This window comes from Diabrotica undecimpunctata, chromosome 1 (genome assembly GCF_040954645.1).
Source record: "Diabrotica undecimpunctata isolate CICGRU chromosome 1, icDiaUnde3, whole genome shotgun sequence".
Taxonomy (NCBI): domain Eukaryota; kingdom Metazoa; phylum Arthropoda; class Insecta; order Coleoptera; family Chrysomelidae; genus Diabrotica; species Diabrotica undecimpunctata.
In genome coordinates this window covers 62,145,721-62,278,877 of record NC_092803.1, presented here as the reverse complement: position 1 = coordinate 62,278,877, position 133,157 = coordinate 62,145,721, and the positions used below count along the sequence as shown (strand labels likewise).

At 31.8% G+C, this 133,157-nt stretch overlaps 1 protein-coding gene across 2 annotated transcripts; it reads left to right on the top strand.

Moving 5' to 3' along the window:
* The first annotated feature begins 29,871 nt into the window (after positions 1-29,871).
* Positions 29,872-110,515, top strand: mtsh (mitoshell). 2 transcript variants are annotated; one of them, XM_072543624.1, is made up of 10 exons: positions 29,872-29,987; positions 46,102-46,577; positions 64,034-64,220; positions 76,756-76,991; positions 79,562-79,801; positions 81,736-81,957; positions 93,945-94,203; positions 95,381-95,541; positions 97,444-97,572; positions 110,101-110,515. In XM_072543624.1, the coding sequence occupies exons 2-10, from the start codon at positions 46,143-46,145 to the stop codon at positions 110,299-110,301; spliced, it is 2,070 nt and encodes a 689-aa protein (XP_072399725.1). In that variant the 5' UTR covers positions 29,872-29,987; positions 46,102-46,142; the 3' UTR covers positions 110,302-110,515. The 2 variants fall into 2 exon arrangements, with proteins under 2 accessions (XP_072399725.1, XP_072399731.1); XM_072543630.1 differs by lacking the exon at positions 29,872-29,987 and adding an exon at positions 42,771-42,874.
* The last annotated feature ends 22,642 nt before the right edge of the window (positions 110,516-133,157 follow it).

Sequence of the window (133,157 nt, the reverse complement as noted above, 5' to 3'; positions counted from 1 at the left end):
TTACATGAGTGGACACACTGCGGTACTTAATGCCGAACATAAAAAAAATGGTATTAAAAGTTAAAAATTATCAAAACTTTGTTAGAAAAATTCGTAAATGGCGCAAAAAGAGAAAAGCGTTATTTTTAGCAATTTATTGTATGACTTAAACATAATGTAACGACTATAGGCGTAAAATAAAAAAACGAATAGTCAGTCTTACAAAAATATCAAAACAAAGAAAACGTTAACAATAAAAAATATTTTAACAAAAGATCCCAGAAGAAAAATATCTAAATACAAAATAATTAAATTAATCTTTCTCTATTGAACGATACAAACACATATTACTGCGAATTTTTTCCTCACTATGATTTTTGCAAACAAATTGTTGGCATATGGCACCGTCCAGTTCGACTTTGGTTTACCGTGGTGGTGGGTTCTTTGGCAATTTGAAAAGGCAGCAGCAGTTCTCTTATATCTTTTGGAAGCATTTGTGTCTTTGCTCGGTCTTTTAAACGATCCCTCATTAGGGAGAAACCTAATTCAAGTAAGAATTTTCTCTTTCTTTTTGGTGACATATTTGGCTTAGTGCAATTATAAATAACTTCGGAATTTATTCCAGCTAAATATAGTATGCGAAAAAATATTGCTAATGGCCATCTTCTGGTAATCCTTTGTGTCGTGTAGGCAGCACATTTTTGGTCAACCGTATGGACTTCACTTTTTGTTTTATTGTATTCGAAAATCATTATTGGTTTTCCTGTATCTTCGTCTATTTCGTCTGTATCGATCATGGTAGAGAGCAATACTACAGCTTTATTTCTTTGACTATTACAGGAACATATAAAACTATGGACATGAAACTCGAATATTGGAGATCCAATAGTTCGTAGTTTATTCTGAAGAATTGGGGAGTAAGTTTTTTTGTTTTTCTTTACCTGGCAGGCCATTTTGCATGAGATAATTAGCTAAAGGATAACTAGTATAATAATTATCCATAGTTATATTTCTTTTAAAGTTTTTTAAGGGAAAAACTAAACGCTGTATTATATCTAATGGTTTATATGAACATTTTTACGGTCCGTCTCTTTATATTCCACAATACATCTCGAAATTCCAAGTATAATAAGACCTGCTATCGCAAAGTGCATAGTTTTATGCCATATTTTGTGACATGTATTGTACAAAGCCACATGGTCCTCTAAAAGGGTAAAGTATTTCGTCTATAATGACGTATTTTCCCAAACAGTAAGGAGAAAGAGAAATCTTTTGTAATCAAATGCATCTCTGGCCCGTATCATACCGGTTTCCTCCTACTAGTAGTTAACTAAATCATACAAAAGCAAATCTAGGGCTATGTTATTTTATATTACTTTATTGTTTTTACTATCTTTATTGAGAATTGACCACAATTTTAGTTGAAAATACGTTCATTTTGAACGTTTCATTTTCCACTTCGGTAATTGTTTTTAAATCAATTTGTATTTTGACAACGATTTTCGAGGTGAAAATTTGGAGTCAAATATATTGTTACACTTCATTAAACAACTTTATTCCAACTCCAACAATATTACAATATTTGTTTACTTTACAACTTTTTGATAATGAGAACTATTTAATATACTACTCTTATTTAAATTGTCAACTTCCCCTGTTTATATATATTTTCTGACGTTCTAGACATTTTTAGATATTTCTGAAATAGAGGAATAAAGATTTGGGCTTTGACTTGTTCAGACACTGGCTATTTATTTGCATTTATAATATACCAAGGTAAAGAAGAAACGACGACAAATGATAATTTAGATGAACGTGTTGTTTTAAATTTAGTGAAAGATTTCTTTGGTCAGGGATATTGTATATGTATAGGAAAAATTGGAGAAGCAGGGTTCACAGTAGGAAAATCATGCCTAGATCATACGTACACATTAGAACAACTGATAGAGAAGAAAATGGCAAAAGGTAGACCGGTCCATCTGGCCTTTGTTGATCTAAAGAAAGCATATGACTCAATACCTAGAGTCAAATTATGGCAAGCAATGAATGATCTCGGAATCCGACAAACACTAATAAAAGCAGTTAAAGCACTATACAAAGAAAACAAAGTAGCTATTAAATGTGGAAATAAAGCCTACAATCCATTTAAGACGACAAAAGGACTTCTACAAGGCTGTGCTACGTCCCCTACTCTGTTTAAAATATTCTTGGAAAAGACACTCAAACCATGGAGGAGAAAGTGCGAAGGAATGGGCATACCAGTAAGAGACGAATACCTATACACCTTAAGTTTTGCCGACGATCAGGTAGTCATCGCACAAGATGAAGAAGATCTCAGTTTTATGCTCAGAAAACTAGAAGAAGAATATAAAAACAACGGAATGGAAATAAACTTCGAGAAAACCGAATACCTAACAACAGAAAACAAGGATATGAGAAACCTAGAGATAGACGAGGGAAGACAAATAAATGGAACAGATAAATTCAAGTATTTAGGAACCATAATATCGAACCAGGGAACAACAGAAGAAGATATAAACAACAGACTGAGACAAACAAGAAACTGTATAAGACAACTAAACTCAGTGTTGTGGGATAAGAACATTACGATAAAGACAAAAAAGAGAATATATAACACCCTGACAAGAAGTATCCTGACATATGGGTCCGAAAATCGACGAGGCTATGGAGAAAAGAACCCTGCGAGATGGAGACTGTAATGACAGGGAAAATTGGAGAAAACGGTTGAGTGAAGGAAGACAGTGAAAACTGTGAAAATCCTTAGTAGTAGTAGTAGTAGGGATATTGTATTTATTTCGATCATTTCTATACCACTATACCCTTATGGAAAAATTAAAAGAAAAATCTCTTTTTGGTTGTGGAACAATCAGACAATCTAGAAAATATGTACCAAAAGAGAAATTGAAAAAAGACAAAAAGCTGGCGATTGGGCAAATAGACTTTGCAGTGTCTGATGAGATATATATCACCAAATGGAAAGATAGAGAAGTAAAAGGAGTTACTGTGTGTAGTAATATGCACAATGCTGTTGAAACTGGCCACGTTCTTTGCACGAATGAAAAAGGAGAGAGAGAAGTTGTTGAGTGTCCATTTTCTATAGTTGATTACAACAAATATATGGGCGCTGTTGACCGTGTTTGTTTTATGTCTGGTATTTTTTTTTGTTTTTATTCCACTATTTGTTGTTTAAGTCGTTTGTATTTCCATCGGTGGAAAGCGTTGTATCTCATGATCTCTCGCATTATGTGACTTTAGTGGTTCTCCAGTTTCGCGAATTTTGTCCTGACTTTATCTTTGATTATCTCAGTCACTCTGATTTGCTGTAATTCTCTAAATAAGGCTGCATCTCTTAGGCTGTTAAGTGCCGCTTGCATTCTATTTTTTTGCGGTATTGCACAGGTGTCCCCATGAGAAAGATGCATATGTTAGTATAGGTAGAATTTTATACTATTTATTAATCTTATTTTTGTTTTCATCAAAAATCACCTAGAATTAGAAATGGTACCAGATGCAATGCAACTCTTTTTAGGACGGGGCGAATGAAAGTCAAATGAAACGAATCTAGTAATGGCAGATCAATGTTGGTATACAGAAGGTTCTAAAACCAATAAAGGAGTTGGATCTGGAGTATACGGAGGGCAAACAAGGCTAGGTCTTACTGAAAGCCTACGTAATCACTATAATATCTTCCAAGCAAAAATTTATGCTATGCTTATGCTTATAAATATGCTTGCAGGAACTAACAACGAGAAACTGCAGGGACAGATCTATAAAAATATTATGTGATAGCCAGATAGCAATAAATGCACTGAAGTCGAATCGGATTTTCTCCAAGCTAGTTTGGAACTGTCTTCAGAATCTGATTCGGATCGGAGAAAGTAACAAAGTAAGTTTACTCTGGGTGCCTGGACATGCTGGTATTAAAGGGAACGCGAAAGCGGACCTACTTGCCAGCGGAGGAGAAAAAAAATCATTTTTAGTCCCATAACCTGCCATTGGCATGGCACGAAGCTCTGACAAAAGAACAATATTGGACTGAGTGCAACTGCGTAGGGTTGGATAGGATAGAGCTCAATACATTTGAGAATTATTAACTAGAACCTACTGTAATAAATAACGCTTCACTTATGGTATCGTATGGTATATTTATTTAAACACACTAGATACTCATGATTTGGTTTATTAGTTATCTAAGTACAATACTAGATAGTACTCACTTGACGTTGACAATATTAATATCGACCAGTCTCTTGATTCTTCATTCTTAACAATAACGATAATGCTGATAATCCCGTGATTTCCAGCTATTTAACACACGTGAGTTTTTTATTATAATACGTTTGTTATTTGTTAATTGATACACGGTATATAATAAGCTTTTGACTGCATTGCAAATTTCACTAGGTCAGAGTGTGTCCTCGTTACAACGATATTTTCAATGTCGTAAACAAACAATATATTTTCGCAAATGTGTGTCACGTTATTAAAAAAGATTACTTGGATCTGATGCTTGATTAAATCCCGTTACACTACTACTTGATACTAGAAGTGTTACCTAATGCCATAACAGATTTTGTTAAAAAGGCTGGGCTGAAGGGACAACTTTAGTCTAGGGATGAGCCACTATAGACCTCTTAGGTCGAGTGGATGAATGGTTAAGCGACCACTTATATTGAACCTAACCTAATCTAACCTAACCTCGATGTTTGTGTGTGGAATTTATTAGTATTGCTCTACTACGACATTTTGTAATGTATTATTTATTCTATTTGTATACATAACTCTCTGTATATATTACTTTTTTTTTATGTAGTCATACGCTAAATAAAATTTGTAAATATTGTCACAATAACCTAAATCAAAGTCCTAGAGGCGCTTCTTTAACAAAATAATGAAGTCTCAGCTAAACTTATTGTAGCTATCAAAAGGTTTCTCGCCTTAATATATTAGCCCTCTGCATGGGTGTTACGGGATATATAGTAGATCTACTAAATTTCAGACAACTTATATAATACAAGATATACAAGAAACCATTTAGATTTAAATGCACGGCAACATGTGTAGAAGAGACGGCTTCCAGAAGAGCAAAATAATACACTAAAGTAAGGAAGGTTGTGAAATATAATGAAGTGAAGTGATACAATTATTATATTATCTATAACTATAAACATTATCTTGTGAGACAAAGTGATAGAAATTTTTCAAATAATGCTTAAAATGCAATAAAAAATTTATAATCTAAAACATTCTTTTTACTCATACAGGAATTATTAACTGTTAAATATACTTAGTTTGTTAATTGTTGCGAATCAATTTCTGGGAAAGTTTCAGAAACTTCCACAGATGACCTATATTATTATTAACAGTTTAGATTTACTTTCATCATCATCATTTTGGCTTTACAACCTTGTGTGGGTGCTAGCCTCCCCAAGAATTTTTCTCCAGTCGTCCCTATCCATCATCTTCCTCCGCCAAGCACGTATTTCCATATTTCTCATATCTTCATCGATGTTATCTAGGAATCTTGTTCTGGGTCTTCCTTTTCTTCTTTGACCAATAGGTCTATCAAGAAGCGTTTTTCTAGCTGGGTCGGTTTGCTCCATCCGCATTACATGGCCTACCCACCTCAGACGTCCTATCTTTATGTGTTTTACGATATCTGGTTCCTGGTATATCCTATAGAGTTCGAAGTTGTATCGTCTTCTCCAGACACCATTTTCATTTACCGCTCCATAGATGCGCCTGTTCTTTCGAAACATCCTAACATGTTTTCATTGCTTTTTGTTAAAGTCCAGGTTTCTGAACCATATGTTAGGACTTAGATTTACTTTACTCACTTCTAATATCTCCGAGTAAAATATAAATAAATAAAAAATCTACATATTTCTAAACTTTTCATAATAAGTTAATGCTATTTTTTATATACCAGTAAATAAAAAACTTTTCAAATAACACAACTTCTGGTTCGCATCCATAATACAAAAACATATTTTCTACAACTAGGTCAAAAAGTTGTTCTGTAAACGGCACGTCTTAGGAAATAAATGTATACTAGTGAAAACACTAAAAAATATAAATATTGCTTGTATATTGTTATAATCGCCTAAACGAAGTAATCAGTATTTTTGTTTTTATTTTTATATTCAGCAAATCAACTCAACTCAAATGCATTTTGTCTTGATTAGTATCATTCCGTAAAATTCATAAATGGTTTTGAATGTACTCTGCACTCACTGTTATTTTGTTTATGCCATTTATAGAAAAATTATTATTTGGTTTTTGTTTTTAAAATTAATCCTGGGAAATTAGTCTAATTAGAAGACTAATTATATATGTCTATATATAATATATATTAGAAGTCTAAATATATATGTTAACTGTATTCCTGATTATGTAGAACTAAGTGATGACGAATTAGGTTCAAAATTAGATAATGTATATTCCTCTATGTCGTCGACGCCGACGTTAGCCGTCTAATGATAGTCATAGCAATAAACAAAGCATTTTGGATGAAAATATACCTATTCGCTCTGGTATAAATAAAATTGTCAACAAAAAAGCAACCTGAAAATTTTTTGTTGAAATCATGCCATTTGAAGCATTTTAGTAAAAGCGATTACGCATTTAAAGGCATTATACACCAACCAGAATGTGTTTTTGAGCTAGAAACACCTAGATATTTTTTGTTTTTGTTTCCGAAAAAATTAATTTTCATGATTTCATGATCAATCATAAAAGCTCTGCAGGATAACATAAAGAAGCCGCAGAATTTTATCGAAAACGAAACGGAGCAATTCATAGGAACTGTAATATTTATTTAATTGGTGAAATTATAAGCATCGAGGCTTTACTGAAATGCAACTGTAGGTCAGCCACAAGTATTTGAATCTATTACTTGCAATAGATCGGAAAATATAAAAAAAAACACCTTTATTTTAGTGATAATAGTAACTATATTCCTGTTGGTCATCCTGGTCATGATATACTGTTAGAAATTCGACCTCTATTAGACAAGATTAAAGAGTTCCCAAGAAAGTAAAGAGATTAGTTCCCAAGAAAGGACATCTAGCTGTTGACGAACAAATTATCCCCACGAAACGCCTGCACACCTCAAACAATATAATCCGGTGAAAATTGTAATACAAAAATCAAGTACTTCGTGGTGTATCAGGTTTTAGTTATGACTTTGAAATTTTTACTGATAACTAAAAGAATGGAGCGCCTGATTTGGGCGTCAGTAGAAATGTTATTATACTGACAGAGACAATGCCGATGAACATTAATCATAAAATAGTTTTCGATAATTGGTTTAATAGTCGAAAACTACAATTTTATCGGAGCAAAAACAAAGCACATTATTGCCGTAAGGTACAGTTCGATTAAACCGTGTTCTAAATTCAGGAATTACATCCCAAAAAGAATTAAAGCAAAAAAGAACGTAATTTCATTGTAGAAAAAGTTACCCTTGTCGAAGATGTAAACATAAAGTCTAATAACTTTGTTCGACAACAAGCTGGTAAATATGTTATTAACTTAACATTGGTAGTGAACCTAGAATAACAAAACATAGATACTTCGATAATCAGATATGGGAGGAGCATACTTATTAGATTCGATGCTGAGGCTTTACAATATCTATCATAAAGAAGGTGATATAAACAATTTTTTTTTATATGTTGGATCCATGTGTTGTAAACGCTTGGATACTCTTGCAGAGAAAAAATAGACTCCAACGTCTAGTCGTCCAGGAACTTCACCTGTATTAACCAATGGAAGAACCCCAACACCATCAGAAGTAACAAGAAAATCTCCTGCAAGACATCAAAATATAACGTCAAATTTTTTGCGTACGGACTCATTATTCAACACATGCCCGAATGGCAAAATATCGATAACAGTGTCCCAGCACACTGGCTCCTATAAAGTTGGTTATTTGGGAGTTAGGAGGAATGCTAATTACAATGACGCAAGGTAACTTTCAGTGAGCCTTCAAGACTTAATTTTCGCTATTTAAACATTGTCGAAAAGTAGGCCTTCATATTATATTAATAGCCGAGGTCATGCAGTAGCAAGAAGGTTGGAAAATTGCTTAAAAGAAGCGACGACCATACAAACTAATCGACGGATTAGAACCATAGTAACGTAACTACAAAAAACACAATTTCTAATAAAGTGAAAAAAGTGGAACAGTAGGCGATACTGCATACTCTTCCGACATTTTTAAAATTAAATAAAGTAATTTTATTATTAATTTAATTTTTTTATTTTAAACAAATTCAATAAATTATGTTTGCTCCTAACGCTACCTGCTAACGCATACACTAAGTATAGAAGAATACGTTGTTTACTTATAACAAATCTGTCAAATTCAGATCAAATATTAATAAAAAAATATCCAAATATTAATTAAATACCAAATATTATAAAATTAATATCACCTTATAGCAAATTTAATTTTTTTGTATAAACAAAATATGTTTAAAAACAATAATTGTATTTAAATGAAATTAATTTAAAATGAGAATTATGATTCTGCAGTAATATGATATCTATTAATAGTATCCGTAGATCGAGCACTTTCTAAAAATATTTTTAATATTGTTCTGAAGCTTTTTTCTTGTGGTATTTCAAAGTAATTACTATTTAAATGGGAATAAGCCACAACTAAAGGTTAAAGTAAGTTTATTGACGTTTCAATTTCCACTTCGGAAATCGAAGTGATTAAAATAACTTCGTTATTTTGATAACGATTTTTAGTTTTTTTTTTAAAGTATTTTAGTGTTTTTGTATAGCTATAGACTCTAAAATTACCGTCGCTGTCTACTAAAATGGACGCTGTATGAAGCTGTAACAAAGTTCTGTCCTTAGATAAATCAGTGGGAAATTCTTGAAGTTGGCCTAAGTCTTTATTACTGGTTTCTATATTATCTTAAATTTGAAGAGTATTTTTAAAAATATATTTAGTGACCCTATGAAAAAAGCTTTAAAACATCTCAATTTAAAGATAACAAAAATAGTTTAAAATATAAAATTATTATTATAATTAGATATATCAATACTACAATTTTCGCAAATCATATCCACTCACCTTTTTCCTCTAGACATATGATAGATATTAGGTAATTTATTAGAAACTAAATAATTTTTAAAAACTAAACATTTTTAAAAACAATATTTCCATGAACACACAATGTATAACTACATACAAGAATAAAAAATTTATAGGTTAAAAATGCTTCGCAAGGTAAACATTTATAAGGGAAGGTTAGTGCCAAAAGAACATCAACGGTTACGAGTTTCCTTTATTTGTACCCAAATAACGTAAGCGCTCTTGCTTTACTATGGACCAAAACAAAAATGTTTTTTGTTCTTACGCATAATACCGTCTTCTTAAATATTGATAGTAGCTGTTCTGTTTCTTTGGCGCTAAATTTCTAAAACATTTTGACTCTCATAATTCGATTTCGCCAATTCTGTAGTTACGTCACTATAGCTCTAAGCCAATAATAGGCTTAATAGCTCTAAAGTAAGCAAATAAAGAACTACTGGAGAGGGTTGGTAAAGAAATAGAACTAATCACCACTATACAAAACAGAAAATTGGAATACCTAGGCCACGTGATAGGACAAAATATGAAATTTTGAGACTCATAATACAGGGAAAGATTCAAGGAAGAAGATCTGTTGGCCAAAGGCAGAACTCATGGTTGAAGAATCTATGTGATTAGTATGAATGCAGACCGATTGATTTGTTTGGAGCAGCAAGTTCAAAAATAAAAATAGCCATTATGATTGCCAACCTCCGTAGGGAGACGGCACTCTAAGAAGAAGTTCTAAGCCATCTTATTAGGTTATGTTTTTGTTGTTAAATTTAAGTGTGTCGATTTTCTTTATTCACATTTATAACATGTTTCTCTGCTTATTTTGTTCTTAATTATTCAGATAACAAATTAAACTATTTTTTATTAAAACAAGCAGAATAAAGCAGTCGTGTACTTAATATATATTTATTTTCCGGTAAATATACTCTGTAATAAATTTCATTTACTTACATTAAGAATGTTTAGCTACATTTTGCAATAAAATGAAAACGCCTGTATAAAAACAAATACAATTTCATTAAATTTGTATTCAGATCAATATTTACGGAAGAGTTATAGCATAATTAAATTACATTTAGTATATTTATCTTGTGCTATTGCAAACTTTGCCGATCCATTATCTAAAGAGTTGATCCAAAGTTTAGTCATTATGTTCTTTATATATATCTCGGAAGATCGTTACCGTCAGTTGAATAACTGAAATGTCAAAGTGTGTAAATATTTCTTCGAGATAAACGAAAATAGTATTTTATGTTTAAAGTATGCGCTTATATACCAGATTGTTTAAATTTATTGTTTGACTTATTTAATATTTCAATGTTTTGGTTACCAGAAATTTTTTGAGTATTTGATTTTAAACTTTTGAAAACCAGGGTGTTCACACGATACGTTCCTTATTCGAAGAAAAAAAATATAACTGAAATTTTGATCAGATGTATTTGGATGGATACGTATATTATTATTCTTTTACTAGTTGACCCTTCCAACTTCGTACCTCCTTAGAATTAAATATTGTGTCTAAAAAATTAACAAAAAAAAATGTACTTGAACATATTATGTATGAAAGAAATTAAATCAATTTAATGCTTTCTGATAAACAACATTTTTATTTCGTTGCGTTGCATAAATATACAACGATGACGGTTTTCCGATGCGCGAATAATTGTCCACGCGCAAAACATGGAAACTCTAAATTAATTTTTCAAACTTCTAACGGCTGCCTTTGTGATTTTTTTATTAAAATCAAATTAGTGATTTTATTAAAATCACTAAATTCAAATGGTAGGTTCTTTGGAATCATTGATATTTGTGAGATCAAGACATTCTCTCCTTTGTATTTTTCCTTGACGATCGTTGCCTTAAATCACATTATTCATTATCTGTTTTACAGTCAGTCTCGTTACATATCACATTCGAGGTTTATTAATGTTACGCAGCACAATGACAACTGATCCCACTTTTAATTGTAAATTATTAGATGGAAGTCCATTCAATTCCAGAGAATTCAAAAACTCTGTAGTATAGTTAATTACGTCGGCGTCGTCCTAATTTACAACTGTGTCAACTGATTTGAATGAAAACAACTTTCCTGGAAAAAATACCAAAATGATGGCATTCAGATCATCGGGTTTTTGAACTGGTGAGCTATTTATTGTACATGTAACTCAGCAAATTAATAATAAATTTACTTGAGAATTAAACTGAGATGGATTTCGGCGAACCGGACGATCCGAACTATTCAGTAAATCGCAGGCGGAGGTTTCTGCAGGACACACACACACATATGTGATCAACCCTGCCCCTAAAGAACATGTGTATACCATTGTAAAGTGGGATCCACATGTCCGAAGATCAAACCGTTCACACTTCGTTATTGAAGTGGTACATATCTGACCCCCAGGCTTTTCCTCCACCCCTCCTCAGCGTCTGACTTACTCGAGGAGGCTTATTATGATCTGAAAATTACTTTGGGTGCCCTGGGTAATGGGACACCCTCTGTTTTTATTGACTGTGGTTAAGCCACCTAACTATAGGGGTAGCAGACATATCGGGTTTTCTCCCTATTTACTTTAATGACTCTATAGAATTTACTGTATCTTGACATCGGGACTGGTGTCCCTTAGAGAAAAAGTGTGTGTTCCGAACAGAGAGTCACCAGCCTGGGCTGATGACTCTCTGTCCGAAAAGAGTGTGTGCTCGTACACTCAGCGGCCGATTTAGCAAAATAAATTTTGTTCTCCTCGCCGGCCGACCATCCGAGTAGGATCCGGCCACCGAGCCCATGTATGCCGCACATGACCTCGGTGCTCGGAATTCGCGTTTAGATCAGCATATGATCTGCCTGAGGGGCTTATGCCTGACGGCTGGTATAAAAGGCCTGACGGGCCTTTTATACATTTTAATTTGGGTTTATTAAGTTTTTGGACAATCAGCATATGACTTTCGATGTTTTGCAGACGACATGGTTTTGTTTAGACAGTGAGCGATTTTTTTTTACCTTAACTACTACTACTACTAATACTAATACTACTACTACTACTAATCTAACTTAACTATGGAGTGTGCATTTCCAAGTGTATACTGCTCTCACACACTCCGTGTACCTATATGTTTTTTTGGGTTTTATATTTTTACTACATCTAAACTACTACTATGTGTAAGTGTTTTGGGGTGTGCATTCCCAGGTGTATATTGCCCTGTCACACCCCGGTTTATATTGTTCTTATATACTATCGTTTTAGTCTCGCCAGATTGAGACTGGGTTGCTACAGCCATCCAAACTCATCCAACCAGCTAACTCTTGATGGCTGCGGCAACTCCGCCTCATTTTTTTGGTGCTCAGTGTCTAAAAATACGTTGCTGTGTGGCTATTCTTGGTTTGCTCTGAATCCAGCTATTTGTTGCTTAGGTCGTCTGTGTACCGTTCTAACATTTTCGTCGTAATCTATTAGCTCTCTTAGCAGTCTGCTTGGGTGGTTCCTTAGCCCGTTAAATATGTCGAAGGCTCTTCCATCCATTTTCCTTAATATTCTTTCCTGCCCGGAATATAGTATAGATTTCACTTACCTTGGTAGATCTATTGGTTTCCTAATCATTTGGTTTCCTGTCGTTTGGATTATTTCCTGTTGGTTTTGCAGGTGTGTCCCCAAGCAGCGGAGGGGTATGTGAGCGTTGGTATTATTACGCTGTTTACTATTCTTATTTTTGTTTTAAAACGGAATTGGCTTCGTCTGTCTATTAGTGTGGACAGCTGTTGTTTTAGTGCTTTGGCTTTGTTTACCGTTTGCTTGACATGTTCGGTAAAGGTAATTTTTTTGTCAAGTATTTTTCCGAGATATTTTGCCTCGTTTGTCTATTCAATAGGGGCATCATCTATTGTTATTTCGTTTTCTTATCTGGGTTTAGGGCGATTTTCCACATTATACACCAGCTTTGGAATCTATCTAGTTCTCTCTGCAGATACTTAGCTGCAGTGTTCGGGTTTATTTTGCTGACTGCTATGGCCGTATCGTATACATAGAGGCTTAGCGGTGTTCCTGGTTCTTTCGGTGTGTCGGCCGTTTATATTGTGTACAGATACGGCGACAATACAGCCCGTTGAGGCACCCCCGCCTCCAGGGTTCCGACTTCGGACAGGGTTGCCCCTTTCTGAACTCTGAACCTTCTGTTGGCTAGGTATGATGCAAAGAAACATGTCATTGCCTCGCTTTGTATATTCAGTTAATCTGAGCACTTGTAACTCGCATACGTATTCGCTTCTGAACCCGAATTGAGCTTCTGGTATTATTCCCAGGGTTTAAGTTTATTTATTTAATCTTTTTAGTATTACCCTTTCTGCTATTTTGCTCAGCGAGGAGAGCAGGCTGATGAGTCTGTAATTTTGTGGGAATGTGCTATTTTGTCCTGGCTTGGCTATTATTATGACATGTGCCTCTTTCCATCTATCTGTGAAGTATCTTAGCCAAAGTATGCTGTTTATAATATTTGTTATGTAGACTATCGCTTTAGCCGGTAGATTTTTCAGAGCTCTGTTGGTTATGTTGTCAGGTCCTGGAGTTTGCATTTGTCATTTTTATTATTTCTTTAATTTCGTCGGGGGACATGTGATTTATGCCTATTTTGCCTTTTCTTTTTCTTAATCTTTTGATCGTTATTTCTACTTCTTCTGTAGAGATCTTCGTCAGGGTGTTCGTTATTTCTACACGCTTTTTCATGTTCATCTTTCATGACTTGTGCTTTATCGTTTTCTGTGTATACTAAGCCATTTTCGCCGTGTAGAGGTGGAATTGGTTTTTTGTCTTTTGCAAAATTTTTGTGAGCTTCTAGAAGTTTATGTCCCTGAATCTTCTTTTTGGGGTTGAGGTGTTTTTGGTTTTTTAGCTCGCATCGATGGCGTTATTTATTGTATTTTCTAGATTTTTCACACAATCTTCGAGGTCTGTGATATTGTTTATTGTGGGTATCACACCGATGTTCTCGCTCACTATTCTTTTATAGTTAGGCCAACTTATCATCTTTTTTTGATAGGGCTGTACTTGGTTGATGTCTATAGCGCCTATTGTTAGGACTATAAGATTGTGGGTCATCCTCGTTTATAGAATGTACTTCATATTGTTGGCCTATGTTGTGTAGGATTGCAATATCTATATGGGTGGGAAGTTGTTTATGGAAACAGGTTAGGTCTGTTGGTCCTACTATTAGTGTTTTTGGTTTTTGTTCGATATAGCCACACATCAGTCTGCCGTTTCGGTTTGTTAGCCTGTCGAAACAGTTCGGAGATCTAGCATTCAGGTCGCCTATTATTATTGTGGGCTCATTTGTTAGGATGAAATCAGATCTTCGTCGAATACAGGTTCGTTGGTCTTACGTACGCTGAAACTATTTTTAGCGATTCATTTCCTGAGATAAGCCGGACAATCGTGGCTTCCATCGTTACTAGTCCATCTGGCGTTGGGATATGTTTTTTTAACCATAATTGCTGTTCCTCCCGAGTTTGCTCGGTAGTCTTTTCTGTATATATGGTAGCCTGGGAACTTTGTCTTTTTTTTGTCTGTTAGTTTTGTTTCTTGGAGAGCTACGATATCTAGCTCTAATCTGTTGGCAATCTCATACAGTATGTTGATTTTTTGGTTTAGCCCTCTGGAGTTCCATGACCCTATGCGTAAATCCTCCGTCTGGTTTACTGGCATTGATGGTTGCCTTGTCTTATAGCCGACATTACTTTTGTGGCTCTTTCCATCATGCTTGCGAATTCCAACATTTTATTATTGAAATCCGTATGGAAGTTGGCGATGAGGGCCGCCGCATCTTGAATTACTTGGGTTTGGGTGATCTTAGGAGAATCCGCTTTTGGCTTTTGTGCTGCCTGTGTACAGCTGACGTCTTTTTTTGTCGTGGGGTTGCTTATTTGCTGTGTGGGAGCAGGTTGTTTCTTCTTGGGGGCCTTGGCAGAACCTCCTTCGCGCCACAGTGACATGCTTTGGAGCTGTGGAAGTACCCCTGACAATGAAAGCATCGCATGGTGTCTTTTTGGATCGTGTATTCGTCTTCTATATAAATTCTCATATAGCACAAATCAGAAATTTTTTTAATTTTGCTGTCATCTTCCTCTTTAATTGTTATAATAAAATGCTGCAGAGGTTTTTTGTCCGCTTTCTTGGATATCATATTTATGACCCTCATTGCATCGATGCCTTTATGTTGAAGTTCGTTCATTATTGTCTCATTGTTTGTGTTAGCTGAGAGGCCCTTCATGATTACTCATTTAAGTCTGTCGCTATCTATAGGATACGCTATGTATTCTATTTTGGGACTGTAGTTTTCTAGGATGTTAACCATCCCTAGGTAATCTTCTCTTGTTTTAGTATTAATAACTATGGATTGTCCTGATCTTGCAAATTTGTTTACTGAAATAATGCCTTTTTTTGACGGCTAACGTTAGTATTTTCTGGTGCTCTCCGACTGTTTTTAAGATGGTAGCCTGAGGTTTTCTTACTGTTTTAGCTGGTTAGTTTTCAGCTAGTTCGTTCTCATTATTTTGGGAAGCCACAGCTGTACTTGTACTAGCCTCTTTTTCTTTTCTTTCTTTGAGCCTTTTTTGTGTACTTTTGGCTGCTATTGTCATCTCTTTTTCGTTCCTTTTTTGAATTAACTCGGTTTGTTTTTCTGCAATGGTTTTTTTTGTGGGGCTTTCTGATGTGTTTTTATCAGTGGTTTTTTACTTTTTTTGATTTAGCTTTTTCCCATCCTTCTTCGGACTCTGGGGCACTTTTTGACTTTCTGGCATGTCGCTGTTGCTGGTGTCGCGGTTTTTAGCTGTCTTCTTTTCGGATGGTTTTTCTTTGGGTTTTTCAGTCGTGACTGTTTTGATAATAACTTCTTCATGATTTTGTGGTGTGGTTTTTCCGTGACATCTGAGGAGGGAATCGGCGAGGTTATCGCCATTATATGGCTTACTAGCCTTTTTATTTCTTCGTCTTTTTTCTTATTTTCGTTTCTTAGCTTAGTCATCTGAGCTAAGAGTTCTTCAATTTGTCTGTTCGCTTTTTCTTCCCTGAGTTTACTTTCTTCTCTTGTTAGTTTATTTTCTTCTTGGAGGGCAATAATCTGCTCAGTCAATACATTGACCGAACGAGTCAGTTCGTTGTTGTTTTTTTTTCGGATTCAGCCATTTCTTTGGCCTTTTTATTTACCTCTTCGTCATCATCTGAGATATCTTCTAAAGGCCTTTGCCTTTTTTTCTTGTTTTCTTCTTCGTCATTTATTAGTTCTATGACTTCTTTTTCTTTAATTTCCTCTTCTACTGTTTTCTCCATCTCTGATATTGTTTCCTCTTCTTCAGAGGACTCTTCGTATGTGCCGTCTTCGCTATTTTTAACTGACGCTTCATTGTTTCCGTCGTTAATTTCACTAATAATTTTTTTATAATCTTTATCCGAGCTAATTTTATTAATGTTGGGATCTACAGGAGACGACGGGTTGTCGCTTACTTCATCTTCAGGTGATAGCACCTGCGTGCTATCACTACAGGGGGGAGGGAAGTCACTCATGATGCCTGACGGCAGTGAAACACAAGGGTTTTAAACGAAATTTTGGAAACCTTACTCCGACGACTCTGTTTTTTTTTTCGACCAGATTGACCGCTGTCAACCGGCTTCTGCGTGCCGTCCCAGGTACCTCTCGGTTGTTCATTTTGTGATTTATCAAGAAGGGATCCGCTTCACGTTTCTTTCCTCACAGGTGCAGGGGCCGTTTCTGTCCGACCTTGGCTGTAAAACAAGGCTTTACAGTGTCATCCCTGCCGACATCATGCGAGTAACCCGATTCTTCGTTCAGTAAAATTGAGCTACGTTTTCGAGAGAAGCCTATAAAGGCAACTTCTCTGCGGTTTAACAATAGCCAACCTCACATAAACTCTTCTCTTTGGTTGAAAACAAAACGCCAATGTCGCGCGGCCGTAGCCCCTTAGTACTAATAAGTACTGTTAACCTTGCCGGTTGCTTCTCTCAAAGCGCGTCTGCACATCCTCACTGTCCGGCTGCTCGAGTGGAACTGTTTCTGCAGGAAAGCAGAAATTGTATATTTACGATTTTTGTAAATAAAAATATAAAAATTACTTTATCTGTATAAAAGAGCTACAGAGATCATTTTACTCTAACCATGGTGTAAAACGGTCCCTTTTAAGAGTTTATCAGGAATAATATTATTTTTCTTTTCATTGTATACCTACTTATAGTTCATCCCAAACCCTTCTTTCAGTGCGTCACAGTTGATCGAATTCTCTCTAACGCATTAAGCTAGAAGTGACAGAAAAAAACGTGAGTCTGTGATTATTATACATAGAACTTAGAAAATTATATATCGTTCACGGGTATTTGCATATTAAAGCGAATTCTACTTACGGATATATAATTGGTTGAAGTTTAGAATACGCTAAAAAGATATCCAATCAATGATGCGCATAAATATAATTTGACGCAGATGGTCTCAATAGTGGCAGTACTTTGACAATGTCAACTGATAAAATGATAATTGTCATTCCAGGTTAGTATTTTCAGACATTTTACAGTGAAAATTTAATTTTGTATTTATTGTCATAAAAATATTTTAAATATGCCGAGATATACCGAGAATGAACAAAGACTAATATTAAAATTAATAAATTATTTTCAATTAGAAAAAGAGGCTGGGACAACTTTATTACCTGTTTCTGCCGTTCGAGAAGTAAGATTTAAATTATTCTAAAAAAAATTCATATTAGTAGTTTAAATACTATACATTTTAGCCATAGTGTTTGTAATAAATAATAATAAATACATAAATAAATCTTAGCTAATTAAGCACTTTCTTTGGAATGTATAGAATAGGAATTATGACAAACTGCCGTTCCAATATAATGCGCAATAAAATATTTTATACAGGACGAGATCTCTAATATGTAAATTAAAAAAAAAATTGAATTCTTAAAGTTTTTACTCCACATTTTCAAAAAATAACCTTTTGACATTTAGCCGATTAGGATCCTTCAACTGTCAGATTTAACTAAAATGTCATGCAATAATTCTCGACATTCTTAAAATCCTATATGACGTCATAATTAGTGACGAACTGAAAGAAGGGTTTGGGACAGAGTGTAGATATAATTTTTTCAAAGAAATATGTTTTACTATACCCCAGTTACCATCTGATTAAACTGTACCTAATTATCTCGTTTCTTTTTATTTCTAGCCTAAAAGAATATTAGAGGGATCATTTTGCCCCATTCTCCCCTACAGTTTATCTTTTATTTCTAGTTACTACGATTTAAATATTTATTTACTGTAGATGTTATTGGACAACCTGTATTGCTTTCCGAAAATTGGAAAATCACATTCATAAATGTATACTCAGTTTACAAAATCCAACAAATAAAATAAGAAAGTATAAAAACGTTCGTTGTAATATTAGCTATTTTTTAATTCTTATAACCGACGTACGATATATTTTGGTTTATTTCCTATATATATATATATATATATATATATATATATATATATATATATATATATATATATATATATATATATATATATATATATATATATATATATGTTATATGAGAAAATATTAACCTTGAACTAGCTTAAGTTCGCCGACTTCAGATTTCATCATCCCATTCCCATAGAAACCGCTGAGCACGCATTAGAACTTTGTACGAACCGTTGGCCAATATTCATGAGAACAGCAATTCAGCACTTCATACCAAACCTATAAATTACCATTCTCAGATGCCGGAATCACTCTTAGCTGCAACTTCGACCAGTCCAGTTATTGTAGTCATTTTAAATTAATTTAATTTTGTACTATTATTTAATATTTAATTTGTAACAAATAAAGTTATTTTTTTAAAAAGTCAAATACGTGATTAGTGATCTAACAATTGGCGCAAAGTCAGTAGGATCCGGTTAACGTTGCTAGAACACGTGTATACTCACTGGCAGCGGCGGATTCTCATCCCTTAACGGAACAAAGAATCTACGAAAGTCCTCACTCCTGTGACCTACGGAAGGAACACCTAGTGAAGCCCCTGGTAGCCGAGCAGAGAGAACAAGACGACCCTTAAAGAAGAAAGCATCTCCGAACAACCTCACTCCTGTAATCTACGGAAGGAACACCTAGTGAAGCCCCTGGTAGCTGAGCAGAGAGAACAAGGCGTCCCGATGTTCTTCTTTATGTAAGTGGATTTTGAATCATCTCGTTAATAATTTTGTTATAATAATTTACGAAATTGACTATACTGCAAGTCAATTAATTAAGATACATAAAAAAAAAATACAAGTTGATTATCTAATATTTGAAATTATTGATATTTCTTTACATACTATTTTATACTGATATTTTATTAACATATTTTTTTTTACTTGCTATATTTTGGTATATTTTTCTTGATATATTTTTATTTGGTATATTTGATACATTTTTGTTGATATATTATTTGATATTTTTATATTGATACATTTTTGCCCTTTATATACCACCACATTTTTTTTCTCTCCCTTATATACTGATACATTTTATATTTCTCCATACTTCTATTTTTCATTTTCGTTTAAAAATATCTCGAAAAATGCCTGAGACACGTTCCCAGACTCAACAAGAAATCGAACCATACAAGCTTTCGGAAATATTTTCTATTATCCCAGAATTTGAAGGCGATCCGATTTCTCTTTCTACATTTTTAGATGCGTGCGACTGTGCTTTTAAAATGGCCACAGGCGATCAGCGCGTTCTATTAACGATTCACGTAAAAAATAAACTTAAAGGTAAAGCTGCACAGCTTATTAATTCTAGAAAACCAATTTCTTATACAGAAATAAAACAATTACTTAATCTACATTTCGGAGACAGTAGAGACCTGACCTCCTTAATACAAGACTTACAAAGACTAAGACAACTATCTAACGAATCTCCTCTAACTTTCTTTAACCGCTTACAAGTTTTGAATGCAAAAATGCACGCCTCGATCCAAGTAGCAAATTTATCCCCAGATAAAAAAACTGCCCAATGTGACTTAATCGATACCATGGCCCTAAACACACTTTTAACCGGTTTAGAACCTCGTCTAGGACAAATTATTAGGGCTAGTAATCCAAAAGATCTCATTAAAGCAAGCAATCGTATTAGACGCGAACTTCAATTGTCATATTTTGAAGAACAAAAATCTAATTCTAGATCGACTATTCCTAAATCCTCTCAACCAATGAGAAGACCCTCATCTCAGTTTACAAAATGTACAAATTGTGGCCGCATTGGTCATCTAAATAGTGAATGCCGCTCTTCACGTTTCGTACAGCCAAACCAAACTTTTTCTAGGCCACACGGTTACCAAAACCAATATAATAATGGACCTAACAGCTATCAAAACAATCAGAATCCTAATAGGAATCAATATTCCTCCAACAATCCAAATTTCAACCAACAGAGACCTTCCTTTTCATCTCAAAATCAAAATCGTCCATCTGTTATTCAAAGAAACCCAAACTTCCAAAGAGCACATGTTTTAAACGAATACCCTGATGAAATGACGACTAACTATTATACAGACGATTACTATACAGATAATTATTATAATACCGATAACTATGAAAACTATGAAACGGATTATTATACAGAAAATAATCCGCAAACTGATAACTTTTACGAAACCAATAACACACAAAATTATCCGGATTTTCTTTCACTTCAGAATCACAATCATCCTCCCAATCATACGAACCCCTCAACGGATATTACGAATATCCAAGAACAAATCCAAGCACTCAACTTGGACAACTTTCATCCGAATCTCAATTTTCCCGAACAGACATTCATGTAACCCCATTTCATACAATGAGTTCCAAAAATTTATATTACATTAACGATGCTACCAACACTTTTAAACTTTTAATCGACACAGGTGCTGGAATCACTGTTTTCAAAGAAAACACAGCACGCAATTATCATAATAGATTTCCTGAAAACGTTACTATTCAAGGTATAACCGATCAAAAATTGTTAATAACAGAATCTGTCCTGATTCCCTTCACTGACAATAATCCTCACAAAGTCTTCATTTTCAATTTAGACATTGATTTCGATGGCATAATAGGCCTAGACTTTCTAGATCATTATGAATGCGTAATAGATCTTAAAACCCGACAGTTGCATACAAATTTTAAAACTGTCACCCTTCACAAAGTAGGACACGAGACAAACACACCTCCTAAAGACAAAACACCGACACACCCCACAGAAATAAGACAAAACGAACCTAAAATAAAAATTAAATCAGATTCTAAACAGGAATCAAACTTAAAACATCAAAACCCTATAAATGAAAAATATACTATCGTAAAAAACCGAGATCAAGACAAAAATCTTGAAAGACCAGAGAGAAAACGAATAAAAGGAAAAAACAGAATTACCATTGACAGCCGGACCGAACAAATATGCAGACTAAAATGCAACTTATCAAATACAGATGCCATATTATCAGCTCAAGAAATAGAAAAAGTTAGATTACCTCATGCATTAGTCCATGTAGATGAAAATGGAGAATTCCTAACTTCCGTACTAAATGCTAATGCTATGCCGAAGACAATCGAATTTTCAGACATTTCAATCGAACCTTTCAAAAATTCGGAGACAATCCTATCCTACAACGGAAATGATTTTGAAGAACCCGTAGTAGATAGAACACGAATAATTAAAGAACAACTAAGAATTGATCATCTAAATTGCGAAGAACAAGAACTAATTCTAGATATATGTACTGAATACGCAGATATATTTTATGTCGAAGGCGACAAACTGACCTTCACAAACGAAATCAAGCACAAAATCGAAACAAACAACGCTAAACCTATCTTCACTAAATCCTATAGATATCCTCAAATACATAAGGAAGAGGTAAAGACGCAAATTAATAAAATGTTAGAAGAAGGAATAATCCAGAAAAGTGTCTCGCCCTGGTCGAGTCCAGTCTGGGTCGTACCGAAGAAATTAGATGCGTCAGGAAAACAAAAATGGCGAGTTGTTATTGATTATCGAAAACTCAACGAACTCCAATACTTCAGCCAATACTTCACAACACTAGATTTAGCGTCTGGATTTCACCAGATTGAAATCGAGCCACAAGACATCCAGAAAACGGCCTTTTCCGTCGAAAATGGACATTACGATTTGTCCGCATGCCATTCGGACTAATGAATGCTCCATCTACTTTCCAGAGAGTAATGGACAACATCCTCTTAGGAATACAAAACGAAAGATGCTTAGTGTATATGGATGACATAATTATCTACTCACCCACTATTCATGATCACATGTCACGACTAACAGAAGTTTTTAAAAGGTTACGAAAAGCAAATTTAAAAATACAGCCAGACAAGTGTGAATTTTTAAGAAAAGAAGTAGCATATTTGGGCCACGTTGTAACAGAAAATGGTGTAAAAACAAATCCAGTTAAAATATCTTGCATCAAAAACTTCCCGGAACCAAAGAACACCAAAGAAATAAAATCATTCTTAGGCTTAGCCGGTTACTATAGAAGATTTATTCCAAATTTTGCCAAAATTTCTAAACCACTTACGAAACTACTCCAGAAAGACGTACCTTTTATTTTTAATTCTGATTGCAAAGAAGCCTTTAACGAACTCAAAAATATTTTAACTTCAGATCCAATACTTATATATCCCAATTTTGAGGAACCATTTTTACTAACGACTGACGCTAGTGCATTCGCGATTGGAGCCGTTCTATCGCAAGGCCCTATTGGAAAAGATTTACCCATAGCTTATGCCTCCAGAACATTATGCGGTGCCGAAACAAAATATTCGACTATAGAGAGAGAACTATTAGCTATCGTATGGGCAGTCAAACATTTTAGACCATATCTTTTTGGCCGAAAATTCACCCTGATTACCGATCATCGACCCCTTACATGGCTTTTCTCGATAAAAGATCCCGGAAGCCGATTAGCGCGTTGGCGCCTAAAACTCGAAGAATACAATTATAAAATAGAACATCGCGCAGGAAAAATAAACAGAAATGCAGATGCCCTCTCAAGGATAAAGATTAACCATTTCAAGGATTGTGCAAACTTTCAATCAAAAATCTCATTACTTTCATCGAATGAAGATGACACGGAAACTCAAGAAAACGAAGACGACGATGAAGAAAATATAGAAAAAATGTCCGAAGAACTTGACAAGTTTATCGAACTGTATAGAACTAAGTCAATAATAGATTATTCTAAAATTGAAACATCGAATACGGACTTACTAGACAAATCCAACAAAAATATTGTTACATTTTTTTGGCAAAATAAACTTGAAATCCCTCAAATTTTAGATCATTACCATTGTGGTAAAAACAATTTACATCGAGGAATAAACGAAACTGTCAGAAGAATAAAGCAGAAATACAATTGGAAGAATTTAACAAAGGATGTAGAGAAATTTGTAAAAGCATGTGAAATTTGCCAAAAAGTTAAGATTTGCAGGAAAAACTTAAGTGGACCACTAGTCATAACAGAAACTCCAAAAACACCATTCGAAAGAATAAATATGGATATATTCGAATACCCTACTAGGAACTACGCTTTAACTATTCGTGACGAATTGACAAAATTCACGCAAGCCTATCCTTTGGAAGACAAAAAGGCAGTAACAGTAGTCAAGACACTCCTACTCTTTTTTCAACACTATGGAACACCACTAAGAATTCATTGTGACTGCGGTCGAGAATTCGAGAATGCTATAATCAAAGATCTATGCGAATTATACGACATTAAACTAACATTTTCTAGCGTTAACCATCCACAATCTAATGGATCTATAGAAAGGTTTCATGCCACACTCTCAGAAATGATTAGAGCAAATCAAGCCGAGAACCCAAACGATCATCCCTTCACTATACTTCCTTATGCAATAATATGCTATAACAACACAAAGAATAAGACCCACGGTTTCACACCATATGAACTTATATTTGGGCACACTGCAGGCCGACCACCAGAAACTCTATACAATCAAAAAACACTAATGAGTAAATATATTCGAGACCTGAATAATCGCATGGAATATTTTTACAAAGTAGCCAGAGCAAAAACAGAAAGACAGAAAGAAAAGGCGAAAGTAAGATTTGACGAGAATATTTCAGAACAAAGACCTGATTTTAAAATTGGTGACAAAGTTTACGTAAAAGAATCCCAAATTAAATCAAAATCGGATAAGCTTTTTAATGGACCTTTCGAAATTCAAGAAGTTTTTACAAATTCCGCAATTATCCTTAACCCCAAAACTAACCAAACCTCTAAAGTAAATTTTGACAGACTGAAACCTTATTTTGAATAATTTTCCTTTACAGATTATATGGACTCCTTTCTATCGCCCAATCCCAAATTCTCCTCACTCCAATTAATAACACAATTGGAATATTTTTTCATGAAAAAGGAACTATACGAATATCTAACGACAAATGGACTTTACTTGTTTACAAAGAATTATTCCCTATCAAAACTACAATATCCAACAATGACAGAATTTTGGAAAACCTATTAGAAAAATTTATTAACGTGGATACACCGAGAAAACTTGCCTTTCAAGCCGAAGTACAGACACATGTTAGTCTGCTAAAACAAATCTCAAACTCCGTTAACTTAAAATATAAAGAAATAACCTCTGACACAGTACCTTATAATAAACGCCTAAAACGCGGTTTAGTAAATGGTATTGGAACAATCTGGAAATCTATTACTGGAAATTTAGATGCCTCTGACGGTGAATACTTTAATAAATGTATAAATAAGATAAATTCCGATGAAACTCAAATTGAAAATCTCCTAAAAAATCAAATATCTGTTACCACTTCAGTTATAAGAACTTTCAACACTACAATTCAAAAATTGCAAATAGACGAAGAAACTTTTAACAAAGACTTAAAAACTATCGAGACTACACTTCTGGACATTAATAATGACATCTCCTTTTACCAAGCACAATTACAAATACTTGATTTATGTGAGTCCTTAATGGAAAGCTACGTATTTTTAGAAAATTATTTAAATGATATACTAAATTCTATCACATTCTCTCGCCTGCAAATTCTACATAGTTCTATTATTTCGCCCATAGACTTAATGGACGCATTAAAAGAAATCTCACAGTCATTACAAAATAACGTATTGCCTCTACCCACTTATATGTCAAATATAGCTCAGTATATTGACATAATAAAACTGCAAGCTTATCAGCTTGATTCAAAAATTGTTTTCGTTCTCGAAATTCCGTTAGTTGATCCCGAAATAATCACCTTGTATCAATTATATTCAATACCAATATTAGATAATCAAACTGGTTTTCATCATATACTTTCAACTGTTCATAAATACATAGCGCGAGATGATGATTCAATTTCATATGTCTTACCCATGGACACCGAAAAATGCAAACAAATCAGTCAAAACCAAAGAATGTGTACAGACATTCTTCCGTATCCCATAGACACAGATGCTATATGTGAAGCCCAGCTTTTGAAACCTCTCAGCAACTTACCAAAAACTTGCCAGATGTCCATGCTGGCACAAGGTTACAATGTACAAGAAATTGACCGAAATTTATGGTTACTAACCATTTCCGATCCATTACCAGTAACAATCAAATGTGCAAGAAAAGACGTCACTACACAAATAATCAAAACAAATTCAATCTTAAGATTAATTCCCGAATGTATTGCATTCATCGGCAGTACCAGAATTCATGCTAGAGACCAAATTGAGAAATATACAAATATCACGTATAGAAGTCACCCAGTTAACGTACCCTATAGATGCTGTGACCATTTTGAGACAAAGAGTCACCTATCAAAATTGAAACCACTAAAACTCAGTAAAATCAACGTAGATGACTTAAATATTGCACAACACAAATTTTCACAAATATTGCACAACACACCAATATTCAGAAGAACTGGACCATATTATGAGCCAATCATTCATTGAGGAACATCTACCCTTATTCACTATATCAACCTTATCCCTGATTATTATCCTAGTTATCTTATACTTTTTCTGCAAATACCGAACCAAAATATTCCCAAAAATTGCAATCTCCTTGTCCCAGGATCAGCCTCCAACTCCACTACCACGCAGAAATTCCATTAGACAGAAACTTCAAAGCTTAACCTCCTTCAGAAGAAGACCCAATGTCCAACAGGAAAGCGAAGCAGAAACACCAATTACTCTGTAAAAGTCAAAGCAATGGCATTGACTTTTCACTAATAAGGGGAGCTGTTATATGAGAAAATATTAACCTTGAACTAGCTTAAGTTCGCCGACTTCAGATTTCATCATCCCATTCCCATAGAAACCGCTGAGCACGCATTAGAACTTTGTACGAACCGTTGGCCAATATTCATGAGAACAGCAATTCAGCACTTCATACCAAACCTATAAATTACCATTCTCAGATGCCGGAATCACTCTTAGCTGCAACTTCGACCAGTCCAGTTATTGTAGTCATTTTAAATTAATTTAATTTTGTACTATTATTTAATATTTAATTTGTAACAAATAAAGTTCTTTTTTTAAAAAGTCAAATACGTGATTAGTGATCTAACATATATATATATATATATATATATATATATATATATATATATATATATATATATATATATATATATATATATATATATATAACACAATCCTATAATAAGAATGATGACAATGTGAAAAGTTCCAACCGATGCGATGTACTATATTTTATACTATAATATAAGGTAAGGTCCATTCGCTCAACTCGGGCATATTTTGAGAGATTCACAGCTGGAAACCTACAACACAAAAGTTCCTATAGCTCACAGTATTAACAGCTTAAATAAACTTTTATTACAGACTTCTTTTATTGAAAAAAGAATAATGATTATAAATAGTGGAAGTGTATACTAAATCCATAAAATTTTGGGTAGTATATATGTATTTAAAAAATATATTTCAGTTGTTATAATTTAACATAACTATTTATTATATGGTGCAAATAAATAAACATTGATTGTTGGTAATTCGTAAAGTTCTATTTTATTTACTATTTAGTTTGTTTACTATTAATATTGGCTATGAGTACCTGTGTTTGGCTGTATAGTAATTTCCAGCCACTTCTAGTCTGTCAAAAAGTAACTAACTTCGCAAAAAAATAATTACTAAATTCACTAGACAGTTCAGACTGGGAATAGCGAACCGACTGTATATACAGGCTGGTCCTTAAGTAATTGTACAAACAGAAACCGCAGATTCTGCACTTTAAAATATCACGATTTAAGCCAACTTGCTTTAATAAAATGTTGATATTAAGAAAGATACAGGGTGTTAAAGTGGAAATTAAAAATTTTATTTTTTGCTACAACTTTTACGTTGGTAAATATTTTTTGACAAAAGTTTATAATTGGATGTTTTTAGGTAGGATAAATTATAATTGTATACACACTTTAATGTAACTGATAGAGGGCGCCACATATGCCACATATGTGGCATAGATTTGCGCTTAACTTTTTTGGTCTTTAAGCTAGCTCTATTTGTGTAAAAAAATATTAAAGATACATTATTTTTACAAAGAAAAGGTATACATTTTAGTAACCTTAAAATTTAACCGTTTCTGAGATAATAGCATTTTATAAGTCAGTTGCAAAATAATACTGAGTTTGATATTTGTGCGGTAAAGCACTGAATACCTGTAGATAAGCATAATTCATAGTTTATTGTTATTAAAACAATTCAAAAATGATAATGTAACACTACAAAATTTTTTAATACATTAAATGTCTTATTGGAGAAAATATTCTTCATCTTCTTTAGGTGCCGTGTCCGTATTCAGACGTTGGCCGTCATTATGTTTACAATTTCACTTTTCTATCGCTTGTTAAGTTTATATACCTACTGGCGTTGTATTACTTTTTCCCTATTGTCAAATGCTGAAAACCCAAAATATGTGGTTTATGTAAGATGGTACACCACCACATTCTAGAGAGAAGGCAGTGAGAACATACTTAAATATAACTTTTCTCTACGTTGGATTGGCAGTCATATTCCTTGGCAATATGGTGCGATATTGATATACCTAATTATTTAATTTATAAAAAATCCCAAAAGAATACTTATTGTTCATTACGTAAATTGTTTACTCATTTTAATTAGGACAATTAGAAACTAAAGCACAGGTATTGAATAACACATATGTGTCTTGTTTCATCATACTTTTGCTACAAATCTAACCTTGCAGACTCAGCATTTTTACAAAAACATCCGATATTATCGGTAATTACCGATATTGTTATAAATATAGTAAACACACAGGCAATTTAGTTCAGTATAATATTAGTTCCTTAGTTAATCATAATAGTCCATTTGTTCGAGATGTAATTATAGTTATTCGTAAGCTGTAACGTAATAATATAAATAAGTAATGTCATCGATAGGTTATTCCGTGTGTGTATATAAGGAACCAATGAATGGGATACATCACAGTTTAATACATTATTTATCCTCTGCGACAAATAAGATGTAGTTCCATAATATACCCTAAAATTTGGATATCTATCCAAAAGAATATATTGATCCATTATACATTATAGCCACCACGTAGTCCAGAATTTAATCCTCTTGATTTTGGTGTATGGGGCTTATTAAAACAGCTTGTCTATAAGAATCCCATAAACATTCGCAACCAACTATGGAAAGAAATAAACCGCAGCAGTTTCTTTAGAACCAATGATGCTAATATGAGACGATATTTTATGGAATTATATTGACAAATGATTTAAAGAAAATGGTGGACATATCGAACACTTACTTTGATAAAAAGTTATGTTATTTACTTTAACTGTTTCTTAATTTGGTTTATAAACAACATATTTTGATTATGACTTTAATTTAACATAAAACGTAAAATGTTTGATGTAAGATCCTATTATTCTGTTTTTTTGTCAAATCCTATTATTAACTATCCTGCTGATATATTTATTTTATTTAATATTTCGTTAACTATTAACTTTAGTTACAGGTATTTTATACCAAAATTTAGATTTATTAATGTTTTTGTCCTTCGTTTTCCTTCGTTACCTGGAGTAATTGCCTTAAATCAGAATTATGCAGCTGATTTGTAAAATGCGATTATCTCGAAAACTGTTAAGTTTTAAAGTTATTAATAGGTATACCTTTTTTTTGTTAAAATAATGTATCTTTAATATTTTTTATTACAAATACAGATAACTAAAAATGCAAATTCATGTTTAAGAGTACTCAGTTCTGAATTTTTATGCATAAATGTTTACAAACATGAAAGTTATAGCGAAAAATAAAATTTTAAATTTTAACTTTAACACCCTGTATCTTTCTTAATATCAACATTTTATTAAAGCAATTTGGCTTAAATCGTAATATTTTGGAGTGTAGAATCTACTGTTTCTTTTTGTACAATTACTTAAGGACCACCCTGTATAAAGAACGCCAAAATACTAATTGTCAGTAAAATTAAAATAAATTTAAAAGTATTCTAAGAGGGATTTTCAACATGGTAATCGGAACATCAAAATAAACGTATTTTAAACTGAAATTCTGGTTAATTCCTAATAACAATAATTTTAAATAATATTAAAATGCCACTAGAAAATAATTTCGGAACAATGTCGGATTAATAATACAACTATTTTTATAATTTTCTATCTAGTTGTTGACAATCGTTGTTAAAATTTGTCATCTTTGACAGTTAGGTGACATAAAACGAAAACATTATTATGTTAATGTATTTTTTTCCATGTTTAAAGTTAGTTAATAATTTAATTACCAATTCTACTAAAAACTAAGAACACAGAGGTGAGTACTGCCTACCTTTTTTATACTTGTAAAGTATTTTATAGATATATTGTAATTTGTGGTGGAATAAACCAAAAACATAATATGCACAAAAGTGAAAAGTTACAAATGTCAGTTTTTCAGTTTTACAATAGATCAGAACAAAAGTTACGAAGAGTATAACTTTGAGATAACGTAATGCGGTTTTAATACAATTATTAGTTTCTTTTTCTTCTTCTTGCTTATGGAAGGAATTTTTATCATTAGCTAAGTATAGTAAATATGAATACTTCATTTACTCTTGCTTTATAATTTACTTTTGTAAATGATAAAAGGATTAAAGTAAAACGATTATTTACTTTAATTTAAACTCTTTAGAATTAATTCTGCAGAGTTTACTTTTATCATCATCAAGAATTATTGAACAAAAGAAGATCCAATATACAGGATGTAACAACAAGGTAGGTCAAAAATTAAATCGCATATTTTTTGACTAAAAATTAATTTGATTTTACATAACTTACGTTAGTACAAATGTGCACATAAAAAAAATTTACAGCCCTTTGAAGTTAAATGAAAATCGATTTTTTCAATATATCGAAAACTATTATAGATTATATATTGAAAATGGACACGTGGCTTTCTTATGGCAGAAATATTTAAATAAAATAATATTGAAATTTGAGCACCCCATAAAAATTTTATGGGGCTTTTGTTCCCTTAAACTCCCCAAATGTTTGTATACGTTCCAATTAAATTATTATTGTGGTACCATTAGTTAAACACAATGTTTTTAAAACTTTGTTCTTCTTAGTACTTTTTTGACAAGCCAGTTTTTATCGAAATGTGTCTTCTTTTTTCATGTTTCAAAATTTCTGACTACCTAACAAAATATGAATAAATTTTTATATTATTACCAGGTCTCTATAATGTTACTTAACTATTTACAAATTCTTCTTCTTCAAGTGCCCTGTCCGTTGCGAACGTTGGCTATTAACATGGCAATTCTGATCTTATTTGCGCCGCTTCTGAATAGTTCGACCGATGTGAGCCCGAACCACTTCCTCAGATTTTGGAGCCACGAGTGTCTTCTCCTGCCTGGCTCTCGCTTACTGTCTATTTTTCCCTGGACAATCAATTGCAGTAGACGGTACTTATCGTGTCTCAATATGTGGCCTAGATATTCAAGCTTTCTTTGTTTAATTGTATTCACGATTTCTTTCTCCTTTCCGATTCTTTGGATTACCTCTGTGTTGGTGACATGTTCGGTCCAGGATATACGAAGAATGCGTCGGTATACCCACATTTCGAATGCTTCTAGTTTTCTCGTAAGCGTCTCCGTCAGCGTCCAGGCCTCCACACCATACAGTAAGATCGGAAAAATGTAGCATTTAACTAGACGTAGTTTTAGGGGAAGAGACAAATCCCTGCATATGAGGAGCTTTTTCATATTGCTAAATGCTGCTCTAGCTCGTTCTATTCTCGCCTTAATTTCTGTGGCCTGTTCCCATTTTGCATTTACGTTGGTGCCAAGGTACACATAAGATTCTACATGGTCAATTAGTATGTTACTTATCCGTAACTGTCGAGCAGGCTGTTGCTTCCTGCTTATCAGCATCCACTTTGTCTTCTTGAAGTTGAGGCTCAGGCCGTATTCCTCACTAACTGAATAAACTCTTTCCATTACCTGCTGTAATTCGTCTATGGTACTGGCAAGGATCACCGTATCGTCGGCATATCTTATATTGTTCGTTAACTCGCCGTTTATTTTTATGCCCTCATTTGCATTTTCCATACATTTATTAAATATTTCTTCGGAATAAATATTGAATAGGAGTGGGGATAATATACAACCCTGACGGACACCTCTTTTGATCTGCACACTTTTAGTGAGTTCGTTGCCAATTTTTGCTCTTGCTGTTTGACCCCAGTATAGGTTTGCCACAATTCGAATGTCCTTGTCGTCAATACCTGTCTTTCGCAGAATATCTATCAATTGCTCATGATTGACATTGTCAAATGCTTTTCTAAAATCCACAAAGCACAAATACACGTCCTTATCAACACCGCTGTATAAGCACCTGGAGAGCGAAAATTGCTTCTCTAGTTCCAAGTGCTTTCCGAAAGCCAAACTGCGATCTATCAATATTTGACTCACATTTATCATATATTCTTCTATGAATGATCTTAGTGAACGCTTTAGTGACATGATTAATCAAGCTTATAAGTCGGTAGTCATCACAAATATGGGCATTTGGTTTCTTCGGGATTGTAATAAATGTTGACTGCAGCCAGTTCTCCGGGATTTTACCGCTATTATATATGTTGTTAAAAAGTTCAACTAGATTATCAAGGAACTGTTTGTCTGATTTACATAGGATCTTTAATATTTCGCAGGGTACATTGTCCGGACCTGCTGACTTATTGTTTTTTAGTGCTGCAATGGCATCTTCTATCTCCGATTTAAGGATTGAAGGTCCTGTTTCTCCTTCTCCATATAGGTGATCATCAGTCCTGTCAGATGCAAATAATTTTTCTATGTATGATTTCCATGTTTCTAAGATCGTTGATGGCTCCGAGATAAGATTTCCATCGCCATCTTTTATGCTGTTGGGTGACTTATTGAATTTGCTCTTGTTTGTCATTGATTTTATTTTTTTGTGCATATTGTAACTGTCGTATTTTCGTTCGTATTGTTCTATTTCCCTGCATTCGTTGGAAAACCATTTTTCTTTGGCTTCTCGAATTTTCGTTCTTATGATTTTGTGGATCTGCTGGTATTTTTCTTCATTTTTATTCTTGAATTTACGTCTTTCATCCATCATATCCATTATCTCATCAGACATCCATTCTTTCTTCTTTCGTCTGTCACGCTTTAATAGAGTCGCGCATGTTGTTTGGATTGCTTCCCTCGATTTATCCCATCTCTCTATTATGTCCGACGTGTTCTCGTTAATGTCGTTTATTTTCTTTCCTAGTTGTTCTCGTACTTTTATTTCGGTTTTTGGGTTAGTGAGTTTCTTAATATCAATTGTGTTTAAATTAGATCTTTTCTCGAGCCGTTTTACTCTCATGACCATTCTGCATACCAACAGATTGTGGTCCGTAGGAACATCGGCACCTGGGTACGTTTTTGATGATTTTATCATGTTTTTAGATCTTGTTGGTACTGCTATATAATCTATCTGATTTGTTATGATGTTGTCAGGAGAGTCAGCGGTGGATTTCCATGTGTAAAGTCGGCGTGGGGAGCTTGAAGAGTGTATTACTTAATAGCAGGTTATATTCCTGGCAGAAGCATATAAGTCTATCACCTCTATCGTTTCTCTCTCCTAGGCCGAAGTTCTATCCCATCTTTATCTGCCGTTGGCGCGTATACCTGTAATACGTTAATATTCACCGGTGTTGCTTGAATTTGTAAAAGCATTATTCTATCTGAATGGGGAGTGAAAGATTTTACTGCCGAATTAATACGTGGGGCAACTATTATTGCGGTGCCGTTTCTGTGATGTGTTGTGTCGTTTCCAGCATAGTAAACTTTATATCCAAGTATATCGCATTGTCCAGAGTTTTGCCAGTGTGTTTCACTAATTCCCAATATATCAATTTTTTTCTTTTCATCTCTTTTACAATGTTACAAATTTACAAATATGTGGTGAATTTTGAAAATGATTAAAATTACCTCCATTTTCTTGAACACACACTCGACACCGTTTTAAAAAGGAAAATCGAATATTTTGGAAAATCATCGGCTTCTGACAAAATCGATTTACAGCTTCCCTGATTCTATTTCTTAGTTGTTGTTCGTTCATAATTGGTACGGAATATTCGAACCCTTTCATAAAACCCCAGAAGAAAAAGTCAATAGGGTAAAGATCTGCACCTCTGAATGGCTAAGAAATAGGCTTATTAGGGCCCCTTCCAATCTAATATCTAGGTTACTGATCGAAAATATATTCTCTTATTTCATTATGGTAATAGCTACATATTTTTTTTTTGAAGGTTAAAATAAGTTTTTATTAACGTTTTAATTTCCACTTCGGAAATTATTCTCAAAATACAAACATTAATAAATTAAACAAATTTTGTTTTTTGTTGCTTGGTGAAAAATTTTTCTAATAAATTAATTTTATCTGACTCATTTATATTGACAATTCAGACCTAATTGTATATTTTAAAGCAGACGACTTTAAAATGATATTGACAATATTGCTGGGTTGCGTTCCTGGGACGACTTTATTGTAAGATAGTTCATTAGATTACATGAAATCAACTTTAACTTGATAATATCCTTCAGAAAAATCATATTTTTTCTGACTGTGGTTTTGACCTCGCCTTTTTTAATTTTTATCGTTTAAATTGTTTGGAAGAAATGCTGGCCCTATTAGGTTATTTTTTCTTCCCAGATGTGCGTGTTATGATGTTTCCTAATGCAATTTCTGTTAAAGGTAGCTTCGTCGGTAAACAAAACATGATTAATAAAATTTGAAATTTTTTATGTTTTCTGTTAAAAACCAATCGCAAAACCCCTTTCTTTTAGAATAATTCTCATTTAGTAATTCTTAAACGGGTTTTAAGTGATAAGGATGAAACTGATGTTTCTTGAATCTTCTCCAAATCATCATGTAAGAAACATCCAATTGAGACGCTACACTACTCTTGTATTGCCTCCGGGTAGTTCTTCAATTGCTTCCAAAATCTCTTCATCGTTTCTGTCTACTTTTGGTCGACCTTTATTACCAACAAGTTGTCGATCAATGGAAAGAAATAATCGTCTGCCTGGTGTATTCCGATTATGATATTTTTCTGCATAACGCCTTGCAGCTGCTGCACTATTCCCTTTGCATTTACCTGTAATTTCCAAATTACCAATAATTATCTAAAACCCTAATTTATCCTGCTCAAACTTACCCAGAATTAAATGCGTATCTGCCATTTCTGAAAACGTGTACACCATTGTAATATGAAAATTCCGTTTTTCTTAATAATCGTAAATGCACAATACGTATGAACTACAGTAAAACAAAAATACTGAGCCGAGACCAGACAAATATAACAATACAAAATCATACCATAGAAAATGTTGAACATTATGTATATCTAGGTCATTTCATCAAACTAGGAAAGCCAAATCAAGATGCTTAAATTAAAAGAAGAATACAACTGGCATGGGGCAAACTAGCATATACCTTGAAAAACACCTTCATTCCTGTAAACTCAAAGAAAAAGGAGTATAACACATGCATACTACCGGTTTGTATCTACGGCTTGGAGACAGTAGCCCTTACCAAAAAATCTGCTAAAAAATTAGAAACAACGCAAAGAGCAATGTGCTTGGAATCATGCTTGGAATATCACTGAGAGACAAGATTAGAAACACCGAGATAAGACGTAGAACGAAGATTACAGATATTGTTTAAGAAATTACAAAAATGAAATGGCGCTGGGCAGGTCACGTAGGCCGATATAATGACAACAGGTGGACACGGAAAATTCTAGAATGGAGACCAAGGACGACAACAAGAAGCATGGGAAGACCTCAAAAAATATGGATAGATGACATAAGAGCAGCGGCAGGCAAACAGTAGATTAAATTGGCACAAGATAGAGAAAGATGGAAGCAATTGGGAGAGACCTACATTTAGGAGTGGATGAAAAACGGTTGACAAAGAGAGAGAGAGAGAGAGAGAACCATAGCAACAAGTGTTATACACCTGAATTTTTAAAACATAAAAAAAGTAGCACCATCTCGATAAAAACTGGCTTATCGAAAAAGTCCTATCAAGCAAAAAAGTTTTAAAAATATTGTGTTTAACTAATGGTACCACAATGATAATTTAATTAGAACGTATACAAACATTTAGGGGGGTTTAAGTGAACAAAATTCCCATAAAATTTGGGGTTGTACAAATTTCACTGTTATTTTTTTAATATTCCTGTCATAAGAAACTACATGTTCATTTTCAATATAAAATTTTTAACAGTTTTCGATATATTGAAAAAAATCGATTTTAATTTTGTCACTTCAAAGGGGTGTAACTTTTTTTATGTACACATTTGTACTAATGTACCTAAGTTAGGTTCAATCGAACTATTTTTGATCCCAGAATACGTGATTTAATTTATGATCTACCTTTTTTTACACCCCGTATGTAATATCTATACAGTAAAACCGTCCAATAGCGACCACACTCGGTGAATCAAAAGATAGTGGCTAAGGAAAAGTAGTCTTTAAAGAGAGAACATAAGAAAATTAAAGCAACTAAAACATACATTTCTTTAAATATTAAATATAATTCTAATTAATTTTACTTTCAATTTATCAGAAAGATAAATGAACACAATGACATCAATTTAAGATTAGATTGTATCCTTTTTTTGACACATTTTATTAAAAGCTTAGAAATATTTGTAGATATGTTAAAATTGTTCTCAGTAATAAAAAAATTTACTAAACTTCTTAGGCTTACATATATACAGATATCATATATGCTTGATATATTTAAAAAAAAAAACTTTAGGTTCTTCTTCTTTAGGCTCAAAGTTAGTGATAGTTTTATTTATGTCTTGTATTTCTTCAATACGGTCGTTGATGTTTAAAATTCTCCATTATCTGTTGGCACATCACTATCAGTCATTACTTTAAATACACTAATTTGTCTGTGATGATGGAAAATAGTTGTGCAAGTTGAATAATATCTTCTTCTTTAAAACCATTTGCATCTAAAGGCATAAGCAAAATAGTGAAACTCGGAGCACTCGATTCGTGGTATATCACTCTTTAGCACCTAGCATAATAAATGAACCCCCTCCTTCAGCGTTACATTACTTCCACCTATATTAGTTTGATAAATCACACGCGTATGACAGACAAAGATAGCTACACCACGCAAAGAGAACATTGTCGTTTTACCTCTTCACGGAGCGGCTAATACCTTACCTAGTCTATTCTTATTTTATCTATGGTATTTAGCAACTTGTGCAGCACCCTATCAGGAATGACATTAAGTAAAGCTCATACAGACACAGCGGTAATTTTAAAAAGGTTAACATACCGGAGTGTTGCTTCTGTTAATGTGACTTGTTATATCTATATCTATATCTTCTTCCTTACGTGCCATATTAGAATCGACGTTGGCGATCGCTATTGCGAAGGCTTCTCGATCTTCTGCGACATGAAATAATTATCTTGCAGAAACCTGTTTTCGTCCTACACCTCTATGGCCTCCTGTTTTGCCTTTAAGTATAAGTTGTACTATTCTATATCGATTTCTCCTTACTATGTGTCTCAGATAAGACATTTTTCGGTGTTTAACAGTCGTTAGCTATTCTTTGTCTTTGTTTTCTCTTCCTAGTACTTTTTCATTAGGTTTTCTTGTTATCCAACTTATCAGCATTCGTCTATGAATTCACATTTTAAATGCTTTAATTCTCTTTATACTTAATACGTTTAGTGTCAACACTTCTATTTCATACAAAAGTACAGTCAAAATATTTATAAAATTTAACATTTTTTTTATCTTAGTTCTAAACTGACTCCATTCAATTCAAGATCAGCATCTGGATGTGGGTTATGACCTAAAACTAGAAATTTGGTTTGGCTTGAGTTTATTTTATTGCCCATTTTCTCTGCTACTTCGTGAATATGATCAAGTAGAATTTGGAGACCTTTAATATTTTCTGACCGAGTTAGTGTATCGTTCGCGCATCTAATTAAATTCAGTAGTTTTTCGTTTATTTTGGTTCCATATGGCTCTTAAGTGCCTTTTTAAATAGCTTGTCTGCGTAAACATTAAACAATGTTGGGGACAAAATTCAACTTTGTCTGATGCCTCATTGTATGGAGATTTTGTCGATGTAATTGTCTCTCTAATTTTTACGATAGCAGCATTTTGATTCCAGTACAGATTTTTAATGACACGAATATCTTTGTCATATATTCCTATATTTTTTAGCATCTGCATTAATTTTACATGCTGTAATTTATCGAGTGCCTTTCCGAATTCCACAAAGCATGCAAATACATATTTTCTTTCATTACGGCATTTTTGTAATAGGATATTTAGCGCAAAAAGTGCCTCACTTGTTCCCATAGAATTTCTAAAATGAAATTGGGTATTTTCGAGATCTTCTTCGAATTTTAGTCTAATTCTGTTGTGAAGTATTTTTAGGAAAATATTAAGAGTGTAGCGCATTGGGCTAATTAATGGATATTATTTTCTAGCAGTATGTTTTTTCAGGTATTGTTACAAAGATGAACTTAAGCCAGTCTGAGAAAATCACTACAGTGTTGTATATTGCATTAAAAAGTTTTAATAGTATTTTTATGTTATCTTCATCTAGAAGCTTCAGCAACTCAGTTGGTGTATCATCTAGACCAGTGTTTCCCAAAGTGGTGGGTAGCGACCCCCTGGGGGGTCGCCATGAGGTACTAGGGGGGTCGCCGAACATTTCCAAAATAAGACAAAAGCACCACTTTGTTAGATCATGTATTTTTATTTTAACAACGCCGTAAATAGAAATTAACAATTAATTATCAGACGAAATATAAAACTAAATATTAAAGTCCGTAAAAACAAAAGAGTAAAACAAAGTCAAATATTATAATCTTAATGAGAGCTATGCGCCTGTTTCTGTGAAACTAATCTTTCAAATCTAGGCTGTGTATTTGAGACACATACAATTATATCATTTTCAAGTACGAGACGATTTCTGACTCTTGTTTTAATGGCAGTCATAGACGAGAAACTTAACTCACACAAATATGATGTTACAAATGGAACCAAACATTTTACAGCTTCACTCGCCAACTGGGGGTATTCCTGCATCTTTTCGGTCCAAAATTGGTCCGAGTTCTGGGAAAAAAATTGGAGCTTCAACATTCCATCACTTGATATTTCAATAAGTTTTTCTTTCATGTTTATTGGTATTTCAACATTCTAAAAGGAATCGGCTGAAAACGGATTTAGTATCCATCTGCAACTGTCGTAACTGTTTTGAATTTCTTCGGGGACATAATCACAGAGCTGTTGTTTTAAATTGAGCAAAGTAACATGCATGTCAGCAAAACCTTGTTCAAAATTTGTAGCACTGTAATTGGATACATTTTCCATAATTTCCTGAAGGCACTGGAATAAATCGAGTTGTTTTTTGACAAGTGAGATCGACCATAAATCGATTTTTCTTAGAAACGCCTTAATTTTATCTGTGGCTGTAATTATAAATAAATACACGACTTTGTAAATTACTGTTTAAAATATTTAATTGCTCGAAAATATTAGCAAGGAAACCTAGTTTCAGAAGCCAAATAGGATCGGAAAATTGATTTTCATATGGGGACTTCTCATCTTTCAAATACATTAAAAGCTCTGCTCTTAAGTGAAATACTCTTTTTAATACGTTGCCCCTTGAAAGCCACCTTACTTCGGTGTGATAGAGAAGATTTTCAAATAAAGCACCCATGTCTTCGCAAATTTTTCTAAAAATACGGGTCTGCAAAGCTTTTCCTTTAATGGAGTTTACAACTTTAATGATGGTTTTCATAACACAGTCCATTTCACGAGGTAAAGCTTTGGACGCAAGAGCTTCTCGATGTAAAAAACAATGTCTCCATTTGGCATTAGGCATTATTTCTTGTAATTTGACGACAAGACCAGATTTATGTCCTGTCATAGCTTTAGCACCATCTGTGCATATAGCAATACATTTACCCCAGTCAATATCATATTTACTTGTACGTTTCACAAAAGTGAATAAAATAAAATAAAATATCTTTTTGAATGCCATTATTTGTATCATATCTTACAAACGTAATGAATTGGGCACAGTTAGATATATCTGTGGATTCGTCCATTTGAAGAGAGAAGTACGTGCATTTATTAAGATTTTCCACAACTTGCGCTTGAATATCTTCTGCCATATCACTAATTCTTCTTTGGATAGTATTATTTCACAGAGGTATTGTATTTAATTTTGCAGCCTCTCTTTCCCCACACATTATATCTACCATTTCAACAGCTGCTGCAAAAATCAGATTTTCAGCAATTGTGTGCGGATTACTAGTTTTGGCAACACGATAAGCAACTTTATAACTTGCTAATAATGCTTTTTCATTAGTAGTGGTTGCCAAGGGAAAACTGTCTTGCTGTTTGTGAAGGACGTTCAGCTTTCTTTCAAAGAATTCTACAGGCTTGTCTTTTTTATCTGGATGTTTGCTATTTAAATGTCGAAGTAACTTTGATGGCTTCATGCTTTCTTTTGACAAGACTTGTCCACAAATAACACATTGTGCTTTATTGGAAATAACGGTAAAACCATATTTAAGATATTCATCAATGTAGAATCTGTTTTTCTTTTTATTGCTGCTACTGCCACTTTCAGACGTAGATGGTTCTGCATTTCTTTTTAAAAACTTATCCATAATTTATAATTTATCGTAGACGTAAATACATGAACGGGAATACGTAAGTCGTAAAATATTTACTCATTACTCAACATCGCGTTCGCCACCATAGGCTGTTTGGATTCGAACTGAGGTTTCGTGGCGCATCGCCGCTTATATAAAGCCAAAACGAGGCTACGAGAACGTTCCAGAGTGCCATCTAGTAGCGAGCGCTTTCGCGATTATCATGGAAGAGTTTTGCGATGTAGACACAAGCTAATATGTCGCGGTGTACAATGTGCAGTCGACTTCTTATTATTTATTTTTATTGTAAATGCTATTCTGGCAGAAGTACCTAGTACTAATTACTAGTGGGACAGATCGCAATCATTAAAATAATTGATTAAAATAATTGTATTAAAATAAAATAATTGTTTTTGATTTAAACTTAAACAGTAAAGTAAAATTTAATTTGAGAAACCATCAGATAATTGTAAATTAGGCACGCTATTTCTGTCAAATAATATTGAATAAATGAGTGGGGGGAAATTGGGGGGTCGCGAACAAATTTTTTAGCAAAAAGGGGTCGCGGTTTAGATAAGTTTGGGAAACTCTGATCTAGACCACAAGCTTTCCTAATTTTAACATTTTCAAGCGTGTTCTACCTCTGATTTCATAATTTCTGGGTGGTCTGTACAATTTTGGTAGGATTCGGTAATATTATTTTTGTCATCTTCAAACAGTTGTCATACTCTATGCAGTTGTCATACTCTTCTTATTTCGTTCTCATTTACAATAATTTTGTTGTTATTGTCAATTTATAAAGAGTGAACTCATTTTTAAAGTATGTTGCTTATTTGTTTAACTTTTTTGTGCAAATTATAAAAGTCATGCCTAGATATCACATCTTCAAATTCGTCGGACCTTTCTCTCATCCTTTTTTTTTGGCAATTGTATCTTCTTTTTAATATTTTTGTGTCGATGTCCATATTCTGTTTTATTCGATTTTATAAGTCGACGTTGTTTTATCAATTTAAAAATGTCTTTTGTCATCCAATGATTTTCTTTAATCAAGTTGCTTTTATAATCATTGTTTACGGAGATTTTGTTAACTTGGTTTTTAAATTCATTCCATAGTTCATCTGGATCTTGTGGTTGTTTTTCGATGTTTTTTATTCCATTGATAAATTCTTCTTTTAATGTTATTTTTTATGCTTATATCGTAAAAATTAATTATATTGATTTTTGGTTTTTGTCGTTGGATTCGTTTTAACTTTAGTTAAATACCTGCCACAAGGGTTTGGTGATCCGATCCAATATCTGCTCGAAATTTAGTGACTTTTTGACGGCATTGCGGAAGCGCTCACTTACAAGTATATAATCTATTTGGTTTCTTGAAGATCCAGGGTTGCTGCCATCATCAAATGAGGCTTTCCAAGTATAAACGTCACTTCGGTAGTTTATGCCAAGTTTTTGCAATAACTATGTCGTTATTTCGCCGATATAATGCCGTTATAATTAAACTTCATGTTTATGAAGCTTCTGTAAGATGTCAAGAATGTATGCGTATATATATATATATATATATATATATATATATATATATATATATATATATATATATATATATATATATATATATTAACTTAATTTACCGAATGAATGGACATAAGCATTTAGGCTCCAAATCTCCTTTAAAATATTAAGAACAATTTATCATAGGTAATTATAAGTTCGTTGCGTACGAGTACAAAATCTCTGATTACTACTGATTCTGATCAGTTTTTGTTGTAATGATAATAAAGATAAACCGCATACGATGGGTTAGCCACGTGTTAAAGAACCCTGGAAACCCCACGAAAATATCTATGTATCACAACCCAGTAGGAAGTAAAACTGTAGGAAGTCCTACACTAAGATATCTAGACGACGTGGAAAAGGATCTGAGGTTGGCATTGGCGGATGCAGAAAAAAGGCATTTGATAGGGAAGAATGGAAGGATGAAAGATAATGATGACAGCAGGAAAAAGTAACTACTGCAAGAGAAGATCGTGATATATTAAATAAAATTATTAAAAAAAGGGAACGAGTTGAGCGTTTTAAGTTTTAAACGTGTATTTCTAACAAATTTTGTCCTTCGTACGCAGATAAAAAGAAGAGAGTAGGTATATAAGTTATAAGTAAGCTGTAAGAAAGAAGAAACTTTGAGCATTTGAAATTCAATTACTTATTTACAATTACAAAAGCAGATTTTGGATACATAACTGACTTCTGCCATCGAGTGACAAAATGAGATATACAGTGATATAAGAAGCGAAACTCAAATAGCTCAACTCAAATATTTTTTTCATTATTTGACAACTTTTTATCAACGGGCACTCGGTGTTAGCTTTAATTCACAATCTAGTAACTGTCATATATAGCTAAACGAAATATTATGACAATTATTTGTCTCATTAGACAAATCGGTGTGTTTGTCACTTTATCAATGTAGGTAAAAAATAATTAAGAAAAGCTTTAAAAAGAGGTGAGTACTTTCATAATAAAAATATTGGTAATGATTGTACAAAGTGTCTAAAATATTGATTTTCTGACTAGTTCACGTAGCAGTTTAACTCATTCATATTATTTAGTGAAGTTATGTGCTCGAAATGATTTTAAAGTATACAAAGATGATGACCACATTTATACAATTTAAAACTTACATAACTATCATCTTTAACATAACCAAATGCTTCATCATCATTAATCAAGGCTACCATAATTTTAATACTTATTTAATATACTTTTTAAATTGTGAATTTGAAGAATAAAACAAGCGGACTTAAAGCTTAATTTTATGTAACTAACAAAAAATTTTCACAAAAATTGTTCAAGTATATAGCATAACTTAAAATAGGTTAGGTTTAATATAAGTGTTAAATGGGCGTTTAACCATCCCCATCTTTTCACTCGACTAAGGAGGTCTTTTGTGGCTCATCACTATGTTAATTGCCCTTTTAGCCCAGCCTTTTTACCAAACTCTATTATGGCCTTTATAACTTGTACGAAGTCGAGTTAATAATGCTCAAATGTTTTAAACTTTTCCTATACAACTCTGGGTAGTTGCACAGTCTATCTTCAGCTTGACGGACTCTGTAATTCACGCTTTCTGTTAGTCCAATTTTGGTTATGTGCCCCTTAAAGCGACAGTGTCCTGTTAGGAGATCCATGATAATTCGCAGATCATTCCTATTCATGTCTAGTAGATCTTTAGATTTCTTATTCGAAGGTTCATATATAAAAACATTCAAATGTTTAAGATCTGTTTATTCATACCAGTATTTACGGTTCATCTGTAGTACCTAGTCTGATATCATTCTTTTGGCTGAGTTTCATGCGACGCGAACGAAAGTTTCTGGACCTACAAATGTTTTTTTGGTCCTGCGCAGGCAAGTAGTTCCGTTTTTTCGTTCACTTCAGTACTAGTATATTCATACACCCAAAGTAAACTTACTTTGTTTCTTTTTTTGATCCGAACCAGATTCAAAAGACAGTAGCAAACTAACTTGGAATCAATTTAATTTGATTCCAGTGTCTTTAATGAAGCCTAACTATCCAATATATCCAATTTTTATGTATCTATTCCTGTAGTTATTTCTTTTTAGTTCCTGCAGACACATCTTTACAGCATAAGTTGTATTTAAAATATAATGGAGTGATTAACAAAGCTTTCACTAAGGCGTAGTCCTAGTTTTCCTTTTTTACTCTAGCTCCAACTCCTTCATAGGTTTTACCTCCATCTGTATACAAGCATTTATCTGCTATTAAGAGATTCGTTTTGTTTAACTCTTATTTGTCCCTTTCTAGAAAGACTACGATAAACGGTTTTTCAAAATTATTTGTCGGTTACATTTTATCTGGAACCATCTATTTTCTCCATCCATGTATGTAATGAAGGGAGGTCAAGTATAACCTTCATGAAGGCGATTGGGGTAGTTGACTTATTGAGATTCTCTTTGGTGGTCTTTAGTTGATATTAAGACAACCATGCTAGTACGCTATACGAAATAATAGTTCTGAATGTAGTCATATATAACCAGTACATTGTTTGAGTTCGATATCCCATCATTTTCCACATATCCTTCGACATTTTCAAAGATAAAGCTTTGCTTTGTTGGATATTCTTTCTAGATAAGTGTTCTATGTAAACCGTTTATCTAGCATTACTCCTAGATACCCATTTGACCTCATTTGCTTCTTTGACAGTTTCTTCACATAGAACGGTCATCCAGATGTTCCATCTCCTTTAGCACCACTTTAAGGCAATTTATTTTTGTTAAGATTCGATTTGAGATATTCATACTCTTTTTATGGCTAAACTTTGTTTTTGAATGTTGATTTATATAGCAGGTGTTGCTTTTAACAAACATCCCAAGGTCACGATTACGAAATTCGAATGCTAAAGTGACTTCACAAAATTTTAATTAATTAAAATCAGTAATCTTTTGTGATGGATAGAGATGATCGAAAAATAAGTTTAGAGAAGGGTATAAAGTGCTGGAGTATAAGAGCACGATACAAAGTGATCATTGCGGTATTTCAATGGTTGCGGTGACAGTGCTACTAACGTGCACCCAATAGATCTAATGACTGAAGAACGCACTAGCACTAACGTAATGGAGATAGTGATACTGGTGAATGAGTGGCAAAAGAGTTGGACTACAGAGATGGGAAAGCATTATTAGATCAGGACGTGGCTTTTTAAGTTTCAAAGTCGATGAATAATATAACTTGGGGTAAACTATCATCTCTTCGAAAGGAGTGCTACACGAGTCTTAACTGATGGAGTTCTTATTAGGTAAAAATATCACAACTCGCGTCAGATAGTTTTTTTAAATATTTTTTCCCTGACTGCGATAAAAAGCTTAACTAGCGTCCTTATTAGTTATTAACGACCAACAAGCGAAAATAAAAACGTCGACTGCAACAAAATAGGATTAAATGATGAAAAAGTTGTGAGCAAATATTCATGAATGTTAGGGATTAGGGTGTTATATTCACAATCCGTGTAAGGTTGTAGATTTTTATTAAACGAAAGATTGAGCGACCGGTTTGGCTGTTTACAAGTTATACATCATCATCAGGCCCTCAAGAAACTAAAGCATATTAGTACAAAGAATTATGTAAATGTGTCATCAGTTTGTTGACACACACATACACATATTTCAGAGCCCACCCATGCGTCCAAGCTACTTAGCATAATTCATGTATTTATCTTAGGTTGTTTTTGTTTTTAGAAGAGTTTGGAAGGATGTTGCCTATGCGTTATACTTTATGTATCTTTTTAATAATAATAATAGTAAATCTTTTTAGACTTTTTTATATTGCATAAGAATAAGTAAAAATAATTGCATTAGATGTTTTTTCTTCTTGGGCCAAACACATACACGAACACAAATATACATTTTTATAAAATAGTGTCACAAGATGGTCCTGGTTTCATGTTTTATTTTTACTGTTGAAAGAAATAAAATTGAAATTATTAATTTTCTTTTTTGTGTGACATTATTAATTACTTTTTAGCGTTACATGTTATGACGAACATAACTTGAGTCATTTTTAATTTTCCCAATTTTTTGAAAGTATAAATAATAAATTTTTGACTTAAAAACATTGCTCAATATTGTTCTGAAATAGTTTTTTTTATGTTATTTTCATCAATAAATTTAAAAAATAGAATAAGAGCTAACTAACTAGGTTTTACATTTTTAGGATATTATAGTATTTATACAACATTGAATCAAATATTTTCCATGGAGCAAAACCGTCCTGAAAACACTACCAGTCAACAACAAAATGTTCACTTGCACATGCACCATATGTGCAATTGTCCAGGAAACGTCTATCCCACGTATTACCCAGCTGTTGGTTATAGAAGTCCCGTGCCATCACTAGTAACCTACCAACCACCGCCAGTTTCCCGGCAGTTTTTACAGCACTATCAATACACTCAGTACAATGTTGGAAATCAGTATTCGGTTCCTATAAGTCACGTAGCTAGTAATACACCGATATACAATACGACTTCTGTGACCAGTACTGACGTTGTATTTGGGGGAGTTGCAAGGGACCAACAAAGAGAGAAGGCTAGTTCGCAAGAAGAAAATGGTGATGTTGAACGGATCAATGATAGTTCTACATTTGACTATTCTCAAATCACTTCCCCCGCTAGTGAACTTTTATTAACAGTAAGTTAACATTTTCTTCTATATTAGCACCCCAGAGGTAATGTGTGCTAAGTCACATTTTTAAGTGAAATAAGTTACGTATACTTGTGGATCTACATTATTAAATTCTATCTAGGAAAAAACACATTTTCTACTTGCGGCATTTAACCAAAAGATGGCGGTCTATTGAGTTAAGTTCTGTTTTCGAATCAAGGTAAACAATTTTAAGGAAATTGGTCGCATTAAAGTGAGATCATTTTTTAAGAGAGGTAAATATTGTTATAAATGTGTTTTTGGTAACTTGTTTGTTGTAGCTAAATAGTGTATTTAAACAACACAGTTTCATCACAGAAAAAATAAACTGTGAGTACATTACCAATTTAATAAAAATTAAATAATATTAAATATTAAACATAACCAAAAATTCAATACAATTCAACACATAAATTATCCTGTTTTTGGTTTTTTGAAAACTTTAATAAGTCGAACCAATTAGCGGATACAGAGCCGGCTCAAGAAAAATTGCATTAAATGAAGAAAACAAAAATTTAAAAATGGATGATTTTGAAAATATTAGCATACCTAATATATCATCAATACCGACATACCCCAATGCATTAAGCAACTTCAATTTTCCTTCAAAAAAACAAGCCATTATTCTGTCAGCTATCCAAGGTATTAGAATATATAAATACATAGTAGCCATAGGACCTCTACTCACACCAAAAAATGTTACTATAATAACTTAAGTTACTATATAATAATACTAGCACAGTAGATACCTTACTAAATAACTATAAAACTGTAGTTATCTAGGGCAATGAGATTTACTCATGAGCACTTATTACTCTAGCAAGGAGACTAGTAATATCAAACATCTGCTCCAACATCCCAAACAGTATTATAGGAGATAAACTTGAACAACTAGATCTAATTGCAGTATTTAAATTAACGTTTTTGGACAGGGCATGCCCGAGTCTGAGTATAGCTATGTCTTAAGCTTTAGACGACACATATATGTCTCTCGGATACTTACCAAACCAATTTCAAACTTAATATTAAATATATATTACAACACTCCTTATAGAATCTTCCTATCTCTAGATAATTTAAATTGCTCGCCATATAATATTGTTGGCCACAAAGATAAAAACTGCATATCAACATCAACTGGTACAGAAACTCTTAAAGATCGACCACAAGTAATAAAAACATATACCGTAAAACTCGAATCCATAGTAGTAAATCAAAATAATTTAGCAACAAACATTTCAGATGATACAACCAACTATTCCAACCGTATTGCTGTAGATACCTAACGACAAATGATTCGCTTATTGTACACAATATACCTACAACTAACACAAAAACAATAATGCTTAAATAACCAATCAAGCAAAAAAGGCAAATTTCAACATCTCCTGAAAACTCAGAAAATAAAAACCTAAACAAAACTTTTATAACTCCAAAAAAATCCACACCTAAAAAAAGAAGAAGGCTTTATATATCTAAGTCACATTAAAACCAATTAAAAACATTTCAATGACAGCATTTCCAGCATATACGCGAAATTTCACTGAATTATGCGATCTCATTATGAACACAATTTTCAATCAAGATCAAAATTTTCTGAAGTCACAGCTAAAAACTATACAAAAGATTTTGGCGGGTTATACACCTTAGCAGAAATGATTTATTCAAAATTAAATGATAGACGCATAAAAAATAATATCACAAGAATTATAAGGAAAATAAATTCAACATATGAATCTTCCCTCTCTGAAGAAAGCGACTACAATTTATCTCGATAGTTGAATTAAATTTATTCTTCAATGGAACTTAAATGGCTATTATAGCCTCATTGAAAACATTAAAATGCTATTCAATGAACTGCCACCACTAATATTATGTCTACAAGAAACTCGCCTTTTTAAAAATGATGAAAAACTAAAACTTAGACAAAAAATCGACCATTACAGCAAATATCCATTGATGGAGTCGCAATTTTTCCACACCCGACTATCCAATCCAAAGAAATTCCGTTAAATACTTACCAAATATCCAACATATACTTACAACATCCTAACAAAACTACTACTTCAAAACTTCAAAATGTAATCAAACAAATTTTGTCCCCAAAATTAATTTTGGGTAATACAATACTCACAATATCGCATGGCGATTCCCAACAACTGATAAAAATGGATGAATCTTATTAGAAGCAATGAATAACACAAAAATTGTTTTATTAAATACAGGAACATCTACTAGATTCAATCCATATTGTTTTGTATAAAACTTAATGAGGTCGCTGGTTAAATGATATTCGATAAATAATAATAACGAAAAACAGTACCGTAACAGAAATATTAATAGTAAAAATATGAAAAGAAATAGTATATACTTTCCCAAACATTCTCCCGCGCCAAAAACGAATGTTTTTAAGAACAGCTGAAAATATAAGTGTAAAGAATATACATGAAAGATCGATATACTAATAAAGAACTAAGTAAGCATAAAATATGAATTGACAAATAAGCGGCGGTCATATTTTGACCACAGAACATTGTTGGATGTCATCTGACCCTGTGCTCAGATTAACAACGCGTACAATGTCATCAATTAGAAAAGAATAGCGTCGAATTAGTAGAATTTTTCGACCGACTAAACTCGAAAGACTGTGTCATACACAATACCGTTGGCCCATTTTTCTATAAGAATTCCATGGGGTGCGAAAAGACAAGAAGAAGAATAGCGTCGAAATCTCGGCGTAATGATATTTCGACGAGCTCCACGGTAGGAAAATGCCAGTTTGGTGAAAATTGAAATAATTGTGCCAGTGGAAAACACGACTAACACAATCAGAGAGGTGTTGATTAGAAGGCATTTGATGCCGAGTAAAGTGTGGTATCAGTTCTTGTATGTGTTTAATACGATTGCCAATTTGGGGTAGAAAAATTAGCTCAAAAGAGCGCAATCGTCGATATCGGAATCGAAATATCGGAAGATCGGACGAACAACCCTTTGACAAAAGTGACTAGATCAGCCAGCAAAATGGCTGCCAGGAGTTCCAATCTTGTCGAGACAGAGCGAGTATGAAAATTGGACTAGACTCGTTGACAAAAGTGACTAGATCCGTCAGCAGTATAGCTGCCAAGAGCTCCGATCTCGCGATAGATGTTCCTGTATAGAAATAACACCAGAAATGTAACACATACAAGTACAGAGGTCAGATGTATCTGTTCAGATGTTTCATCATCCCAGGATACCTTGAAGTACCACAACGGTTTTAGAACACGTTTGACTAGCAAAAGGACATGGAAAATGAATAAAAACAAGAGGATAGCAACAAAAATACGACTGATTTACAAACGAATGGCCCGCTTTGTGAACGGTTTGTCAAAGGGACAAGAAGAATGAGAAAAGAAATCAGTCGTAGGATTCCATTTTAGGCCCAGTACCGTAAAAATGAAAGGTTCCTCTTTGCCAACGAACAACATGTCAAAATGCGTAAGCCAAAGCCTGAAAATAATTAGAGATGGTTGCTGACGTTGTCGATTTGTCTAGCGTAAAACCATCGAGCTTTAAAAGCTAAGCGAATGCTCACTGCAGAAGGTGAATAGTATCAAAGATAATCACTTGTAGCGTGATTCTGACGTAAGTCTGTCGAGATTGCTGCTGGCCCACTGCCTAGCGGAAAACCATCGTATCGTGCTTTAAAAGCTAAGCAAGTTCTCACTGCAGAAGGTGAGTAGATCAAAGAGAATCACTTGTAGCGTGATTCTGACGTAAGAGCGTCGAGATGGCTGCTGGCCCACTGCCTAGCGGAAAACCATCGAGCATTAAAAACTAAGCGTTACTCTTGCAGAGTTTATAAGCGAAAGAAAACGAAGAAGTACCGTTAGTAACGATACGTAGTAAAAACTCTTGGAGAGGTTTAAAAAAGTCCGATCTCCAGAGAACCCCTTTTATAGTTCCAAAATTCCTTATTTACTTTAATTTGTCGATACGTTTGCTCTATATCGCAAATAAAACAACAACGAAGATATCGAAAATTAAGCAAAGAACGAGATGCCCTTTTAGGACCAGTATCAAAAGCGTCGATTAGCGACACACCTCGAACGTCATATAGATTGGCGTCGAAGCTAGTACGAATTTTGGATAAAAGAAGCGAAATCAAAATTTGTTTTTTGAAAACTGTGTGAGAGCTATAAAAATCGATTTAAAATCGGATTCAGAAACCGACGTCATATGTTGAGAAGTAACAAAATCTTCCATGAATGCAACATATGTCTCTTTGAGATTCGGAAGTTTCCTGAAGCAATTGTCTAGCATACAAAATGAAGATATGCATAAGAATAAAGAATAAGTAGCGAATATAAACAAGAGAAAAAGATAAATAAAGAGGATTGGGTTGTAGAAACGGTGGAATAACAGAAAATAGACTTGTTAGTTTTCGAAAAATCAACAACTGAGAAATATCCTTCACGAGCTTCGTCGTGTTGGGACAAAACTAACAGGTGCCTACTCTTTGCGACTTCCCAAAACCTTTGTAGAAAATATCTATGTTTGTATACATAGAAGTAACGAAAGATGTGAAATAAAATATAGAATGAGTCGTAGAGACTTGCCCTTATAGAACATAATTGAAAATGATTTCTAAGACCACAGGATGATTTGGTTCGCCAAGAATTTTGACCAGAATTTACGAAACGAAAAACCAATTCAACCCCAATGAGTATTTCTATAAGATCTGATTACTAAAATGCGTGATTTGGTTGATCACGGAAATAAAATTGGCTGTGGAGCCTGTATCTAGCAGGATGCGAATTATAAGAAAGATGCGAAAACATATTTGATCTGTATCAACTATGTGGAAAGAAATAGACGAGGACATTAAATGTGGTTGTGTAGCAAAATAGAAATGTTTGTATTTGAAGAAGTGATTGTCTAAAGGAACAAGATGAATTTGAGCGTTGGTTAACAAACGAAGCAAAACGCGAGACCGTGATTCGCAAACCGTGCAATTCGTCCTTTCGAATGAGGTGGAATCAGGCCACGTACACAAGAAGTATGTGGATTAACCAACGAAAAAAGTTCTTGAAGCCGTTTAGTCACAAAAATACAAACATTTATATGACTGATAAGAACCGGAACACAAGACCCATTTAACACCTTGATTAGTTACCTTAGAGTGCTTTGTGGCACTAACGAAACCACAAGTAACGGAGATTTGATCGAAATATTGAAATAAGACAGCGATTATCAAAAGCGAGTAAAAGAAGACAATAAATTCAATCGAAACAAGGTTGTGAGATTTATGAAAATCTACCCTGGCTATGAATAATCATGAAGGCGTGTGGTTTTGATACTTGAATGCGTTTCATAGGCCTCCTTGAATCTAGGGAATGCCGAGTATGGCGCGAAAAGTTGCATTTGTTCATTTTGTTGAGCATTGTAAGATACAAGCACGAAAGAGAGGACAATGCAAACATAAATTAACAAATCAACACGAAGAGAATATCTAGATTTAAAGAAGTGAACGGTTTTAAACAAAATCAATTGCAAACAAGTCTGTGGCTAGAAGGCAAAAGGGGATAACTCTCATTTGGAAGTTTTTCAGTACAGACATTTTTAGTTCATATGGTCTTTTTGTTGCCTTATAGACGTAATATTAGTAACGTTTGTATATTTCTAGATTCGACTTACATTCTGTTAGATATATTTAAGTGGTTTTTCTTAAATTAATATCTATGTGTCCAATATTTTGATACATTAAACAATAAATATTTTAGGATATTTATTATTTTTAATTATTTCAAGAAAGCATAAGGAGATAAGTCAAGTTATAGTTGAAATGCACATAAAATCATCTTGGTAAAGGGGGTTATGTAGATTTATACCCTTATGCTAGGTAGTAACTTGGCTAACATTATATGTGCACTGTAGTGTTAACTGCAGTTATTTCTACTTACAACGGGCAACCACAATAAAGCAAGAGAAAATATTTTGTTCTGGATATAGCATTTACAGAACAAGAAATAAAACGTAAATTTTTTCAAAAAGTTTATTAAACATGGAGGTTTTTACAGCAATCTGATAATACGTTTACAAATTAACAATTGATCAAGATGATACTTAGAAAGAGAATTAAAGGCGCATTCTAAACACAAAATAAAAACATATATTCTATATAATACGAACAGAATAGCTTTCGCAAGAAGAAAAAAAAATTTTGATGAACACAAATATTTTTCGGAAGCTGTTTCTTTAAAATAATAAATTACACAAATATTTGTTTTAGAATATTTTATTAAAAATCGTCATCACTAAAATAATTATCTATGTCTGGATCTGTGTCAGCTGTATTATCCAGACCTTGTGAATTTCGTGGGATTTGGGCAAGTCCACGATAACATTCTTTTGTACTCTCATCAACTAACTCAATAAGGTCTGAAAGATCGCTTACTTTTTTTTCACTTATTTGTCTTGGCTTATCATACAAATTATCTAAAGTAATGTTCTTGATATCGATGGGTGTATCTTTTTTTTTGTCTTCTAAAATTTATTTCTTGAAATGGCTGATATTCCTGAAGCGATGTTTTAAAATTAATAATGCCAAATTCCTTGGTGTATCTTAGCCATTTCATATTTCTCCAGCAAATTTCAGTCGTATTGTCTCTCTTCTTTCTCTTTATTAACATTTCTTTTAGCAGAAAGCATTTCAAAAGGTAAATTAGCAAAACTCTTAAATAAACAAGAAGCAATTTCGTTGGTACGTAAAACACGGTATTAGTTTGTAAGTAAGGAGTAGGAAAAACCTGTTTTAAGTCAAATACAAATATTTTTTGACTTTTGCTGTTTATACGTTTTAATTTGTCTAATCTCGTTGACTCGTAAGCAGTTTCAGCTTCTATATGATGATCTGCTAATAAATTCTCATGATTTTTCCTTGCATCAGCTGTCTTATTGATATTAATATGATTGTGAAAAATATCACAATTGTTACAGGCATCGTTGCTTGGTTTGTTAAACTTTAAGCCTAATTTATCGATTGTTTGAGAGTAAACTTTGTAAGAAACCGGTTCAGATGTTATGTCCTTGGTATACATTTAATACATCTTAGCTTTTGTTAATTCTGCTACTAGATACTTTTTACTAGTATGTTTTCGTGAGTAGTGAGACTCATAGGCAGGAAATTTTGATATGTGGCTATAGACGAGTTCCATTCTAGATTCGGAAATTTTGTTTTTTGGTTTATGCCTGCCTCTGCCATCAGCCATAGGAATACCACAGTTGGATGACATTTTCTTTTTTGTAACAGTTTCTATAAATTTATTACTTTCGTCAAAAATAGCACAAAAAGATACCTTGCAGCATTGGATTCTTCCTCCTTGCATGTCTATAAAATATGTAAAACACTTTTCCCTATTTTTTGAAGGTTTATCAGTATCACTGCTGTTAGTAGTAATCTTCTTGTCAGAAATTTGAACTAATGAGGCAATACAACTTACCCTTCTATCGTAGTTGCCCATTCCCCAGTAATTTTGAAACAGAGATAATCTATGTTCATCAAATATTTTTTCTTTACACTTTCTTCTACATTCTCGCAGTGACCGTGACTGCCTAGCTTTATTGCGTTTCCTTTGTTTGTTTCATATCCTTTACCCGTATTTCGTAAAACCTGTCTATTTTTTCTTTTTTCCACTTTTCGTTTCAATATTTTGTGCATTGGTTGGCCATGTTCTTCATTGTTTTCAAAATTTGGTTCATTTGAGCCATTTTTCTCCTGTTCGATGTCAGAATCACTATGGTGGTCTTCTTGAATGTGATCATAGGCCGGGTCTTTTACGCTGTCGTCTGAGTCAAAATCTTGCTGTACATTTTCTTTTACTAAAAAAAAATATGGAATGTAGTGATCAATAATCAACAATTATACCACACGTGGAGGAATAATAATTGTTATTTCGAGTTGCCATCGTAGTGAACGTTCCTTGATAAAATTTGCGTGTGCTCTCTTCACAATCCAGACAAGTACTGACAAGAAACTGATACGAATATGATTTGCGTGGACACCGCATTCTTGCAAAAAGGGATAACTTTGTATATCCCAGCAATACTTTCATATATATTTCTTCTATCACATTCCGGCAAAAGGGGATATCTTGATTTAATGCCTTTTACTAGCACACATTTCGAATAATTCTCAAGTTAACATGACTTAAATCGTTTTGCTTCTCAGTTAATTTCATAATGTTAGAAAATATGTGCACATATACCATTTTACTAGTAATTACTATTTTGCTCTCCAGAAGATATCTTGAGTTATATCCTTAAAACAGTCGTAACGATTAAATTGTAGCCAAGTTACCCCTTTTTGATCAATAATAATATTTGAATTAGTAAACTTTCACTTAACTCTCTTTACCAAGATTGTGCAGAATCAAAAATGCTGTCGAATGGTATACATAACACTATTTTGCAAAAAATCGACTTATCCCCTTTTGCCTTCCAGCCACAGAAGTGAGAATATCGATAAAAAAAGGTAAGTAACGAAAGATAAGTATTACAAAGAAAATCGAAAGAAATGTGTTTAAGTTAACAAACAAGACGTACAGAATGAGTTGGAAAGTATTGTACAAGTAGAACAAAAATAATTCATAAAAATCAACACAAAAATAATGTAAATATGTAAATAAATCACAATAAAACACAATAAATCGTAAATGTAATATATATGTATAATTAATGTATGATATTAATCAAAATATATATAAAAGTATTTTACCTACTGAAATTATGAATTATAAAAATAGAAATAAATTTAAAAATTGCTGTGTAAATATGATCCAATTCAATTATGTAAATTAAGTTTAAAAATAATGCCGAAGGACCGATTTAAAGTTAAATTGAAAAGAAAAAAAAAACAATTAAAATGAATTAATTTAAACACAATGAAATTAATTGAATCAAAGTAAAAAAAAATTATTATTTATCATCCGTGCTCGAAGTGGCCAAATGTTTTGTATAAAACTTAATGAGGTCGCTGGTTAAATGATATTCGATAAATAATAATAACGAAAAAATGATATAATTTGTTTGTAAATCAATTAGCGAAAAATAGCAAATATAACTGTCAATAAATTAGGAAATTAACTGGTCTTACTCATTATTGATGTCTGTACAAAGAATATAGACTTACCCTTTGAAATACTGGAATCGTAGCCAAGGAAATCTCGTTGGTACCGTCGGGGCGCCGGCCGACGCGGCTCTCTGGCACGAGAGCCAACAAACTTGGTGCGTTTCGTTCGCTAGCTGTTGATGAAGTGTCTTGAGTTGAGACTTAAGACGGTCAGAAACCACCCTCTGACCACGCTTCGAGGTGGTCGGTAGCAAGAGGACAAACCCATAAATCACTCTGTTGTATTGTTAATTGTGACCGTAATACGAAACCGTACACTTGTGTATTGGCGACACAAGACAAAAGAGAAGTCAAATTCTCCGCACTTAAACATAATACATGAGATGGCCAGTTTAATAATTTTACAGGAAGTAATATATTTTACGAAAGTCGTTAGAATACATAGCATTGAATTTAGATCCCATTACAGTACCGTAACAGAAATATTAATAGTAAAAATATGAAAAGAAATAGTATATTCTTTCCCAAACACATATAATGGCACATTTTTTCCCATAGACTTATCTCTCAGTGATTCAACTTTAGCTCTATTTGTATAGTGGAATAGATTAGATCACCTATATGACAGTGATTCTTTTCCAATAATAATTACTCATGACAAAGACAAAAAAACTTATACAACACCATATTATGATCAGATATTATAGACAGTCCACTGTCATCTTTCAACGACGTAATTTTAGACACAGTCAGAGATTTTATAAGAAAAACCAAAAATATTACTAAAGCTCCTCTTCCTTCGTGGAACACTAAAATCACATCCGCTCGAAAGAAAACATAACATGTTTTAATGTTCTTTAATAAAGCATACAAAAAAATAAAACTGGACCAATTACGTGTTGTCAGTTAACTCATCTACGTCCATAAGAAATATATGGCAAAAAGTAAGGAAAATAAAAGGTTTAAAAACATTTGACCATATTGACACAATAATGCAAATGATCTAACAACTTTAGACAAACAAGAAATCTCAGAAATTATAGTAGAACATATCAGTTGTATTTAAGCGATCAGCTTTACCACCCAACTTTCTTAGAACGTTAACAAAGAACAGAAGCAAATCAACACAACAATTAATGTAGAAGATACTGATTGCACACGAAACACTTCCATAACACTTCCATCATAACACTTTGATGAATTAAATGAAAGTCTTAACAAACCCCAAAAATACCTGACATGGACCACGTGATATACCATCAAATTTTAACGAAAAACTATCTATTAGCACAAAGGTTACTTTAGTAGAAATCTTCAACCAAATTTATTTGACCCATAAATTTCCATCCTTCTGGCTCGAAGCAATTAAAATATGATTTTTTAAAGACAGTAAACCAAAAAATCTATCTTCCTTGTATTGAGCAATATATCTTACCTGCAGCATCTGTAAAATAATGAAAAAGATTCTAAGTAAACGATTAAAATGGTACTACTGGAGAAAAATCTCCTTACATCTATCCAAAGTAGGTTCCGATTAAAAAGGTCTACAATAGCTAATATCATAGTATTGGAATCTGAAATTTATAAAGCCTTTATACATAAACAAAAATAATGGCAATTTTCTTTGATATCACAAAAGAATTTGACATATGACTATTATATATAAATGTTACATCTTAAAAACAATGAAAAGTTGGAAAACAGATGGAAAATTTCTAGCTGTCACCAACAACTTTCTGGAGAACAAAAGTATAAAAGTTATAACAAACGGTGTCATATCAACTAAGAAATCATTGAAAAACGGCGTACCTCAAAGATCTGTATTGAGCCCCCTGATGTTTTTAATAGCAATCAACAACGTATCTAACAATTTTCTGATTCCAGTAAAAGCAAATATTATATATGAGAAGTAAAAACCTAAAGTCAGCTGCATCAATATTACAGAATACACTAAATAAATTAATAGGATGGTCATTAGATAGAGGCTTGAGATTTTCAACCGAAAAAACTAAAGTAATAATATTTGACAAAAGGAAAACACAACAATTTAAAATTAAATGGACACACTCTTACAACAATCAACGAAATCAAATTTTTGGAAATTACATTCGACTCTCAACTCAGATGGACATCGCACATAAATGAACTAATTAAATCATGCCAACCTAGAATAAATCTTCTAAAAGTCCTTTTTAATCACAAATGGGGTGCAGACACAACTATTCTTCTACGATTATATCAAGCTCTAATTAGAAGCAAACTAAATTACTAATCATGAATGTGTTGCTTGTGTGAGTCCATTTCAAAAGGTGAAAGAAATAATAAGTTAGACTTACTCACAATCAATTTAATTTAACTAATCGGACGACCGGTTTCGCTTTCTACAATATGCAAAGCATCTTCAGGTCACGATACAAAGTTAAAATGCTGAAAACAATAATCCCTTATTAGGGTGTTGTCTAATAAAGATAAAAACATAGGTAGGTGATACAAATTATATAAATTACAGTAATTATGCCAATATTACATGTCTGTGGTTTTATAAATGAATAAAAATTAATAATAATAAAATGTTTAAGCAGACAAGGTAAGACCCACAAATTGGTAACATCGTCTATTAAACTGTAATGAATCAATAAATAAATGAACAACTAAATAAACATTACTTACATGCCGGTACTCTATTAATTGATGTAAGTAATGTTTATTTAGTTGTTCATTTATTTATTGATTCATTACAGTTTAATAGACGATGTTACCAATTTGTGGGTCTTACCTTGTCTGCTTAAACATTTTATTATTATTAATTTTTATTCATTTATAAAACCACAGACATGTAATATTGGCATAATTACTGTAATTTATATAATTTGTATCACCTACCTATGTTTTTATCTTTATTAGACAACACCCTAATAAGGGATTATTGTTTTCAGCATTTTAACTTTGTATCGTGACCTGAAGATGCTTTGCATATTGTAGAAAGCGAAACCGGTCGTCCGATTAGTTAAATTAAATTGATTGTGAGTAAGTCTAACTTATTATTTCTTTCACCTTTTTTAAATTACTAATCTATATGCTACGAAACTGCTATAAATAGTTTTCGAAGCTTTCAGAACCACGCCTATTAGCAGCCTTTAAGTCCTAGCAGGAGAACTGCCAATAATTCTTAAAAGACAGTATTTTTTTAATGTGTTGTGCTACTAATTATCATAATTCAAATAAAAACCTCTTTATAACTATAAAGTTATTAAGGGGGATAGGATTTTCCCCGTATTAAGCTATAAGCTTAATAAGGAACCACCCCCCAAATCTGTACTTAAATTATTCTCCTAGAAACTTACCTTTTAATAAACGCATAAATCAATTTAAATACGATTTACATCAATTGAGAGCCACTTCTGCAAATAGATGCAAGTCTCCTCCCTGACAAGTTCAAATACCATGAGTAGATTTTACCTTACTTAACTATCCCAAACATTCATACAATTATTCTAAAATAAAACATGGATTTCAGTCTACCATCTCCATATATCCTGATTTTGAACTATATTTGTAAATTTGTGTTAAACTACTTTAAGTTTTACTGACGGCTCCATAAACAGCAATGGTGTAGCTGCTGCAGCTATTTTCGAAAACAGCAACTCTGTCACCCGCCTAGTCGAGGAGTATAGTAGATACACTGAATAACTGCAAGCAATCTTCAACGCACTAAACTAATGTACGAGCGACGGTATAAATTTTCATAATATATCAGATTCTCTGAGTGCCTTACATGGTGTCAAGCAGATGTATCCTGCTCATGCCAATTTAGCACAAATAAAAGACATGCAATACAATGGTCAAATACGTGACAAAAACATTTTTATGGGTACCATCCCATGTTGGGATAAGGGGTAATGAAGCAGCTGATGAAGCAGCAACAGAAACTATCAATAACATGACAATCCTTATAATACAAAACATACCATTCTTAGGCCAAAAAACACTATTACAACACCTACCTTATTAACACTTACATTAACAAAACCTGGGAAGTGAAATGGAGCCAAATAGAAGTAAAACTAAACATTGTCAAATCAGATGTTACTTCTGCTCTACTACGGCTCTCAGCTCGAAGACATGACCAAGTAGTCCTTAACAGACCTCGGCTAGGTCATAAAAAATTTACACATGAATACATCATCTGTAACGACCTTCAACCGATTTACCACACCTGCCAAATACCAATTTCAGTGCAATACATAATAGAGACTGTTCAGTGTACCTGAAAGCAAGATCGACAGCAAAAATAAAACACAATCTAAAAGTAACTCCAATACAAGACATCAATAATAAAATAAACTTTTTCAAAAATTGTAAACTAAGCCATTTAGGTGGGCTGAAATGAAGAACGATCAAAAGCGATAATTTGTAGCATTGTGTGTAATAAGACAAGAAGTACAAAAACCCCGTCAAAGAACCGGTCAGAAACGGAGAATTCCTACCTTTCATTACCATTATCTAAAATATCACAAGAGTGTTGGGGTGACTGAAATTAAATATAGTATGTAAAACAAATCGGAGTGGTACAAAAAAATGACAATATTAGTGTTTAAGATGTATAATTCCAATGGTTGTTTCCGGTGGAACTAATCATTCTCATGGTTTTTCAGCAGGAAGCGACGTCAACCGCTGACTCAAGCAGATATAGAAAAGTTCGACAACAATTTTTATTCTGATTTAGAATTAGATGTTGAAGATACATTTGCCAATAGTGATAATTCTGAAGATCCAAACTATACAGATAGTGAAGTTTCTATTGATCGATATCCTCCTGGCAGCGTTTCTAAAGAATCAGATTTAATCATTTAATCTGAATATGAAATAAATAATCAAGAAACTTTAGAACGCGAAGGTAAAAAAAAACAATGAAAAATGAAGAAAATTAAGATAGAGTGATTGAAAGTAGTAATTAAAAGCCAGACAATAAAGATAAAAATATTGAACAAAGTACGAAAAAAAAAAAACAGAGAAACAGAGAAAAAGGATGAAAAAATATTTTGGTATAATCGTCCAAACCATTTTGAACCCAGATTTTCCACCATTCCTCGTGAGAATGTTCCTGTAATCCACAGATAAAATGTTTGTACTTTTAGTCCGTTACAAAGTTTCAAGAAGCTATTTCCGCCAAGTTTGATGCTCTTTATTGTGGATTGTACCAACGAGAGAATGGATCTCTACAGAAGAAAGAAGACAACACGAAGAGGAACACAATACACATATGTTGGAGAATTTATGATCGTAATCAGAATAACATTTATTGTGTGTATCAACTGTCTTCCTCGCCTTTCTGATTACTGGTCTTCAAGGCCTTCTATCGGTAACCGATTTATAAAACAAAGCATTTCAAGGAATAGATCTTTGGTGCTTCTAGCTAAATTGTACATGAATCACTCGAAAAAGCCACAAAATGCTTTTTAAAAACCTACTATACTGATGAATTTATTTCTTGCTTGAAGTACACTTTTCAGAAATACTGGCCAGATAGTTTTCGTCAAAGTATTGATGAGAGCATGACGAAGTTTAAGGGCCAAAGCACATTGAAAATATATTTCGATCAAACCTATAAAAAAAAACATGCGTAAGATCTGACTCTGATACAGGTTACACATATAATATAAATATTTACATTATAAAAGAAACCCAAACATTTGAAGGTACCTTAGGGGGAATAATTGTGCACACACTCTCAAGTACGATAAAAAAAAGATAATGTCGTTTTAACTTTCGACCGATTTTTCACTACTGTAAAACTACTTCACAAAATTAAGGTTCCAGTTATTGGGACTGCCATAAGGACTAAAAGAAATATGCGTCTCTTTAATTATAAGTTTGTCAGAGGAGAGCCACAGTTCGTTTACACCGATGCAAGATTAATTGAAATGAAATGGCAATACACTAAGGAACTATTGTTATTGAGTAATTTCCACACAGATACCTTAACCACTTTAAAATGTAAAGGACTTGATGGTACAAAAACGGACGTCTCTTGCCCAGAAGCTATACCTTTTTACAACTGCTGTATGGGTGAAGTTGACTTGGGTGACCGAACGTCTGGATTGTATGATTTAAATAGAAAATCGCTCAAATGGTAAGAAAACGTCATTTTTATACTCACAATGGTAGCGGCTGTCAATAGTTGGATTATTTACAACCAACTGAATCGCAAGACAATTCCATTCAAGATTTTTTTATTGACAATGGGTAAAGATTTAGTAACCTAAATACATAGTTTACTGTTCGAAAAAGATCTGTAGGAAGACTTGTAAAGAAAACGAAGAATATGATAAATGTGGGGATCGTTCACCAATGAAAGAAAAATATCGTCGTCGTTGTACGGTGTGTTTTGCCAAGAAAAAGGAAACACGAACACAAATAATATGTCAAATATGTCAAGTACCATTGTGTAAAGAATGATTTACTCCTTACCATTTATAAAAATGTTTTGTTATTTATATTGTAAATTATTATTGGTTCAATTTAATGGAAAATTATTTTTATTGTTTGTATTTTATATAATAAAAGGTTAAAACCCTTTAAAAAAATGTTATTTCGATACTATTGGGATATATCGTCTCACTACAAAACCCTTTGGGACAATATACCCCAGGATAAAAGGACTCCAAATATAACTAAAAAAGTATTAATATCATCAAATACATCCGTAGAACCGCATTATATGACCAAATGATAAATATTAGTTTTTGGTAAGAAGAAAAAAAGTGGGGTCGAAAGGGTTAAACAGAAATCGCCGCAATATTGTGGCGTATAATGATATGCCAGTTTTACCTCAAATTGTTGCAAAGCCAAACTATAAATATAAACACCTACAAAGACTTTTTCAATGGATACCTTAAGTTTTTCATCAATTTTACCAAAACCTTTAACATTCAGATGATTCTTTAAGAGAAGAGGATATTGACTACTATAGCAGCTTATTTAAAACGTTTAAACTAAACTAAATTAACCTTTTTTTTGTTTTTGTTTTATATATATATATATATATATATATATATATATTTTGTATTAGGGTGTATCCGGGGTAATATAGCATTTTTCATATAAAAATGCTTGCACGTCACAATTTATATAAAGTGACGTCACTTATATTTAAAATTTCCAGAACGTCAACCTTAGATTTCAAATTTTCCTAACACAGCTAATAATACGAAACCCATACGGAACTGCTTGATCTTTCTTAGGCGTCAATTTGGTGTAATAATCAGAAAAATATGATTATACTGAAAATTTTAGAATTATATTGATTAAATAACCAAAAACATTTTTTATTATTATTAATATAAATTTTATGAAATAACTCTTTAAGTCTAATATTCCACAAAATATCATTTTAGTTAAATATATTAGACAATTGTACGCAACTGATACGAAAATACTTCAAATTTTATTGACAGTTCAGTGTGTGGCAAAAGTGTATAGTGTTGCCGCTTTTTTAGAGTAAGAATTTTGTTTATGTTTTGATTTCTTACACAATTTGATCATAATATAATATAACTTGTATTTATAAATACATATTAAATTTAGATTAATAGCTTTAAAAACTAATTATTGTTGTGTATTGTGATTGTGCTATGCCAAAACAACTAAATAGTCTGTAGAAAGCTGATAAGCTTTCATATAAAATAGATTATTTTGAACAAGAAATAATGGCGGGACTTTATTACTATTAAAGCCCTAAAAGATGTAAGTTTAAAATTTGATATTTAAAAATTCCTCATTTACTAACTATTCTGATGTTTTGGCAGCGCTCTGGGGTTCTGACGTCGTAAATCTTGAATGACGTGCAAGTATTTTTATATGAAAAATTTTGTAAAATGTTGTTTGTAACTTAAATATTTGTTTGAGTAGTAAAAACATATAAGTAATATCCTATGTTAAGTAACAATTCAACTATTTGAAAGTTGGGGTTGATAATGTTAAGTCGCATCAAAGTCAAAATTTAAAGCAAAGTAAAATAAATCATTAAAAAACTCGAAATAAATTGACCAAACAGCTGATTTTCGCAAATGCTTAATACTAAGTCCAATCGCGGTTTCTTTACACTTGATTAACCAAGACAGAAACTTTCAAATTGGTTTCCTGATAAATTTAGATTTGGTGACTTAACATATCTTACCCCTGTGGTGCTAATATTATAGAGATATATCTATTAAGTTTTTATATTATATTATGTACAAATATCTATTAAGGCGTATAATCGATAATATAAAGCCCTCTCTTGATTATATTGATCTTGAAAGTACATTGAATGTAAAAATCGTTTTGTTTTTAGGAAAACTCGGAAACGACAACTCCGGAAAACTTTGTAAAGTTTCTGGAGCGCAGCTGTCTGATAGCCGAGCAAATAGCGTATAGAAATAAAAACAGGCCCTGTTTTAGAAATATTCAGAACTTGTGTATACGTACCCGTTCGGAAATTCTAAAGCCTTGTACTACAATTTCCAATATACACTCTCAAGGTAATGACATACTCCGCTTGTAGGTATATACGGCAATCTATTAAGTTTCTAACTTCTGACACTATACTTCTGGCATAAGTTTACATTGTTGCAAGTATATTAATTATTTTGACGTACGTATTGCCAAATATTATGCTTGTTTTTTAGTTTTTGGGAAACCACTTATATTTTAAAGAAAAATAGATAAAACTGACTTTTGTATAAATAACTAAGGTTTTTGATCGACGTTTTGATATCAGTACTTATAATTAGGTGAAATAATTCAATTCAATATGTGAATTTGTATATGCAAAGGAAAGCAAAATAAATAAAGATGAATAACAGAAAAAAAATGAGAGTACAGTACACTAGCGCGAAACTTCATAAATATTTACTGTATTTTTTAAATTTAAATATTGTTTCTAAAATTAAAGTAGAGTAGAGTAGAGTAATTTTAATATTTATTTATTATTTATATTTTAAATAAATTATATTATATTAAAATAATTCAATAACTTGGCTCCTATCAACGCGCTACCTGCAAACGTATTACCAAGGCATACGTTGTTTACTTCTGACAGATATGTCAAATTAAGAGGAAGTATGATCATAAAATATAAATAAATATTATTCAACGGGAATCACCATGCAACGTGGATCAAATCAATTGCCATCTGCAGTCACTACACTCAATTTTTTCTGTCTTCCCCTTTTATTTACTTCTTTTATTTAAAGCTAGGATGACAGCAAAATTATATTTAATTCTGTTGTACAACTTTTATAACAAATAAGTCACTTTTGGAGAATCGCCCGTATCTACGTATAAAAACCAGCGTAATTCTAGTTTTGCAATTCATTTTTAGGATCAACAAACTTTCGAGTTAAAGATTAAACTTTTAAAATAATAAACTTATTGCATGAAAGGACCAGTCTTTTCGTTTCCAGACAAATATTGTCCTATCTTACAGATAGCTATCTAGAGGATATATATTTATTCATAAAATAAAATGTACCCGTCTTTTAACATCAAATTATGTTGCGGTTACTTATCTGTGGGATAAATGTAAAATTTATTTGCGAACACACCAATATTTAATTAATTGTCAGAGAAATCACACCAATGTTTTAATATCTCTTTTGATTATACAATTTGTGGTGGCAGGAATAAATTAAATTATGTAAAGAAAAATGTATTAACGAATTAAAATATAATACATGTTTATTGATTCTTCTGAGGTTTCCATAACCCATTTCCATAACACCAAAATATTATATAAGTTAGCTGAAACATCGTCAAAATTATTTTTAATTTGATCTCTTGCTAGGTTATACTCGTAGAATGTTGCTGTAGATTAAAACGTTCGAATTTTTTCAGCATTACAGCCACTTCCATTGGATAAAATAGTACCTAAACCTTTTCTTCTATACGACATAAAAAGTTGTGTTACATATCTGATTTTAATATGGAATTCATCATGAATTGTTTAGTGGACTCCTTAAAAATGGCTTCACTGTATAATCAAAATCTCCAAGGAATACTATTTCTATACAATATATTAAATAAAAGATTTATTGAAAATTTTGAAAATTTCGGACTACACTCTGGATATTGTGTATGCTTACTCTGAATATTTTGTTGTATATAATTTATTGTATTTTTTTTTGTTATTGGCTTTAGAGTAAATACCCACACATCCAGACACAAATTTTTAAAAACAGATACAATACAAGGATTACCCAGAGGCCAATTAGGGCATTTTTATAAACGATAAAAGCTAGGCCTCGGACAGATAGGTATACATACATCTGGTAAGCTAATTGGTCGACTAAAAATCTTATGGTTGGTGTTATTTTGTCTTTGTTTTGAGAAAATGTGTGAGGTATCATCCAAAGCATTAGCTGGTGTAATTTTATCTAAAAATTATTCTTGCCATTTATAATTCCGCGATGTATTACCTTTCCCATATATCCTATTTATTTTTCTGGTGTATCTCTATTTAAGTTTCCTCACCAGAGCTGCCAATGTAGTTTAGCTTTAAATTTTAAAACCTTTTTTTGTTTTTGAAATTTCGTTTTTACATTTCACATAATCTTTTGTTCAGAGTTTTTTTGTTCAGTTTAAAGGGTGGGTAAATGGGTATAGGGGCATTGGCTGCCTTATTTATCCCCTCAATTAATAAGCTATATTTATGTTCTGCGTTACTGCTTTTTTGAATGTGTTGTGAGAAATATGTATTCGCAACTTCTTGATATAGACTCCTATTCAAATTCCATTTTGTTTTTTATTTTATTATGATGTCTTTACTTTTCATGCCTTTGTTAATTTCTATAATAATTGAAAAATGGGCTGCACCCAGTACATCAGGTAAAGTTTCCCATGCACAATTATTAATTGCTATATCTGGAGTTGCAAAAGTTAAATCCACCACTGAATTATTCCCATTATTTGTAAACCTTGTAGGTGATCCGGTGTTTAAAAATACTAACTCCGTGTTGTCTGAAGCGGTTATAATTTGCGTGCCTTTGGTGTTACTTTTGTATGATCCCCATGTTGAATGATGCGCATTGAAATTACCTCTAAATATACTATTTGACTTGGTGCAGTTAAGAATTGCGTCCCAATCGGCAGTTGTTGTTCGTATGTCAGGTGGACAGTATAATGAGAAACATGTTATTTCACTGTTATTCAATATTTCTATAACACACATTAAAATATTTTCATTAATTTTTTTTTATTGGAATTTGTTTAAAACAATTTCTGACAATGTCTCTGAAATTAAGGCAATATCAATTATATTTTCATTTAAGCATTTAACTAAACTCAGTTTATTAGCTACAGCCGAATATTCCATTGTACTATCTTTATTTTATTTTTTATTTTATTTTATTGAATTACTTAAATTACTTAAATTTATTGAATTTGTTAATTTTATCATAAATGTATGCTTTACTTAACTTAAGTCGGTAAAAGAATTAAACTCTTCGAGTACACTTAAAAATATTGAAAAATATATTTATAAATTCATCTGTATTAGGATTATAATCGGCACTGTGTAAAATATTTGAGGGAAGAGGTCTTTTTGGACCAAATTCAAAAGGAAACATAGCTTTAGGTAAGGAAGATTGGGCTTTTCTTTTTTTTAAATGTGAACAAGTTTTATGTTGACTTGAAGGTACTTTTTGTGTTTGTTTTTGGGTATTGGATGAGGAAGATTTAGGTATATGTTTGGTGTTAGTTTGACTTGGAAGAGGTGAAGAGCTTTCATTATTTAGCACACCTAATACTTTAAAACTATTCCTTCTACTAACAGCAGATGTATAAGAGTTTTTTAGACTGTCCTTTGCTTCTAAGAAAGTTAAATTTTTTTCGGCTATATGTCTTTTAATTTCGTTTTGGTCTTTAAATTTTGGACATTGTTTGGAAATGGATTTATGCTCATAATTTTTACAGTGTATACAATAACTGTCTTGTGGGACTCTACAGTTATGATCATCCTTTTTCTCCTGTCCGCAGTTAATACATCTGGGTTTTGTACTGTTACAATTACGAAATATGTGTCCATATTACAAGCATTTAAAGAATTGTATAACTCTATGCACATAGGATTCTACGGAACAAGCAACACTGTTTATATATACACATCTGGGTAAAATGTTTCCTTCAAAAGTAAGTAATGCCATTTGTCTGGGAACATATGCTTTTTCTTCATTTAAATCAATTTTCCTTTTGAGTCGAGTGGCTTCCATTACTGTTATATTGGATATTATATTATCATTAAGATATTTGTCATTAAAAGCAGTATCTACGTTTCTTATTATGCCTTTTCGTTGAAGCAAATTATTTGGAACATATTCTATTAGTTGTTCCTCTTTTAAATTTTTATTTTTTACTAAATTATTTGCATCTTTGGGGCTTTTAACTTGTAGTCTTACCCTATTCTTCCCTACTTTGTCAATACTAAGAATATTTTTGATTGCTAATTTTTTATGTAAAATATGACCTACCTTCATAGGATGCAACTTGCCAATATTTTCTTCATTTGTTTTTTTCAATGAATACATATACCTTATCCGTATAGCGATAACCTTTAAACGTAGACCTTTAAACTTTAAAGTAGATTAAACAGCTCACTTCCTTTTTCCTGTTCCTTGGTCTGTAGGCATTCTTCCACTTGGTCCATATTTTGGGTCCCCCCTTTGTCAGGGGGAGAGTTTTCATCCATTTTTGTAAACTTCCACTGTAAATATACGTGTACCGCTATAAATGATTGAACAAGACTGTAATGTATTTTATAATATAATTAATAATAATTTGACAGCCTACGTACAATGTTTTTTCTTTCATTTTAGAATGCTATACTACTATTATTTAATCAGTAGTATTAATATCTCTTGGAAAACAGTAATTAATCCATTTTTAAATTATCAAGATTAAGAAATCATTTAATGCCCAAACTAAGTAAAGAAAAACAGAGATACACCTGCCTTTATAATCTTTTATTAACAACGATTTACAATATTTTTTCAGAATATAGATCACTGTCACTTTACTTAACCTAAAATCACTCCTAAGTTTATAAACATTAAACATCATCCTGATCATACTCAATTCCATTAAATCTTCTAATACCCGATCCATGTCTGTCGCCCACAATAAACAACAATATTTAGGCTATATTTTTGATTTCACGATAACCTACAATATAATAGCAAACTGCAATACACATAAATTATTCATTCGGTACTTTATTTGGCAAATAAATATTTTACGTTTTATCTGTAAGATAATTTTAATTTAATTTATCTGTCAGTTGGTAGTTCAGATTTCTTTTCTAGGTGGCGCTAGGTATTTAAATTTAAACTAACATAAAGCTTAAATTGTTTTGTTTATTATATCTCATTTTAAAATTACTACAACCAATATTTTTGTCAATTTTGCAAAAAAATGACAGATGTTGGTATTTCATATTTCTTTCCTATGTGACTTAGTTACCTTACTGGACATACGGTGTGACTTGTCTTCCTAGCCTTTTATATAGCTAAATAGTAAATTTAATAATTATTATATAAACTAAATAAAATGTTTAAAAATAAGGATTGTATTTATATGAAATTATTTCAAAACAAGAAGTCTCATAAAACTTTTATTATATTATTCAATATTGTTATGAATAAGATGACATTTATGACTTTTAAATTTTGTCAATGGTTACCAATCAAAACATTTATTGGCGGATATTCTTTTAATTTTTTAGTTCTCATTTAATTTCTGTATTTTGTTATTTTTTATGCAGTTTTTAATTCAAGCCTGATTATAATAAATCAGGCAGTGGCGCTACTTCAGAGAGGCTCTCTTTAGCATTTTACTATAGAGAAAAAAGTAATACAACGCCAATATATAAGCTTCGCTTCAAAAATGTAATGATTATTAAAAAAAAAACGCGATTATTTTAACATATTATATGATCATAATTATTGTCCCAAATTAGTCCAGTGCAATAGATAGGCCTCCTTAAAACATTTCATTTCGATCTACTCTGCGTTATTGCTGTTGGTGCGGATCGTTTTAATGTCGACAGTCAACTTTCTGGATCAAAGTTATCTGGTCTATTCTTCGCCATTTATTGTAGTGATAATATATATATATATATATATATATATATATATATATATATATATATATATATATATACATATATATATATATAAATATATATATATATATATATATATATATATATATATATATATATATATATATATATATATATATTCTGCCTAGTAGTTTAAATATTGCTTGCTAGAGAATGATTTCAGGTTACTACCTTAGGTTTTGAAGTAGGCTTTATAGGTGTTGCGATGAACTGCAGCACTGTGATGCTGCAGTACGAAGTATATAAAAATTTATTGGAGGTTCTGTAATGGTGTATGGTAAAATAAATCTAGAAGAACAATTTGAACTCGTAGTAATCTAGCGAAGTCTTTTTATTTTTTTATCTATCTATTATAAATCACTCTTACTAAAGTTTTCCGAATAAAGTTGATAAAGTTATATAACTGTTTTATTTGATTTTAAAAATATCAGAGGAAAACCAATGAAATGAATTAAATCAGGCGACCAAGATCTTGAAATTCTAACAGACAAACTAACGATCATATTGCCTTTCTATGCTGACTTCCAACTTTAACTAAAATAATATTCAAATCCATATTAAGCAAATTCGTAAAATACTTAGCAATTATTTATACAATAATTCTGAGCAATATCAAATTCATGATTGTTGTTCAATTTTCACAGATGATGCTGATGCTATACAGAAAGCACTTACTTGGTATATCATTAATGAGATGCACCCATTCACTTTTTATATCTGTGACGCAAATGCCTATTAAAGGTTCATTATGAACGTTGCTCCAGCCGTCAAGCGCTAAACAAACCTTCTCGTTGCATTAATTTTCTTTAATTCTGGTTTATACTGAATTGTAAACCTTATCAAGCAAGTCGGTTGAAACAAAATTTCTACTTGGTGGCTTATATACAGGGCGTAATGCATTTATCATCTTTTTAAATTCATGGTTAATAGTGCTATCAGTATCAAGCAAGCAAGAAATTTATTTAAACACAGCCTGTGAAACATGTTCACTCCCTAGAATTACGTTCGGGTGTAACAATTCATTGAAGCGCGGTGTATTAACTCGAGTAAAACAGAAGTCACTCCACTTCGCTCCAATGCTCCAGACCAGTACTTTCCCACCTATAGCACTCTGATGCGCGATACGGGCACAAATATCAGCGAAATGCTCTTTATGTGCGAGTCCTGGGTAATGGAACTCCAACATGGTTCCCTAACCGATTCATATTCAGGACAGCGTGACGCGCTTTGTTCCTGTTATCCTTTTGTGACTTTACTCCGCGAAACTGAAATTACTTACTTGGGTCTCCGCTCTGGGCTGCGACCAGTTTATTAATTAATTTGTTGTACATATTTCACCTTTCCATGATACCCATTTTGGCATAATGGAACTATGTAGTAACTAGTACAGGTCTAGTGGATGGATAAAATATCGTTGGCCGTATAAGTTTCTCTAGTATTACATGGTTCACTTACCAGATTTTGTTTTTTACCATAAAAAACTTAATTTTGGAGAGTCTTCGATACATTTCTTCTTTGATGATGAATTTCAATTCAGCAATTTTTCGATAATTTAAAAATCTTAACTTTCTATTGGCATATGTCAATTGTCATCATTAAAGAATCGTTTAAAGGGCTAGCATTCGATTTTGCTTATTCTGGTGCTTCAACTCCAATAAATGGTCGGATTCTGACATAATGTTTTTAATGTTTTTTTTGTGGAGTCCAGTGTACAATCCTTTTCGTGTTTTTATAATGATAAATAAATAAAAATAAATAGAACCAGCTCTTTCTGTAGTCTTAAATATTTGACGCAAGTGAATCTACAAAGGCCAGTAAGTTATATAGATTGACTTGTTATTAGTCCCAACTCTATTCATGGTGTACAGGTTTGGAATTGTCTGGACAAATGTAGTCAAAAGCACTCACGTGTACTCCAAAATTCTGCAATGCAATAACTCAAAAAAGCAATAGAAGAAAAATAGAAACATATAACTCAAGAATATCTTCGAATGAATATGTTGATGACATGCGAGTATATATGTCGTGTTTTTGTTATTAAAACAAAAGGGATATTAAACCTGGGGCAAACACAAATCCATATTCATTGACAAACAAAATACATCGCACTTTTAAGCAGTATACAACGATTTTATTCTTTTTTTTTTAGTCGTTACATACAAACATTTTAATGTTCATCGCAACCTGTATAATAACTATTATTATGCGTGCTTTGTTTAGAGTAGATGAAACTCTGATGGGCACTAGCATGAGTTTGTCATTAGTTTATATATACACTAAACACATGGTGTACAAAGGTAAAGGTATATAGAAAATGAAATCCTTTGAACCTTTGAGAGCTGCTATTGACATGCTGTGATCTGGTTAATAGTTGCAAAATGCGTTTAAAGTAAAATATTATTGTTTTGGATGTCGTTTCTTGGCACACTTGCGCTTTTAAAAAACTCAACATTAGAGAAATGTATATACAGTGATCAGAAATAGACAACTTTAAAATAACATCCTTGAACTGGTGGATTTTTATTTTTAAAATATGATTTTATTTTTAAGCATATATAACATATTAACAATAATTTTTTTAAATAAGAATAAGGGTCTAGTCCACTTGTCAGAGATTTGAACCCTAAAAGTCATACGAATAAGCAAATTTTGCTGAGAATGTATATTTTGGGATTTATAAAACATGCAAAAAAGTTTACCACTCCTATCACCAGCTTTCCCGTAAAATTACTTCTTACAGGGGTGAAAACAGAAAAAATCAATTTACTAACAATCTGTATGTTATACAAAAAAATATTTCAAATAAAACATATATAGCTGAGATAATTTAAATAAAAATAATGATTAGTACTTTTTGTGTAGAATAAACGTTCTCTCAGAAACAACGCTAAAAGCGACCGCCAATTTTAAATGTCAAAATGTTTCTCGGGAAATAAATTTTAACTTTCATTGGCAGGTCGTAATGGAGCATCCATTGTTAGAGTGTAATCTTTAAAACCTATAACATAAATTTTCGATTTTGAGTATTCCGAGAATAAAATATATGCAGAAACTAATGGATATATGTGTAGAACAAATAGAAGAACTAAAAATAGAAATAAACGGGGAAAAAGAAAAGATAGTGATAATCAGCGGCCACTGGGATAAGTAAGATAATTAACCCTGCTGTCCTGTTCTGGTCTGTTTGGCCCAAGAAAAAAAAAATTTCTTATTTTGCAAATTATTAAGCGTCGCGTCGAAACGTTTCGTTGTTTCGTGAATTTATTACCTAATATGAGGTCTTTCAATTGCATACAAGATAAAAAATCAACTTCCTAATATTTTTGATGAAAATTAAATTGTTACCTATTATAGTACGTTCGGGTCAATATGACCCACGTATTTAAACCGTTAAAAATTACCTGTGTGCGTATGTTTAGTTGGTAGTATTTTATATATTTTCTAACAGTTTGTCAGTCAGGTACGTCTATAAATAGAAACAAGTTTCTGCAAGCTAGAACTTGTGTAAAAAATGTGTAGTGTAGCTGGACGATGTCATTTAGGACATGTCACGTAGAAGGAAGTGGGGGTGATAGACAAGTGGTAGGCTGGTAGGACACTGATATGCCAAGCGCATTCATTTACATTTCAAATTTTAGTAGGTACTTTTTCCATGCCCAATGTTATAAATAATGCTCTAGGAGTTACAAGGTATGCATGTGAACGAATTTTCGGTATCAAAAATTCATTAGGCGCACTGCAAACCAAATTATAAATATGACCAACATGAAAGGACAGCGTGTTTTTGGAACCAACTGGAAAGACTTGGATAAAATGGGTTTTCAAACATACATTGGTCTTTTATTGTTAGCTGGAGTTTTTAAGTTCCATGGCGAATCAACTAAAAGTTTGTAAAATGAAGAAACTGGTCGTAGTGTATTTCGAACAACAATATTCTTAGAAGTATTTACAAAAATTTCGCAAGTAATACGTTTTGATATCTAGACTACTAGTAATAAACTTGCTGCAATACGTGAAATTTAGGAAAAATGCTTAGAAAATCTACCAAAATTTTTTAACCTTGATAAAAATATTACCGTCGACAAGCAATTAGTTGCCTTTAGAGGCCGTTGTCCCTTTAAACAGTAGATTCTAAGCAAACCAGCGAAATATGGCATTAAAATTTGGGCTTTATATGACAGTAAAAGTTCTTGTACTCTGAAATTGCAGATCTATACAGGAAAGTGTGCGACTTGTGTAGTGATTTAAAAGGCCACAATATTACTTGATAACTTTTTTACACCATTCAATTTAGGACAACTTCTTCTAAAAAGAAAAAATAGAATGCTGCGGACTATAAATAATAAAAAATAAGCAAAAGCTTCCAGCACAAATTGCGAATAAAGAAGTTATAGTTCGTCTTTTTCCTTCACGCAAGATACCACTGTTGTTAACTGTATTCCTAAAAAGAATAAAAATGTCATTCTTATGAGTACTTTGTATTATAATAAGGCTATTAGTGACAGAAATGAGAAAAAGCTCCAATTTATTTTAGATTATAATTCCAGTAAGGGAGCAGTGGTTACGCTGGATCAGCTTGTTGGTACATATAGGATACAATACATGTAGGAGAAAGACAAGCTGGCCTATGATTGTTATAATATGCTGGACATTTCTGCCTACAACGCATTCGTTTTATGGACATCAGTAAATCCCCAATGGAACACCAACAAACTTACAAAACTGCGAATTTTTCTTGGGGAATTGGGTAAAACCGTTGATTGAATAAAAACACTGGTAAAACCACTTATCCGTTTCAGAAAAAATTCACCAAGAACTAAAGACTCACAGAACTGGTAAAAAGAACAGAAACAAAAGCGGGTAGAGAAGATGGAAATTCTAGTGAACTGTCTATGGACAATCCAACTCCGCTGGCTAAACGGGCACGCTATAAATTTTGCTTTAAAACGATAACAATACTAATATTTTATGTTGTATATGTCACAAACATTATTTTTATTACTGTCCCAGTAATAAACTAAATTAAATTTTGTATGTTTTGTTCTTAGGCTTTTCTGGAAAAAAAATGCCTTTTATTTTTGTTAATAGGGTTTAATTTATATTAGCAACATAATTTTTGTTTAATTAACTTTAATTTTTTGTTAATAAAGTTTTGTTTAGCATCATTAGCTTATTTTATTTCGATTAGGGACCGTAAACTATACTTGGGTCATATCACCTGACTCTAGGAAAGTTAGCCCTAGACTCCAGCACAGATCAGAGGTAATATAAGTCGATAAAACCACACCAGCTCCAGGGGGTCATGTAAGATGCCCCCATTTTCAGTTTTTATTAATCAACAAAGTTAACAGTCTATTGCATTTACCTTTATAAATACCATGAGGATTGTTTTTTAATACTGATATCCTTTCAATTATTTTATGTGGCCATACAATGTTTTTAACAACTTTTTTATTAAACTGATGATGGAATGATTCAATTCCGAAAAGATCTTCTTTAAAATAAAAATTTTAAGCTTTTAATAAGCATTTTTTATACCTTAATACACACGAACACCACGTGCTTTGTATTCAACAGGTATACTAGCCACTCCTGGATATCTCCACTTTATGGTTTGTTCCAGTTTCACTTTTATTTTTGTAATGTTTTACTAATTTCATATCCTTTTTATTTTTCTGTTAAGCCCTTTACATGTGATTTCGCTGTAATCTAGGAATCACTTTTTGTAAATTTTTCTGGATTGCTTGTGGTGTTTTGTTGTTTCCGTTCTTCTTTCTTGTGGAATGTTTTGCTTATAAATGACAGTGGGTAGTTATTTTTCGTTACAACCTTTGTTAGCAGGTTTTTTCTTCCTGAAATGCATTTTCATTAGAGCAAGTGTTTTGGGCTCTATCATATAATGATTTGATAATTTATTTTTGTTGTTTACGTTGTGGTTTGAGTAATAGTTTAAATATATATTCTATATTGTCTTTTGTGATTAACACATACAGAAAAGGAAGTGTTTTCTTTTTGCATGGTGAATTTGATTAATTCTTCTTTGTTGTTAGTCTCCAACGGAATTTATTTAATGCTTCCGATCCATATTGTTCCTTTTTTGTGTAATAATGCTTTCGATCCATATTGCTAGTTGTTCCTTTTTGTGTAATATTTTGTTCGAAATCCTCTTCGAACGTATATGCTAATAATGGAAATAACGATAAGCAAATAGATAATCCGAATTTTGCTTATAGAAATCATTATCTAATGAAAAAGAAGTATTATACTTCTACTAATATAATAAAATATTCCATAACATTCGTCAGAAAATCTTTTCCCTAAACTTTTTTCAATTTCCTCTTTCGTATTTATTAATCCTTTTTAACCTAAACTGCAGCAACTATGCAATGGGCGCAAGCGTCCAATCGCGAATTGTCGTGAGTCGTATTCACATTTTATTGCTTAAGGTCACGCCCGAGAAAGTTACTAATTCTTATGACCGGTCAGGTCGGAATTGTTTAAGATGTTTATACCCCAATTAAAAAAAATATTAAGCACTTTTGTAGTAATAATGTATCTTGTTTTTTTTAGTTACTTATATGGATAAATTCAGTTTTTTGATTTGGTTGATTGATTCGGTAAAAAAATCTATATAAAGCTTTTTTGTAAACGTATCAGGAATCGAAATAGCAAGTGTCATTACTCTCTGTAATAAACTGTATGAATAACTGAGACAAACTTAATAATTTTGTAAATCATCTTTTGTAAAAATCCAATTTACTTTATAAAAACAATTCATTTGCTGATTTCAGCATTATTATTTTTCTTTCTTTTGAATATGTTCAAGGATTTAAATCTTTATATTTTCCTGTTGTTTATTTTAATCAAAAATTTTCTATTAAAATCCTTTTTTATCTTTTCAGGTATACCATGGGCCACAAAAGATTTCATATACGCCTTTGTACGACTAACAAATTGCTGGCACATTCTGAAAGGCTATTGGGAAAACAGAGACGGATCTAGTCTTGGTAAAATTGAGAAAGAATTAACTCCCGAGTTTCGTGCTTGTTATGTTAGATGGGAAAAGGAAACGATGGAACTGGCGTCTCAGCTAACTAGAGTATTTTATAATTTGGATACCAATTTAGTCACACCCCAAGTAAGTATTAAATTGAACTTTGCAATAAATAAAATAACAAAAAAATTCAATATTGTATAGGTAAAGCAAAAAATTTTGTCTAATTTAAAAAGATTACCAAATGTTATTTTATTTCGAGATGTATCAATTGTTCGTATTGGAACTTTGGTCCAATTCTCATTGAAATTATTTCCTTATTATATACCTAAGCTACTCGGAAAGTAGCTTTTCGCCAAGTTTGTACTTTCAAATAGTTTTCAATAAGTTTTTGGAGGCCAAGCGTCTTTTTACAAATTTTTAAAATCGCTCTTCTTATTTTCAGTAATATCTTTATATACTGTTAATTTCTTAAATTTAAATTTTTTGCCTGATATATAAAATAAATGTATATGCCCTCGGCGACTTACAAATCCTCGGGTCAGAGGCCCTCGGGTCAGAGGCCCTCGGGTTTGTAAACATCTATTTAATACCCTTGGTACATATATAACTAATATATAAAGAGATTTTAATCAAATTTTCCTGGAGTGCAAAAGTAACAAGAGACCAATTTTACCGTCTACAACAACAACAAGTATGCTTTCCAATTAGTATAGAGTATTTACTAAGTTTTCATGATATGAGAATAATTAAATTACTGATGGACTATTTGAAATAAATAAATATTGCTATTTAGATGAAACAGTGATGAATAGAAAAAAAAATCATGTTGAAAAAATAAAAAATAAATATCTGTGACTAACGGACATGCTTCCAAGCCATACTCTACATACAGTTATTGTAGATTTCTCTTTCTGCCTATTTTTCGTCGGCCTTAAGGATTGCAATCCAGCGTAGTCTTGGCAATGTCATCTGGTGGTCTACGGGGGGTGGCCCAACAATCTCCATTTTCTTCGTCTTAAATAACCACACCTTAATTTATACCACACTGTATTAATTATTATTTATATTTTTAATTTTTGCAGAATTTTTTCTGAATTTCATTAGAATTTTTCCAGAATTATTTTAAAATTTTGTTCAGTTTTTTTTAAATTTTTTTCAAGATATTTTCAGAATTTTTGAAAAAACTTTTTTCAGAATTATCCATACAAGAATTTTTTAAAAAATGCGAATATTAGATGTATAACACACCGTTCGGATTTAGACATGGATTGGACCAATATACCAATAAACATACATCTATACGTCAAGGGTCCAAAAATAGAGCATAATAAGAAATATTGATAAAATATTAATAGTAAGCGTAATAAAAAAAACAATATTAAGAATCATACAAACGAGATAAACATTCATGAGCATGATGACATTTTTAACAAGACCAGATTTTGGCTTTAAGCTCAGCACTCTAATGAGTAGATGTTACGTTTTCACTATTTCATTCTACAGATAGGAAAGTTACAACAATCGATCCATAAACAGAAACAATTATAAAGCCCTTTAAAATGAATTTGTGCAGGAGGACACTTAAAATTTAATGATAGAAAAATCAACATTTATAGGGTTTTCTAGCGCATGAGTAAACAAAAGGAACTATTAAACAGCATTAAAGAAAGATATATGAAGTACTTGTGTTCTGTATTAAGAGCTGAAAGATAGGTGCGACTTCGACCCATATTAAAGGTTAAAATACAAGGTAATAGGTTAGTAAAAAAATACCAGAATTTACAACTAACAGACCTATGAATTGGTTTAAGCGCTTATTTCCATAAATCGTTTATACTTCACTTTGCAAATATATAGTGAGTACTAAGTAATCGGTTTTTAAATATATATCTTCTTTTAATACCTTGAAATAAAGAATACGAAATTACTGATATTTAAGGTAAAATATACCTAAGAATAAAGATCGATAGAAAATGTCGGAAGATCTAATGATTAAAATGTTTGATCACCTGTAAAGAGTTGAAAGTTACCTATAAAAACACAAGGTCCTCTTTTTCGAGCTGAAAAATTGTAAGTTCCCTTCAAAAATTTAATCCTTTATCATCGAGCTAGTTTCTTTGGAACTATAATGTTCGTTACTTAAATTATTTATTTTAAGGGTCATCCGATCATATTATGTGGCTAGGTCCAACTACTTTATAGACGTTTTTCACGGATGATAAGCTTATAGGATCGAAAACGTTTTGAAAATTTATAATTCCATTTTCGATAGTTTTTAACATTTTTAATAAACAAATTATATACAATTTTACAAAAAGAATTTTTTTTAAACTATGGTATACAGCCAACCACTGAGAATTTTTCATTTAAATTTTAATTATAATACTATTCGTATAAGGGGAAAACATAAACCTAAATATAAAGATTCCAACATAATAAATACATATTTCCAAATAAGCAAGACATTTAGAAATATTCTGTAGGTATCCAGATTCTATAAATTTCCATTACGTGCATTATAAACCTGTATATCGCGTCATAACATATCATGATCGTAAACTTATAATTATTTAGAAAAGTATATAAAAGTATATAACTAGATATAGCAGACTACCCTGCTATACTCCCAAAGCCGCGACAGCGGTATAAAACGGGAGACTATTATTATTATTATTATTATATAAAAGTTATAGTATTATTTGCAATTTCAGGTAAATCTCGTGAAAAATTCCACGACCGAGAACATCGATAAGAAAAATCCAACCGTACACAATGTCACAACTTCAACTCTAACCAACATATCAATCAACAACTCGAGATCTAATACAGTTCGAGGCATTATTCGTCTTCCGACGATATCGACTACCGAAACTGTCGATCAAGCTAATCAGACCTATTCGGCTGATTTTTGTACGGCAAAGGAAGGGTTTGATCTGAAGGAAGAAAGAAGGGTATTGTATTTAAAATATTCTAAACATATTCATAGAATATTATGTCATTTAAAGGATATTCATAATTACAACCCATTTATATGATCATAAACGACAAATTGTTATATTTTTCACTCTATTTATTGGTCACATTACCATATTTCTTTAACAGTAGTTTATATATTTAGTGCAAAGGGACCATTAGTTATTCACGTAAAAAGACTTAGTGCGTCTTCTTTTAGTGCGTCATCACTTTTGACGTCATAAAGATTTTAAGCGTGCTGGGAATCATTGCATAAAATTTTAGTGAAATCTGATCGTTATCAAAATCGTAATCAATCAATCTTCTATTGTTACTAAAAATATAAACTTCTATAAATTAAACGAAGTACTTTTCTTCAAAATCAAATTAATATTTTAATATAAACTATTACTCATTGCTACAGATTAGCTAGCATCTGTTTGAATACCTTCATTTGATAATCGTTTTAAGTTTGGTAACGTATATATATATATATATATATATATATATATATATATATATATATATATATATATATATATATATATATATGGCACCATGCATTAATTGAAATATTAAACCTAAAACACCTTAGTATAGAAATAAAATAAAAGTATAGACTAAATAACCTGAAGATCTTTACATGGGTACACGGATGGATCCAACACTAATAGTCAGCGAGGAAGCCCAAATAATAATAAAATCTGAAGTCCAATGTGCTATAAACAACTCGAAATCTGGCAGAGCCCTTAGCCCAAAATTCACATCGACCTTAATAAATTTATACATGAGGATAATTTAAGCGCAACTGATTTTTAACAACTTATACAAATATGGTGAGTTATCCTACAGAATGGCTATTACCGATCTATGTTCTAGTACCAAAATCCAAGAATCCATAATACTGAAATTTCTATAGATTAATCAGGTTAATGTCACAATTATAAAAAATATTTTTAAAGGTAATACATACAAGAATATTTAGAAAATGTAAAGCGTATATGAGTAATAGACAGTTTGATTTTCGTACTGGCTTCGGAAGAAAAGAAGCTCTATAGAGTTGTTCTTGCTTAAAAATGTCGAGAACAAGAAAAAGAGCTTTATGTCGTTTTTGTAGGCTATAAGTGAGCTTTCGACAGAGGTAACCATAAACTTCTCGTGGAAGGTCTAAAGCAAAAAGGATTCGACCAAAATAATATTAACATAGTGAGAAATTGAAACTAATAGACTGTGGTATCAGTAGACCGAAATAGCACGGATGCACAACAAATAAGCAAACCAGTGAGATAAGGCTAGATACTTTTACTATTACTATTTAATATATTCTCCGAAAAGTTATTTATATAAACATTTGAAATCTATATTGAGCAAATCAACATAATGGGTAAAACTATAAATAACATTCGTTATGCTGACGATACAGTCATTATAGCTGAAAATGAGAAAAACCTGCAGACCCTGGTTAACACAGTTAACGATACTGGGGAGTAGATTGGTTTTACAATAAATTTATTAGTTATTTATTAGTAAGCGGTGTAAAGGCGTAAGAAGGATCCAGAAAAAATAAAGTAGCCGGTTTCTATGAATTCAGTGCATTAGGCTTTTGAAAATGTTTCAGCCTTTTTATAGTATGTACATGTTTTGACACCGAGTAACATTCGCATGGAAGTTTAAACTGCTAATTTAAGTAACTTTTCCAAGAATATTTTATGTATGAAACATATGTATATGTTTCTAGTGTTAAATGGATCAAAGTTAGATTATTGATTGCTGTCTAAAAATTATCTATGAATTATACAATTTGAACAATGGAATTTATATTATATACTTGATCAACTTGAATTAATTATTAACTGAATCTGCAAATACTATATATCCAGTGACAACAGGACAGTTTAACTTTTATATATCTCATTGACTTTTCATATTATAGGTTTACATGAAACCGGGTAGTTATAACGTACCCAAACGAGACGGTACTGATGGTGGTACGATATCTACACCAAGAGCTATTGAGTTCTTAGAAACTGCTCAAAACATTAACAAGAGTCAAGCCAATAATGACAGATATTGGACCAACATAAATGTTGTTGGAGCAAAAAAATCAGAAGAAGCGAAAATTCAAGAGGATGTAACATCAGATTCAGAACTTGAGGTAGGATAAAAATATGTTTTTTTAACTTCCGATATACTTTTATAACGAATAAGTAAGGATGAAATAAAAGCACACACAATTGTGTAAAAAATATCTAGAAAATATGATTAATCTCCGCAAAACAAAGGCGAATAATATGTATATACATATAATAAAGTATATACATATATATATATCTATATATATATATATATATATATATATATATATATATATATATATATATATATATATATTTATATATATATATATATATATTATATATATATATATATATATATATATATAATATATATATAGAAGGCAACCGTATATACGAATTTCTGACTATTGGTCGTCTTCAGTACGGTGCAGCCAAGTTAGAAAAGGAGCATATTACCTTGGAAAAGTATCACTACGACTTCTTTAAAACTGGACTTCTCCTTTCGATCGAATAAACAGAACTGTCAAAATCTACTCATTCATCCTAGACATCGGCTCTTTCTCCCCTTCCATCAATAATTTTTATCCAATCAAAAAAAAAACTTTCAACCATACCATATAATCTACCAAATTTCTCTCTTGTACTTCTAAGGAAATTCTCAAACTTTCGTATTTGTTTGTTCTTTCTGGAGTTCCAAGAATAAATAAAATTTCTTATACCTTTATAACTACAACTTAATTCTACACTTTCCAAAAATTGTGTTATCTATTTTTAAAAACTAATAGAAGAGAATATTTTAAAAGCTGTCTACTTTATACAATAATCGCTCTTTGAAATATATACGGGTTACTGGATTTTCAACCCTATATATAGCTATCCGAATAATCTTTTATTGTTGTGACTCCTTACCAAACATTTCTATTTCGGCGAACACACTTTCTTAAAACTAGCTATAATTATTTTTACAAATTTTGTCATATATAGAGGGCATTGAAAATTTACATGATCGTGGTCTATGAAGATGAAATTTTTATTTTATTTTGATTTTAAATAGAAATATAGTAATATATATATATATATATATATATATATATATATATATATATATATATATATATATATATATATATATATATTGTTATGCTATTTAAATTGTATTATATTGCTTATTTAGGAAAAATCCTGTCTATATTTATTAAATGATCTAATCTCCAATTAATCACAATAAATCAGCATTAATTAATTACAATCTCAGGCTATTTAAATTGTACCTTTGCTCGTGGATTCAAAATATTTTCCAATTGGCTTCCTAATCGGGATAGGTAATATGACCTGAATAAAATACATAGAATTTCAACTGAACTATATGTGAGATGTCCTTTATTTTAATGAAATTTTATATAACAATCAATCCTGTAATATTTGCAATATACTAACTTTAAATATATGAGAAGTTGTTTTCTATCATGGACCCAAATGTTATTTTACATTGATTTTTAATATGTGTTATAACTAAGCTCTTTTTATAATTCTTTTTTTTTAAGTGATCGCAAAATTAACTGTCTCTATTATTTATTCAATTTATTTAATTAGTAAATGAAAATCACACTCCGACTCTAATGAAAATTGACTGACCTTTCCTTCTCTGCCGTTGCAATTCTATGGCCACGCCACAACAAAAAAAATCCTTTCTCTGCTTCTGCTCCTATTGTGGCCCAGATGACGTACACCTTTCTCCTATCTGTCCTTGTATCTGCAACCCAACAACTCGTGTTAGTCTATCCAGCCTACTTTTGAGCCAATCTCCGCGCCTGTTTATAACTCCAAATGTTTCCGGCTTCGTCTGCTATTAATATTTTTATACCCTTTGGTTTTCTATCTCTCTGTACCCCGTTCCTCACACTGGTCAGCTTTTACACAGCAAATAAACACACCCGGTAAATTACGTCTTCGGGACTTCAAAAAAAACACAAATCACAAAGCTCCTTCCTTCTTGGACGACGAAAACTGACTAACTAACTTTTTTTTCTCTCTCCTATCTCATAGCCAAAACCAACCTCCTTGCATTCAAAAATTGACCAATAAAAATCATCCACCTCTTGTGACGTATATCGTTACCAACCAACTCTCTCTATAAAACGTCATTCGGGTAATTCCAGAAAACAACCTTCTTTAATTATTCTAACTAAATCTATCTGCTTTACAAATATTTCTTACTAATAGCTACAAACGATACCTGTTTCTCAATTCAATGTCTTTTGTTAATAAACTTTTACCGATATAATCTTTCGGGGAGAAAACCACCGCAAATCCCGGTCTATTGTTCAACACTTTCTATATACACTTTTATTCCGGGTAAATGCATTCCACAATAACCGACTTATTTAAATTTCTTATCGATAATATTTGAAAGTCTTGTCTCTGAGGCCTAATGAACAATTCTTCGAACAACTTAAAATACATATTTTGTCTTATACAGGATGTTTGAAAATTTATATGCCCGTGTCTTTATGAAATATCAATAATTTTAATTTTTATTTAAGTAATAAAATTTGTATATCGGTTTTTTATTGCTTATGGACATTCAAAAGTACAACAAATCCCCGCTTTTGTAATCGATAAAATTTATCAATTTATGCAACTAAATTTTCTCGAGGCAAAATAAACGCACTTCCTGTATGCTATTTGTACTTATGCTACGTATTATCCTATCCTACTATCTACTTTATACAAATTTAAATCTTCATTCGTGATATTTATATACATCATGGATATTATAAATACCTCTGATCTTTTCAGAATCCATATGTTTCAACTCATAGCTGTTTACTCCATCTTCGTTGTTTACTATGTATGGCCCTTCGAAAACAGGCATCAATTTTGCGCAAATACCGGTCTGAAGATTTGACACTCTTAATGCTCTTACCATTACTTTGTCACCCTTTTGGAAAGTTACTGGTCTTCGTTTCCTATTATGACCCTGTCTCTGGATGTATTTCTCATTGCTTCTTCTTAATCTCCTCTGAACGGTTTCTATAACCTGTCGATACTCTCTTTGTTCTGGATCTTCCCACGGTCTTATCGGCATGACGCCTTTCATGATGTATTCTGGTGTTTCTTTCGTTACTGTACTTGGCATGGAATTTAGGTACATCTCTATTTCTCCCAATTTTCTGTCCCATCGCCGATGTTGACCATCCGTTGCAATGCGAAGAAATTTCGTTACCTCTTGTATAAATCGCTCAGAAGGATTACTTTGGGGATGCCTGATGCTTACAAAGTTCGTCTCGATTCCCTGTTCTCTAAGCTGTCCCTTGAAACGATCATTTCGGAAGTACGTTGCATTGTCTAGTAAAATTTTTCTTGGGGTTCCTACCGTAGCGATGAAATTGTCTATTTTTCTCAATATTTCTTCCCCTTTTGTGGTGCGGCAACTATATAATTTTACGTATTTTGAGAACACATCCACCATCACCAGAATATGTTTGTTCCTTTGCGTGGTCACAATTAGATCGCTTAACATGTCGATGGCTATAATGTCCAGGTTGTTCCGGGATACAATGCTCTTTGCAATATTTTCGTTTTTAAAATTCCTGCTCTTGTATTTCTGGCATACTTCGCATTTCTGTGTGATCTCTTTTGCAATGCGGTAATCTTGTCGACTGATGTAGTTTTCCCTAAATACAAGCCATACCTTTCTACTGCCAATATGTCCATTTTCCTCGTGTAGTTTCTTGATGATTTTTTCTGCCAATGTCGGTGTCACTAAATATAATTCCTTTCCGTCTATTCTCTTAAAAAATATCTCGTTTTCTAGCTCTGCTCTTCTCTTTTCTCTTTCTTCTAGGCCTTCCTGGTCGGTCCTTATCTCATTTAACGAAAATATCCCTTCGTCTTGTGTCAGTATATTCAATCCCACATGTAATGTAATTGTCTCCTTTTTTCCTGTATCTTCGTCCCGTGTTAAAGCGTCAGCTATTATGTTGTCTTTTCCTTTGATGTATCGAAATTGGAAATCATACTCTTGTAAGAGCAGAATGCCTCTGTGTATTCTGTTATTTACCAATCGATTCTTCATGATGTGTATCAATGCTGCATGATCCGTTTCGATGGTGAATTTAGCTCCCAATAAGTAAAACCTTAATTTGTTTACGCAAAATAGTACACTGGCGAATTCCAACTCGGTGACACTGTATTTTCTCTCATGTGTTTTAGTCACTCGAGATATAAAACATATCGGAACCTCTTGGCCGTTTTGTATTTGCGACAACACTCCTGCAAATTTCTGTATCGACGCATCCGTACGGAATATAAACGGCAAATTGTAAATAGGGTGATATATTTTTGTTCCTTTAGCAAATTCTTGTTTCAATATTTTGAAAGCTTCCTCCTGTTCTTCTTTCAAATTCCATTTTGTCCCTTTCTTTAACAATTTTATTAAAGGAATTTCTTTTTGGCTTAAATCGAAAATTAATTTCTTGAAATAATTTATCGTACCGAGAAACCCTCGCAATGTTTTTAGATTTGTTGGTCTTGGGTATTCGTCGATGAGCTTTACTCTGTCCTCGGCTAGACTTACAGTTTCGGTGTCAAGTTTGAAACCCAAATAAATCACTTCCTTTTGAAAAAATTGACATTTTTCAATGTTTAGTTTTAATCCCGCTGTGTCCAATTCTTTCAAAATTATTTTGATATGTTCCACATGACTCTGCATATCTTGTGAAAAAATTAATAAATCGTCGATGTAATGGACGATGAACTCTTCATGGTGATTCAAAATGGTATGCAAAGCTCGTACAAGTGCTGCACAGGCGCTTTGTAATCCAAACGGAACTACCTTAAATCGGTATACTATACCATCAATTGAAAAGGCAGTGTAGTTTCTACACTTTTCAGCCAAAGGTATTAACCAAAAACTATGCTTTAGATCAATTTTTGAGAAAATATGTGATCCCGTGATTCTTCCAAAAATGGCCTCGATATTTAACGGTGATTCATATTGTGATACTGTGTGTTGGTTGATATTTCGGGCATCTAAACAGAGTCTTAACTCTCCACTGCTCTTCTTCACTATCACAAATGGGTTAATATAGGGTGAGTCACATCTCTCAATGATTTGATCTTCCAACATTTTTTTGATTTCTTGCTTTACTTCTTGCCGATACTTATAAGGAATTGGATAAGTCTTCGATCGAAAATTTCCCAAGTTTTTCACCTCAAATAAGTGCTCGTATTTTGTGGCCACTCGGTTTTCCTCATTTATCAGCGTTTCATAGTCTCTTAAAATTATACGCAAATCATTTTCTTTGCCTTCTCCACATATCAATTTTTTGTCTCTCCCATCAAATTTTTCGCACATATTCACCGTGTACTCCGTGTCTTCTTCAAACACCACTGTCTCCATTGTGTCCTCTTCATTTTCCTTTGTTTTTTTTTTTGTTGGGCTCGTCTCTTCTTTTGAGGAATCCCAAGTTTTGCTTTCATTTCTTGTCAAAATTTTTCCATCTTCTTCTCCTGAGCTCGTCTCATCTTTTGAGGAATCCCAGGTTTTTTTTTCTTTGATCTTTTTCAGACCTTTTCCCCTCTTTCTTCCTTTTCCTTTCTTCGTCGCCAGGTTCATTTCCACCGTTTGTTCTTTCTCTGATTCGTCCGTAATTTGTTTCTCTTGTTCCTTATCCTGTTCTTCTTCTTTTTCCTTTGTTATTTTCATCGTATTGGTTTTGAAGTCGATCACTACATGTTTTTCCGTTAATTCGTCAACGCCTACAATCATGTCATGTGACATATTCGGCATTATTACACATTGAAGTGCATACATATTTTTTTTCAATCGTACCATTACTCGTATACCTTCATTTATTGTTGCCAATGTCCGTTTATTTGCGCCCACTAAATTCACCCTAGGTATTTTATAAATTAGACTTGTTAAATTTACTTCTTCGATTAATTTTCTGTTGACCAGTGTTATTTCAGAGCCTGTGTCTATTATAATTTTAATTGGTTTCTCATTTATAAATCCATCCACAAATTTTAAATTAACTCCATTTCTCTTTTCATTGTTTCCTGCCAGTTTAATAAATTCCTTGGGGTGACAAAAAATTCCTGTTTGTTTCTTCGTTTTTAGTGAGCGCCTTCTTGAAAACACGCCTGTTGTTCTTCTGTGTTTTCTCTCCCGTCATCTTCTCTCTCATATTCATTTTCTTCTCTTTGCATATTATTTATTTCTCTTCTGTTCTCTTTTGGTCTATCATTCCCGTATCGGTCACCGCGAGATTCCTGTTCATTCCGTGGGTGATTGTATCTGTTTCCTTGGTATGGGCGGTTATTTCTACTCTGATTTTCCCGATCCCTGTTTTCATTCCATCTCTGGGTTCTGGGTTCATAATTCTCTCTTCCGTTCGGTCTATTTTCATATCCCCGTCTAGGTATGAATTCTCGTCTTGTATAATCTCTTCTAAAATTTTGACCTCTATCTCTATATTCTTGGTTTTCTCTTTGTCTATAATTTTCTTGCGGTCTTCTTTCTCTTCTTTCATGCCTACGTGATTCTCTCATTTGCAAAAATTGACATAAGCTGTCAATGTCCTTGTAATTTTGGAGATTTATGTGGTCTTCCAAGGTATCTTCAAAATGTCGCGATATCAACTCTACCAATTTTTCTGATGAATAATTATATTGCAAATGTTTTGCATTATTATAGAGTTGTAATGCGTACATCTTTTCTGATACGCCCATCCTCTCATGGTATTTTCCATTTTGTAACTCTTTATTTACTTGTAGTTGCTGGATTTTTCCCCAGAAATAATTTAAGAATCTTCTCTCAAAATCTTGCCAATTGTCCAATTCTTCTTCCTTGCTGACAAACCAAAGATTTGCCTCTTCTTTGAGATGGTTTCTGATGGTTTCCTTTGCTGTTGCAAACGGTCCTATGTATTTGACTTTTTCCTTTAGGTTATTTATAAAAGGCACTGGGTGTATTTTCCTTATATCCCCGCCAAATCGTACTTTTACGTCTTCTGTGCTATGTACGATGACTTCCTTTCTTTCTACTCCTCTTATCTCCATCTCTGCAATTTGTTTAAATCTCCTTTCCGTTTCTTTCCGGTCTTCTTGTAGCGCATTTTCAAATTTTATTTCTATCTGTTCTAATTCCCTTTCTTGCATACTCTGAATATCCTTCATTTTAGTTTCGATTTCTTCTCTCTGCAATTCTAGTTTCCTCTCTGTTTCTTCCCTACTTCTTTCTAAACAGACTTTTATTTCGTTTTCATATTTGTCCATACGCGTTTCCATTTTTTGTTCCATTTTTCTTTGGTTTTCTTCCAAATTGTCCAATTTTTGTTCCGTTTTTTGTTGTGATTCATCCATCTTCTGTGATAGGAGTTGCATCATCTGTATTAATTTTTCTATTCCCGATTCTTGTTTTTCTGTCTCCATTACTGTTGTGTCTAATACGTCTTCCTGGTCTGAATATTCTTCCTGTTCTGATTTATCTTCTTGTTTATTGTTCTCTTTGCTCTTGTTTCTTGTGTTTGGCATTTATTATGTTTTTATCCCCGCCAAATATAAAATTCTACTGGTCTGTTGCAACAAACGGGACTTTTCCTGTTCAAATGTAATAACTCTTGAGTACGAGTATCAAATTTCAATATCCCACAAATAAATCAAATGGTAAAATATCAAATGTCAAAATCAATCAAATAATTCAAGTATGGTAAAATTATCAAATGTAAATATCACACAAATAAATCAATTATGGTAACCTATAAATTGTCAATATCACGAATAAATCAATTATGGTAAATTGTATCTTAAAAAAATATATAAATCTTTATGTCCTCAATTTTTACATAATATTTCACTTTATCCCCGGCATATAAACTTTCAAATATCTGCTCGTCTACTCCTATCCTTTCAAATTTGCCAACTAGAAATATTTTTCAAAGCTTTACACGTTAGGGGCCATTTTGTTATGATATTTAAATTGTATTATATTGCTTATTTAGGAAAAATCCTGTCTATATTTATTAAATGATCTAATCTCCAATTAATCACAATAAATCAGCATTAATTAATTACAATCTCAGGCTATTTAAATTGTACCTTTGCTCGTGGATTCAAAATATTTTCCAATTGGCTTCCTAATCGGGATAGGTAATATGACCTGAATAAAATACATAGAATTTCAACTGAACTATATGTGAGATGTCCTTTATTTTAATGAAATTTTATATAACAATCAATCCTGTAATATTTGCAATATACTAACTTTAAATATATGAAAAGTTGTTTTCTATCATGGACCCAAATGTTATTTTACATTGATTTTTAATATGTGTTATAACTAAGCTCTTTTTATAATTCTTTTTTTTTTTTAGTGATCGCAAAATTAACTGTCTCTATTATTTATTCAATTTATTTAATTAGTAAATGAAAATCACACTCCGACTCTAATGAAAATTGACTGACCTTTCCTTCTCTGCCGTTGCAATTCTATGGCCACGCCACAACAAAAAAAATCCTTTCTCTGCTTCTGCTCCTATTGTGGTCCAGATGACGTACACCTTTCTCCTATCTGTCCTTGTATCTGCAACCCAACAACTCGTGTTAGTCGAAAACGACGAAAACTGACTAACTAACTTTTTTTTCTCTCTCCTATCTCATAGCCAAAACCAACCTCCTTGCATTCAAAAATTGACCAATAAAAATCATCCACCTCTTGTGACGTATATCGTTACCAACCAACTCTCTCTATAAAACGTCATTCGGGTAATTCCAGAAAACAACCTTCTTTAATTATTCTAACTAAATCTATCTGCTTTACAAATATTTCTTACTAATAGCTACAAACGATACCTGTTTCTCAATTCAATGTCTTTTGTTAATAAACTTTTACCGATATAATCTTTCGGGGAGAAAACCACCGCAAATCCCGGTCTATTGTTCAACACTTTCTATATACACTTTTATTCCGGGTAAATCCATTCCACAATAACCGACTTATTTAAATTTCTTATCGATAATATTTGAAAGTCTTGTCTCTGAGGCCTAATGAACAATTCTTCGAACAACTTAAAATACATATTTTGTCTTATACAGGATGTTTGAAAATTTATATGCCCGTGTCTTTATGAAATATCAATAATTTTAATTTTTATTTAAGTAATAAAATTTGTATATCGGTTTTTTATTGCTTATGGACATTCAAAAGTACAACAATATATATATATATATATATATATATATATATATATATATATATATATATATATATATATATAGCTATACGCTCCCGAAGAAGCTGAAGCTGTTTTCTCCATTTTTTAATACCTTTGATTTTATTTTCTTTTGCATTCCATTTTAGCACCTTCTATTAGATTTAGTCATCTATTTGTAATTTCTGGTATCTGATTTTCACTTTTGCTCCTTTTCTTCTTTCTTGTTTTGCTATGTCTCTGTTTTTTTTTGTACAATTGCTTTCGTGGACGTTAGCGCTGCATTTATATATATTTCTCTACCGTCTCTTGTGTATCTGAGTGTACCTATTTCTTGCAGTATTTTTTGTTTTTTTTTTTCAGCTTTTTGTTTCTACTATACATTTTTTGTATACTATCTTAAACGGACTTTTAACTTATATTTTTAATTTAAACTCTTTTTTTATTATTTTTTGTGTCTTCGCTTAGTCTCTTTTCATGTTCTAGGGCTACCTTAATTTCTGATATGATTAATTTATTGCGTATTTTTTCTTTATCGATCTTCTGTAATCTATTCTCCATGAGTGTTAATGTTTTTTTTTTGAGTTTTTCCAATCATGCTCCTGTTTGGGGACTTATTCTTTCGTTTTTGATTTCCTTTGGTAGTGTACCTTCTGGCTTAAATCTGTAGCTTCTATTATATTGTCATTCAGGGTGTTGACTTTTAGGTCTGTACTAGCGGACCAACTCGACATCGAGTTTTGATGTAAGTTTTGCTGATATTTAAGAGGGGCGGAGTCTAACGATCCATCGTTTCCGTCGCCTGGTGTAAATGTTCCAAAAATCCTAAAAATAAACTGTATCGACGCCATTTTTTTTTAAATTGAAAATCGATACAGTAGTTTTTTAGGATTTTCAGGAAGATTTACATTAGGAAACGGAAACAATATGATTGTTAGACTCCACCCGTCTTAAATAAAAAACTGAAGTAAAACCGGAAGTAACTTTTTTTTGCATATTTAAGATTGTAAAATGCCACGTTTAAGAAAAAGAAGTCGGTTTGAGAACTCTAACTAACTAACTAAATTTATATTTAAATATATTATTTAAATTTAAAAAATACAGAAAACAGTATGATGCTCCGCGCTAGTCTACACTACCGCCTACTGTTCCACTTTTTTGAGAATACGCCACAATTTTACTTTATAATAAGTTTATTTTTTATTTATTTATTTAAAATAAACCTAATTTAAAGTAAAATTGTGGCTTATTCCCAACAAAATTAATAATATATTTCTAACTAATAAATTAAAAACAAAGTACCTAATGCTTACCTCATTATTTAATTCTTCATGTATTAAACTCAAAACGTAGTCTAAATCTCTAAATATCAATCACAACACCTCACACACGCTGCACTTGTTGGAAACAGAATACTTTCTAACTAAACATAAAAATAAAAAAAAAACCAACTAATCAGATAGTGTAAAACAGACCCCATAAATTAAAATCGGAGACAGGAGGATCCCGAATTTTGAGTGGTCATTATCGGTATTTCTTAAGTGGAAACACTTGTTGGTGCATTCCAGCATTCGAGAATTGAAGTGTTGTTGCATTGTGTATAATATTGAATTCCTATACTTTACTATAGGAAAAATTCATTTTATGGCCGCCATTTTTAAACTAGTTCGAATTTTTTAAATTTTAAACCTTAGGGGGAATCTACTCAACAATCTGTTTAATTATTCGAAAAAATTATTCTCCTATCTATCACCGTCTAGGAGAAGTATTGCGCACAAGAAAAGGGCTTAGCCTTTTAGTATATAAGATTCATATTGCTTTCCAGAATGTTGCTTTTTAAATGCAATTATATTATTAGTCTCTATTCACGTGGGTGTAGACTTCTTTTCATGCGGCATTTCCATTTTCCAAGATCTACTTCTATTGACGTTTTTACTATTCATTGGTCGCCTGTTGAAAACTGGTTTAGGACTGTAACATCTTTAAAGCTTTGCCTCTTGTCAGTGACCATGAAATCGATCTCGTCACTAGTTTTTCCATTCGGCCTCTGCCCCGTTCATCTTCAATTTACTTCTTTGTAGGAGAAGCTGTTCATTTAAAACAGATTTTTCCTACAGGACACCAAGTAAAGTTCACACCGACACCGCCGCGCTCGTTTCTGTTTCCAAAATTAAATTTTTCCCGTGACGTTTCTGTCTCATCTGCCTTTCACCCCGTTCTCTTGTCGAAATCACCACATATTATGGCAAAGTGTGTTTTCGTATCGTTTAGGGCTTTATAAGGTGTCCTATACTATGGAGTTAAATGGTGAATACTGAATCGAGAAGAGATAACAAGACGTAACTTCTTTGAGACGTAGACGTATAAGAGAATTCTGAAGATATCATTAGTGAATGGCATTACGAACTTTTAAGTATTAAGTAAAATAATAAAAGTAGGTATAAAAAGTTAAAAGGGCAATAAAAAAAAATTATATTTATCTCAAATATATATTGTGCGGAAAAAATGCGGCATCTTGCGGTTTATAATCTGTGAGCCGATGAATTAGAGTGCAGTAGTATAGGAAAAATACAAATATTTTAAAACAACTCTTACAAGCAGTTGTTCGAAAGTTATATAATTGCCAACATCTCAACGTTTCTAAAAGAGATGATACTTGAAGAAGAACTAATTCATATGCAACAAGGGAAATTAGGAATCAATTAAAATAGATTTAATATTCCAATTTTACTTAAAAAACGTTACAATCCAATTGTCATTGCTTCTTGGAATTTAGTACATTGTTCTAATTTTTTTTCAGAGTAATCTAAAATAAATGGTCAGTAATAATAAAATTTATTTTCCTTTAGCTTGACCTATCAACTCATTTAAATGTGCACGAGTGGTTAATAAGTAATAACTTTTCCGATGTTGGCGAGCTGTCCCCAGCTTCTACGGCAACTCAAGATCTCAGAGCTTTTTTTGTAGATGCATCTACGCTGTACGAATCTTTACCCCAATTGGATACCAACTTGCAAAAATCGTCTTCGATTAAAGTGCTGCAACGTGGTAAGAACGCAATGAGGAAAGAAAGAGATATTCAGATCAATGGCATAACTGGAATATCGGGTAAATACCTTTTACGTTTCTTTAAATGTAAAAACTACCATAACGGTCTGTCAGGTAAATGTCTGACGAATTTCAGTATAAATTATATTATGTGTGCTTATATTAAGATCTAAACCGAAAATATGTTAAAAATAGTCGGTAAAACTGCTGATAAAGGTTTAAGATTACTATAAACAATTTTTTTGTTTTATGTCCAACGTAATAAAATAAGACAGGTTCTTTAATTATTAAACAATAAGCAAATATGTTATAAAAATAGTTTTTGATTCAATAATGTATATGTACCGATAAATCTTGGTAGAGTATCGGTCACTAAATATTTCATTAGCTCTTTTAATCCATTGAACGTGACGCATAAGTCCAAATATATCCTGTTGTCTATTTATTAAATATTGTTTTTTTTTGCTTTATCAACAATCTTCTTCCACTCTCTTCATTTATAAATCTTGTCTCTCCGGTTCGCAATTTCTATCTTTAACATATCCTTTAGCAGTTTTCTAGTCTTTTTATTTTTTTTTTGGCTTTGTTTATCACTAGTTTTTAGTTCGTAACCATCCTAATAAGTTCTGTGTTCTTCTCTTCTTTACGTGTGTCCAAACATTTTAGACTTTATGCTTAAATAAATTTTACTATATCTTCCGCTTCGATTATATTTATTATTTTATGGTTTACCAGTTTTCTGTATTTTTCTTGTTTGGTCTTTATTGGTCCGTGTATTCTTCTCATATTTTTTTTCTTTTTATTATTCTTAGCTTTTCTTTATCTTTTTCCGTGAGACGCATTACTTCTGCTCGGAGAGAAGTTTTATAGAAACTGACTTCATTTTTTATCGTCGAATTGATACAAATTTTATTAAAAAAATTTATTTTAATAAATAGAGGGTAGAAGTTGCAAACTTTTTCGCATCTTTTCTGTGGTCGTAAAATTGACTTTCTTAGTAAAATTTAGCTTGTTCGTATAATTTTAGAGCTCAAATTTCCGACTACTGGAATAACTAACAATTTTGAAAATTAATTCTTTTTTAATTGTGACTGAACGCAAAAAAAATATCTTCCTAATATTTACGACTCCCGCATGTATGTCGTCGTTGCGACCACAATATTTTTAACAATTTAAGCCACATAAACCATGTACCTTTTTTGGAATATTAATAATCCTTCTATTTATATTTTTATAGAGGAAACAAGTAGAAAACTAAATAAAGCACATGTAAAAAAGAATATAGTAATTTACGAAAATGAATCTGGTATAACAAATACTGGCGTTACAGTTTTAAATGATTTAGTTTTGGAGTTGAAGAAATATGATATACTGGAAGGGCTGGATCCTGATGATAGGGTAGGTTAACATAAATGTATATAGCCCTCTAAAATAAACAAATTAGATAGTATATGCAATAAAAATTACAATAGTTTTAAATTTAAATTACAATAGATTTTGTAATTACAAAATTACAATTACAGTTCTTGTTTACAATATATTTTTTTGACAATTAACCTTTATATTGACATTGAATAATTATAATTATTGAACTGACTTTCATGATTAATGAAACGGCCGAATTATCAACCATCTTATTTTATTGTTAATTCAACAATCTCTTCTAACTACAATTTTTCTTGATAGTGACATGGAAAACAAAATTTATACGTAAAATATTAAATCTATAAGCTATAAGTATCGCTTAAGATTGTAGTTCGTTTTCACCGTTTTAATATTTCTTAAAAGTACTTTTATACTTCCAATCATTTTTAGCCCTCCTTTTCTTTCCAATTTTCTCAGCTCCTAACAATAGGTTTCTAATTTTTGTATGTAATAAAAACATCGCAGTACTAACTACTTTTTTGATATGTAAGAAATAACTTATTAATACAAAAGCGTTCCCAGAAATTGAGTTTAATTTTACTTTTTTTCATTACTCAATATTCCCAACACACAAAACTACGGTTTAGATCACAGTGCCATATGAACATAGATTGACTTCCATTGAGATATTCTTGCAATTCCTTTGAATTCCTTTGACAGTATCACACTATTGGTTACGCGCACAAGAAACTTAAATTATTGTAACCTTCCAGAACTCGGAAATCATTCGTAATTATTTATAAAGTTTCGTAAATAGCTGGTGTAAGAAGTTCTGATAATTTCTGTAAGAAGAAGAATTTTATACTTTAGATATGCTCATCTTTTTTATTACTTTACTTCAGTTATGTCACTGAACAGTTTCTCTCTTTCTTCGTCAGGGTTGGTAATCGTTGGAGCCTATATTTGTATGATTTTTATATTGTATCTCTTTGATAGGTTAAGCTAGCTACTCTGTCCGAGATACTGGTTATTTCGACTAATCTTTGTTTCCATTTAAACTCTTGGTTAATTCTGAATCCAATATTGCTTGTTACAGTGTCTTTTTCGCTAATAAAATCTGTTTCCTGGGTTAATTCCAATAGTTCTACATCATTCCATCTGACTTGCTCAGTTTTCTAATATATAATTTTATATTCTCAGTTACTTTTCCCAGTTCTACATATCTCTATTCGTTTGGTAGTGAGCAGCAGATACATTATGCTATAAACCATTATTTTATTTGGGTAGCGGCTTCGACTCCGGAGATCATTGCAAGAGCTGGTGTGTTACAGTTTTAAGGTACTGAAAGCCAGCCTTATAGCCTATTCCTATTGCAACATTACGTGAAATTATACCAACAAAACAACAATCTCCTTGATATCTACACCACCATTTAATTCACATTTATCACCTTTGAGTATAAATGAGATTCATTATTTTTTATTTCTTGTCATGGTTTGGATTTTGACATATTTTTTTTAAATACAGAGTTTAACTTCCCCTTCGATCTTTTTCGTTTTCTTTTATTTTGGATCTAAACCACCGATATTGTGTCCATCTTTTTAAGTGCTCACACTAACTAGGTTGTCTTTATTCTACAAATCTTAAGATTGGTTCTCCTTCTAGATTTTAGCTTATCTGCTCGTTCACTTTGAATACATCGATGTGCGTTTGCCGTGACATTTCTTTTTTGTTGAAACGCTTTAAATACGATTCAAATAATAGTAAAGTTTCATTTCTTAAAGTACAGTTTTTTGGTGATTTCATTATTTCTAAATGTTATAAAAAGTGCAGGACTAAGTGCTATCCTTGTCACATACTTTATTTAATAATTATTTTTTAAATATTTTTTTTATTTATTAATTTATTATAAAAAATAATTATCTTTTCTTGTAGAATTATTTTTGTCCTGTGCTTGACATTGATAAAATATTCAACAAAATCAAGAATGAAGGATATGTATATGTTAATGAGGTTGTGAGAGATCTTAGATATCTTATTAACTATTATATAAGCTTTGCTGAGGTAAGTAAGTAGCAAAAACTGTAATTTAGAATTGTGTTTACTTTTAAATTATCTGTATTAATAAGGATAATTATTTTTTAATTACCATTTTATACTTATTTACGGAAATAGAATCACAACTAGAACTGAAACATAATAGGTAATAGGGTAATGAAAAAAATGGGTGTGGCACTCCAGTGGGACTGCCATTAGAAGTTATACTTCTATACACGCGTTCGTTGTTACAAATTTATATGGGAGTCAATCTACACAATCATTACATATGTAATGCTATAGGTAAGAGAGAGCAGAAAGAGAAAAATAATTAGGTATACAGTTATATAGTGCATCGTTTGCTGTATATAAACATTTGACCTGTAATAGGAGTTTAGTGAGTAAATGAAGGATTGAATCAATATTTTAATGAAAATATAAAATATATTTTTATTTTTATATATTTATAAAAGGAGTTAAATGCAAAAAAAAATTTTTACACATACTCTGCAGTAAAATTTATTGTTAATTTTGTTATTAATATAAAAATACAATACACTGCCAAATAATTCAATATTATAATACAATACAAATTAAAATGCAATATTCATAAGTATTTAAAAATGACAATATACATAACTTACGCATATGTTTAATTTACCATGATAATAATATTAATAAAATAATAATAATAATAATAAATATTAAATATGTTTACAAAAGAAACATTTTTATTCTCTAGAGAGAAAGAGAGAGAAAATATATCTTCTGTCTCTCTCTTACCTATATCTTACATATGTAATGATTTCACCGATTCACTCCCGTGCAAATTTCCAACGTCGACCGCGCGTATAGAAGTATAACTTTAAAAAAAGAAACAAGAAACAAGCTTAGTTAAGAAAATAGTTAAGTTAAGCCTTTATACTAATTTACGGAAATAAAATCAAAACTAGAAACGCAACATAATAGGTAATAGCGTAATAATAAAAAAAGAAGCAAAAAACAAGCTTAGTTAAGAAAATGGACGTTGGCAATATAATAAGCTGGATATAAATCCTGGCAATATAAAAGAGTAGTGGCCAATGAGCGGGTGTCTCTTTAATAATGTACAATTTTTGTCTGTAACAAAAATTTTTAAAATGCTGTTGTTTTATTGCTTTATTCCCTTTACAAAATTGAATACTATAAAATATATTGAGAGTATGATACAGAATGAAGAAGCGCCAATTTTAATCAACTCTCTTTAATATCAGTTTATCATAATTATGGTTAAGTCATCTAGATTGCAGTAACTATCAGTGGTATCATAAATGAAGTATTATTACAAAACTTAATTTTTTAACACCATAATACCAGAGCAGATACAGCAGTAGTCACTACCAAATTTCTTTGTGGTTTTTAGTTTGCCGTTTTTTACCGGTCATTTAAGTCATCTAATATTGATCTGGAAATTACCAAGGAGACGTATGATAGATTCCACTCCTCGGAATCTCCTCTCTTGCTTCAATTTTATCGTACTACACTCGTATAAAGGATACGGTCCTTGCGACACATTTCAGCAGTTCCATTATTGTATTTCCTGGTCTTGGTGCTTTGTTATTTTTGGCTTTCTTTAGTGCTTCAGCTATATCTTACTCTGTGATTTCGGCTTCTTCTGTTATTATTGTCACAGGGTCTTGTGAGATAGACTCCGATCTATTTTCCTAAATAATTTTGTGTAATGCTTTGTCCACTCCTTTGATGTAATTACCTGTGTAAAATGTTTACTTCTTTTATTATTTCTGATGATTTTTAATTTTTTCCATGCTTTCGTTAATCTGTTATACTTTATCTCTGCACATTATCTCTCAATATTCGTCCTTCTCTTGCCTTAATCTTTACTTCAGTTGTTTTCTGAGCGTAACATATTCTTTCCGTGTTCCTGGGGTTCTGTCGTTTAGTCACTTATGAAACATATATATTTTTTCCTTGTAATCATCTCTTCTAAGTCGTCATTGTATTTTTTTAAATATTTATTCTTGTGTTCTTCAATACCCAGCACTTCGTGTGCCGCTTTGTTTATTTTTTCCTTTAGGTGTTAATATATTTCTGTTCGGGTCCATTCTTCCAGGGTTAGAATACTAAATTGTTGTAGAAGTTCTACTTTGTGCCTCATATTTGCAATATTTTGCATACTTAGCGGTGGTTACTTGTATATTCTGCTTGTCTGTATACTTTTACGTCTTATATTATTGTTGTGCTGGTTTTCCTTCTATTTCTTATGTTGTCGGCTTCTAACGAAGGTTGGCGATCACTTCTTTAAACGCTTACATATCTTTTGCAACGTGAAATATCTATTTCACGTTGTCCAATCTCTGATATTCCTCAGACAAGATTTCTTTTTTCTTCTTGGGCTTTTATTATTAAAACGATAGTTGATATTCGGTTTCTACTAGATTCCTCTCATGGATGTATGTTTTTATGCTGAAATATTGTTTTTGACATATTTTAATTAGCCGAGTTCCATTGTCGTTTCTAAATTCTTCTTCAAATAGTCCCACCATATATTCATCTTTGTTTTTTATGTGGCTTTTAAAATCTTCAATTAGTAGAATATCTTGTTTTTCTTTTACCTTGTCTAATACATCTTTTAGTGCGTTAAAAAAATCTTCCTTTTTCCTGATGATTACATTTTCATTCATTGCATATACTCCATTTATTAAATAATTGATGGATTCGACCGTTACTTAATGGAAATTCATTTTATGTAACAATAAAACACTGAAAATTTTGTTTTCAAAACTTCCACAAAATTTATTTTAAAGTCTTATCACTACAGCTGTTTCGGCTAATTGCCTTTCTCAAGTGATCTATTTTTGGCATGCGTTTACACTGTATAGTCTCTAATGAACTAGGTTGAGAAGGGGAGAACTGTTTGTCTCAAGTTGGTCATTCAAAATTATATCTGTGTTTTTTAATTTTATGATTTCCATAGATTCTAACAAAGATAGCTTAAGGCCTTTATTTTGAATGTAAAGAATTTTAAATTCGTCATTAAAAGAATGATTATGATCTAGAAGTGATGTGCGTATGTCGAATCTGTTTTTCTATTATTGAAAGCTCTTTTATGTTCTGCTATTCGTTTATTAAAATTTCTACCAGTTTGACCGATGTAAGTTTTTGGGCAGTCGCCACATTTAAGTTTGTACACACCACTGTGTTATTTTGGCTCTTGTTTTTAATACATTTGCCTAGGTGGTTATTTGTTCTGAATTCCTTTCTTTTTTAAGTATTTGGCTATTTTTGTTGATATTTTGCCTGTATATGTAATCGAGCAGAAGGTACTGCTCGATTACATATACAGACATATACATATAGTTAATTTAAATAAATCCTTCTGGCTAATTGGCTATGCCAAAGCCATTATACAATAAAAAAAAAAAAAAATAAATCCTTAATTTTATCAGGTTGTAAATTTAGTTGTATCGCCGCAATAAAAATTAAAAACAACCATTTGATCTATTATTTTAAAATTTTCTTTTTATTTCCGATGACTTTTTTACTGTTTGCAAGTTATTATTGGAAAAACAAGCAAAAAACATGCCTTTCAATATTAACTTACCGAGAAAAGTCTGTAAAAAATTTTTTCCTATTCTTCTTTTTTGATTTCGAGGATTATTTAAAGGTAAAATATTTTCACCCCCGAGAAACGATGCACTCACCCTTGGGCTAAAAGCGCACATCGGCACTATATAACTTTGTTCTTTGATAAGTTTCCTATCCGCATTTTAAGTTTAATTTCAATTGAAGCGTTTCTTTAAACTTCTGAGCAATTGGAAGAATAGACAATTTTTCTTTCTGGTTTATTTAGTGTTAACCAGAGGGCACCGAATTCTTCTGCGGATGCGAGCTAGTTTATCCTTCAACAGCTGACTTTATCGTAAAAAAAATAAAGAGTACCAATTGATTAAGAAAGTTAAAACAAAACAGTTAAAAACAAGTCATTAAAGTAATTAAATTCAACTCATTATCCGCTAGTAAATATTGAAGACAAAAGACAAAAAATAATGAATAATGATTAATGATAAAGTTTTTAATGATAATATATAAAAAATATATAAATCTTTATAATGCTTGTTGGTATTATACTGGTATGTTTTGATCAAGTCAGTTGTGATATATTTGTAATTTTACATCCAGATTAGAATAGATAGTCTTAAAGATAGAATATTTCAAGTAATATTAAGATTATTTAATTAGAATATTTACCTAAAAATAACGCTTCTAGAAAACTTTAGAACGGCCTTCCATATAATTAGTAATTATTGCACCATTGCTCTTTAAGTCATTTCTGTGACCTTATGGTCACACATCCTTCTTTGTAACTGTAGATATCTAGCCAATAACTGGTTTTTCGAAAGACAGTAAATATTTTATCGTATAATAGATGGCTTTATACGATGTAATTATGAAATCATATTTATTTAACCAGTTACTTTAAGTGAACTAAAATGTTTAATTATTATAATCCTCTGATTTTTATTATAACAAATACAAGGAAAATAGTGATACCTTTTCACTCCAGTCCTCAGAGCCGAAAATGCCATTCAAACTCTAAAAATCATACTAACAAGCTGAATTTCGCTGAGAACATTAATTTTGGGACCCCAAAAGATATGCAAAAATGTTTACTACTTTTACCCCCAGGCTTCTAACTAAAAATCCCCTAGTAGGAGGGTAAAAATGCAAAAAAATCGATTTACCAAGAATTAGTACGCCGTAAAAAAAATGTTTCAAATAATAAATCTAGCTGACATAAAAAAAATGTATTATGACTTTTTGTGTAGAATGAACCGTTCTCTCAGCAGCAACGCTTCAAGCCACCGTCGATTTTGAATGTCAGTTACGTGCGCGAAATCAATGTTCAATAAAATTTGTATCATCTTAACGGTAAAAATTCGGTATCTCTTGATCCAAGTGTCCTATCGACAAAAATAAAGATGCGTTTTAAAGATAGAGTTTAGCTTTCGTATGCACTTTTTATATTTTGCTGCAAGTAAACTTAGATTTTATAAAGGTGTTAAATAAATAAACGGGGCGCGATTTTTGACATTTTTTATGATTTTCATGAAATCAATACAATCTATCTCTTTTATTCACTAGCCACTATAAAGTTTCGATTATTAGAGCCTAACCTACAAAACTTATAGCATGAAATTTTAGTTTTGAGTTTTGGCAACAAATGTGACACATTTGAAATATGATTAAAAACGCTGGATTTTTAAACTTTCACATAAGAAACAATATAAAACGTTTAAAAATTTTTTTTTATTAAACCGGTACGTATTTTAAAACACCAAATTTCTGCTATTAACTAAACCCAAAACATTAAATTCTAAGTTTTTTATTCATATTTCAAATGCCTCATATTTGTTGTCACACTTCAAAACAGAAATTTCATGTCTTAGTTTTAAAAAAATAGTCTCTAAAATTGAAAATTTTACTACTCTGTTACTTTACTAAGACTAAGACTAAAAATCGCGCCACGTTTATTTGATTAACACCTTTAAAAAAACATAAGTTTTTTCGCGGTAAAATACAAAACCTCCATACGAAAGCTACACTTTTTAACTTTAAAACTCATCTTGATATTTGTCGATAGGACACTTGGATCAAAAGATATCGAATTTTTACCGTCAAGCTGATACAAATTTTATTGAACACTAGCGGACCCGACAGACTTCGTTCTGTCAAATAGATTTGGAATGTGGCAGTTTATTTCTTTAATTCTCCTGAACAGAACCGTCACCATGATGATAGGGCAATGTGTGAGGGTCAGCTCGGGTGACCTAAGTATCTTCGCTTCCACGAACTTTGGTCATCCTTTTGGACCCACTAAACACCTCGACTGTGATGTCTGCCAGAGGACTTCAAACTAAGTGGGGAACTAAAGGTTCAAACCTGATTGAAAAATAATCTAAAGGGATAGTGGGAACCTAAAGGTGACAAATATTTATAAAGTGGGTGCTTTAATGACAAAACATAGAGATAATTAATTATATATTATTATTATTATTATTAACATAGGGTTAATAATTAATGCAATAAAGAATAATGAAATAAAACGTTTATATGTATTTTCAGTAATCGCTTTATTGTAAATCAAGTGAATCATAATTATTAACAAAAACCTGTTTTATTTTTATTGTAGTGCTTTATCATATAAAATGTTTTTTGTTAGATTACCTAGTGAATTTACAAACAAATCTGATGGTTTTCCAACACAAGAACAGACAACATACAATTGACCATGAAGTGAGAAACATGGGTTTTCTAGATTAATACCACAAACACCTAATGATTGTCCCTGGGACTTATTTGTGGTCATAGCAAAAGCAAGCCGCACTGGAAACTGTAGTCGTTTAAATTCAAATGGTACATCAGGCGGAATCATTGGGATGCGTGGTATCAAAACGTCTTCTCCTTTATACTTTCCTTTCAGTATATCTTCAGTATGCTTCTATTACGTTGTTCAATAATTTTTTTATCGCTAACCGTGTGCCCTTGCAAAGACGCAGTTGGTTGATATTTCTCAACATTATAACTACCGATCTAACTTTTAATTGAAGATTGTAAGGTAGCAATCCTGGTAAATCTAGCGAGTTTAAAAATTCAAGCGGATAGTTGACGATATCATCTTGGTTAGTAGCCGAATCAACTGACTTATATATCTTCAATTCGCCTGTAATAATGAATTTTATAATTTAATTCATTAAGATATATGTTTTTTGCAGCCAATATAGCCTGTTTGCTCAACCAGTTATGGTTTCTGTAATTTTGAGCAACATCTGGAAACACCTTTTGAATAAATTCATCTTTTGATCGAGTTAACTGACAAAAACTTTAAGGAAAGTTAATGCAACCAGTCAAGGTGTCTATAGGAAATTTGCCATTACCAATATCAATGAGTTGTTTAGAGAATATGTCTTAAGATTGGTCATTTTGCAACTCGACACGCATATTCTTGCTTAAGTATAATACCTTGACATGTTTCCACAAATTGAAGGACTTTAAACATGGATTGAGTTCATCAGCTGGCGTTGATTGTGGAATCACTGGCAATGTTTAACGAAAATCTCCTGCTAATAAAATCATTGCACCACCAAGTGGGTTATGATTGCTTCGTAGATGTTGTAAGGTTCTGTCTAAAGCCTCCAAAGATTTTTTATGTGACATCGTGCATTTATCCCAAACAATCAATTCACATTGCTGCAAAACCTTTGCCATTTTTCGTTTGCTTTGCATGTTTAATAGCAATTTTAGTACTGAATGGACTGCTCGACCACCTTAAAGTAAAGTTGCTGCACTTCCCGACGAAGCAAGTGCAAGTGCAATTTTATTTTGTGAGCGAATTGTTGCTAATATCAATGAAATCAAAAAGTTTTTCCTGTACCACCAAATGCATCTAAAAACCTCCTGTTTTATCATTTGTTACTTTCATAAGTGTATCAAATACACTTCTGTTGTTGATTCAATAGTGGAAGATTTGTTTGAATTAATTTTTTTAAAGTGTTGACATCATACAGTTTTTCTCGGTGCAACTCTTAGTTAAAAGCATCATGCATTGGACGATTGGGCGTGGTTAGGCCTAATTGAAATCATAGTTTTTTTGACATTATCAAGCACATGTCTTCAATTGAAATCAATGCTTCATTGTAAATTTCTTTTCTTATTTGTATATTTGGATGTCCCCTTCTAATCCGTATTTGATATAAAAATCATCACACAATATTATCTTTGTACTTGATCCACAAATCATTTGGGTTTGATGGGAAGCATGTAGATATGATTATAGAAAACAATGTTCGTTTTTGATGAGCTTGTGATAATATTACTGCATCATTGGGAGTTTGATCCCAATGAGCGTCATTTTCTAGCAGTTGCAAAAAGTGGCAGGATTCTCTGTATGATCCACACAAATCACCTTCAACATTTCGTAAATGTTAAAATGATGTTGGCCACGTATATTGACTAATAGCAGTCATAAATAAAAACATTCATCATTGCTTGGATGTACTGAATAAATTCGACCATGCATATCGATAGAATATGTATCTGGGTATCCAGGAACTGGTTTACCTTGTTTCCGTCGTATAAATCTCCTTGACGATTAATTCCAAGTATAATATTTTGGCATTTCAGAATATAACAATGTTTAAGCAAAAGCATCGTTTTGGCATATCTTAAAAAAACTGGTTAATGTAGTAGATGGTGGCTGAGCAGCTCTTTGTACTGCGTTCTGTGCCGTAAGATATACTCTTTGTTTATTTTCTAAATGCACAGCTAAATGAACAACAGTAGGGATAGGTAAATATTCTCATGAATAGGAAAAGAAAATATTCGCCAAACTGCTTCATTACTACTAACATAGCGACCCATTTGGTATTGGGTAACTGCATCATTGGAATTATCTGCATTAATACCAATCACAGCCATATCACTCCCTTTGGTTACATATTTTCAAATGTATTTAATAGATTTCACTGAATGACAAGATTCAACGTTGATGTGCGCTTTGAAGGTATTTGATAAAATGGGTGGATATGGAACAATTCAGCGATTACCTATTTCAATATCTTGAATTTCAAGATAAACTTGAATTAGATTAGATTATCGATTTCAATATAAACTTAATTAATTGAAAAGCAATAAAATTCAAATTGACTCTATATTTAGTTAGAAAATATTTGTATAGGAAAAATAAAAGGGCTGTTTTAGGGTTCTCCCGGAAATTATTCGAATAATTTTCACCGTAAAAACCATCCATAGACTTCAAGGATTATTTAAAAAAAAAAGAATTGTTCATACGTTGTTGAGTTATGTGCTTACCAACACATTTTGCGATTCATTTTTATATTATAGATTGATTTCGCGCACGTCACTGACATTCTAAATTGCCGGTCGCTTCAAACGCTGCTTCTAAGAGAACGGTTTATTCTACAAAAAAAAATCTAATAAACATTTTTATTTATCTCAGCTACATGTTTTATTGGAAACATTTTTTTCTACAACGTGCAGATTCTTGGTAAATCGTTTTTTTTGTGTTTCTACCCCCCTGCGAGGCGGGTTTTAGGGGGAAGCCTGGAGGTAAAAGTGGTAAACTTTTTTGCATCTTTTTTAAGGTCTCACAATTATTATTCTTGGCAAAATTTAGCTTGTTCGTATGATTTTTAGGGGGTCAACTATCTGACGACTTTGGACTATTGTAGCTTTTCATTTATCAGTGCATATTAATATTATTAGCGAGTATTTTTTTAATAAAATCTGCTGTGACCATATGGTAACCCCGAGTATATGAGTACAAAAATCTGACTGGATTATATGAAAAATTTGCTAGATATAAATTATGAGAATATAAACGAACGTGCTCCTTCAAGTTCTCTTAGCTATAACTCTTCTCGTGACCCCAGAATTGATACAGATGACCATTTTGGAGGAGAGACTTGCGGCAGTACAGTAAATATTTTAAGCAGAAGGCAATTAATAGCAACTGCTAAAATAGTCGATGTAGAATTTATTGATAAATTCGAAAATGTCCATATGGGGTTTAGAAAAGTAGTTAGTGTTTGACTACGAATCAAATACATTTATACAGACAAATCGCTGTTTTATTTTTTCAAATAATTTTTTTGTTGTATGTCATTTACATCATAAACCACATCTTACCGTAATTGCAAAAATAGTCAATAAATCATAAACGTATCTATTAAAAGGATCTTCAATGGTATGGAGGAAGTCGAAGAACTCTATGCCCACATTGTTCAGCCATTCTATCTACTTTATATATTGGTTCTGGTTTATTCCTATAAGCAATGAAATATTAGAAGCATATCCAATTGTACAAATTTAATTAAAAACATACCTCTGGACCAGTTCAAGCAATTGAGGTTTTAACATTGTTTGTTCGTGCAATATTGTTATTTTCCAACCACTCTTTTATTTCAGCTTTTTTTTAAACATATGTAGGAGCTTTATTAATTATTGTGCTAAGATATGCTTATGTTTGTGCTTAGCCATTATAATAATTGATGGTTCCTCTAAATTATTCAAAAGCTGATGTTCAGACCATTGCAAAAAGTTATTACGATTAATTTCTCCATGGTAGTCGCAGTTCTTTGTTTTGGATGAAAAAACCAATTCTACTCCCTGAATAAATCCATTACATTTTGCTGCATGGAAAACAATGTATCTAAAAATAGTTTAATTTACTAAATAAAATATAAATCTAAAATATAATTTAAATCACCAAATATAATATAAATAATATGCAATTAGTTGTCTTGGCTATTACTGAAGGTAATGGTAAATGCTACAAACAATGTCCTTGTGTAGTGCAGCAGTATAATATTGATGAGTTTGATTTTTTGTACATTCATTATAATTTTAGAACGATGATAAAACAAAGCATAACTTCCCATAACCATTTCAGTTTTATTTTAAAGCACATTGTTAAGTGTTTTTAATTCTTTTAAATTTGAACATTGCAACAAAAGATAGTTGAGTTTAAATGCATTTTTTAAACATATATTTAAATAGGTACATGGTCAATTAATTATTAACTAAATTAACTCAATTATTATTGTACTTTTTTAGGTATTCACTACGGGGTGAATACTGACTGTGTTACTTTCTTAACATGTTATTGGTTATTGTTTTGTGTTAAATAGATCACAATAAAATGGACGTTAAGCAAAAAAATATATATTAATCTTGCTCTACCGATTTTGGTTTTTTTAATACTTTTGTACTTGAATCTTGCCAAGAACGACTAATAGTACCATCTCGAAAAATCCATGTCTCGTCCATGAAAACAAATGTGTATAGACCTTCATTTTTTAGTTTTACATACTGCTGCAGAAACATACGTCTTTAAAAAAATATTGAATAACTCCATTAAACCACGTCGTGGATAATCTTTTTTATAACGAAAACCAATATTGCGTACAATTTTCCTTATAGAAGTAGGACTACCAGTAAAAATATTCCTTTTTGCTAATTTCGCTTGTAGTGTTTGTAATTTAACTTGTTCTTCTAAAATGATTATTTGTTTTAAAGAATATTGATATGTAAATTTGGCCAAAAACTTACTCTTTTTGTACATAAATATCATTTCGAATAGTCATTTGATTGAATTCCTCTATATCAACAACTAGTTTTGTACGTTGTCTTTCTTGCTTTGAGCTTCTTAATGGTTCACCCCTATTGGCTTTTACTGCAATTTTATTTACAAGGGACAGGCTTATATTTAACGCCGCTGCTACTCTCTAAAAATCAAAACTTTCATATAACCTCACTTTTTAATCAAAATGAAATAGGATTGTTTAAAAATGTAGCACATATTGCTCACAACATTTTATATCACTATTTAAAAAGAAATAGAACAAATAATTACTTCCATCCCTAACTGGTTCAAACGGAAGTAATATAGATTGATGATCACGTTATGTCTCAAAGTATGAAATTAAAGAAATGACTATTTTCTGGGCACAACTTCCTAAAGCTTTAGGTATTTTTGAAAATTTATAAAGGTTTGTTAGTTCTGAAAAGAACTTTTTTAGTTTAATTTATAGCAAACATTGAAAGGAAAAACATAAATAACCAACACGATCTTACCACAAAATATTGCTTTCTATTCTGTGACCTAACCTCCACTACAGAACAAATCACAATTATTTTATGTTCTGTGCCTCCAGTTCACAAACACAATAACAAAAAGCCGTGAGAAATGCACTGGCAATATTGCAATATCTTGCCAACCGATAATTCACTAAAAGTCACTAAATTTATTAGAATCTATAGGATCTTCAAAAGATCCGTGTGTGTCAAAGGGCGATGGAGCGTGCTTTGTTGGGCGTTTCACTACGAGACAAAATCCCAAATCGCCAGCTAAGACAAAGAACAGGAGTGGCTGATGCAGTAGAGAGAGTAGCAGCACTGAAATGGAACTGGGCAAGTCACGAGGCTCGAATGACAGATAATAGATGGACAAAGCGGATACTGGAATGGAGACCAAGAGATGATGCCTACCGACGCAGAGGTCGTCCACCAACACGTTGGACTGACGATGTAAAACGTTGTCATAGGAATTGGATGCAAGAGGCACAAGACCGAAATAGATGAAAAATTATGAGGGAGATCTATGTCCAGCAGTGGATAAGCTAAGATTGAATGATGATGATGATGATGATAGGGAGAGGGCATAGGGAGTTTTCTGTATGGTTGGACGTTTAAAAGTTACTAGAATGTCATAATTTCATTCTTATCGTAAAAAAAAATATAGCGTTATTCAAAACTGAACCTTTGTATACTTAAGAAAAATAACAGTTCGTTTTAAAATAAATACCTTGGACTGATAAAGAGGATATTCGTTATTGCTAACAATATAAGGAAAAGCAGCATTATGACAAAAAGTGTTCTTAAATGTATAACTGCCATCTATCCTTATTTTTTATAACCAAGCGCAAAATTTAATTGTTTTTCTTATAGCTGTCATTTAAAGTATTTTTACTGTTTCAGAAGTTTGCCAATGTCGACAATAAAAAGAAAGAACTAGTGACGTTTATAACTAATATGTTTTCATTAAAACTTCGTGATACCCTCGAAGAACAATTTATGGACTACGACTTTAGTGACATAACAGGAGATATTTTACAATATGTCGGACCGTTGAAACTTAAAACTACCAAATTTAAGGACGAGGATCAAGTCTATAAGTAAAGTACAAAATAAATTCTGATAGGTACAAACTAAATACCTGATAGTTCCAAAAAGATTAAATTTTATTTTAAAATTGTTGTATTTTATAAGAGAACTATGCACAACATTTTTGAGTTCTCCTACAAATCGTTTTCTGTTTTTTGTTAATAAATAAACAAGTATTTCTAGTTATAATTTAAGATTTAAAAATTATTGTATTAAAATGTAAAATAAATTGTTCCTTAAGTATATTTTTCAGTTTTTTTGTAGGTATAAAATTAATATATCAAACGGAGAAGGACAATAGTGTAGCATTTCTATATACCAAATCCAAACGCAAATCTAATAATCATATTTTACTAGACTGGTATCAAAAGCCCACAACATCAGGAAGGTTTCTAAACTATGTTTTTAAGTATCCTAAAAGTTAAAAATGTAATACCGTTATTGCAATGAAAAATAGAATAGAACATATCAGCGTCGACCAATTTTTATACCAGAACAAAAACAAAATATTCCATTTGTTTCTAAATACCGGTTATGCTAAGGATATACTGAAATAACTAATATTCAATACACATATCAGCAATTAGATTTCTTAAATTTTTGGGAGATTTTCTTAAATCTCGCAAAAATGTTTTGGAAGTTCTGGTCACACTAATTAATGATTCTTTCAAAAAATATATATTATCAGAGTGCCTAAAGATAGCCATTATTATTCCTTTTCATAAGGATTGTAATAAATCGAATGACTGCAACTATAGAGCGATTGCCTTACTGCCGGTCCTATCCAAAATTATTGAGAGACTTATTAAAGCCCTACTTAGAATTATTATAATAAATATACCAGTGATGCTGTTTTCTTTACTACATGAGGTCTATCAAGCACTAAACAATGATTTTTACACTGCCGCTGTTTTTGATAATATGTTAAAGCTTTTGATTGTGTAAATCACTACCTTTTAATAAAAAATCTAAATTTCTACGGAATTCGAGATATTTTTTGAATTGGTTTCAATCTTACTTGAGGAATAGGAAACAACTAGTTAGAGCAAATGATGGTGACTCTAGTCACAAAAGCATTATAACTAACTTAAAAATCGATGGAAAATTTTGTTTTGCTGATAATAAAAGTATCACCTGAAGTAACTCTTGATGCAACCATAACTTCTGATCTACTTAAAATAAAAACGTGTTGTTCGACTCCAATTTACTCTCTTTTAATGTGGATTAGACAGTAGAATTATCCTTTAAAGGAACTCTATAACCATTGCTTCTTAATAACAGCCAGTTCAGTATCGTTGATTCTCTAAAATTTGTTGGTATTTTTAGAGACAGAAACCTTAAATGGTCCCATCATTTCGATTTGTTGAAGTAATAAACTAGCCTTAGCTTGCTATGCAATAAGATGTGTTTTGAAGGAAATCAATTTAGAATCTTCCAAAATAACATATTTTTCTTTCTTCATGTGTTATCTTTGATATGGTCTTTCTTTTTGGGCTTCTATTACAGCTGCCCAATCTGATATTATTTTAAAATTACAAAAAAGAGCAATGCTGTATCTTTTTGACCTCAGTAGAATACCACATTGCAGAAGCTACTTCAAAAATCACGGAATTGAACTCTTCCGTCTTTGTTATATTTTAGAAATTGTTTGCTTAATGCGTAAACACTTACATGTTTTTTCAGCAAGATCTAATCATGACCACTCCACCAGAAATTCAACCTTTGATATTATGTATTTACCGATTCCGTCCACTGAGTTAGTAAAAACATCTGTATTATATACGGCAAAAAGATTATATCTCCCATATCCCTTAGCAACATAATCTGCAACTTATTTCCTTAAGTTCCGTAAAATGACAAAATATCTATCTGAAAAATCATATTATTCAGTGGAAGAGTTTCTTAAGAATAACTAAGAAATTACAGTACGTTTAGGTACAAGAAACTAAAATATTTTTATATATTTGGGTATTACATGCAGCACCTTAAAATTATATACACATTAGTGCGTAAGGTTTAATTATGCAATTTACAATTTATTTAAATTTTGCAATGGGGTGTGTATTTTATTATCTTTTATTTTGTGATAATGACGATTTATGTAATTTCAGTAAGTTTTAAATTGTTAATATTTAGTCGTAGGTATGTCAATTTTCAGTGAAAATAAATCATATTTCTATTTAATTCTATTCTTATAGATCAACATCTACAAGATCTTAAATATAAAAAAACGGGTGTAGCAGTCCAGTGGGACTGCCGGTGGAAGTTACACTTCTATACACGCATTCGCCGTTACAAATTTATTTGGGAGTCAATCTGCACAATCATTACATATGTAATTCTATAGGTAAGACATAGCAGAAAGAGAAACAGAATTAATAACAACTTACTAACAATGAAGGATTTAATTAATATTTTGATGAAAATGTATATTTTTATTTTCATATATGTATGAAAGGAGTTAAATGCAAAAAATTTTTTACACATAGTCTGCAGTAAAATTCATTGTTTATTTTGTTATTAATATAATAATACAATACAAATTAAACTGCAATATTCATAAGAATTTAAAAATGACAATAATATAAATAAAAAAAATACACTACAATACAGTGCAACATATAATAATACAATACAAATTAAAATGCAATATCCATAAGTATTTAAAAATGACAATAATGTAATAGTATTAATAAAAAAGTCCTCCCCGACTGGGAATCGAACCCCGGTCTCCCGCATGACAGGCGGGGATACTGACTACTATACTACCGAGGACATGGCCCAAATGTATTTTAAAATTGACAGTTCTGGATCATACAGTTGTTTATTGAGATTATTATTTTGAAATACAAAAGTCTAATATAATTATGTATTATTTAATAAATAATACAAAACATATCACATAAACAATAATATTAATAAATATTTTATTATATGTAGGAATATTTATATTTATATATTATATTAATTTATATTAATATATTTATATGTATATAAATCTTTATATAATATATATAATATTAAATTATAAATACAAAAGAACATTTTTATATTCGAGAGAGGAAGAGAGAGAAAATATATCTTCTGTCTCTCTCTTACTCATTATCTTACATATGTATGTAATGATTTCACAGATTCACTCCCATACAAATTTCCAACGTGGAGCGCGCGTATAGAAGTATAACTTCAAAAACTACCGTATATTCCGAATATAACAAACCAACTTATTTCCCTGTTTAAGGACTACACAAATATAAAAATTAGCAAATACAGCAACCTTAAATGCAAAACCATATTCTCTAAAATTAAAGATGAGACATTAGTGATGTATAATAGTAATATTTTATGCCTTCACTACACATCAGCAGACGCGTCTGCGGACGTATCTGGACGTAATTCCTGGGAGACGCAATATCTACGAAATATCTCATTAAAAAAGTGGATGTTAATATTGAGACCATACGTTCAACTACTACTTGAGTGTACATGGGAATAGGATTATTAAAAAAATGGAAAAGAAGAAGGTGGTGGATACTGGCTTTACATAAAAACAGAACAAAGTAAGTGAAATATAGATTTAACTAAGAAAATTTTGAGGTAGGCTTTCCTGATATAATTGTATTGGTAGGTATTAACTTGTATATTAGGTATTTTTTAAAGGTATAGTATGGAAAAGCAACTTGCTGAGCTTTACGCGGAGCAAACTGGAGAGGTTAGTAATTTTGTCCGAATGTCTTACAGCCATTTTGAATACCTTATACAAAAGATATCTCCAATGGTTGCTAACAAGGCTACTTATTGGAGGGACGCAATTCCAGTAAAATTTCGCCTGCCAGTAATATTATGGTACTTAGCTACTATAGAAGCTTACATTACTTATTTAAAATTTCAAGCCAAGTTTTATCCATTGTTGTTTCTGAAGTATGTTTGGCGCTCAATGGCGTGTTAAAGGGTTTAGTGAAGGTAAATGACATATTTATGCTTAAATATTTATTTATTTTTTATAAACATCAACATATGGAGGAAACTAATATTTCTGTGGATTATTCATAAAATTTCTATATCTTTAATAATATCTCCTATTGGAATCTGATTCTTGTGTTTTGGTTGTTTGATTGACCTGCACATGAAGGGTCACTTAAATTACTCGGTGACTGTGTTTGTGATCCAGATGCACTGTTGCTGGAGCTAGGACGACTGTATCCAACTTGTGAAGGAGAAGAAACACTACTTGGTATACCCTGCATCATTATGTTGTACCGACGACGTTTGCTCAACATAATGCCATAGTTCATACATTATTTCTTCTCTTTTAAATTTTGGATACTTTCTAATTTGCTGTGCCAACATTTTACAAAATAAGTCACATTCATCTTCTTCTTCTTTTCTTTTTTCTTTGCTGGCCAACGCAGCGAGAAGAAACACTACTTGGTATACCCTGCATCATTATGTTGTACCGACGACGTTTGCTCAACATAATGCCATAGTTCATACATTATTTCTTCTCTTTTAAATTTTGGATACTTTCTAATTTGCTGTGCCAACATTTTACAAAATAAGTCACATTCATCTTCTTCTTCTTCTTTTCTTTTTTCTTGGCTGGCCAACGCGGTATTTAATGCAGTAAAAGAAGTACTCATATTTTTGCTTGCTTCCTGCAATTCGGGCGGATTCAGAGCACGATGTTTTTGGGCTTGAATATTTGGGTTCCTTTTAGGGATAGGAGGAACGTCGTCTGGATCATTATCCGAATTGTTTGCTTGGGAAGTGTTGGCGTTTTCAGAATGTTCCTGAAAAACAAAATACAATAATAGATTTTTTGGATTGTTTTTTTTTTTATTTTTTGGATATTTTTGGCAATGAGAGAATATTATCAATTTGGTATGGTAGGTACATCAACAAGATTCTTCTTGTCAAGAGCTAAACCCAAGTTAAAAATATATTAGTTAAAATAAAATTTAAAATATCTAAAATACTTTTTTAATTTTTAGATGCCTAACACTACGGATGAATGGCTTTCGACGGTAGAAGGCAGAAGTTTAATTTTCCTCATTGCATCGGCGCTTTGGATGGGAAACATGCCATGATACTACCACCCTCCCATACCGCAACGTAGTATTTCAATTTTAAATGACATTTCTCGGTATTGTACTCCTAGCACTAGTTGATAATGACTACTGTTTTATGCTTGCAGATATACGTCGTCTAGGACGCATTAGCGATGGTGGAGTGTATAATGGAAGTGTTTTAAAGCAAAAAATTGACACAAATATTATCAACTTGCCATCTCCTAGTTGCTTCTCCAAGAGTAACATTAACTTACCATATGTCTTTTCAGCTGATGCGGCATTTGCACTGAGTACACATATTATGAAGCCATTTCCTGGGCATCATGCTATTGGTACTCCGGAAAAATAATTCAATCAAGAACTACCTAGTTCGCGTGTAGCAGTCAAAAATACTTTTGGAATACTGTGTAGCGTTTTCAGAATTTTTAAGAAGCCTATACCACTAAATACCGCCAAAGCATTTACTGCAACTCAACGACTGTAACTTATCATAAATTACGATTAGAATATTTTACAATTTCGATAAAAATGAATATGAAAAATTTTATGGATTTAGTATACTCAATTAGATTTTTACATTTTTTAACATTTTTATTAGATTTTAAAATTTAACTTTATTTAGAATTCTTTCATTAAATTTATAATTATTTAAATGTATTGAATTATTGCACAAACTTATATATTTAACTTTATTACAGATAAAATGTTTAACAATCGTTTTTATTGTAAATAAACAATGTTGAACATTTTAAAATTATTCTTAATATTAATCTTACATAATTCTGTTAAAAATATGAAATTCTCGAGTAAAAGTCGCATTTTTAAACACTTCATATACAACTAGTAAAAGCTAATATCTAATGGAGTATGGTGTAGATTAGTATATTGTAACTGTCTATCAGAAAATAAAACTGCCTTTACTTTTTTCCTTAAAATTTTCTCATATTTTCTCGAGTTTATGCGAAACGAAAAAAATAGACATGTAGCGATAGATTTCAAAAACAATACGATGAAATTAACAGAAGAAAAAGAAGAAGAACAGGACAAGGAACATGAGAAACAAAATACGGACGAATCAGATAGAGAATAAACACTGGTAATGAATTTGGCAACGAAGCAAGAACAAAGAAGAAAAAGGAGAAAAAGTCAGAAAAAGATAAAAGAAGTTAAAACCTGGGATTCTTCAAAAGAAGGGATGAGCTCAGGGGAAGAAGAATAAAGAATATTAACAACAAAAGAAAATGAAATTTGGGATTCCTTAACACAAGAAATGAGCCCAAAAGAGGAAGAAGAAATAAAGTTAACACATGAAAACGAAAAGGATATAATTTAAACAGTGGTATTTGAAGAGGAGGTATATGAAAACGAGGATGCAGAATGCACGGTAAACGTGTGAAGAATCTGAGGAGTAAGACAGAAAATTGATATGTGTAAAAGGAAAAGAAAATGAAGTACGAAGTATGTCAAAAATATAAGAGTAGGAATTTTAATGAAAATATTGCTAAAAATATTGTATCCCGGAACAAATTGGACATTGTAGCAATAGATATGTTAAGCGATCTAATTATGGCCACTCAAAGAAACAAACATATTCTGGTGATGGTAAATGTGTTTTCAAAATACGTAAAATTATACAGTTGCCGCACCACAAAGGGAGAAGAAATATTAAGAAAAATCGACAATTTTATAGCCACAGTAGGAACACCAAGAAAGATTCTACTAGACAATGCAACGTATTTCCGGAATGATCGGTTCAAGGGACAACTTCGAGAACGGGGACTAGAGACAAATTTTGTCAGCATCAGGCATCCCCAAAGTAATCCTTCGGAGCGATTTATACAGGAAGTGACGAAATTTCTTCGCATTACAACGGATGGTCAACATCGACGATGGGACAGGAAAATGACGGAAATAGAAATGTATCTAAATACCATTCCGACTACAGTAACTAAAGAGATCCCGGTACATCATGAAGGGTGTAATGCCGATAAGGCCATGGGAAGACACAGAGCCAAAAGAATATCAACAGGTCATTGAAACAGTACAGAGAAGATTGCGGTGAAGCAATGAGAAGTATATCCAAAGACAGGATCGTAATAGAAAACGAAGACCAGTGACTTTCCAAAGGGGTGAAAAAGTACTTGTGAGGGCATTACGAGTATCAAATCTGCCTGGTGGCATTTGCGCAAAGTTAATGCCTGTTTTCGAAGGCCCATACATCGTGAATAATGAAGATTGGATAAACAGTTATGCATTGAGGTATGCGGACTCGGAAAAGATCCGAGGAATTTACAATATTCACGATGTGTACAAATATCACGAATAAAAGACGGAACTGCATAAAGTAGATAGTAAGCTAGGGTATAAGACATAGATTAAGAGAAGGCAATATACAGGGAGATTGGTTTGCCTCGAGAAAAATGAGTTGCAGATGCGGATAATTTTTATCAAATGCAAAGGCGGGGATTTGTTATATTCCTATTTGACATGAGAAATAAAAAACTATATTCCTATTTAAAATTTCAATTAAAATAAAAAAATTTCATGTTTCTCAACCACGAGCATATAAATTTTTAACGCCCTGTATATGACAAATTTGTAAAAAGCACTATAGCTAGTTTTAAGAGAGTGTTTCGCAGAATTGTTTACTAGCCCCATGAACAATGTATTTCAAGTAAACAATTAAAGACAATTAAGTTTTCGAGATATGCGGGTAGGAAACTCATTAGCCCGTACGGTACATAGTAGATAGTTTAAATCTACCTTTGTATTAAGATTCTCAAAAATAGATAAGAATTTGATTATTTGTATAAAATAGAATAAGGATACCGAATTTTGAAAATTTGTTTAGATTAAGGAGAGAGGTAGTTTTGGGTAAATAATGCAACATGATTGAAAGTTGGTTTTGATTGGATGGAAAATTAATTGTGGGGGAACGATTTGGAAGTCAAAGAATGAATGGGGATCGATGTTCGATCGAAAGGAGAAGTCCAGTTTGGTGTGCAGTGTACTAAAAAAGGAAAAGGCCGCTTTGTGTTTGAAAAAATACAAGCATCATCAAACAAATCGCGGAACGAGTAATATGCCAAGTCGAGAGATAATATAAATCCTTAAGTCTAAATTATCCAGTATTATGTTAAGTGATTCAAAAAAGTTGAAAAATTGCATCAGGAGAAAGCCGAAACGAGTACGGTACGAAGCAGTAAAAGGAAAGGAGAACAAAATTTAGCAGAGGAGCAGAGATATTCTAGGGAAACGTGGACGAGTTTTCCTTTGATCGCAACACCAGCAAGTAAGGAAACGTGTTATGGGTGAAGACATGGTAGAATCATCAGCAAAGGTCAGTCGTTTTTTGTTATGATATGAATTGTTGTTCGTGTTAAATACCACAGGGCATATGGAACTACATATTACACTATTCACTATTATAAAATCAAATGTCAATCAGTTTGTTTATTAAAAAATAATTGTAATTGACTTTTTTTTCAAGTTACAACAATACTGATATATAAAATTTTTTTTATATATCAAGAAAATTGAACATGGAGAACATTCTGTAGAGCAGAAGTAGAGAGATTCACAGTTATTGATTTAAAAAAAAATTTGGAGACAAAAAGAAATAAGATTCTTTTTTTTATAAATGTTTATATGAAATAATAAAGATAGCAGAATAAAAAAAATTTATAATATTGAATATCGATTTCCGTTTTGATAAAATAAACGATTTTTATAATTTCTAATTGAAATCCCTATGTGTATTATTTTGATTCTCTTTTATCTATCCCTATAAGGAAACCACTGAAAAATATTTAAAGCCACAAAAGTAAGTAGTGATAGGATTTATATTTTATTTATAATTAATTGATTAATTAATTAAAGTAGATTACATCTATAAACATCAATAGAGTCAAAGTAGATCACAATAATATATTATATATATATATATATATATATATATATATATATATATATATATATATATATATATATATATATATATATATATATATGTGTGTGTGTGTGCTGTTGGTTTCTTTTGACTGTGGACTTAATCCATTAGCCGAACTAAAATATATATATATATATATATATATATATATATATATATATATATATATATATATATATATATATATATATATATATATATATATATATTTGCCATAAAAACACGAGATTTGTTTTGAAAAAACATATATTGAAAATCACTCTAATTTCAGTATCTATCACTACGAATAAAAATTCTTCATTTTTTAATAAAGTTTCTAATTAGCCTAAAACACAACATAACCTCTTGACTAAAAAAGTCTCTGAGAAAAACCTTACCACTTTCTTTTTTCGAAAAAATGATGACTCTAAATCAAGTAAAGTTATGAAAAAATTATTACACGTTAACTTAATTAGATGTTAATTCTTCACTGATTTTTTAAATTCCATTTGCATTTGTGTTAAACTTGTATGTAAATATTTCAAGCTTTTATACATGAATATAATATAAATTTTATAAATACATCTACTAATAAAAATGCTCCTTTTTTAATAAAGTTTCTAATAAGAAAAATAAAGCCACAAAACAAAACTTCTTCTTCTTCTACGTTGTTACAGAACTTAAACCATTTACGAGGGTCTTTACGGTAATTATGTTACACACTTTTCTCCGTTACGAGACTTAGAAGTCCGTACCGTTATTAAAGAGCTTTAAAAAATCCGATTTACAAAAAAGTATCCAATTCATTTCCAAGAGAAAGTTAATTTAATATAAAAAAACGTTTTATTGTCTTTTGTTTTGCTCCAAAAAGAAGGACAATAATGTTATATTACGAAAGGGGCTTACTCCTGTTCCGAGGCATAATCCTGTTTCTATGAGCTGTTATAAAGCAAATTATCGAGAAATCACTTGAGTATAATAGACCAGAATTTCTGTGTCTGATTTACTTAAAGAAAGCATTTGACAGAGTAAGACTCAAAGATATAATCCATCTTCTGTATAATAGAGAGGTTTCCCTAAATATAATAAAAACTATCGAAAACATCTACCAAAACAACAAAATGGAACTCAGAATAAATAGACAACTTACAGAACATATGGAAATGGGTCAGCTTCATTGAACCACCGTAGTAGTATACAGCTTTAATTTAATTAATTAAGTGTATTTGATTTTAAGAAATAGTAAAAAATGTTTTATATATAGTAGATATAAATCTGTAAGTGAAAGTGTATATTCTTGAAGTAAATGCTTATATTTTACTTCCATTTTAATTATACAGTGATGAGTGTCTTACCACCCGGCAAAATAGCGGAAAGGATAGAAGACAGATTAAGTTGTGAGATAGTACGAGATAAGGCTAGTTATTAGACGTGTCTATTTGACTTCAGTCATAATTATACGGATGACCTCGAAAATATTTTATTTTAATAATTTCTGATGTTATAATAAATGATTAAATATATTAAGATATATTATAGTAAAAAACATTAATTAGTAGCAATTTTAAATTATAAATCTTTAAGTTTATTTAATAATAAAAATAACTCAACTGAAATATTTGACTAAACTAAATAGGTATGATCAGTCCGAAAACAATTATTGTATCTAGAATTGGTGTAATAGTTAGAGACGTTGTCTATCGATAAGAAGACGAAATACAAAATATTTTAAATTCAATTCCAGTTTTACAGTCTTTAGTTGTGAATGGAAAATAATCCATTGAAGACTGTTTAATGTCAAATCCATCACTAAATTCTCAGTGTTAATATCAATTCCTCTGTATAGGTAATGATTTTCAAAACAATTGACGACATTGGAATGGATGCGCGCTAACAGCTACCTGCTTTATAGCTAACCAAATCATCAAGCCTTCAAGTTATCAAATAATAACACATCGAAAAGTGTTTTTTACGGTAAACAGAAACTTTTTATTGAAAAAACAATTCGTGAAAAGGATTTTAACGGTCGAGGAAAAAGTGCAAATTGTTGTCTGGCACGTGAATGGATTATCAGACAACATGATTAGACAACAATTTGTAAATATGTTTCCAAATAGGCCGGCTCCAGCACGATCAACAATTCAGTCTATTATAAGTAATTTTTTTACTTATGGATCCGTGTTCGATCCAAGAGGAGTTCGCAGACGAAGGGAAGTAAATCCAGATTTGGAACTAAGGGACACTTTGATTTGTGCAAGTATTGAGCAAAATCCTACCCAATCAACACCTCGTCTAGGGGAACAATGTGGAATTCCAAGATTTAGAGTAGGTGAAATTTTGTAAAGACATCGATACCGTCCCTATAAACTTCATAAATCCAACGAACAATTCCCTGGGGATCAATATAGATGTTTAGAATTTTGTCAAACTGCAATGGAAATGTCACATCAAGATGAACATTTTTTAGAGAACGTTTTGTTCACCGATGAATGTACGTTTTCATTGCATGCCCGTCACAATTCAATCAATGCTAGGTATTGATCTCGAGGAAATCCTCGTCAGATTTATGTCTGCCCTTTGTAATTTACCAATACCTTTCGATTCCATATGATTTCAACACGATGGTTGTCCTGCACATAATTCTCGCATCGTCAGTGAATATCTCAGTGCGACTTTTCCTAATCGATTGATTAGTGGCCACGGATACTTTTTTATTTTTGTAGAATTTTACTTATTTAAACATTCTTTAAAAGTTTTTACTTTATTTTCGAAAGTACGACGATACTATTTTGTCAATAAGATTTTTTGTTTTAACTTAAGTTTTTATTTAGTTTTGTTTAGTGATTAAAAGCAAAATGATCTTTGTATAATTTCGAATTATTAAAAAAAAAAAAAAAGAAAACCACATGTGGGTTTGAACTCTAATCGTCTGCGATGTCTATATCGCAATGTCGAATTCTTACCACTAATCCACGAAGGATTTATAATTATTCCGTGACAAGAGTGTATGAAACTCTTTATGCGAAATTAAAAAATGGAAATACATTACACATTCGACGTTACTCATAATAATTATGACCGAGGTAATTTAGCTCGAATCTAACGTCTAAAGGTGTGAGACTATCGTTAGTGGTAATGTAATGTAATATAAATTATAGGTTTTTCCGATTATTTCTCACCTCTACGAGTTTCATCTCTTTTTATTTCACAAGGTAACTGTGTTTTCTATATCTTACGTTAAAAAGCCGGGTAGTAAGATACTCATCACTGTATATCTAACCTAGTTCGTCTATAAATGCGTTACCGTGAGGTACTACATTCAAAACAAGGAAGAAATTTAGATATTACAACACCACAGGAGGCGGAGAAATTAAATAAAATTAAAACTAAATAAACTTAAATAAAATTAAATCAATGGTAAATATAGTTAATTAAAATTAAAACAAGTTAAACAGAATTACGTAAAATTAAATAAATTTATGTAACAATAAATAAATAATGTTTGACTTAACTTTCCCATGTAAAGTCCCATAACAAAACGCTGACGTTTATTCTGTTCATTTTTTTTAGAGTTTGGAGTACAATGGAAACATGTCTTAATATTAATCAAAGAAACAGACATACAAAAACGTCAAAGAAACAGCTTTCATCTTACCTACTTAATGAAGAAAAATGTGTAGCAAACCCATTGGTAAAATGTACCAGGCTTTGGTTGCCAATACTAACAGATAAAATAATAACAAGAATATATGAACAATAGAGGATTAATAGAAAATTAGAGGCATACCATCTACAATTATACATAATACATATGGAAAACACAATACACAAACATATACTACATACACATAATACACAAACATGTATCAGGAATGACGTCGTCACTCGACTTCTAAATGTGCCTATCTTCTAGAGATGTTGGCGACCACATTGACCTATCTTATTCTATTCACGGCAGCTAGAAATAGATGAGTTGACGTTTGACCAGTCTATTTCCTAAGATTGGCCAGCCAGGATATACGTCTACGTCCAGGTCCTCTCTTATCCTCAATCTTGCCCTGCAGAATCAACTGTAGAAGTCGGTATTTATCATTAAGCATGATGTGGCCGAAGTAAGCCAATTTTCTGTTTTTTATGGCGTTAATAATTTCTTTGTCTTTTCTTAGCCTCTGGAGAATAGTTATGTTACTTGTGTGGTGTACATATGAGACCCTCAACATACGTCGGTAGCACCACATTTCAAATGCCTCCAATCGTTTTATGGCTTCTTTTGTAAGGCTCCAGCTTTCTACTTCATAGAGGATGACACTAAAGACGTAACATGTAAGAATTCTTATGCGTATATTAATACTTAAATATAAGTTGCAGATAATCTTCCTAAGGCTTTTTCAATACCAGTTTTTATTTTATAGCTGTGATCCCAAGTATCCTTAATATTGCAGCCCAAATAGCATATTTTTTTTACTCTTTACTAACGGTGTATCGTTAATTCTAATTTGGACGTTTATGCCGGTGTTCTTACTAATGATCATTATTTTTGTCTTCTTGCAATCTAATGTTGTTTATAAGTTGGCCATTTACAGCAATCCCATCTTCTGATTCGCCCAAGGCCTCTCTAAAGATGTTTTCAGAGTATATGTTAAATAATGCCGGTGACAATCTGCAACCCTGTGTAACTTCTTTTCCGACTGTGAACATCTCGGACAGTTCATTTTCTAATCGTACTGTCGCTTTTTGTTGAAGATATATGTTTGATATCAGTCTTATATCCTTACCATCTAGTCCTGATGTTTTTAGGATATCGATTAGTTTCCCATGTGAGACTTTATCAAATGCCTTCTCGAAATTATTGAAACATGCATACACATCGCAGTTGACATACCTTGCTTAAAGTTATCTAAGTTACCTTAAATTTTACTAAAATTTTACTCTGCATGTCTGGGGTCGGGAACTGGAATCATGCTTGAATTATACCGGGGGCAGATCCGGGATGGCGAACAGGGATAAGAAGATGAGGGCGGAAGCCAGCACTGGCTAGAAGACAAACCTTGAAAAGTCGTCTCCTTCAAAGACTGAAACAGGCACAGCACAATGGCACAATGAGGCCATCTTCAAAAACTGTTCTAAAACTGCTCAATACCAAGTATCCAACTGCTACTGTCACTTCATACTACATTTCCATGACAAGAAAAGGAAAACGAAAAGATTACGAATTTGAAAATAAATTCGGACTCCAACAAAACTAAACACGCCTTAATCAGTGGCCGGTTTTACCGAGAGTGAACACTTAGTTTTAAAATTCATTCGCACAATCTTGGTATAAACAAAACATATAAACTGGAATATTTATTTGAAACGCAGAATATCCTAAAAGAGGCTTCGATCAAAGAATACCGACAAAATACGAATCTTGACAAAGGAAACAGAAATACACTAAGATTATTCTTTGATATTTTAACAAATACGAGGGGATTTCAATACATATCCAAATTTTCAAATGCTACTGAGGAATAAGCAGATTGAGACCTCAGTGCCGTTTGAGATATGCTGCCGATACTGATATATGAAACTGAAACATGTACATTTAACAACAACATAGTACACAAATTCCAAGTAACAGAGAGCTATGGAATGGAGAATGCCAATGAAGAAATAAGACGACGAACAAAAGTTATATATGTAGTCCTAAATATTGCCATGTTTAAATGGAACTGGGTAGGACACATAAGAAGAATGGAAGGCAAGACTAAGAGCAAACAAGATAAGCAGAGGCAGACCTTATACCAGATGGACTGATGACATCAAGCCAATGGCTGGTTACGAATGGATGCAAAAAACAAGAAACAGAAATGAATGGGCACACCTAAGTGAAGCTTACATCTGACGATGGATTGAATAGCTGTTGATGGTGATGATGTAGTTATCCTATTGATTTGACGAAGTCCTTTGTAACTATTTGCAATTAACAATTCTTGGAAACGAACTTCAAATAGGTACTAAATATTAGTTGATACAAAATGCAGCACAGTTTTTCTTGCTTTTGTATCTAAGTTCTTTAGAATTATATAAGTCCAATCCTGATGTTTACACGTCGATGGCAGTAAATATTTTTAATAATACATGTGTCTTTATCATCAATACCTACCTGCTAAAGAATGGCTATCATTTCACTATGTTTTACTTATTAAAAGCCTTCTATAAGTTACCAAAACGTATATAAACTCAATGGCCGATATATCTTTATCATCAGCTAAAAATGCAAAATAGTGCTTCCCTGGTTTCACGGTTATTTCGGAATCCAAACGGTGTATCACCAAGGTGTTCTTCAATTATTTGATACATCCTTGAATGCAAAATTCGAAGAAATATTTTTCAAACGTCAAGCTCATCAAAGCATATAATTCAGTAGTCACTACATCTTTTCACATTTGCTCTTTTAGGCATTGTCACAAAAGTATACAACAGCCTATCTGTTTGTATATAGCCAGTTTCATAAATTTTATAAAATAGTAAAAATAAAATATATTTTAACCCTTTAAGGATCAGTGGTAGCTATATTTACCAGTGTTGCTAGAGGATATTTTTCAAACTTATAAGCAATGAGTATTAGATCGTAAGCACAAACAATACTTATTTGTGGCTTATTCCCATTTAAATATTAATTAATTTAAAACAAACAATACTGTTTTAAAGGATTTTTGGTGGAATTAAACAAAACCCCACTAGCGTAAGCCTACACCGACGTGAAGGTCGTTGGGCGGTAAACATAGCTACCAGTGATCATTTGTGCAGGGTACTTTACCGGTGTTAATATCATAGTAATCTATTCTCGTTTTTCATTAGTTTATTCTTTGAACTATTGGATAATAACAAGTGTGTTAGTGTAAAATATAGTGTAAAGAACGTTTTGGCATAATAAATAGTAAGTATTATTAATTTTTAGAAGTTATTACAAACCATTTAACATTGCCAACAAACCTAACCAAATTTTTTTACAAATTTGACAATTATTTTCCATGAATAAAAAAATAAATTGAGGAATTGCATGTTGTGAGAATGTTAGTGTACCTGCTAGTCTTTCATATGAAAATTAGTTTTCTTTTGTAAGTTTTTGCAAAAAGATGTTCTGGGTGAATACTGAGATAAACGTTTTTTTTTCAGTGAGCGAAAATACGAAATGGCGATGGCAACCAGCTCTTACTGCAAGACAACTGGAAGAGCTTCTAAATAAAGGTCTGAATGATAGCGATGATGATAATTATTGCATGTCGGACTATGGAGGTGATTCTGATGCAGAAGACAATATTTCATTTGTACCATCTTCAGCTAAGTGCAGCACTCGATCCAATTCAAACATAAATATTTCTTCCAGTTTAATTTCAAATATTGCTTCAACATCAAACAATCCTGAGGATTATCAACAACCTTATTCAACTTTGGGTTTTCCAGATAGCGATGATGAAAATTCTGACGATTCAGTTTTGGATCCAGATTATCCTCCGGAAGAGATGTCTACTAAGAAGACAAAAACATTTATATATTCATCTGATAGTGACACAGAGCCAGAAGTACATAGTAACAACGACCATGTGGATGTTTCATCTTCCAAAAACTCGGAATGCAAGTGATCCAAAAAGATAGTATGATCTATTTCATTTTAGTGAGAATTCCAAACTTAACATTGACTTTTCAGAAGGTGCCACCCCCTTAGATTTCTTCAGTGCTCTTTTCAATGATGAAATATGTAAAAAAATTGTGGAGGAATTAAATATTTATGCAGTGCAGCTAGTAAAATCTTTAGATCTCACTGTGGAAGAACTAAAGGCTTTTTTTGGAATCCTGATAATTATGGGCTTTCATATGTTACCTACTATAAAACCCTACTGGTCAACTGACAGAAATTTTTTTGTACAAAGAGTCGCAGATGTCTTTACTGTGAAAAGGTTCTTAAAAGTGTTGAGGCTGTTACATATCAACAATAATTCAGAAATGCCCCACAAAGGAGACCCTATGTTTGATAAATTATATAAAATTCGACCTCTCATAACGTATTTCAAAACAAAATTTTCTGAGGCTTACACACCATCACGAAATTTGTCAATCGACGAAAGTATGATCCCGTTCAAAGGCAGAACTAGTTTGAAGCAGTATATGCCAATGAAGCCAGTGAAGAGAGGAATAAAAATATGAGCAATTGCCTGTGCAAAATCTGGTTATCTCATCGACTTCTATCAAGGCAAAACTAACAAAGTTGTTCAAGAGACGCTTGGCGAACGAGTTAAATTAGAATTAAGTCAGCAGTTTCAAAATCGTGGATATTGTATTTATTTTGACAATTTTTTTTTCACACTGTCAATTTTCAGTACTCTGTTAGAAAAAAATCTGTTTGCTTGTGGCACATTCCGAACAACTAGAAAATACTTCCCAAAGCAACATTTAGCTGATGACAAAAAAATTAAAATGAGTGAGTCTGATTCTGTAGCTAGTGGGAACATTTCCGTATACAAATAGAAAGACCGTGGGACAAAATGTGTCACAGTTGTTAGCAATATGCACAATTTGAAAGAAAAAACCACTGTTCTCAGAACAACAAAGGATGGAACACGTGAAGAAGTAGCTTGTCCAAGAGCTATTGCTGATTACGATATGTATATGGGAGGAGTTGATCACTTTGATCAAATGATGTCCACCTATTCAATCCAATGGAAATCAAGAAAATGGTGGATTAAAGTTTTTTATTACTTCCTTGATGCATCAATAGTAAACAGCTATATTCTGTACAAGCATCTGCATCATCAAAATCATCCTCGCGAGGCAACTGTCACACAGCTCCAATATAGAAGCCAGTTAGCTGACCCACTTATCGGCTTGTTCACACCCAGAAAGCGGTCTGGACCGAATCCTGGTCAAGTTGGCAAGGCAAAAAGGCCAAATCTTGTTGATGTTGGTTGTCATCTACCAATCAAAGGCACTTACGGTAGATGTGCTAACTGCAGCTCAAGTAAGAAACAGAAGAGGACCAATATAATTTGCCAAAAATGTGATGTAGCATTATGTAAAGAATGTTTTTCCATATATCATCAGAAATGAATGTCATCAGAAATTTAAAATAAATATTTTTCGCTTCTACAACTTTTGTTTTAGTGTGTAATAGATGTAGCGGTAGCAATATTTACCAGTAGTGATTTGCAGGTGATGGCAAATACCCAAATGATCTCTGGTAGCAATATTTACCACCCCATAAAAGAAAAAATTGAAAATAATTTCGGGTTTTTTCTATCAGGTAACTTATTACATTCTATTTGATTTCATAATATTAAAAAATATTCGTCTTAAAAAGAACAAATGAGTTCTGCGCCTTAAAGGGTTAAGTGAGATTAATTATTACAATGTAAGTTAGATAGTATTAGATTGGTATTTTTAGTAGACATTTTTTCATCAGATTGATCTTTTTAAAATCTTGAGACCTGTTCTTATGTAAAGAAAAGTAGCTTGTATACTGTATTTTATAAAGAAAAATTTTCCTTTTTCATTTCGTACGAAATACTTTTCGGATTCTTGACAAAACCCGAAAAGAGATTTAAACTACGACAAAAAATGAATTGTACACAACTTAAGAAATCGAGGCGAACTAAGAACAAAGAGGAATGAAATTTCATTTGGGAAAAATTTTACTGCTAACGATGCGCTTGTTTGTGTGAAACCGGGCCTGAAATTGCCTTTGGGCCGACTGACAGTAACTGAAAATACTGAAAGCGAATATTCAGACCATATAAAGGCGTTGAGGGTGGTTGTACGTCGTCACGGCCGCTGTGCGTTTACAGCCACCGTCGAATTTTCAAAATGTTTTGAGCACGGTGTGGAAGACTTTTTCGCGGTTGAAGGTCTACGAGTAGTTTGTTTTTTAGTATTCCGGAGGAAAAAATGGTGAATGTCTAATTTTACTGCTGGAAGAAATTTTTATGGTGAGTTTGAACTTTTTTAAACTATTGGAATAATAAAAAATAATTAAACTTTGACGCATATGAAAATTACATATCAATTGGGATTTTGCATATTTAAAAGGAAAAATCTTTAAGTTTTAACAGATTATGGAGTAAAAAATTGAAATATTTCCCTTCTCTTCCTATATATGTATACATATAAATATAAATATATATACATATATATATATATATATATATATATATATATATATATATATATACATATGTTATAGTTTTGAGTTTGTTGAACCGTACTATACCTAATATACAATTAGTTTTTCTTGGGTTTAGGTTCAATAAATTATATTAAATGTGGAATTAGATTTTATTTTGCATAGAAATCAACGTTTCGGCAGGAAACCCTTACCTTTCTCAAGATTCTAAAAGGTACAAGATTAAGAACAAACAGTTAGTTGTAGAATAGGTATATATATAAGTAAAATATATATATATATATATATATATATATATATATATTACATATATATATATATAAATATATATATATATATATATATAACTTACTGCTATGGTCAAAACCCAAACAAATTTAGAACCTCGTTACTTCTTTATACAGTAAGCAAACTCAATATTCCTTCAATCATTTTAAAGTTTCTGGTTATTGTTCATACGCAAAATGAAGGGGACAACATGCACTCCTTGATTGAAAAACAGAATAAACGTGTGCTAAGATCTGGTCCCCTATACACTCCTTCTCATTGGATTCCTGTAATTTGTAATGAAAAAAACTAGTACTCCATACAAAATTATAGAAATGAACTTTACAGATTTTTTGGATATAAAACATTTGCTGGAGAAAATGGGAACGAATTTTGTGTTAAATTCCGATGGCAACAAAGTTTTGTGGTCCGATATAGTAACATTAAAAGTGTTTAAAGATGAACAGTTTATCGTTTATTACAAAACTTCTTACAGTGATAGCAACTTCAAAAAAATTTTAACTCAGAAAACAAACAACAAAAATTTCATTTTCTTAACTCATGATAATATTTAATTAAAACAGCTCTATAACGCATCACTGAAACTTGCCCAAAATAAACTAGATGCCTTAAGCGTTTTATGCAACAAAAATCACATCACTCTAAAATATCATGAGTTTTATCGATCTTTAATATGCAAAATAGACTCTCAGTTTGTATAAGAGCAACATGCAACAGTCATCAAAGAAAGGAATCAAAAACCAGTGGCTACTGGAAAATTAATGTTAAAAATCTAAATAGGTAGACGTTTCTAAGGATTATTTTGTAATAGGTAATAAGCAAATTTACTTTATGTTCTTATGTGATTAAATTTGTGTAGTATTTTTTTTAAATAAATGTAATAACAATGTCTTAACAATTATTGTAACCCGTTATAATTTTTACGTTGAACCGCAATTTCTAACTACTATGATCAGCAACAGTGGCACATTGTTATAACACACCTTAAGTTTTCAGCAATGCAGACACATTTGTTATTATTATGTTAAATAATTGTTGGATTCGACCGTTACTTGATGGAAATTAATTTTATGTAACGATAAAACACAAAAATTTCCACAAAATTTATTATAAAAACTCATCACTACAGCTGTTTCGGCAGAGTGCCTTTCTCAAGTGATCTATTTTTATCATGCGTTTACACTTTATAGTCTTTAATGAAATAGGTTAGGGAGGGGGGAACTGTTTGTCTCAAGTTGGTCATTCAGGATTATATCTGTTTTTTTATTTGTTAATTTCCATAGATTCTAATAAAGATAGCTTAAGGCCTTTATTTTGAATGTAAAGAATTTGAAATTCGTCATTAAAAGAATGATTATGATCTATACTCTGTTTTTTAACCAGGAGGAGTAAACTAAAAAGACAGATTCACACCCAAGAAAGTTACTAGAAAAGTCACCAAATACATCTTCTTTTTTTGTTGATTATCTCGGCCTTGCGGTAATCCAGTAATCAGTATCGGACACCTTCACACGTTGATTCTAACATAACTTTGATTGTTTATGTTTGAATAATAATGTTTCGAATTAACTTCCAATATATATTATTTAGTATTTCTAATTACAATAAAAAAATGTTGGACTGTTATGAAGAAGTTGAAGAATTTTTAGAGTTTATTTATCACATTGTAGAAGAAAATCGTCTGGAACGTATACGAAAGCGATATATTCGTGATAAAATGATATCTAAAATCCAATGGAATTTTACAATAATATTACTGTTCCAGTCTGCTTATATTCTAATACAAGCTAAAGTAATGTGCTAATAAAATTAACACATTACTTTAGTAAGTCTTGATTTTAACAATAACTATTCTGCAAAACTAACCTGTTGCCTGTTTTATTTTTGCTACCGTGGCTGTTATTTTTATTCCAGAATTATCAATTTTGATTTGTTTATACATGGTTATAATGTTGTTTATGAAACAATGTAACATTGTTTCTCATTTGAAGATAAATGACCCAAATCTACACGACGTTTTTTAAGTGGAGAGGAACAATTACCACTAGTACTTGGCATCGAATCCATATTTTTATCTTAATAAGACTAATATATCGCTAAATAGTTCTGAAAAGAACTGTTTTTTATATAAATACAAACGAAATATCCAAAAATGTAAGGAATAACGCAGACAACACAAAAAATTGTCGATATAAATTTTGAATTTTAAAATTTCACAAATGTCATTAGTGTCAAAATATCATAATTTAGTGGAGTAAACTTGCCTGCGGTTGGACCAATTACAAACAAGCATTACGGCGCGGAAAATTTGAATTACTCCTTCTGGTTAAAAAACAGACCATAGACTAGAAGATGAAGTGAGTATGTAAAATCTGTTTTTCTATTATTGAAAGCCCTTTTATGTTCTGCTATTCGTTTTTTATATATTATATATATTATATCATTATATTATATAGAAAATATTATTTTATATTTATACTATTAAAATATAAATTTATATATTTATATGTTTATAAAATTATATATATAAAATTATATTATATTATATAATTTATAATATATAAATTATTATATATATATTTATTAAAATTTCTACCAGTTTGATCGATGTAAGTTTTTGGGCAGTCGCCACATTTAAGTTTGTATACACCACTGCGTAAGTGCTTTTTATTTTGGCTCTTGTTGTTTTTAATATATTTGCTCAAGTTGTTGTTTGCTCTGAAAGCTTGGTGTTATTCCTTTCTTTTTTATGTGTTTTACTATTTTTGTTGATATTTTTCCTGTATATGTAATCGAGCAGAAGGTACTGGGTTTTTTCTCTGGTGGTGGAAATACATCTGAAATTTTACATCCTCTTGAAATTTGCATAAACCAGGACTACTTTGAATTTAATAATAAAATATATACAAATAACAGTGCAGGACTTATAATGGGCAATCCTCTAAGCCCATTACTATTAGATATTTTTATGGATCATCTAGAGACAAAGATTTCAAAACATCCCATATTCAAACAGTTTTTATATTGGTGGAGATAAGTAGACGACGTACTGGTATGTTTCACAGAAACTAACAGGCAAGTCGACCAATGTTTATCGTATATTAATTCACTTCATAGTCAAATAGAATTTACAATAGAAATAGAACAAAATAAATCCATAATTTTTTTAGAATTAAAAATTATCAGACTTAAAAACAAACATGACTTCTCCATATTTCATAAACCTACCCATACTGACACGACTATACACAATTCATCATCCCATCCCACACAACATAAACTGGCAGCCTATCATAGTATATTACATAGATGAACAAAAATTCCGATGTCAAAATACAACTTTGAGACAGAGTTAAATATCATTAACCAAATAGCAGTAAACAATGGATACAACGAACAAACATTTAATAAAATTTTAAATTAAAAA

What these genes read in the sequence shown, in the direction of transcription:
- mtsh (XM_072543624.1), top strand. Translation starts at nt 46,143, where the DNA reads ATGGAGCAAAACCGTCCTGAAAACACTACCAGTCAACAACAAAATGTT. An exon ending in CTAGTGAACTTTTATTAACA is followed by an intron (nt 46,578 to 64,033) that starts GTAAGTTAACAT and finishes TTTTGTTTTTAG; the next exon opens with GAAAACTCGGAAACGACAAC. An exon ending in TGGCATAACTGGAATATCGG is followed by an intron (nt 94,204 to 95,380) that starts GTAAATACCTTT and finishes ATATTTTTATAG; the next exon opens with AGGAAACAAGTAGAAAACTA.